The sequence below is a fragment of the Rhinichthys klamathensis genome, unplaced genomic scaffold, assembly GCF_029890125.1.
Source record: "Rhinichthys klamathensis goyatoka isolate OS25496 unplaced genomic scaffold, OSU_Roscu_1.1 h1tg000013l_1, whole genome shotgun sequence".
NCBI lineage: Eukaryota > Metazoa > Chordata > Actinopteri > Cypriniformes > Leuciscidae > Rhinichthys > Rhinichthys klamathensis.
Window position 1 is genome coordinate 129,684 of NW_026606565.1, and position 121,443 is coordinate 251,126.

The window sequence follows — 121,443 nt, forward strand, 5'->3', positions numbered from 1 at the left end:
GATGTTTTCCATCTTTGTCTTGCTTAGTTTCACTGAAAAGCCAGCGAAGAAGCTTTTCTTTTTGTGGGAAGTTGCAAGGTTGCTGAACGCATTCACAAATGCTGGAATTTTCTCCTGGGAGTTTTCAATATTACATATGGATACATACATACATGCATATCCTAAAATGCAATAAGCAATCAGGTTGCTTTTTGTTTTTGGAGATGTAGTCTTTTAAAAAGTGTAAAAAATGAAATGCACACAATATAGTTACACACTACAAAATAGTCTAAAGCTAAACAAGTGCAAAATGCATAGTTTTTAAACTGTGAATGAAAAACAAAACTCATATTCTGGTTGATCATGTAGGTTTTGACCAGATTCATAAAGGGAAGCATGAAAAGCTTTAATAGGTTGGGTTTCTTTTTTTAAAGCAATTGCTTTTATCTTGCTTTCACATTTGTATGATTTGAATACTATAACGGACAATCAGTAATTGTTTTACTCTCAAAACCACTCTGCCAATTGAAATAATGTAGATAGACCAAAATGTGTAATTAAAGTTTTATAAAACTGCCAACTGGCATTTTGTATTCTTTTAATGGAAGGTAAATGCATTTCTGTAATGCTATTTTTATTGATATATATTTTTTATTTCAAAATCAGGTAAATAAATGAATACTTTATTATCTTTATCTCCCTCCCATTTTATTTTGATAGTATCAGTGTGGGATAATTTCTCCTGATGTTTTTATTTATGTATGTATGTGTGGGTGGATGAATGGATGGATTTTTAGTTACACACAACTTTTGAGAATAATTCTAAATGACATGTTATGGAAATTTTCTCCATCTACAAATGCCACATTCATGACCACTAGCCCAGAATCGTGTGTCTTACAGCATCAACCAAGGATCAAAGTAAAAAAGATAACAATTGCTGGAAGTGGAGTACTTGCAAAACATTGCACATTTTTTAAACAAATTTGTTGAAACTGTAAACAAGCTATTTCTTCATACTTACACTGGAGGGCATCCTTTTATATTAAAACCATTTCCTCTTTCCATCAAGAATCGCTTAATTCATTAGATATCAGTTTTCATTTCAGCCTTGAGGGAAAATTCAGAACACTCATTGGCTGCATAAAACCCTAAATTGTATTTGAAACTTTTTTTAATTCAAGATTTGCATATAACGTGATTTTATCTAGTTAGGTTATTACATTTCCTTCAGTACTCTTTAAAATCGTTTTGTGCAAAACATATATAAGGAATTTTCTCATTTTTTTCATGAAGAAATAAGGACTAACAATACATTTTCCTGTTTATTATATTTATAATATGTGAAAAGGCTACTGTGGTTTTTGAAAATCAACCTTAATTAAAACCTGCAGTCTGCCTTCAGACCGAAACATCTTCTTGTTATGTCCATTAATTTGCCTGAGAAAACGATTCTAAACTTTTTTTTTTTACTCAACAGATACCCAAGGAAAAGTGGCTCTTTGGAAAATATGCTGGTTGTAAAATAAACAAACGAAGTTAACAGACAACCAATAGACTTGATTCAGAACAGAGTTTTTACGAATTAGTAATTTGTCACATACAATTACATCATTTCTGTCTCAAGAAGTTGAAAAATCGGTTCCACAAGAAAAGGGTGGAAAAATGACAGAAATCGATACAAGTCATGCATACCAAGATGTTCCATTCATCCATCTATGTATATGTACATTAAAAATTATACACATGCACACCGTTTATGCCTGAAACAAATCTGTCTGTTTCACGCACACACACACACACACACACACACACACACACACACACACACACACACACACACACACACACACACACAGTTAAACAGAAATAGTTCTGAAGATGTTGAATCCTGACAGCGCTGTGGAAATGAGAACTCCAGGAATCTGTGGGTGCCAGTGGACCTCCTTCACTTCTTTCTGGCCCTGGTGAAGGAACAGTAGCTGTGGTGGTAGCTGTTTTAAGCCCTCTGCCTGTCCTCCCACGTCACATGATTCCACAGACAGATCCCATTGGCTGATGACGTCATCAGCTCCAGAGGCGGCAAACACACTAGAGTCAACAGGGCTCCACTGGACCGACGTCACGGGTGCACTGTGCTGCTTAAAACTGGCCACTGGATGTCCAGACTGAAGCGAAGAAAAAAAATCCACGTGATCAGTAAAAAAACATCTACACTACCAGTAAAAACTCTGTGGTCAGTAAGATAACATTTTTCTTTAATTTACCAAGAACCAATTAAATAGATCAAAGGTGACAAATATTTTTCTAATGTTATAAAAGATTTCTATGTTAAATAAATACTGTTCTTTTGTACTTTTATATTCAACCAGGAAGAGAAATTTATCCTGGAAAACAATGTATCATGTTTCCCACTAAAACATTAAGCAACACACTGTTTGAATAATAATAAGATATTTTTCTTGTGCACCAAATCAGCATATTAGAATGATTTCTGAAGGATCATGAGACACTGAAGACTGGAGTAATGACTGCTAAAAATACAGCTATAATAAATCACAATATATAAAACTGAAATTTTGAATTGAAATAATATTTTACAATATTACTGTAAGTGCAGCCTTAGTGGTGGGCATAAGAGGGGTTTTTTTCTTCAGAAATCCTACAGACCATGAACAATTAATAGCTATATATTTGAAAATATCCGAACTTTACAGCACTTTTCACAGTACTGTAGTTTGTTCCAAACATCCTGGAACAATATACCAGGCAAACAGTTCTGCTATGGGTTTATATGGCCTCAATTGCGTTAGTCTCTTCACGTGATCCCAGACTGACCTGTTTCACTTTGCTATTTTCCTTTAGTTGGATAATAAAACCTTAATATTTGTTTCCTCTTGCTCATGCTCACCTGGAACTGCCTTAAATCCCAGACTTTCAGGAGGCCATCATCTCCTCCAGACAAAATAAATGGTTCAGTTCGGTTCCAGCTGATAACGTTGACATCTGAAGAATGAGCCTCATTGGCTGAAAGCATAGAATTAGGTGGTGCCCTTAAGTCCCAAATGCGAATGGACTGATCCACTGAGCACGATGCAAAAACCTGGGGGTGGGAGAGAAACACTCATTTAGACATTACATCCATTAATCAATATCCATTAATATCATCTCACTCTGTTGACTGACACACCGTGGCTTCAGTAGGTGACCACTGTAGGTCCTCAACAGACTTGCTGTGTGAGCTGAAAGGCCGCTGGTCAATCTTCCAAGTACCACCCTCCTGTGGCTCCCAGACATGAATGTTCTTCTTGCAGTCGCCGCTTACCAGGCGTCCTAAGGTAGGTAAACATTAAATGATTTGAATCTTAGTAGTTCCTTTAGTCGCTAGACATCTATTTATATAGAGATAAGACCCTGTCTGTCATACACTGTGTTCCAAAGTATTATGCAAGTGACATATCAGTGGGATTTCACCACAATAAATATTTCGTTATACAAAGAAAGTGTTCCTTTTATTTCTCACATCTTTTTAGATAACAGGTATCAATCTCAGTAGTTTGCCAGGTCTACTTAGGTAAATGGAAAACCTTCTTAAAGAGGTTGTGTCACATTATTGAGCAAGTTACCGTTCTCATGCACTATGGGGAAGAAGAAAGATCTTTCTGAAGATGAAAAGCATGAAAGATGTTGAAAAAGGTCTTGAAAAAGGAATGTTAACTCATATTTTGTGGAAACTGAACGGATATTGTCAAACTATTAATGTCGTTATTTTAAGCATAGAAGAGCTCGGTCAGAAAAAGGCTTAAGGAAAGTTTCTGTCAAACAAATGAATTGCATTAAAAGGGCAGACCATCAGTTGTAGTACTAGTATGGAATTCTTCAGTGAATAAAACTATTTAAAAATGACTCTTCATTAATTTCTAACTTTATGCACAACTGCCAGCCTGCAAATAGATGTTTGCTGCTCAACAGTGACTTTTTATAGCTGCCCTTTTAATACAATTAATTTGTTTGACAGAAACTTTCCTAAATAAGCATTTATCTGACCGAGTGCTTCTGTGCTCTAAATTTCTCAAAAATCTTTTGATAGTTTGATAATCTCCAGTTGTTTTCATGCCTTTGGCATGACATTGCACCATTTCATGCTTTTCATCTTCAGAAAGATCTTTCTTCCTCCCCATATTGCATGCACTGAGACTTGCTTAATAATGTGGAAAAACCTCTTTAAGTAGTTTCCATTTACCTAAGAAAACCTGGCAAACTACTTAAACCTGTCTGGGATTGATACCAGTTATCTAAAAAGATATGAGAAACAAAACAAACAAGCACTTTCTTTGAAATACTAAAATCTATTGTACTGAAATCCTACTGATATGTCCCTTGCATAATAATTTGGAACACAGTGTAAAGTCACAATCCATAGTTGTGTTCGACTTGAAGCGGCCCTGCGCAGACAGATCAGTGTATAACATCAGAGTACCATGAGAGGGATTAAAAAGCATATGCATACGTCATATGGCCGTCTGCTCTCTAATCGCTCACATGGTACTTTGATGTCATACACCAATTGGTCCGCGCTGCGCCACTTCAAGTCGAACACACCTCATATTACCCACCTGGTACCTTGGGTGACCAATCAATGGCAAATCCTTCTGACATGTGACCAGTAAAACTGAAAAGGGGTGTGGCTTCCTTCTGTTGCTTGATAAAGGCCGACATCACTGATGAACTATGTACTGCCTCAAGCTGAGGTCGGAGGTCAAAAATCTCCACCTGGCCTTTCTCTGACCAGACAGCAGCCAATGCCTGTTCCCCTCGCTGGGTGACCTATTCAAGTATTAAGATAAAAACTTTAGATGAGTGAGAGAATTAAACTGGTTAGGCTGGATTCAATTTCTAATATCTACTCTGCAAAAAAAAAAAAAAAAAAAAATTGTTTTCACAGCAAATTTTGTGTGTGTAAATACAGTATTTGTATGAACACAAAAAGATTGAACAACTGAGACAAACTGAACAAATTTCACAGACCATGGACAAACAGAAATGAACTGTAGGCCTGGTTTCACGGACAGGGTTTAGATTAAGATAGGATTAGTTCATTTGAGACATTTAAATAGCTTTTATACACATGCCTTAGAAAGAAAAAAAACATTACTGGTGGTGTGCATCTATTTTTTTTTTATACTTGCTTTCAGTTAAAACAGCTCAAACATGCATAGTAGTCTGGGACTAGGCTTAAGCCTTGTCTGTGAAAATGGGCAAATTAGTCCCTGAACAAAAGGAAGGGTCAATATCAAAAATAGAAGTCCTCATTGCAGTTTATTGCTCTGTTCACCTCTGCAGTCCTCATGCCTCCTGCAGCAGGACTATGGCAGGTGCTCAGGGACCCCGGGCATCTTTCTTCTGGTGTTTTACAGAGTCAGTACTAGACAGGTCTCTTTAATGTCTCAAGTAATTGTAACTGTGACTTTAATTGTCTACCACCTGTAAACTGTTAGTGTCTTGAGGACTGTCCCACAGGTGCATATGCAAGAATTGTTTATGGGTCATTGAACAAGCATGAAAAACATTGTCTAAACCCTGATCTAAAGATCTGTAAATCTTATTTGGATTTTACATAATTATCTTTAAAACAGAGCATACTGAAAAAAGGACGTTTTTTTTTTTTGCTGCGTTTATAAATAAGTAGACTATATAGGAAAGCAACTTGACTTACTCGGACTCTGTTGATCCCACCGTAATGTGGCATCATGGCCAGTTCCAACTGTGGTTTCTTATCCTCATCTTCCTCATCTTCATCACTTTCTCCATCACTGCTTTCATTTTCATCTTTTTCTTTGTCAGTTTCATGAAGATTGTGCATGCGCATGACAATAAGCCTGGATAGAGATTGAAAACATTTTATTATCTTTAGGTCTTTGTAAGAAGCCAAACATAATAAAAGGTATTAGATGTTTGCTGAAGATAATGAAAAGTAACAAGCTTTGCCAGTATTGTTGCCAGTTTACCTGTTGCTGAACGCGGTGTCCGCCTGTGTTCCAGCACAAAGCACCATAGAGAGAGGAAACTGCTCCCTCCCCTCTCCTTCACCATCACGCACCACATCAAAACTCAGACATGGGGCACCTGCAGGGGAAAGAGAAGTTCACCTATTATATACGCATTTAAGAAGAGAGCAAGTATGGTTTTAGAACAGATACATCTTGTTATTAACATAAAAGTTCTTCTATTTTAATTCACAGTAATAAGGCTTCAAAACATTATCACTCAAATAAGTATTTCACTCATTTTAAGAATAGAAAAAAAAAAATCTACCGTAAGAAAATAAAAATTATTTTGCTCAAAGAATAATCGGTTTGATGAAGAACATCTTAATTTTCAAGCACAATTCCCCCAAATCACATTCTCACTATCATGTGACAAAAAGCACCATTTATGACAATACAATTTCTTTGACTAAAATAATTGTTTAGCGTTAATGCTTTATTGTGCAAAATTAGTATTTTAAAACGTATTACGACATTGAGCATGACAAAATAAAAGTGCCAGAATGCATTAGTGTAATGAGAGTTTGTAAATTGTCCTAAAAATAATGCCTAAATTTTAAAATATAATAATAATAATAATAATAATAACAAAAACAATTATTATAATTTTGAAAAAACAAAGCCTAGATTGCCATTAGAATATTGTGACAATATTTTCAGGACATTACACTTAATTACCTGACATTCTAATTTTCAATGATGATACACACGTGAAATACACTTTAGGATCACATACCCAGACATCTCTTAGCACATATGCAAACAAAAAACTGTGGCAGTTTCAGGGTATCGTAGTATTACAAACAGACTGTAATACAAACACCATGATTATTCTCTTGACAGAACTTCAAACAGTACTGTACCACGACACTAACACATGTCCAAAAAACACATTATTGCCATAGTACTTTATTTTGTTGGTAGATGTATGCAATATGTTGCATAGAGCAAACTACTTCTGTGAATAAGTCGCTCATGCTTGTGCTTGTCTATGTTAAGTGATCGGACATGTTCAGCAAACTGACCAGTCTGGCACTCGTGATACATGCGGTAAGCGGAGCGGTCCATCTCGAGCTCTTCTCCCGGCTGGAGCGCCTCCAGACCGGGGACATAAACTTTTTCCTCTGCGTCCCCGTTCTGTCCACCTCCCTCCACATCATCCTCGTCGCTTCCACTCGCCTCCATGTCCTCAAACTCATCATCCTCCTGAGGCAACGTGTCTTCATCGGCCGCGGACATTTTGAGAGAACGGACTGTTTCCGCTTCACGTCACGTGGTTTAAAGCGCACCCCGAGCCCTGTACAGAGTTGGAAAGCACCCAAGACCCAAGCGGGAATTGTTGTCCCAGACAGTGTTTTCCAGAAATCCTTCTTATTCTTATATCTCTAACACTTAAGTAATCTTCTAAAAATCTGGGCATTGAAATATAATTATGCATCCTAACCCTTTCCATTCCAGTAGATGATATTGGTTACAATTGAACAATGAAAAATTCAAGTAAAGCATTTAATGTCAGTTTCAGCATTTACTAATACATTATCTAAATCAAAAGTCGTATCTCTTAATATTATTTAGGCTAATGGTGTAACATTAGCCTAGTAGCCTTAGCCTACCTATATTTTTTTACATAGGTACAAAATGTTTACAAAGAATAATAAATTCTGTAACAAATGTATTGTTAGGCTACTAGTTAATGTTAGTTTACCTACTGATAATGTTAACTAAAGGGACCTTATTTTAAAGTCTTGGTATACGTCTTCCAACCTGGCCATCTTAATCTTAAAATGGCCAGCATTCTCTTTCATAAAGTCCAACTGAAAAGTGCCCAAAAATCCATTTAAATCCATCCAAAATCCAAAAGTGGATCAAAAGACCAGCAAACCAGTTTACGCTGGTTCAAGCAGGTTTTTTTTTTTTTACCCTCCAGACAGGTTGGTGCTTTGGATAAATATTGTGCTAATCCAAACAAATGCTGAAAATGTAACAGGCAAAATCCTGCAACATTACGAACAACAAAATTGTTTAATTTCAACAATATCTAACTAAAATGTAATATATTGTGTGTCGACTGGTAAATTGTGTTTTATCTGTGTTTTCGAGATGTGCCAGTCCTAGGCTATATTGTGGTAGGACAGCAAAATTGTGCGAACAATAGGTCTCTGTGGCGTCTTGTTGTTTGTGCCATCATCTGCAAGTCCCTCCTTCCAGCTGATAGAGTCCTCATACAAACACTCTGACAAACAAAAGAGTATAGTCTCTAAAAATTGCAACAAATAGACAGTTCAGGCAAACACGAATTAATCTTAAGAAGATTTTATTCATGTATAGAAATCTACATGTAAAAACAGACAACACATGTACTGTACACCAAAAATGTTAAATGTAGTAACCTTCTCTATGCAAGACAATAATACTTGTAAACATGACTTGTGTAACCCTTTTGTAAATGCCTTTTCTTTTTCGAAAAGTAGCAGGTGCTGTGGTTCCTATGCTACAGTTGTATTTAATATGGCTTGAATTTACTGTATTACATGAGTGTAGTTGTTCGCTCTTGAACACTGAGCGATAAGCGGAGCTTTTTGGCTTCATCTATTCTTTACTTTTTCACTACATTCAATGTTAAAACATTCAGTCAACAGGTTTTACCTGAATTATCATGGATGACACACAATTCACTGTATAAGATGATAGAAACACTAGATAAGTGATAAAAACAATCAGTGCAAAGACATGATGCAGAAGAAAAAAACATCATTCACATACAAAGAGAACCTCATAATAGCCATGTGTCGGTTTTCAAAATATCCCTTTTCTCCAACAGAACTGACCCATAACTGCATCCAGCCACTTTATCCAGAGAGCATTTCTTCGAAATCCCATGCAAATGCCAAGCTTTATTTATCAGTGTAAAACAAAATTAGCTTCCAAACTGACTAAAATCTAGGCAACACAGTAGCGGTCCTTTCAAAGTGAAGCCTTCTTCTGGCCAAGTTTTGTGGCATATTTAAAACAGATTTCTTGACTTTCACCGGATCAGACTTGATATTATCCATAGAAAAGATAAGCTCCAGTGAGTGAAACCTGTGCAACGTGTCTTAGTAAAGCTGTTGGTCGGACCCCGGTCAAGCTGTATTTTACCCGTCTCTCCTTCTATCACAGGCTGTTGCTCATCCACCGGTTCACGATTCTCCACATTCTCTCCCTCCTTTGGATTTTCTTGATCCTCTTCACTTGGTGTGGGAAAGATGCAGTTATGCTCTCCGAAAGCACAATTCAAATCGAGCCATCGTGTGAAGACGGATGAGGTGAAGGAGAGAAGTCCTTCAGGCGATGTCTGGACAGATGGGAAATCAGAAAGATCTGGACGATCCGGGAATTTCTGTTTACAAAAAGATTCGGAAAAAACTGACTTCAGATGACAGATATACAGATGTTCAATCTGTCAAGCCTACAATAAAGAATGAAAAGCTTACTGATACAACATCTGATAAAACAGTGTAGTAGCAAGCAGTATGGTTTGATAAAAGTGTGTTAGAAAGAAATAACTGTATATGATGATATACCTCTTTTGCTATGCTGTCCAGCCAGTAAATCAGCTCACTGATGAACCTGTACTTGAGGTGAACTCTACTGAGGTGCTGGAAGAGCTGACTCCAGGAATTTGACAGGAACACAGCAGCACTGAACACACAGCACTAAACCCCCACACACACAGAGAGAGAGAGATGTAATTTTGAGCAAAATAGGTTCTCTATAACAAATAATAAGGACTATCATAGTAAACACTTATGGGTTAATGACAAATAAGGATGGCTGAGATGATAAATCAAGAGAAATTTTAGTTTTAAAAACATGTGACAAATTCTTAGAAATGTAATCTATCTATTCCTGTTGCTTTCATTTGGGAAAATATACCATATCCAAAAGAACATTTTGATTTAATGACTCAAAATGACTAAAAATGTAATGTTGTAAAATTCAAGTATAGAATACGTAAATAGTTTCCGTGCACCTCAATTTACAAGAGTGTACACAATTTAATCATTATAGTCAAACATGTTTCAAAGTAGGGCCTACTTTTTTAATGTTTGAGTCACGAATATAATATGGTTACTCAGTCTGACCTGAACAAAAAGTGTTTTTATAAAAAATAATTTTTAGATATTAAAATATTTTAAACAATATTACTTCACTGCTTTTTTAAAAGAAACTATAATAAAAGATAATGCCATACTACTAATGTCAATTTTTTTGTTTATTTGTATACATTATTTATTTAATTAACTATTATTATTGTGTTGTGTGTGTGTGTGTTTTACAATCTTCTTACAATCTCATTTCTTTTTATCAATTATTTATTTATTTAATTACTATTGTGGTTTATATATATGTGTGTGTTTTACAATCTCCCAACAATTACATCAGGAATTTCTTTTTATAGTAGGCCCCATTAAATGACAAACAACCCAACAACTTTTATTCCAGAAAACTAAAACATGTTCATCAGGTATATTTCAATTATTGTCTGTAACTGAACTGCATATAATGTATCAAAATTGAGCGTCACGTCACTGACCCGTACAGAACTGTCATTCTTACCGGCTCATTGCACAGCGCGCTGTCGTTGAAATAGTGAGACACGACGTAGTTCTTCGGAAACACTTGTGGCTGCAACACATTTAAAATGTCATTTTACATCCTTTGATCTTTACTTTAGGTTGCATGGGCTTCTCACACGTTACCAAAACCGCAGAGCAAGAATAAGGTCAGTGCAAAATGACACGGGAGAGATAAATGAGATTGTGAACTTTCTAGTAAACAATGAGCAGTTTTTTAAAGGATGAAACTCACGAATCCGTTCCTTCTTTCAATGTTTACAGAGTCCTGCAGATTTCTGATCGTCGTCTTCATAAAATCATTGCACCCACTTCCTTGAACAGTCAATATTGATAGAAGTAACAGCACTGAAAGGCAAAGGTAAATAAGGTTCAGAGCATTAAAAGCCGTAAGATTTTACAAAACAACTACGCATTTTAGTGTAGCGAACACCATACACACTGTCTGATAATTTTAATACGCGCATCAATTGATGGACCTTCGTCAGTGCTGCGCGCGTATCACGTTACCTGTTGGTGACATGCTTCTACCGGCCAATGCGGCCCATATTCCCCATGTTCTTCTTAACCGAGTCCTTTTGCGCGACAGATTGTTGCAGGAAAGTTATGGAAGAATCTCAGTCTCAGTGGGTTTCCCAGCTGCCTCTTTTAGTGACTACTAACCAACGTCTCCTCTTCCTCTTACTGCTGCACTTTCTCCTCGATCCCTCATTGACAGCTGCACCGCGTTCTGTCCCTCTCTGGCTCAATCCCAGTCAGTCACTTGGAAACTCCCAAAGTCTTCTGGGGAGAAAATTCTGATGGAGAGCAAGATATTCCACTATTTCCTGTGAGATTTTAGTTTCCTGTTTCTTTTACTCTGCTTACTTTCCTTCTTCCTTTATAAATCCCTTTGGTTTTGAGGCTTTTATTCACAAGGGCAAGCTAGGGAGCAGCACATTTGATCTGTTGTTGTAGGCTACTGGAGCAAACCGTGTGGAGGCAGCTCACTGAAAGTGAAAGTCCTGGTGGTTCAATCTCTCTCCCCGCTCTCTTTAAAGCTCCCACCCCTTTACCTCATTAAACAGCATGCACTCCCCCTCTTCTCCTCTCTTTATCAGTACTCAATGCACGGCCTTTCCCGGCTTAGACATAGGCTAGTCATGCACTCTGGCAGTCTGGTTTTAATTTCCCTCCTCCCCACTCAAGTGTCCATGTCTGTTGCTTTCTCAATCCCACAACTCATCAAGTGAAATGATGACTAAGCACATAAGCTTTCTCATCTGCAATAATATATTTGATCATGTTTATGTAATTCATACTGTTTTAGATTAGTCATTGTCAGGCATGTGATACCCATAAAATGAGAAGATTCAGTTATGTCGTCATTTATACAGACAAAGCAGTCAGTTTGTGGTGCATTTAGTTCAAATACAGTTACATGAAAGATTACATCAAAGAAAGAAATGTTCTTAGTGCATAATTAATGAGTGAAAAAACATTTTATAGTGTAGTAATGTTACAATGTAATGAGTAAACAAAAAATAAAAACGAGAAACTTGTATGCAAAATAAAGCTTGCCTTGTACCATCTGGAATAAATAAATTCATGTACAATGATCCAGCAATTCCTACTTTGCCATCCATCAACCTGTGCAGACAGGAAATCTTGCAGTCCTCTTCAGGGTGACATTCACACCACATTTAACTGAATTAATGTTTTATTTTACCTGCATTGATAGACTCTTTACACATTTTTTTTAATCTAAAATGATTTTGCACATTCAAGATACCTAAATGTATATATGTATAGTGTGTGTGTGTATAGTGATATATCACTTCTGCTCTGCACGGTAGGAGGAAATAACCTGATCCTTTCAGTTATGCTCATGCAATTGTGAAACACTATTATGTCCTTATGTAAGAGGTGCTTATGGTGGGGGTACATGTTAGAAGTGTTTATTACATGTCTTGTAGCACTTTGAAACAAGTTGTAAAAACTGTAATGAGTTTAGGGTTATTGCTAAAAATTTCAGAAACTTTCAGCAATTAAAGGCCAGTTCACCCAAAAATGAAAATTCTGTTACGATTTACTATCATGTCCTTCCAAAGAAGATATTTTGAATACATGTTTAATAATGTTATTATTTATTAACTGTTTTTTATAGTTAATAATAATGTCAATAACTATTTTGTCCATACAATGGAAGTCAGTGGAGTCCAAAACAACACTGGACCTCTTCTTTTTTCTTTTTTTTTGCATGGGGAAAAAAAACAGAGACCAAAATATCTTCTTTTGTGTTCCAAAAGAAATGTGAAAATTCTTCGCCACAAGATGATCACGATTGTGGTCAGTAGCTGAAATAATCACATTGCACTAATTAATTACATTACTTTACAAGATTTACAAGCAGCATACAGTCTTTATTTAGCATGTATGAGTTTAAAATCCATTTATTTAAAATAAGTTAACAAATAAGGATAAATAAAATTGCTGATAAAACAGACATTTTCTCTCAGATATGTCAGATGAACAGAGATATGTGATGATGACGTCAATTATAATGGACATAATTTAACTGACATTGACATTATGTCAACTGATACTCTGCCTAGTTTCCATGAAGTCAGTGGACCATGTGCTATATTAGACACAGTGAAAAAGACAGAAAATGGACATGTCTAGTCATGATGGTAAAAAAAACATTCCATTTAAATGCACATGCCTTAAGTATCTTTTACTTTCTCTCTGTACCATGCAGAAAAACACATTCTCGGGCTTGGCCCCTTTTTCCGTAATTGACACACACACACACACGCACCCACACATTCCTTTCATCTAACTCAATGTTGCTAACTCAAAGCAATGAGCCTATTGTCCCCTTTCTCTTTCTCACTGGCTCAAAGTTCTTTCTCCACCTCTGACTGCAGTCATCAGATGGCTCTTGTAGAGCTTGCTGAGTCCTGTCATCCAAAACTTAAGAAGACGCACATTGTCCTCTTCCCCTGGCCCCGTGGCCCCCAGCAGGGCTAAAACCTTTTGAGTGTCCTCTTTACCTCTGCCATCCACCTTGGAGAACTTAAACAACACTTTTACTTTGCTGTAACAGAGAGAAAAAGAAGAGCATGTGGTGAGAGGAAGCACAGAAGGTTAGCAAGGGAACAATAAACAGACAAGACGAAAACAGGACAAAGAGGAAATTGGAAAGAAGCGAGTAAGTGAATAAGAGAGAGAGGGGGGGGGGGGGGGGGGGGGGGGGATTACAGGAAAAAGGAGAACAGGCAAAATATTTCACTTTGTGAATGCTACATTACTTTTCTAAACTGCCTCAAATAAATATAATGGCACATTCCACAAATGCAGTATATTTTGGTAACCGTTCATTCATTGTAGTATAAGCTATTTTTAATTATTCATTAATTTTACCTACCAAAAAAGTATTATGTAACAGTGGTCCTAAATCTTTGGCGCAACCCCAAAGTCCAAAATTTCAGGCCCTATTTTGTACACAGTTGTGGAAAGTGCTGTATTTAAATATTGTAACAGTACTTCATATTTCAATCAACAAATTTAAACTGTACTTTTCATTTTATATGTGATTCAAGGGCTTGAAAGAAATTAATATGCTGTTTATTTCTATTCCTCTAAGAATCTTGATAAAATAGATCTCACTTTCCTCAAAAATATTAAGCAGCAAAACTGTTTTCAAACTTGATAATAATAAGAAATGTTTCTTGAGCAGCAAATAGGTATATTAGAAAGATTTCTGAAGGATCGTGTGACACTGAAGTAATGATGCAGAAAATTTACAGAAATAAATGACATTTTAAAATATATTAATATAGAAAACAGTTATTCTAAGAATATTTCACAATACGACTGTTTTACTGTATTTTTGATAAGATGATGGTGAGCATAAGAGGCTTCTTATAAAATCTTACTGATACAAACTTTTGAACGGTATATACATTATTGAACATTTAAAGTGAATCAAAACCTTTCATCAAAGTTTTGCATGAATTTAGAACAATACCCGTTCTTGTCTTAGGACTTTTTTAGGATTAACTTTTTTGATCCACTTCAAATGTTGACTACTGTATATACACTCACCTAAAGGATTATTAGGAACACCATACTAATACTGTGTTTGACCCCCTTTCACCTTCAGAACTGCCTTAATTCTACGTGGCATTGATTCAACAAGGTGCTGAAAGCATTCTTTAGAAATGTTGGCCCATATTGATGGGATAGCATCTTGCAGTTGATGGAGATTTGTGGGATGCACATCCAGGGCACAAAGCTCCCGTTCCACCACATCCCAAAGATGCTCTATTGGGTTGAGATCTGGTGACTGTGGGGGCCATTTTAGTACAGTGAACTCATTGTCATGTTCAAGAAACCAATTTGAAATGATTCGAGCTTTGTGACATGGTGCATTATCCTGCTGGAAGTAGCCATCAGAGGATGGGTACATGGTGGCCATAAAGGGATGGACATGGTCAGAAACAATGCTCAGGTAGGCCGTGGCATTTAAACGATGCCCAATTGGCACTAAGGGGCCTAAAGTGTGCCAAGAAAACATCCCCCACACCATTACACCACCACCACCAGCCTGCACAGTGGTAACAAGGCATGATGGATCCATGTTCTCATTCTGTTTACGCCAAATTCTGACTCTACCATCTGAATGTCTCAACAGAAATCGAGACTCATCAGACCAGGCAACATTTTTACAGTCTTCAACTGTCCAATTTTGGTGAGCTCTTGCAAATTGTAGCCTCTTTTTCCTATTTGTAGTGGAGATGAGTGGTACCCGGTGGGGTCTTCTGCTGTTGTAGCCCATCCGCCTCAAGGTTGTGCGTGTTGTGGCTTCACAAATGCTTTGCTGCATACCTCGGTTGTAACGAGTGGTTATTTCAGTCAAAGTTGCTCTTCTATCAGCTTGAATCAGTCGGCCCATTCTCCTCTGACCTCTAACATCAACAAGGCATTTTCGCCCACAGGACTGCCGCATACTGGATGTTTTTCCCTTTTCACACCATTCTTTGTAAACCCTAGAAATGGTTGTGCTTGAAAATCCCAGTAACTGAGCAGATTGTGAAATACTCAGACCGGCCCATCTGGCACCAACAACCATGCCACGCTCAAAATTGCTTAAATCACCTTTCTTTCCCATTCTGACATTCAGTTTGGAGTTCAGGAGATTGTCTTGACCAGGACCACACCCCTAAATGCATTGAAGTAACTACCATGTGATTGGTTGATTAGATAATTGCATTAATGAGAAATTGAACAGGTGTTCCTAATAATCCTTTAGGTGAGTGTATGTGTGTATATATATATATATATATATATATAAATGTGTGTGTGTATATGTATATTGTAAACATATATACAAACAAACGTAATAAATTAGACAAAATAATAGAAATCAAAATGAAAAGCAACTCTTGAGCAAATATTTTGGATATATTAGTGGACATTTTGGATATATTGTGTTTGGAGTAAAGACTGTCATCTGTTTCTAAAGTGATATATTTGAAAGAAATAGTGGTTGTATATATCTAATTAAAAAAAGCTAATTTACTTCATCCACTCCTCTTTCAGACAGAGGAGGCAGAGAGAGACCACCTCCACCGACAGATTCTCATTAGAAAGAGCCACTTCGATCTTATTCAACAGAGTTGGACCTAAGAGAAAGAAAAACCATGAGGAAGCCACATTATAAATTAATTTGCAGAGTACAAATGCAAAAAATGCTATAAATAGTGTGAATAGTGTTTGAATAGGGGTATACATCTTTAAAGACTGTGGCAATCCTACATGTGCCCATGCGTTTACCTTTATCCGCTGGTTGTGCGTTGGCACTGCTAATGTTGAACTGGTAGAGTGAGAGAATGTCATCATCCGAAACAGGACTTACACAACTGCGCTCAACGTTAAGTACATCCACCAGCACAGAAAACTCTGAGAGAGAGAGAGAAAGAGGGAAAGGGGTTACACCATTAGGATTCTTAATGAATGTTGAACTTTGAGATGAACCTGACACTGAGTTATGAAACAATTTCACTATGTTTAGTAAGAAAACAGTCACACAGAAGTTGAGAAATATGATGTAAATCACATTCCGACAAAGAAAACACCAAAACACTTATTTTGAGGCCGCTGTTACATCCATGTGTGTTTGTCTTGATTAAAATAAAATACAATCATGTTATAAAAACAATATGATCCCCTGAATTGATGGATAAAGATTACGAGAGCACTGCTGCCATTTCTCAGTGTCACTTATGCATTGTGTTACTGTTTGTGTATGTGTGACCCAAAGCAATCTTAGCTACGGCAGCACTGCAAAGATGGAATCCGAATACAATAGGTTAATGGGGCTCAAATCCCTCAGGGCTTGGATCTTAGGAGTCTTTTAATGTGGTGTAGACATACGATAGTTAAACGAACTAGCTGCGTCAAGCAAAAATATACAAAAGAGGGTTTGCAGTGAAACAGAAAAGAAACAGCAGATTATTTTACAGTACAGTACCTGAAGAGCTGACATGGGCTGGGATTGGTACATCTGGGCTAAGGCCAAGGAAGTTGCATCGATATGCTTCCTCATAGTGAGGACTGTACAGAACTGCTCGGACACAGCCAACTGGAAGCAAAGCCTGTGAAATGGTCAGAAAACTGAATTCAGGATACGCTTTTAAAGATCATAAGAAACAAAGTCTTCAGTCAAGGGTTTCCAAACTTTTGACTGGAAGTGTATAGATATAACACAGATGTGTGCTTTATGGTGTAGACCTGGAATCACTTGATTAGTGTGATGGAAATAGGTATTTAGCTGACCTTCAGCACATTAAAAGCTGACTGGATAAGACCAGGGTCTGCACCTCTCCATATGACTTGGTTTCCCATGAGAACGTGCCATGTCAGTTGTCTGAAATCTGTGGTACCCAGGATCTGCCAATTAATCCAAAATAGCATAGTCAAATTTGATATTTATATATATTTTTCAAATTGATGTTGGTAACAGAGTAAACATTTATTTGCCTGTCTTAAATGTCTCAATGATTTGAACTTCGGCCCAATAAGGTCCTCTTGTCTTCCATCATCAAATTGGAAGTCTTTAGCCTGTACACTCTCTGATTGGCTGGCCTGTGAGTTAGATCCACCCCCTTCAGCACCATCCCAGCCACTCATCTCTTCCTCTTGCTCTGTGAGAGAATTGTACACAATGTTGCGGTGAGCCTTTTTTAATGCTGAAGTCTACAGTATAACCTTAGGTTATGCAGAGTCATTGCTATCATTCTGACTATAAAAGATGAGTAAAAAGTTGAACAATCTCTTGAGAGCTGTTTGTTTGTCAGTCTCAGGAGCAGAATGTTGGAAAAGGAAAATCTGGGCCAGACACCCAGTTAACAGTTCAAAAATCAATTTGTTTTAAAAATCAATTTGTTAGCAGACACACTCATTAAAATATTCCTACGGAATCAATAGTATCTTATGATAAAAAAAAGTTTAGCCATGTAAAGAAACATAACATTTTATCACATTTTTAACACAACTAAATTTCAATCTTTATTCCTTTAATGTTATTTATAATTATTTTACTCTGTGTATTCATTTTACCAGTTTGTCTTTCAATGAGAACGAGTGTGTCTTCTGTTGGTGCTCCTTCTAAAAGCTTCTCAGTCAACCGACTGCCACAAGCTTTCAGCAACCTATAGTACAGATAATTAAAGTAAGAGGAATTATTATGATTTAAAAATACAAAATATATAGGCCTAAATTGTATGTAAAGCATCACTATTTCTATTGCTCATACACATTTAGGGTTAGGGATCTAACCAAACTCCTAACCCTAAATGTTTGTCCCAGGTACATGAATGATACCTCAAACAGTGCTGTGAAATAAAGTGTAAAATAAGAAATAATGTCACATTGTGAGATATAAAGTAGCAATTTGAGTTATAAAGTCACAATTATAAGAAATAAAGTCGCAATTAGGAGAAATAAAGTTATAATAGTGAGCTATAAAGTCACAATTTTGAGCTATAAAGTCACAATTATGAGAAATAGTCACAATTGTAAGTCTCAGTTATGTGAAATAATTGTGAAATATATTTACAATTGTGAGAAGTTGACACAATTGTGAGACAAATGTGCAATTATGAGTAATAAAGTTGTAATAAAGTTGTAATTGTGATATAAAGTCACAATTATGACACAATTGTGAATCACAATTATGAAAAATAAAGTTGTAATTGAGAGATATAATTACAATTGTGAGACAAAGTTTCAATTGTAAGATATCAAGTCAGAATTGTGAGATAAAATGCGACAATTGTGAGATTGTGAGTCCCAATTATGTGAAATTAAATCACTATTTTGAAATAGAAAGTTACAATTGTGAGACAAAGGTGACAATCATGAGAAAAAAGAGATCTAAAGTCACAATTGTGAGATCTGAAGTCAAAAATGTGAGACAAATTCACAATTATGAGAAATAAAGTAACATTGTGAGATATAAAGTTACAATATGAGTTATAAAGTCAAAAATATTCAGAACAGAGTTTTACGCACCAGCTGAATGAGGAGTGCAGACTAGCCCACAGGTTTTGGTGCTGGGTTAGAGATGTGAGTGAGCGGGCTGCGTTTCCGCTGCGCTGGTGGGGGAACACTGCCGGAGAGAAGGCACTGTTCATACGCACAGCCCTCTGAGGACACACACACTGCTCACTGTCAAACACCTGCAGGGTAAAAAACAGGACAAAATATTGTTTTTTCAACACTGCAAGCAACTCATCACTCCAAGAGGCACTCCGTCAATCACGGTACTAAAGTGGGTCTGCAGTCCAGTACCTTGAGTGCTGTGTTCTGTAGACTCTGAATGGTTAGCCGCAGGTGGCGCAACAGGAATGGCCAGGAGTTGATGAGGTAGATCCTGTCCATAGCTACCACGACAATGCTGTACCAGCGCTGGAAGCCCCGAGCCAGGCTGTCTTTGATGAAAAACGTATGAGAAAAAACAAATCCATGCTGTTCGTCTCCAAAGAAGATGGGCCCCTCTCGACCAGGACAAACCTGCAATAGCCGATGATATAAAAAGTCTCTCATAGATGCATTTTTTTGTTTATTCATTGATGCAAACAAGTGTATACATACCTCACAGCTGAGGCTGCGCACACATGCCTGTCGCACCACACTGAAGAGCTGTGGCTGGCGTGGATGTTGATGGCTCAGATAGCGGATTCCTGTCTCACTGTCCACACTCACAAAGCCTGGGTGAGATGCAGGTAGGGAGCGACAGCCCTGGGGAGAGAAAGACAGATATTATACAATATTAGAGAGAAGGACATTTTTAAATATATTTGGGCTGTGACAAGAATAATTTCTCACTTCACACATGTCTGCTCTTTGTGTGGCAGAGCTGTTGGCTCTCATGGTGAGACCTTCGCCCTCTCTGTCCCCCTCTCGGTCCCTGTCACCAGGAATGACTGAACCAGGAGATGGGGATGGAGGGTGGACGGCCTCTGTACAGAATAGCGTCCGAGGGCCATGGAGTTCACAGAAATGGCAAAGGGCAACTAAAGCATTCATCTGGAGGAAATTGAAAGGTTATATGAGAAAATGCAATATCATCAATATATATATATATATATTACATTTTGATTGTGATAGAATGAGGGTGAGTTTTAGATGTTTATAAACCACAACAGACATTTAATGCATAATGTTAAAGGGACCTAAAAGTGATGCCAATGACTATAGCATTAATCATAAATCATTAAACATAACATTCTCAACTGTACAGGCAAAACCATTGTACATTTTGAGATTTTGCTTCCATAACATATCTTCTTCCAGGCTAGTGGAAAACATCCTGTTACTACACTTTCTCCATTTGTGTCTGTAGATTTCAATAAAACATGTTTAAAGGCTGTTTTCTCAAAATTAGGGTTTTTTTTCTCATGCACTGAGCCAGAAATCTCTACTTCAGTGACACTTACAAGTTTCCTGTTTTATTCCTATATATATTCTGAAGAGGGGTTTGATCATATATACATTCGACTTATTTATATAATATTTTATTCCTAAAAGTAAGGTGATTTTTTTTCTTGAGTGATGAAAAGATATCTAAAATCCTCTCTGTAAAAAGTATGTCAACAAAATGAAACAAGATCCAATGTTCAGATTTCTGTTCTGCAAATGAGAGAATTTTAAATTAGATAATGCCTTATTTGCATTTTTAAACATAACATTTCAGGAAATTTAAAGTGTTAATGTGTTGTGATCAACTGGGGAAGTATGGTGACATATTAGTTAAAAATGTTACCTTATTCACATGTGGTACCATGTCCATGACTAAATCTAAATGCAAGCAAAAATGATATATAGAAAAAACAACAGCAACATTTTATCCTTACCTTTATCAGCTGGGTAAAGCTTTTGCGCCGACTGGTACTGCCAGTCGACTATCAAGAGCAAAACATTGCAATGGAGCAACTACTGGTTTTGCATGGCTATCAATGTTGCTTACAATGTAATTTGTTACAAGTCAACATACATGGCAAACTGTTCTCGCCGATGTACAGTTTACTAAAATGAAATGCGATCGTAATAATTAGTTTTATCGTGTTTACATTGTTAGGTCCATCCTTTTTCAGTCTTATGTGTCATGTGATGGGGAAGTCACGCGCTAAGATCACAACAACGTGTGCGTGACTCACACAGCTGCTCTTGTCTCTCAATGGTCATCGGTACAGGCCAAATAATCCACGAATACGGTTTTCTGTTGTAGTTACATGGTGGCGCCATGTATATGTTTGTTATTTCGAGTGATATAATTAATTATGGGCTCTTCCGTAATCCGCGGAATGCCTTTTGAGATCCCTGGCCAATGAAAGAATCTTCTGAGGAATCGGATCGTTTCGACGATTCAGTTAAACCGGTTTAAAAAAGCGGTCTGAATGAATCGCTCATGAATCATAGGGATAGTTCACCCAAAAATGAAAATTCTACTCTCCTCATGTTGTTTTGAACCTGTACGATTCTTCGTTTTGCTGAACATAAATATTTTGAAGAAGGTTAGTAATAACCAAACAGTTGTGGGGGGTTTTCCATACTATGGAAGTCAATGATGCACCCCACCACAACTTGTTACAAACATTCTTCAAAATAGCAGAAGAAAGATATCCATACAGGTTTTTAGAACAACTTAAAGGTGAGTAAATGATGACGGAATTTTCATTTTTGGGTGAACCATCCCTTTAACAACTCCAAAATATGCACACACAAAAAAAGTTATTTACGAGATATGTAAATTAGTATTGTTCATTGTAAATGCATTACATTTAATGTTTTTTTATGGTGGAATCATGGCTGCAATAGACTGACCTGGGACACATTAAATGACAATGCATTTATCATTAATAAAACATCTGAAACACGAATACACCGTATGTGCTGGCATATGTCTGTTATGCGTTTGAATCAGGTTTGTATGAACAAAAGTGTTCGAAAGAATCGATTCGCGGAAATGAGTCGGACAACCAGTAATAATCAATGCGTTTGGCGAAAACTACAATACCCAAGACCTGAAACCTGAAACCGGAAGTGGTGTTTGTGGACATTGCCCTAACAGCATAGTAAGTAGACTTGAAAATAATAAAGAACTACATTATAAAATGTATAATGTGAATGTTACAACCAACAATAAAAGCAGTATGTTCAGACAACAAACATTGTTTTGGCGTGTAATGTATTTGGTTAAGCCATTCGCGCAAGAATATGAGTCATTACCAGATGATTTCATCATGTAGCAGGTCAACATTAACACTAACCAGTCGACTTCGAACCTAGTTAGTCTTACTCTTTGTGACTTGAGGTAGGATGGTTCATGCTCTTCATTATGCCAAAATATATTATACATGTTATGTTTTTTTTTGTCTTACCGACTACAGTACAATATGGCAAAATTATTGGTGTTAGGTTGCTTTCTAAATGACTGTTAATGTAACATACCTTTTTTAACGAAGCTCTGTTGAAGCTGTCAAATATGGAGTTTGAGGAAGAGAGAACTCAGGAAAACATCACAGAGGATTCTGACAGACAAATCCTCATAGGTAAGACATAACATAAGTTAAATGTATTTACACTTCACTGAGCTACATGTCATCGGGAAATTAAGTTGTTAAAATATAAAAACCGTGTTGTAATTCTAAAGGTTATATTTAGCATTTTATGGTTTGGAGTGCTAGTAAACTATTTTAATTGTTGTCATTTTTACTAGTTTAAAAAATATATTACTTCAAAACGAGCTGAAAATGACAAATTGATCTACTTTGATAATAAAACCTTTAGGTCACCGCCTATAACAAATACTGGAGAGGTGGAGGCTACAATGCAAATGACCTGAAGATGGCAGTGAAAAGCCTTTTTAATTTATTCATAATTTCTCGTAAACTGGTTTGTTTTGAACAAAATTGTAGGCTTGCTTACTGTAAGTGGGGAGTAGAGAATATAATTTTCACAAAGAGAGGTCTGCTTCTATACCACAAGTCTTAAGAGCACTTACAGGGACACGCCATTATTGTGCTATTTTCAGTTAAAACCTCCTGGTCCAAAAGCTTTCAAAGGGGACAATTGTGCTGTGTTTCTGTTTAGGCACCCAAATTGTCATCTTTTGTTACATGGGGAGTTATTGTTCGTAGTCTGTACCAACCTTTCAGGTAAATGTTGTACAGAGAAAGTTCAAAAGTTTGGGGTTTTTTAAGATCATTGTCTTTTAAAGAAATATCTTACGTTCACAAAGGCTGCATTTATTTGAACAAAAATAAAGTAAAAACTGTAATTTTGTGAAATATTATTACAATTTAAAACAATTCATAATAATTCCTGTGACGGCAATTATTCCATGTTTTCAGCATCATTACTCCAGTCTTCAGTGTCACATGATCCTTCAGAAATCATTCTAATATGTTGGATTTGCTGCTCAAGAAACATTTCTTATTATTATCATCAGTGTTGAAACCAGTTGTGCTGCATGATATTTTTGTGGACACTGTGATAAAAAAAAAATTCCACGATATGTTTGATGACAAGAAAGTTCAAAAGGACCAGCATTTATTTGATTGTAAAAGTCTTTACTGTCACTTTTGATCATTTTAATTTGTCCTTGCTGGAAAAAAATATATTTCTTTCTTTCTATCTATCTTTCTTTCTTTCTTTCTTTCTTTCTTTCTTTCTTTCTTTCTTTCTTTCTTTCTTTCTTTCTTTCTTTCTTTCTTTCTTTCTTTCTTTCTTTCTTTCTTTCTTTCTTTCTTTCTTTCTTTCTTTAAAAAAAAAAAAAATCTTACTGACACCCAACTTTCGAACTGTAGTGTGTCTCTTCATTTTGCCACAACAGGTGTTTAAAAGTGTAGGTGGTGGGTGGAGTTGAAGACATGACTCACGAGTTCAAACATGCTGCACTGAAACCAACATTTGCCCTTAGACGTTTATTCTGTCCCTTGAAAACTTGCCTGTTTACCACCATTTACATCTTCACAAACCACTACAACCTTAACTGCTCTGGGAGAACTTAAATTCTACTGTCCAAATAGTTATAGATTAACCTTATCTTGTGTTATCAGTTGGTGCATGAATGTATTCATATCATACTTCTGTATATTCACTTTGCTGTGTGAATGATTTTACTGAACCCTTTCTTCCATTTCCCTTCATACCAGATGAGATGAAACAAGAAACTAGCCAAAACATTTGCCAGCACTTCCTCTTGGGCAGATGTCATTTCGGAGACAGATGTCGACTGTCTCACAGGTCTGTCAATCACTCTGGATGGTAGAGATGCAACTAGCGAACTAGCCTTATGGTAGACATGCTTTATTATCTGTATATTTTCATTTAAACAGCAGTTGGTGTACAGCAGTTGTCGTCTTGTAGCTGCCATAAAAGATGTAAAATTTGATAGATGTTGGGCATACTCATTTGAAGCTTAGTGGATAAATAATGCATTGCTCTTTCCTGACTTCACAGCATGCTTGATGTCTCTCAAAGCACACACTCAGAGGAAGATGATACAACCATCACAGAAAAGCAGAGCAAGAGCCGAAAAAATGGAAAAAAGATTAATGCTGAAAAGCAGCATATGAAAACTGAGAGGGAAGGTGTGATGATAGATTTAGTGATGAAGTGCAGACACACTCTACCTTCCAAAGTCAATCTTCATGATTACAAATAGATGCCTTTCTGTCTCAGGGTGTAAGAAGAAGCCACGCATGCGTACAGCCGATGATGTCATCTCCAGAATTATATGGGACGCCTCAGTGGACCCAGCTGATTTTGTAGTTGGTCACCTGGACCGCTTCCTTGGGGTGCTGGAACGCCCATTCTCTGACTTCTCATGGGACACTCAGGTGTGTTACATCAGTACTAATGTGGTTCACTATCATGTGTCATGTATGGTCACAACCAGCCTTAACACTCCTTTGTTCCTCGTTAGGTGTGTGACTGTGACTTCTCTGAGGAGTTGGCTCTCCCTCGTCATAGGATCCAGTACTTCACCTACAAAGGCCGCCGGTTGTGGGATAGAGACAGTCGCACTGACAGGGTGTTCGGCTCCACTGGGCAGACTATTTTGCCCCCTTTTGGCGGTGAGGATCAGCAGCAAGGTGAGCGACTGTAGGGACTTTAAAGGGGTCATATAATGCCATTTTTGTACAAGCTAATATGATTCTTTAGGGTCTAAATTAAAAGTTTGTAATATACTTTAATTAAAAATTCTCATTAGTATTGTAAGAAAACACTTATTTTACCTGGTAAAAAACAGCTCTGTTTTCAGCACGCCGTTTCAGTGTATATGAGTTTAAATGATCATGAGCTTTGCTGACTCCGCCCCTCTGTTCTATGCGTACACCAGAGCCGGCTCTGGCGTACACCGTTTGTAACACAATAACCATAACACGTTGTTCAGTATAAACGTGGGATTATGCATTATATTGAGAACGTCATACATAGAAAACATGCCGTAATGTACCCTGAGTGTAAACCTTAGACGCATTCATTGTGAAGCGTGCAGCTAGCGATTTACAAGGATTAATATAAATATTAATATAAAGTTTAATAAAACGTTACACTCACTTCAGTTGTTCTAGAGGTTCAGCAGGAACACGAATATATGGTACCGATCCTTTCAGGAGCAGCTTCTTAGCAAAACCAGCTTTATACCTCCTCGTTTATAAAGCAGTCTGGTGTGTGAAATGATTCGCGCAAACATGAAAGCATTGACGTTGCTCGTGGGGAATATTCCCTTCGAAAACAAACTCAGCCACTGCGTCTTCGGCGGTTCGGATTTAGGAACATTAAAATGACTGCTGTGTTCATTATTACACCCAAGAACAGAACACCAATCGCTTAGACGCCATTCTGCTCATAGACAGTGCTCCAGCATATCAACAATGACCGCGCCAGTCCGCGCGGACTATGATTGACAGCTAGCTCACGAGCGAGGGCGGGTCTGTGTTGAAACGCTCTGTCAATCAACAATCGTGGGAGGGGCGTGCGAGCTTGTGACGTCACAGGCTCGAACGGCTCGATTTGAGGCAGGGGAAAACATATAAGGAGATTAAAACAAAACCACTGGATGGATTTTTATCATTATATGATGCCTGTGTACAGACACTGCCAACACACATTTCAGTACAATCAACTTGTAAAAGTGCATGTACCATTATATGACCCCTTTAAGCAACAGCTGCTGAGGGAATGGCAGCGGCGAACGGGATCACTAAGCAACAATAAAGAGGATGGCGTAACGGATCATTTAATTATTTGACAAAGTACAAAAAAGTAATAAAAACATCAACAGAAGGATTGATTTTGGAATTAAATGATATACAGATACAATTCAAATGCCACATAACCATAAAATATAACATTTAATGATCTAATCTGTCACGTATTAATGACTACGGCAAATCAGCTATTCTCCTGTAGTAGATGGTTACAGTAAAATGTCACGAAGTGGCAGTTAAAGTTGCACATGCGCAATTGAACGACAGAAATCCATATCTACCAGTATTTTGTTCTGTATTGTCTAGCAGTTGGTTAATGGGGCAATGCCATATAAGAATGTCCACAACAAAAATAAAGTCGTCCAGTTTAAAAATCCAGTTTAAAACGTGTCAAGTTCTTAGAGATGTCTTTGTATTCATGTCAGTTTCTTATGGTTATGAATAACTTTAATACCTTTTTCAAGAAAGGTTTCAAAGTAATGACTGTTAGTTGGACCATGTGTTTCTTTTTATAACACCACATGACTTTTTATGAGCGGATTCATGGCTGCAATAGACTGGCCTGGGACACATTCAATTACAATACTTATAAAACATCACAGACAAACGTTTTTCAAATATTAATAAGCAGTGACACAATAAAAAATAATAACAGTAATAGTAATGATTAAACTACTCAATATGTTTTTTTCTTCATTATGATATTTGGACTTCATGCCTTCAAAAATATATCCAAATGAATTTTAATACAGAAATTAAAACCATGTGATTTTTAATAAGTATAGGACAAAAAAATGGCATTATTCCACTTAATTGTAATATTTTGGAATTATTCAATTCTCAGACACACCTGATACTGGACAACATGAAGAGACCATCAACACAGTGGATGTTTCAAATGACCTAGAGCAAGCAACTGACTTTTCTGAAGAACAGGATGAGGTTGTAACTACAATTACAACAACAAACAATAAACAACAGCTGGAAGGTGCCATAGATCACTCATTAACCGAAAATGCCAAGGAAGGAACCAGTGATGGCATCTTACCATTGCAACAAGTATCTGCACCAGAAAACAAAGAGATGGCGGCTACTGAAGATCTCAGTTTGAATCATTTGTCAGAGGAGCTATCCATCACTCAGAAAGAAGAACCGGCTGAAATGGTGGAAGAATGGAAGGAGAGCTGGGATGGAGTGAGTGGTCCAGAACCAGAGCCGGTATCATTCGTTCAGCCACAACCACAGCCGAGACGTCCACCACCACGCAGACCCACTCACTTCATCTGCTTCCGTGTGGACTCTCCTGCTGCTCTCCTGGCCTTCCAGCGCGTTCAGAGGAAGGTTCTCTCCCACCTTCCTCAGTCAGAGCCGCTATGGGTGACCCCGGAAACTTTACACATCACTCTCTCTCTGCTTGTTCTCAATAGCCCAGAGGAAGTCAGCGCTGCTGCTGAGCTCCTGCATACCACAGTCGGAAACTCCCACAAACCCCCTATATCTGTGTCTTTCCCCCTAAAACTACGGCACTTCAATGGGACTGTTCTCCATGTGACCCCACAACCCCTATCAGATGTCCAGAGCCTGAATTCCCCTCTCCAAGAAGCCTTCCATGAGAAGGGCTGGCTTCACCGCCATTCCCGATGCCCTTCGTACCATCTCACCCTGGCCAAAGTGAGGAGCCCCATGACAGACAAGATATTTGAAGGCATAGGGGCTGTAAAACTGGCCAAAGACGTGAATTTCGGCAAGCTTGAAGTAAATAAACTCTATCTTTGTGTGAATGGTCACACAAACACAGAGGACGGTTTCTATCAGGTTGTATGTGATGTGCAGCTGCCCATTGTGTAAATGTGTCAGAGATGATGGCTATTAAATAACTAATACTTGATGTATTTTAAACATGTATTTTAGACAAACAGGTTTCCTACAGCATGACTGATTATTTTAAATCTAATAGTTGCAAAGACAATGAATTTAAGCATTTTTAAAATATGTTTGCAATCATTTCTATATTATCTCTGTTGCAGTGAGAAAAGCAGACACTATTCTTTATATTCTTTCATTACAAACTCAATCAAATTTCGACAACACAAGCATTAACGACATTCTTTATATTTAGTCATCTTTTGATATCTTTTTTTATGTACAGTAGTCATATTTCAATGCAGAAGCTAAATTGATTTGAATGGCCTAAGAACTGAATAGCTTTGACACTTGAATTTGAAACTGTTTATTTTATTTTATTGTAGATTTCTGTACAAATATAACAAGGTCTTCTCTTACTTGAGGTTTGTGTGTGCATTTCTTAACCCTCGCTTAGGTAAAGACATACAGCATTCACCTAAGACTATTTCTTCACGTCCTGTTCAGTCATTCAATGCAAAATGTTGCTAAGTGACTTATTTTTGGAGGACTTATGGAATTGGACGTGAGGGTGAGTGTGTAATTTTTTTTTTGTTGTTGAAAGTGGACTGCATATAAATAAGTAATACACCATGTATTTCAGCTATTTTTTTATAGCATAAGCTCTCAATTATTCAAGATCAAACAAACAACTCAGAACAGCTGAACATTTAGCCCCTGGAATGTCTTGAGACCTAGTATGTCCAAACGGAGACAAAAAACCCCCGCTAAATGACACATTTTATTAATATTTTTTCTTGCATGTGTGCGTGTGTTACAGTAGCAGCCCTGTCTGAGATGTCAGTGAGGAAGTCTTGCATACATAACATCATTTTCTCTTTCCTCCTGGATACATGCCCACATATATGAATGCTTGTGCAGTCTCTCCATCCCTCCCTTTTGTGCTTCTCTATTTAGCACCCTTCCCCCATCCTCACTCGCTTTCTCTTTCAGTGACACAGAAAAACCAACGCCACCCTCCCTCTCTCATGCATTCACATACCCCCCCATCCTCCCTCCATCCTCCCTTGGCACACAAATACCCATCTCTCCATCCCTCTCTCGATCTGTTGTTTTTATTGTATTTTTTTAATCCTCGTATCTCGGTTAAACCTCTGGGGCCACGGAGTGTCTAGCATCCTTTCAACCCTTTCTTTCACCACCTATCACCTACTTAATTTCTGGTAAATAATCATAAGCATTTTCGGGAATTCCCTGAAAGTTTGTGCTAAACTGAACGGATTACATTTGCAAAACCATTATTGTCTTTTTTTCACTCTAATTTGACAAAAGATCCTCCTGTATATGGAGTACATGTGGTTTTCTCACAATCAATCACCTTTCTTTTACTCTCTGTCATTATGAGTTGTTGTGCACTCTAAATACAGTACATGTGTAAATCCCTCCATCCCCTTTTGTCTCTTGCACACAAACACCCACACACACACACACACACACACACAGAGAGAGAGAGAGAGAGAGAGAGAGAGAGAGAGAGAGAGAGAGAGAGAGAGAGAGAGAGACAGAGAGAGAGAGAGAGAGAGAGAGAGAGAGACAAGTTCAGTCCTGATCATTGGGACCCTCAGGACCACACCATTTTCTGTCATTCACTTACTTAAATTAGACTGTATTGAGTTTTAAAATGGGACAATTAAAATAAATACACCATTTACCACCCAAAATATTTAGCCTGTTTTTTAATAGCCGTAGTTAGCTAGTATTTTAAGCGAACACACTGAATGGATTTCATTTGCGCTGGATGTTATGGATTTGCTACTTCTGCAGACTGAACATTTATTTTCTGTGGAAACGACATCGACAACATAGTTGTGGATTGTTTGAACGCGAATTCTGACGGAGAACAATTTCTGAAGTTTTTTTTTTATGACTCTGGGCGTCTTTTCGCGCGACTGTGGTGGACGGTGATTCAAGTTCTCAGCGGATTTCAAATAAAGAGAGTGAAACCGACGGATAGGCGTCGGGATTTGAAGGATTCATCCCTCTCTCTTAAAACATCCCTCAGGGATTCTCGCCTCGATCTCTCTCGGAAGACCTGTTTCCCATCTATCAGCGAACACAAAGACTGGGCTCACACTGCAACTGAAAATACTGTAGTTTTCTCTTGAAGCCCAATACAACAGATCTCATCACTCAGGATGCAAACCGTTTTAACGGTCAGCTGTCTCAGTAATAGCATCTAATCGCAAACTAAATCACACGAGCGTGAGAGACGTGGAAGCATCACATTAGGCTGCTGCAAATTAAGGTGGGCAACCCTTTTTAAATGTGCGATATAACATTTTATAGCCCGCTGTGCGGTTCATTTGCAGTGTCAGTCTGTGCGAAAATGTATGACAGTTAATTTATTATGCGAGGGAATCATGAGTCCATTCAAACAAAAGATCCATGTAATGTGTCTTGGCGCCCAGACAAAGCGCTAGCGTAGTTGAATATGATTGCCATAAACAAGTAAAGTCAGTCAGAGAGATCGATTGGTCTCTCGCACCGGGTCAACTCACATAAGTGCAATCAATCAGTTCTAGCCTATTTTGTTTCTGGTCATTTTGAAGGTTTCATCAATAACTATTTGATTAGTATCAGTTCTGTTGTGTGTGGATTGTTGTATAAAAATACCTTCATAATACGCTCCTTTAGTTATTGACATTAAACACAAGTGGATACAAACACAAACAATGGCCTCCAGTGACCTTTATGAACTTCCTTTGGGCCATCTATCTGTTCTGAGCCACAGCAGCACTAACAAATGTCCACTAAAGCAGAAAAAAGAATATGTAATTATCAGATGTGTATTTCAAACACAAGATTAAGTAATTATTTCAACAGAGTAGGCCTAATATAATAGCATTTTTAAATGTTAATGGTGTCAAACTATATCATACCTCATTATTGGCCTTTAATTGGACAATTACTTCAGATTTATTGCTTCAAGAGACATTCCAGGCTTTGGATATTCATGGAGTTATAAGAAATTAAAATGCTTTTATTTATTTATTTATTTATTAATAACATTGTTCAGTCTTAGTGACCAATGATCAGTTCATTCGTTCTTTATTAAATCAGACTACTGAATTAATGACACTGGCAAAAAAATTCTGGGAAGTGCATATCTTCAGAATTTTTAAACCCTACTGTTATTAAAATTTAGTTGGAAAAATAGTTCAAGGACATGTTACCATATTTAGGATACACATATCATTGTCATACTCATGTCACTATGTTAAAATGTCATTTTTTATGTTTTATTTCTCATGAAATCTCAAAAATGAATGCTTCCTCATAGTATCATGAAATGGCCATTCCAACAAATCGAATGACTTTTCAGTGAGCTTAAAATAGCTTGCTTTGGATGACAAATCATCATTTTTGTTTTTAATTTATCATACTTCTGTTGTGGTTAATTACAGTGAAGCTAAAGAATGGACGATTGATGTTAAGCATTATTCAATCCAGAATAGAAAAGAATGAAAAAGAAGATGGAAGATGTTTTGTCCCTCTATTGTTCTGCACAAAATTGTTCTTCCTTCCTCAATTTCCAAACTCACATTATTTTCCTTGCGTTATGCAATCCGAACCATCCTTTTAACAAGCTGACAGAATACATCATGTTCAGATGTGCTAGCGTTCCAGTCTGAGTCACAGTCTGCATGTTTAACCGTTCCATAACACCGTTTCACTTTAATTTGTCTCTTATTCACATATGCATTTGAGAAGAGGACACTTGTGATAATGCTGTGCCAACCAACCATATACCACAATTCACCAGCTTATTGTCTTGACCCACTGCATGCTGGTAGTCTTCTCTAAGAGTAAATGAATAGTCTACAGTCAGCATTATGAACAAAAACACATCAGACACTATTGTTAGGGATATTTGTGATGGAGCCTGCAGTTCCTTGTTAATTTATTGATGCAGGACAGGGGGTGGTGCAAAAGGCACAGTAGTGAGTTTGGTAGACCTGGTAGACACTATGTCATAGTGATGTAGAAATGCATAAAACCTAGCCAGGTCATTTGAATTTTACAAATTCAAGTTATAAATTATTGGAATGTATTCCATAAATCAGTTAAGGAATATTTGCTCTATGATGAGTTATTACTGAAAATTGTATATACAGAATCTGATGAAGTCATCGTGTTTTATCATGAGATCATAATTTAAATACAATACAAAAATGACCCTGATGATATCATATCATAATGATTTTTCCCATCTTGAGAACAAGATTTCAAAATATATAGCCCCAGATGAGGTCGTAATTATTTTGTATGTCTGATGAATGGTATGATTTTGTGTGTAGCACCCACTCGCCCACCCCCAAAACCCCATAATGATGTTTCAAATGTATCAAGATCTAACAGTTGCTCAAGTATCCTCTTAGAAACCTCTTCTCTTAACATTGATGATCTAATCACTTAATCCATGTTGTTTCCCAGTGGACCTCTGTCCTGGTAATGAAAACATTTGTGTGTGTGTCTCTACTTAACCTACTTTCAACCTATTCCTTGTTTCCCCTGTTATTTCCGCATGTTATTCCCTTTTCCTCTTTGCTACATTCTCCTCCTTCTTGTTCTGGTTTGTTCAGAGACATCTAAATGATGTTTCCTCTTTTTTTCCCCACATCAAAAGATAAAAATCAAGTAAATAAATCAAATCACTTTATTGTCATTCAACCTTGTACACAAGTGTAATGATGAGTGAAAACTTGTGGTCCACACACTGCAGTTATTCACATACATGTGAACATAATATATATAATGTACAGAATTAGTCACCATGAAATCAAGATTGACCATTTTTATTGTTTATGGAATATTGCAGTTTATTAAAAATAACCCCCCGTAATCTTTAATCAAATGAACTTATCCCTCTTGCAGCGGCATCTCTTCTCTGATGATGTGTTTGCTGGTGTGAGGGCGGGAAAACCTGTCACTCACATGACATCACTGCAATAGCAAACCACAACCATCCAATTAATTCCTGACGGCCAAAATCAAGTCCTGCCCAATTTTTTTTTCTTGTTCGAGAAGCCGCTTCACTCAGATAAATGTCACGCAATTTCTATTTCATGCCGACTTTAATAGTAATATATATGCAATACACAAATTTACAAAATGTTCGTCTAAAAATAAATCAGAATATGATATAGTATAGGCTAATATAGACTTATTACTATATAACATTTCAATAAATATTAAAATAATTTATGTTTATCTCAGTCTTTATTTAGTTAGTTTATTTTTCTTTAAAAAAATTATACATTTATATTTTTATAATAGATTTAAAAAAAAAAATTATAGTGGATATATTTCATAATCTAGGTTTAGGACATCTTATGAGACTTTAAATGTAATCTATACATAAAAGTATCAAAATAAATGATGATGTGTAAATAGTTTTTGAGGGTGGTTTTAATGTGACTTTCATATATAAATATATAGGCTATATAAAGTAAAAAAGCTGAAATCTGTTTTTAATTAAAAAAAAAACTTTTAAAGGTGCTCTATGTAACTTTTAGCGGCTTCTAGTGGTGATGTTTCAGATTGCAACCAAATTTTACAAGAGCGCTCGTGCTCGAACTCATAGACAATACCGTCTATTACGCAAATATCTCGGCGAATACTTGACGGATTCGGCGAGCATCGAGCTCGTTGGGACCATCTAGTCGAGCTGAAAAGAACCATATAAGTTCCATAGTTTTTGGTGGTGTTTTCGCGGAGATATTAGCAGAAAACCATCGGGCGCGCTGCAAAATTGCGGACGCCGGTGACGTCACGATCTCAGAAGAAAATCGCTTGTATCTCTGGAACGCAAAGACCCAGAGAGCTCAAATTCGGGGGAGGAGGTCCCAGGGGAACCCTTGCCCGAATGCTAGAGTGGCGGGCCTCGGGGATGCCCCCTACCGGATCGCCGTTCGCTGGGACCCCCGATTTCGAACGGCTATAACTCGGGGAGCCGGGCGAGTTGGACCTCGGGGGTGGGCTCGTTCGAAAGGCCCCGTCCAGCACTACGAACGATTTGAGTCTTGGGAATATTGATCAAAGATTGACTGAGATATAAGCCGAAAAACGTGCGTCTTTAACCGGACGTAACTCCCTGACCGTCTACAATAGACTGTATATAAGGAGAGAGGCTCGGGAGCGCGCATGCACGGTCACATCCGTTGGATTTCGCGGTAAATCCGACCCGGAGACTTCACATAGAAATAGGAATACTGGCCTTCAGAGGTAATAGCAAAACTCGACAAGTGGATCATTTTAATGTGTGATTACAACCCCTTTACACACAGGCAATAAAAAAAGAATTAATTTTAGTAGAAAAGTTACTTAGAGCACCTTTAAGTGATGTAATATATAGCTGGCTCACAGTCCAATCTTGGTGTTTTTTCTTAAAGGTGCAGTAAGTGATTTCTGAGAAACACTGTTGATATTTGAAATCAACCTCAAACAAACACCCCCCTCCCATTTCTGCTCCGCCCCCAAAATGCACATACACGCAATGCAAAATAATGCTATTCGAAAAATTAAGCAAAGATGACAAACAAACGACAAGAAAGAACAAAATAACATTGTACACAAGAATATATACATTACAAGCAAGAGTTCATTGTTTAGATGCTAGCAGCACACCAGCTCCAGACAAACAATGATACTCAAAACTGTCCTGTTACTATAGCTAACATTACAATAACAGCAATGTTATGTGAAACATAGCAAAACCAATGTTACTCAATATTACTAAGCGGCCTTCCCGCATAGTTTACTCCAGCTCTGGAAAGTTGTTCTAATATTAACGAGGGTCCTAAAGCTCTTGCCTGATCATAACCCTTTTTTCCCCAGTTATTTCTCTGTTGTAATGTCTCTCCGCCATCTTGCTTTCTACAGTCTTTCTTCAAATCTCCCCCACGCTCACTCTCTCCTCCCCCATCATGAGTGTATACGCCCCCTACTGATTGGCTACAAGTGTGTTGTGGTGCTCGGTCCGATACACTTTTAACAGTGTTTCTCAGAAATCACGTACTGCACCTTTAATAATCATAATAATTGTTTCTCAACCATTACAGACATTTGAGAAAGACAGAGGTGATTTACTGCATTCATGGCGGCCATAGCAACTGTCCCCAACTACACCCCATCGGTATGGGTACGGTTATGCCATGCCATTCCTCGCCTGGACTTGACCCTGCAGACCCGAGACAGCGTGTTCACTCCAGACAGCTGGGAGTACCAGCAGGTAACCCTCTCACTCTCTCAAGCACACTCAATTCTCCTCTGCCCTTTCCTTATTTCTCACTCTCAGAAACAATTTTCACATCTGACAACTGGCGGTAGGCTTGGAGAGACACATTTATTTTTGTCTCGCTCTTTATTTTCTCTCCTTTGTTCGCACCCTGTCATTTTGTCTAAGTTATATCACATATTATGCAATATAATTGACGATGGGCCGTTGAATTATTAGAATAATAATGCACACCTGAGGTGGTAATGTGGCTACGCATTATTGCATTATTTTTCAATAATTCAACGGCCCGTAGTCAAATATTCCGCTTATAGTATAAGTTACCGCACCTCAAAACATTTTTCAGATGATGTATTTCAAGACATTTGTCAGGTTTTTGTCCTTAAAATGCTCTTGTGTGTGGGACTAATATCTTACGCTTTGCTAATTCCAAAACGTAATTTTAGAGCTAGTGACGGAGGCTTGATTGCAGGCTAATGCAGTTATTAATGCAGTTAATAACATATATATATATATATATATATATATATATATATATATATAGAGAGAGAGAGAGAGAGAGAGAGAGAGAGAGAGAGAGAGAGAGAGATTAAGCGTATGTGAATTACCTGAGTCTGGTGCGTCTCTCAACAGTGTTCGGCAGCAGCGTCTCTTCTAATAGGGAAACTGTACGTTCATCTACCTCGCTAGTGAGAAATTCATGTAGCTTTGAAGTTGTCAAACTATTTTACTGATAAAATCGTCAGAGCAGTGCTGACAACACGTTTCTGTGCAAGTGTGTGTCTATGTGTGTGCGTTTGAGTGGGAGAGAGAGAGAGCTGGAGAAAATGAGTATGTGCTTTCCGTACATAATAAAACATAATTTTGTGGCAAAAAACATGAACACAATTTGTCATTTTTATCCTATTGTTCACTATATTTATTTGCTTGGTCAGTGTCATTGTGGGTTTTGGTTCTTTTGCTGTTGTAGGCTGTAAGGACTTTTAAAATAACTGAAATCATTTGTCGAGGTGATATGGAACTGTAATGCGGTCAAGACCTGCCCGGAACTACTTTAGCCGTGCTTTTCCCTAAAAATAATTGTAATGTTGTCTTTTTTCTTGCTGTCAGAAATATTTACTCGTTGACTCGCATGACATACTCTCTCCCCGGCACTCTTACACTCTAACACACTCTCAGAGAGAATAAACTGGAGTGTTTTAGTCAAAACCATTCAAAGCACTTTTCTTTCTGCAGTTTAAAGATGAATTGACTCAAAATTGTATCTCAAATCATCTAATGTCAGTCGCTAAAGAACCATAGACTTGCAGTATCAGAGACTAAAAGCATGATGGACTGATTTAAAAATGAAAACTCCATTATGACAGAGATCCGTTTACTTAAGTGTATGTTTCCACATCACTTACATTTTGATAAAAGATATGACTATCTATGTCCAACATATTAGAAAAGTAGCCATGAAGCAGTGACTGTGGCTTAAATGAGGATGTGTACATTCCATTTTCGTTGAGAAAATATTAAATATGTAAAATATTAATAAATATGTCGGGGGTTTTTTGTACCATTAGTTTCGGTTCTCAAATTTGGATCCAAGTCCGTGATTCAGCCATTTCAGACAGACTCCTAGTCTATGGAAGTAATTTCTCAATAACATGCATACGTAATATGTAGGTTACCATTATCTTTACCGGTTGGTCGTGACAAGTAACTTAATGATTGGGTCACTGATTCATTTATTCAACAGATTCATTCAACCACACTGATTAATTCCAGAACAAAACATGTGACAGTCTATATGAATGAGTCATTGAATCATTAATTTATCCGATTTATTCAGCATTCAGGAATGAAACACAACTAGTGTGTGTTGTGCTGTGGCTTAGTTTGGAGCTTTTCTTTGTTGACAGAGCAAAAAGCGTAGAAAGTAAATGGCAATATTGTGCCTACAAGTTATTAAATATTAATATCTTGTTTATTAAACTCTTGTATAAAAGCCGCCTCGTTGCTTTAGTAACTTCTCAGAAACTATCGCTGTTAGTTCTAACGTGACGTGAACTTAAAGGAACACTATGTACGATTTTTGGATCAAAATAGAACAATGTTATATATTTTGTTGATTTGTGTACTTACATTATCCCAAATGTTTTTAAGAATGTTACAATCCAGAGAAATAAGCACCTTTAACACGGACCATGTCCGTGCGTCGCCTATCAATGACATCATACCTGCGTTACCCTCGATTTCAGGTTTTATTTTGTAGAAACCATGGAAATACCAAAGTCGCTTTAATAAATTATCTGTTTTATTAGACAGGTGAGCAACTGTTTGGATACATTCATCGACAGAAAACTATTGTTATACAGCTCAACACAGTTAGTCTTTTTGTTTAAATCTCATTTTCTTGATTAACCGCGAGTACCATATTTACAATGCCTAATATCGATAGCATTATAAAAACTTTCATCACACTCAAATGTTTCTAATATGATAAAACAGTGCTGCGTTACCCCACATACGCATGACCGGAAGAAGCGGAAGCGGTTTACGGCATAATAAAAGCTCCACTGCTCTCGAGCTGTGTGTCGTGCTTATCTCTCTTTAGCAATATATATATATTTCTGCATTAAGAGATTAAATAGAAACAAAAATGATGCATGCTGTTTGATGCTTTTGCTTCAGTGTGTAATCTTTTCTGTTAAAATTATACTTTCTCCTCTCCTAATCGAAATATTCAGATTTGCAAAGACAGTTATAAGTACGTCACACTGAAATTGTAGGTCGACTGCCCACAAAAAGTGCAAACACTGGTTGATTATAAGTAAAATATTAGTAATTTACAAATCGATTACATCATTTGCAGTGCTTTATGGTAGTGGGCGATTAATGCAGACGCCCATTTGTTTGTTGCAATTCTATGATTGGTGGATATTTCTCTGCAGCATCATGGGTAATGTATTTCTTCACCAGGAATTGCACCGTGAAACAATACGATAAAATAATATGAACCAACGACTCTAACAGAAGAATATATCATTGATAAACAGCCTCAGAGTTCATGGTTGATCTGTCTTTTCAGGCTAGTGGTGACATTATCGATGCAGAAATGAAACAGCTACAGTGAGATTGCTCTTAGGAAAAGAAATAGCTTCACCACAAATGGATAAAGGTGGAAGAGACAAAGTCAGATTATGCTGGATGCCTGAATGGATTTACAAGATAAGATGCAGATGATAAGAGACAGATGTGCTTGAAAATAACGGACAGTGAGAGAGGAAGAGAGATGGTTGAGGGTAGAAACGAAAGAGCGAAATACTTTTGGGTAATAGTGGGAATTGCAAAGAGAGGAGAAATCAACGAAGAGGAGAGAGAGCGGGAGATAAAAAAACAAGAGAGAGAATCAGAGGGAAAAGCAGTGAATGTATTTAAGTAGGTCACAGATTATTAATAGAGATCCAGTGGCGTGGATAAAAAGAAAGAAAGGGGGAGAACAGTGAGGGATGAGTGAGCGGAAGCATGGAGAGAAACCATGGGGATCATGGGGAGAAAGTGATAGTGAGAGAAACTGAGGAAGATGGATTGGGACTAGATTGCAGATGTATAGTTTATGTAGCCTGAATGTTCAATGTGTGTATGAATCTGACAGCAACCTTTAATTATACCTCCCCTTTCCCTCTCTTTGAGTGGAGCATCCATGCTGTATTAGCCAATAAGATTATGTCACACTGGTTTCAATATAGTACATGCATGTGCTTTAAAGGTATGCAGCTATGCAGTATGTAGGCCTGTAGTCTGTTTGTTTTTTTACACTGAAAACAATTTGATGTTTTCACCAAAGAAAGATTTACTTTTAAGTTAAACAATTCGTACTCAGAAATTGCTAGTAAATTTCACAAATAATTTCGAAGAAAAAAAGTCAAATAACACATTGAGTTAAACATGACATTTTGAAGTGGAAAGACTATTTTTCTTAAGTCTTAAATGAGTTTGATGATCAGATTCAAGACTTGATTCACAATCTACTGCTCTTTGTTTCTTAGACCAAAGACATCATCTAAAAAAACTGATGTCACGCGCTAAACCAGCTAGTACTTTGTAAATTAATACGTGAAAAGTATTTTGTTCCTACTCGTTTTCCATCTTCTCTTTTCACAGACTCTCCTGGTCCTCTCCAGCTTCTCCGCCATTGCTCTCGTCCTCTCGTTGCTTGTCGTTCTCTCCTTCCTCATCCACTACTGCTGCTGCCATCGTGGCGAGGGGGGCAGGGATGCAGAGGAAGAGGAGGAAGACGATGATGCCAGCGGTGGCCATGGATACAGTGGCAAAAAAGGGCGGGGCATTTGCTGTGTCACATGGGTATCAATTGCAGCAGTCACATTGTGTTGGTAATACCTGTTAATGACAGTCATTTTAATATGCCAGTGATTACTATCTTTTTAGTAGGATATTTTTTTAATTCAAAAGTCAAAATTCAGAATTTGAAGTTCTATTTTATATTTTGCCCTTGTGGCACCATAATCATGCAACACAAAAAATGATATCTATATTGTGTGTGTAAAAGTGCGGTTACACTAGACTTCACACACATGCAAATATGGAGAATGGAAACACAAGCACATACAAAGTTTCATTTTTCTCGCATACCAGAATACCAGAGAAAAGTTTGGTGAAAATCCGACCGATGGTACATCTAAATGCCTCTTTGCTCAAAAAAAAAAAAAAAAAAATGTATTACAAAATTTTAAAGCAATATTTGTTCCATCCCCCCAATTTTTATTTATTAAGTCTATAAAGTCCGCTTAAAAGACTGTTTATATATATAATAATGCTCCTCCATAATTTCTGTGTGTATTGTGTTATATTTTTGATGCGCAACAACAGGACTTTGATGACATCATCTGTGTCTTGTTTATGACTGCTATAGCGATCAAGCAATTTGCATCATTTAAAGATTAGATGACATTTAGCGCCTGCCATCATCTATTCAGTCCCTGTGGGAAAGTACTGATGAGTGAAAAAGAGAAATGTTCCCCACTGTATTTAACTCGCGCCATGTTGTGCTTTCACACATCAGAGTGCAGAAACAGTAAACTGTTCAGGGCTTCTATTATCAGCAACTGCCCTTATCTGTATAAGCGAAATAGTATTCCCTCCCCCATTTCTAGATTTGCATTAGATAAAGATATCATGATTTCTTCTAAGTTAACCTGTTTCATATGCACAATTGCAAAGGATGGTTTCCTTCAATTATACAGAAACATCCCATTTAACATATTTATGAATATGAAACCCAATGCTTTTTCAAGCCTCATTGATCTGAACCATCAGCATGATGTATTAATGCTGTTTATGTCACACATAAATTGCTTGTGTAAATTATCATTGTCTCTATAAGAGTTGGTTTAGTTTGCTTTGTGCGTGATTTCATGATGCAAACGTTCTGATGTGGCACGTGTTCCTCCCCCATGACATCACCCCCTTCCCATCCATGTTGACCTCTTTTTCTGAGGGATTCAAAAGCTACATGCTGATTTACAGCGAGGACTGCATATAGGCATATAAACACCTTTACTGCTCGCATTGCAATATTAATTATCGTTTAAAACACATTAACACACTCTTCTGCTTTCTTTGGCTTAATCTGGGTCAAACAGCGAGAGATTGGGCTGTGCTATTTTTGACAGGTCGGAAAGGATTGGACAAGCATCTGGTCCAATCATTAATCTGAATATTTGAATGTGAAATAGAGATGTAAATGAGTGGATTTTCAGTGTTGATGGTTTGGATTCCAGTGCTCTTTTTTCTTAGTCTGTTTGCATGAAAACCATTATATATGTACACTATCATTAAATTGTTTTTAGTCAGTAAGATTAATTTTTTTTAAAGAACTGGCAAGGATGTATTAATTTGATCTAAAGTGACATGTAAGAAAATATTTCATACTCAAATAACTTGTATTTACGTTGAAATGTATCAAAAATATATTTAAAAAAGCATATTAGAATGATTTCTGAAGGATCATGTGACACTGAAGACTGGAGTAAAAGCTGCTGAAAATTATTCAGCTTTGCCATCACAGGAATAAATTACATTTTAAAATATATTAAAATAGAAAACAGTTATTTAAATTTGAATAATATTTTACAAAATGTCCTGTATTATTGATCAAATAAATGCAGCCTTTTAGTGAGCATTAGACTTCTTTCAAAAACATTTAAAAATCGTACCAACCCTAAATTTTTGCAGGGTAGTGTATACGTGTAACTAGATTAAATATGTCTCATTTGGTTTTCTCTTTCTCACTTTCAATTCTCTATTTATGCTGTCTTCCTCCCTCTCACTTTCTCCTTCTTTGTCTCCTCTCCTTGTTTCCTTGTTCATATTTCTGCTTTAGTGTTGCCATAGGCATTGGTTTCTACGGCAACAGTGAGGCGAATGATGGGATGTATCAGTTGACCTCATCCTTGCTCACTGCCAATTACACGCTGGCTTCCATCGATCTTCTGGTGAGAACAGAAATGCACACACACACGCTCATACATACACAAAAGCTTATTCCATCAATCTCCTTTTGAAGCGCCAGGGGACCAAAAGAAATACAGGATGTTCAGCAAACACACTCCATGATTTTATTACACTGTGATTGCTATAACCGAACAGGGGAATTCAGATGAGTCTTATCTGTTTTGAATGTGTGTGTGTGTGTGTGTGTGAGAGAGAGAGGGACGGAGAGAGTCTTTGAATGCATTTGTGTGAGATAAAATCCTCTCCGGGTATTGATTTGGCTGGTTGCTCATATGGTCAATCGATGAATGTGTGTCAATGTGATTAATGACCTACTTTACTTCTACTGTACTTTTATAAGACCCTCTCCATTCATTCCCACTTTTTCCACTCCATTCCATTGTCCTTTATCCCACACATCTTTTCCGCTATTCTTTTCTTGGTAACACTTTACAATAAGGTTACACTTTACAATACCCTGTTCGTGTAAGCTTAGGCCCATATTATCACAACATTTGATTTTAATGATGTATAGGAAACGTTGAAATATAAGATTACTAAATACTTTACAAGTGTTTTTCTTTTGTAAAGTATTTAGTAATCTTATATTTCAACGTTTACTATACATCATTAAAATCAAATGTTGTGATAATATGGGCCTAAGCTTACACGAACTAACAATGAACAGTTAATAACATTAAAGGCCCAATGAAATCAAATTTGACTGTTCTTGGTTTTTTTAATGGAATATTGCAGTAATTATTATAAATTCATGTGCCGTCGTAATCTTTAATCAAAAAAACTTCCCCTCCCTCTTGCAGCGACATCTCTTCTCTTCTCTGATGACGTCACTCACATGACATCACAGCAACAGAAAGCCGCAACAGTCCAACGATCCAATCAAATCCCGACGAACAAAATCAAGTCCCGCCCTATATTTTTTCTTGCTCGAAAAGCCGGTTTACTTGTATATGCGTCACAATAGACTATCACAACTTTTGTTTCATGCCGACTTCAACATAGGTTAATAAATACTGTAACTGTATTGCTCATTGTTAAAGTGATAGTTCACCCAAAAATGAAAATTCGGTCATTAATTGCTCACCCTCTTGTTGTTCCAAACCCGTAAGACTTTTGTTCATCTTCAGAACACATTTATTAAAATCGGAGCGATTTCTGTCCCTCCATTGACAGCCTATGCTACTACCACTTTGACGCTTCAAAAAGTTCATAAAGAGATTGTAAAACTAATCCATAAGAATTGAGCGGTTTAGTCCAAATTTTCTGAAGAGACACAATCGCTTTATATGATGAACAGATTGAATTTAGGATTTTATTCACATTTAAATATTCATCAACTCACACATCAGTTGTGCGAGTATACAATGAGGTTCATTCTCATGTTACTCAGCACGTTTGAGCTTCGGCAGGAACCAATGAGGTTTGTTTTCGCGCTTCAAGCAGGTTCGGTTGAATGTTTATGTTTGCTGATCAAGGTTTATATGTGAAAAAAGCCTAAATTCAATCTGTTCATCATATAAGGCAATTGACTCTCTTCAGAAAATTTGGAATAAACCGCTAATCCAATTCATATGGATTCTTTTTTTTACGATAAACTATTTGAAGAGTCAAAATGGTAGTTGCGTAGCTGTCAATGGAGGGACAGTAAGCTCTCAGATTTCATCAGAAAGATTTTCATTTGTGTTCTGAAGATGAATGAAAGTTTTATGGGTTTGGGACAACAGTAAATGATGACAGAATTTTTGAGTGAACTAACCCTTTAATGTTAGTTAATGCATGAACTAATGTCAACTAATGGGACCTCATTGTAAAGTGTTACCCTTTAATTTTGTATTTAAGCCAGTATGTTCATAAATCAGATCTGGGTACAAATGCATTGGGTTCATGCCATTCAAAGTGAAATATTTCATTATAATCTTCTCCTCTTGCATGTCCAGGTTTCAGACACCGTGGCCGGGCTGCAGCAGTCTGTCTCAGGACCCTTGACCTCTTTGGAGGATGTGTTTGGAGGACATAAGCCGGCGCTCGTGCCCACACGCTCCTGCAGGCGTCTCTCAGAGCGGGTCGTGTCTATCCTCTCCAACCTGACTCTGGGAAGAGGTCTGATTCCCGTCGGTGATGGATTTTACAGGGCGAATGGAAGCGAAAGCATAGTAGGAGCACTTACCCCAGCCCCACCTTCTGTAGCCATCACTCTCAGTCCATCCGCCAACAGCATTCCTGCGCCCTTCTCCCCAGGCTGGGCAGCCAACACCCTCATGGTGAATGAAGACTATAGGTGAGGAGATGTCAAAAGCAGATTTGTGTGTTCAGTGTTGATAGATGTTGATATTTAGTTGATAAAAATATATCGTAAAACAATATGCTCAAAAGGGCCATATTCTATGCCTTGAATAATTGTATTCTTAGTCAAGATTTTTGAAGCTTAAACTGTCACGGTCCATAAAAGTTCTTTGTTGTAAAAGAGCAAAGAAAATATTGTTTGTCCATAATACAATCCTTTGAAACTGATTAAAATATTGAAATGTAAGACTGATACTCTGACCCGTGCTGGTCAAAAGTTTGGGCTCAGTAATGTTTTTGAAAGAAGTCTCTTATGCTCACCAAGGTTGCATTTATTTGATCAAAATACAGTAAATTATTAATTTAATTGCATAATTATATTAATTATGAATGTTTTCTATTTTCTTGTTAAATGTAATTTATTCCTGTGATGGCGAAGCTGAATTTTCAGCATCATTACTCAAAAAACAGTAATATTGTGAAATATTCTTACAATAACAGTTTTCTATATTTTATAATATATTTTAAAATGTCATTTATTTCTGTGAATTTTCAGCATCATTACTCCAGTTTTCAGTGTCACATGATCCTTCAGAAATCATTCTAATATGATGTTTTGCTGTTCAAGAAACATTTCTTATCATTATCAATGTTGAAAACAGCTAGATATTTTTGCGAAAACCGAAATACATTTTTTTCAGATTTCTTTGGTGAATAGAGTTCAAAGTTCAAATGAACAGCATTTATTTGAAACATAAATAATATGTTTTTTAACATCATAAATGTATTTCCTGTCACTTTTAGTCTTAATGCATCTATGCTAAATAAAGAAATAAAAAAAATAAAAACTTACTGACCCCAAACTTTGAAACGGTGTGTGTGTGTGTGTGTGTATATATATATATATATATATATATACTGTATATATATATATATATACACTCACCTAAAGGATTATTAGGAACACCTGTTCAATTTCTCATTAATGCAATTATCTAATCAACCAATCACATGGCAGTTGCTTCAATGCATTTAGGGGTGTGGTCCTGGTCAAGACAATCTCCTGAACTCCAAACTGAATGTCAGAATGGGAAAGAAAGATGATTTAAGCAATTTTGAGCGTGCCATGCTTGTTGGTGCCAAATGGAAATACGGTCTGAGTATTTCACAATCTGCTCAGTTACTGGGATTTTCACACACAACCATTTCTAGGATTTACAAAGAATGGTGTGAAAAGGGAAAAACATCCAGTATGCGGCAGTCCTGTGGGCGAAAATGCCTTGTTGATGCTAGAGGTCAGAGGAGAATGGGCCGACTGATTCAAGCTGATAGAAGAGCAACTTTGACTGAAATAACCACTCGTTACAACCGAGGTATCCAGCAAAGCATTTGTGAAGCCACAACACGCACAACCTTGAGGCGGATGGGCTACAACAGCAGAAGACCCCACCGGGTACCACTCATTTCCACTACAAATAGGAAAAAGAGGCTACAATTTGCAAGAGCTCACCAAAATTGGACAGTTGAAGACTGGAAAAATGTTGCCTGGTCTGATGAGTCTCGATTTCTGTTGAGACATTCAGATGGTAGAGTCAGAATTTGGCGTAAACAGAATGAGAACATGGATCCATCATGCCTTGTTTCCACTGTGCAGGCTGGTGGTGGTGGTGTAATGGTGTGGAGTATGTTTTCTTGGCACACTTTAGGCCCCTTAGTGCCAATTGGGCATCGTTTAAATGCCACGGCCTACCTGAGCATGGTTTCTGACCATTATGGCCACCATGTACCCATCCTCTGATGGCTACTTCCAGCAGGATAATGCACCATGTCACAAAGCTCGAATCATTTCACATTGGTTTCTTGAACATGACAATGAGTTCACTGTACTAAAATGGCCCCCAGTCACCAGATCTCAACCCAATAGAGCATCTTTGGGATGTGGTGGAACGGGAGCTTCGTGCCCTGGATGTGCATCCCACAAATCTCCATCAACTGCAAGATGCTGTCCCATCAATATGGGCCAACATTTCTAAAGCTTGCTTTCAGGACCTTGTTGAATCAATGCCACGTAGAATTAAGGCAGTTCTGAAGGCGAAAGGGGGTCAAACACAGTATTAGTATGGTGTTCCTAATCCTTTAGGTGAGTGTATATATATATATATATATATAATATATATATATTGTGTGTGTATTGTAAAAATATATATATATATATCTATACATCACATCAGTATATAGCAGAGCTGAATATGGCAATATATTTTTTTAAATTATACAATTGAAAATATGAGGAATTAATAAATGATAAGAAAAAAATAGTGCCAAATTAATTTGGTTTCTAGTATTATTATTATTATTTTTTTCTGTTTATTTGGAATTGGCAGGTGTTACAAAAATGTGTGTAGGATTTGAGATTTCACTGTCTGAAAAGCACTGTATTGAAGATGTTCTGAAAATGTCTGTTCTGTGTTTGTTGTTTAGGTGGCTGTCGTACGTGCTGCTGCTTTTACTGGATCTGGTGGTGTGTTTCTTTATTCTTCTGGGTTTAGCCAAACAGGCCCGCTGGCTACTTATTCTGTGAGTTACACTCATTTCTGAACTGCTTTAAGTGAGTGTCTGGTAGATTTGATATGCACACAGCATTCCTGCATAATGTAAATAGAACATAAACATTCATAGTAATGTTTTATCATGTATATTATGTTTCTGAATTTCCTAAGATAGAAAATGCGTACAGAAAAAGGGTAGTTTTATTTTTGCTTACTGACACCCACTCAGCCACAGAGAGGCAGATGGTGAAAATGTGTGTGTGTGTGTGCGTGCATTTGCAGGATGACAGTGCTGGCCTGGTTGGCTCTGTTTCTGAGTTGGGGTTCTCTCGGCCTGGAGACGGCCACAGTGGTGGTGAGTATTCAAGCAACATCTAGCCCGAAAGAAAAACAACAGCTCTCCGCAAGCGGACGTCCAGCACAGAATACCGCCATCTGTGTGTGAATGAGTGTGTCAGCTCGCTTTGCAGAGGCATTTGTGTCCAGCCAAAGTTCTGTGAATGTGACTTTAAGTTTTCAAAGGTCACACCAGCCAAGATGCAGTCACTTATTGTCTGCTTATGAAAGAGGAAGAGAGGAATAGAGTGTGTTTGTGCGTGTTTTATAATGAAAAATGTTTTCCACTCTGGGAACTCAGCAGTCATGGCACAATCCCAAAAAGGGAGGAAAATAGGGCAGAGATTAAAGCTTCAATGCTTGTGAATCTGAGTGTCTGTGTTTCTTTGTAAAAAAAGAAAAAGAAAAAAGAAGGGAAACATGGATGCTGTGTTGAAGATGAGCACAAGAGATCTTAAAAGCAATAAAAAAAGAAAAAGAAGAGAGTGAGTGTGCTGAGAGGAATACAGCAGTAAATGGTCAGCTGGACTTCAAAAATATATGAAAATATAAATGTAAAATTACAGATGTAAATACACTGTTCAAAACGGTAAGTAAGGGAAGTTTGGGGGAAGAAATTAATAAATTTATTCAGCAAAAAGGCAATACATTGGCAGTAAAGACATTTATAATGTTACAAAATATTTCTATTTCCACAAAAATATTAACTTTGATAATAAGAAATGTTTCTTGAGCCCCAAATCAGACAATTAGAATGATTTCTGATGGATCATGGGACACTGAAGACTGGAGTGATGATGCTGAAAAAATTCAGCTTTGATCACTGGAATAAATTACATTTGTAAATATAAATTAAATATAAGAGTTATTTTAAGTTGTAAACAATTGTCACAATATTATTATTATTATTATATAAATGCAGCCTTGGTTAGCATAAGATACTTCTTTTAAAAACTAAAACTAAAAAGTTCACCAAGCTCAGATATTTGAAGGGTAGTGTATATTTGAAGGATAAATATTATGGGTCACCAGTAATGAACTCAACCAAAATCTTTAATGGCCATACCGATGATGTGAAAGAAAGAAAGAAAGAAAGAAAGAAAGAAAGAAAGAAAGAAAGAAAGAAAGAAAGAAAGAAAGAAAGAAAGAAAGAAAGAAAGAAAGAAAGAAAGAAAGAAAGAAAGTGACAGGACGAGATGGCAGTTGCTGGCCTTCTAAACAAGAGTTTCATTGTCCAGTTCCAGCCAACAGGAACAATTGCCTAGTGCTTCCCTTTATAATACACACACACACACACACACACACACACTCAGTTTTCCTGTCCTCTCTCAGGCGCTCACTCTCTCTCTTTCTCCTGACCCTCTTTACCAAGAGATTCACAAGAGGACTAAATTAGTCCTCTTGTGAATCTCTTGGTAATATTGAGTGCTATTCACTTTGATTAATTAAAGTGTGTGTTAAAGAGACAGTGCAGAGTGGACAAGAGGAAAGATCGGAAAACTGGTTGAGGGATGAGAAAAAAGATGAGGATAAGGCAGTTTGCATATGTGTCATTGAATACTCTAGATCAATAGCAGTCAGAGCAATGGGACAAGTGAGACTGAGGGAAGTATGTCACTTGGTCACCGTGCCACACTGTTAACATCTCTCTTCTGTATTTGCTTTTGCTCAATTCCCTTTCTTGCTCTTTTTTTTATCCCTTTCTCTGTCTTTCTCAGGCCCTGAGTGATTTTTGCTTTGACCCAAACACATTTGTGCTTAACTCCACTCACTTCAACTCTAGGACAAGCACAGGTGCTGTAAAGCTCTTTCATACGCAAGTTCTCTTTTTCAAAACTTATTGAGTTGCCTACATTGGCAGCATTGTAGGGCATCAGTTATAGTCCCAACGTGAAGGCTGTTCAAAAAGGCACAATCTGTGTCATTAGCAAATTTTCAACTTTGGGGTAATTAAGGTTATTATGGGTAAAAAAGGTCCATTGTCTATTGTCAAAAGTGTAGCGATACACAAAGCCCCGCTCACACAGAAGTCACTTTCAAAACAAGTCAAATTCTGTAGGTTGACATGACGAATCCTTGTAACCAACTTGAACCCGTTGCAAAATCCGTGTGGAGAAATCGTTCACCCTCATGGGAAAATCTTGATCCTGTGGATTCCTAATGAAATGACTTGGATTTTGCTCGCGAAATATTCGTTAAACAACGGTAAATGTAAACATATTTTTAGCTGCCTACTAAAATATCTGTCAAGCCTGTCTGTCTAGTTAATGTTGACATAGAAAACAATCAAAACGCAAAAAAGTGGAATGCAAAATTGTAAAAATTCATCAAACAACGGTAAATGTAAAATCTGCATGCTAAAATATCTGTCAAGCATGTCCGTCTAGTTCATGTTGACCAAGCGGCAACCATCCGGTCTCTCTCTTGAATCCAACACGGAAGTGACTTAAATTGCAATTCATCGATTGGCCTCTAGAGACAGGCTCCAAACGAGAGTCAATCCCATATATCCCCCATGTGAAAATGCCCAACTTTACAGCAGAAAAAAATGTTTACAGCCTGGTACAAAAAGTGGTTTTGGTCTATATAGGTAATTTTGCCCTTCATGACAACTGTGAGGGGGGTGAATTTTTTTTATAACTCATCCGTTTAACTTATATTAAGCCTTAAAGTTCTGCATAATTAAGGGCGTGGCCACTTGAGTGACAGGTGGATTGCCGCTGCTGTCACTACTAGCCGTTTATCTGCTGTCTGTTAGCCGTCACATCACCTCAGCTAATCCCCCCCATTTTCGGTTATCCGGGAGTGACGTCCATTGACGCATTGTTGACGCAGCCAAGATGGCGACGGCTGGCTCCGCCCACTTTGGGCTTCAAAAAACGCTCTTCAGAAACCTACGGATAACGTCACGGATACTACGTCCATCATTTTTTTTACAGTCTATGATGTTGTCATAGAAAACAATGGAAAGCACAGTGGAATGCAAAAATGCTTCTGTGTGAACAGCCACTTGGAAGGCAGCTGCATATGTAGGCAGAGAGGCAACTCACTAAGTTTTGGAACAGAGCTACCTGTCCATCTGCCTTCATCTCTGACGCATACACAGTCTTACCCACGCCTTGAATCTTTTTATTTTCCTCGCTCTCTCTTTTCTCTAAATAGAAATCCTGGATTATTACCTAACCTGCAGCAGGAAAATGAGCAGCCCTTTTCAACAGGTGCGCAATCTTGTTACATGGCAGTGATGTCATAGAGATTACTAAAGCAGCAAAAAATAGAATGTTGATGATATCACGAGGCAGAATTCCCCAAGTATAAAGAATTATAATGATGTCACAAAGCACAGATTAAGATTAAAAAGCAATGCCATTTATGTCACGGTGGGGATGAACAGAATAAAGAGGATTATGACATTGTAATCAAGATTTTGTAATCAAGACCTAGACTGACAGTGTATTTTAGAGGGACCGATGAATGAAGAAAGGAATTTGATGCCATAAATGAAATTATAAGGACAGTGAAATAACAATATTGATGTGAAAATGAAAGGCCAGTTTCAAACTGACTGTGTAATAGAACTGCCGCTCTAGTGAAAAGAAAATGATTTCTGAGTCACTGTATTGAATATTCCTTTAATATAGTCCATAAATGATACAATTGTTTTTTTAGCCATTGGAAATTATTATATTGCTTCATAAATCCATTTGAGTATGTTCTCTCTCATAAAGAGGCTGAAATGCATGTGGTGTGAATCATGCCTTAAGACCAGAAATGCAGTTACAGGTTTTAGCCTGTGAAATTCTGTTAAATCGTTGAAATTCTGTTTGTTGAACGGGCATAAGATACTGACCCAGTCCCAGAGAGCGCTTTCCAGCATCCACTCTCACCTTTCCAGTCTGGAGAGAGACTCCCTCCCACGGTTCCCAAAGGCAGAGGTATGTTAACACTGCTTTCAAACTGACAGGAAAGATCAATAGCAGCCGTACAGTAAAGTGGATCACAACACACTGCTTAGCTTCGGTGTTATTTTCCCTTGTAGAAGTCACTCAGGGAGGTACAGCAGATCCTCAACACCACTGAGGGAAACTTCCACCAGCTGGTAGCACTCCTCAACTGTCGAGGGCTGAACAAGGTAAACATAGCAACCGGTTTTCCACCTCAGCCTGACTGCAAGTGAGGTTGATGAGCTATACTTTTTTATATTGTCTCAATCTCCTCCCTGTTTTCATGTCGCTCTCTCAGGATTATGTTGACTCTCTGAAAGGCCTGTGCTATGATGGGATGGAGGGGTTGCTCTATCTTTCCCTGTACTCGTTTCTCTCCGCTTTGGCGTTCACAGCTATTCTTTGCTCCCTCCCTGGAGCCTGGAGGAGTTTCCACAGGTTAGGTGAACTTCACCCCGTCTAACATCCCATCTGTTGTTTTTTTCAGAAATGGCATTTCCGATTATATTCATGCCGACAATGTGAAGACGGATGAGCTACATAAAACTAGTAGTGTTGCACTTGAAGTAAATATTCGTTTATAGCCTATATCATATGGCGATATATATATTTAAATTATTTAATTGGTATTAATTTTATTATAGACATTATTTCTAGAGAGTGTGTTATAAATCAAGAAACAGAAATGTGCCTTTAAAAAGTCTTAAACTGCTTCTAATTTGCATTTTTCTTAAATACATTTTTTTTTTTTTTTACAAATTCTATCATAGCATATTATAACTATAACCATTTAAGTGAAACGTTAACAAAAAAAAATATATATATATATAATTTTCCCAGTATCTTGTATATATGGAAGCTTGTTTCTGCCACTAAGTAAAAAAAAAAAAAAAAAAAAGGTAATTGCAACTTTTCTGAATTTGTTCCTTGGTATTGCGTGATATAAACTGCCAATTTTGAGTTATAAAGTCATAATTCAGGGATTCCCAAACTTTGTTTTTTTTTAAAGCCAAACCCATTTGACCTTAAATATTTCCTAGGGATGAGATTTAAGTTAATATTTCAATAATTTACACATTTGCATGTTCATGGTTCTCTGATGTCAGTTAATGGTCACATGACATCCATGTAAACAAATAAAATATTTAATCTTTTTTAGTGTGTGTTTTTAAAATTATTATTATTTATTTACAATTTTACATTTACATGATTTAATTAATTATTTGCTTCATCAACTCACAAACCCCAGTTTGGAAAATGCTATTCTTTTATACAGAAAAAAATGAACAAACAAAAAATCTTCCAAGACTGAGGAATGCATAGTCTATATCTATGTCGATGTATGTGAATATAGAGATTAATGCTCGCCAGGAACCTGAAAAACTCCAGATTTTTAATGCAAAACAAATTACATGATTCCATCATCCTCAACTACAAATGCAGCCGAACGTTAATGGAGGTCCAGTACGGTTTGACTTAAATGGGCCTGTGGTAACAGAATAAACACTGACAACTGCTCTTATCAGCAATGCACAGATGAGAGAAATATGATCTCAACTTAAGGGCATTAGTGCTTAAATGCACTTCACTCCTTTTATCTGGATATGGTATTAATGTCGCTATTACCATTAGTTCAGAAAGCTCAGTCACTTACTATTGATTCAGCCTGACTTGGTACACTCCCTCGAAGTGCCTGATGTTGGCAAATCAAATTGTTTAAAGTAACAGAGGTGACTGCAGTTGTTAATTGCAGTAAAATTGTGTTCAGAGCACAAACTCCATTTGCACAGACAGTAGATGACAGATGCATAGATTACTGAAATGGCAAAGAGGAGCGGGACAGATTAAAGGATTACCTTCTTGACTGGGATTATTTTATTTCATGACAATATCAACATGTATGTACTGTAGTTAAGAGAGATTTTTCAGTAAATGTCTTTAAAGCCTTTGTTTTTTTGCAAATGCACACATAACAGAAAGCACATAAAGCATATACTTATTTCATGAGGTGTTTTTTCCCCCACTTTTTTTCATGTTTCCATAATTCCTACTGGGTGGCATAGTGATTCAGAGGAATACGAGGACTCCGACAGCGAAAGCGAGGACCCCTTCACTTCTCATCAGGCACGTAGACCGACGGCCACGGGCTCCCAGCGAGGGGCCTTGCCCCCCTTCTATAGTTACCAGGGGGCCGGCTGGACTCCCCCCTTTTCTAGCGCGCCTCCGTTACCGTGAGTAACACATGCACAGACACACAGACAGACAGACAGAATGACCCTACCCATAAACCAACACAAGGTTGTGCACATCACTCACACATAGCTCAACAGCAGAACCTCGAATTTTCTCCTTAATTATTTACTTAAGTAAATACTAGTAGAGTACTAGGAGTGCCACTTAAAAATAAAATGAAGGAATCAAATGTCAATGAATTAATTCAAAATAAAAATGCTAATAAATAAGTTTTCAATTTATATATAAAATGTAGTTAAATTGAACAATAAAACAAAATGAATAAATAACTTTTCAAACTGACAATTAAACGGACATATTTAAAACTATGTAATTGATTTAAGTTTGAAATGTTAGAGTTGTGAAATGTGAAATGCTAAATGTAATGCAATAAAACAACACTTTAATAGCTTGCGATTAGAAAAAACATTGGCCATTTACATTTTCTTTATCCATTTTTCAATCAAGTTTAAAACATAATACATTTAATTTATCATTTGTCACTACACTACCATTGTATTCTATTCAGCAAGGATGCATTCATTTGATAAAAATTTTAAGGAAATACCTTTATATAAATGTTTTTAGATCTCTGTTTCAAATAAACGCTTTTCTTCTGTTCTGTTCCATTCATAAAAGAGTTGTGAAAAAAAATCCTGGCCTCCACAAATATTAAAAGTGTTAAGCAGCATAACTGCTTTCAACATTGATAATAATAAGAAATGTTTCTTGAGAACTAAATCAGCAAATTAGAATAATTTCGGAAGGACGATTAATCTCTATTAGGACGATTTTAAGTGCCCCTGTCAGACAGAGGGCTCTTTCTGCACTATTGGTGTGAAAGTACGCAAAAGTGACACAAAAGTAATGCAACACATTATTTTCCATAAAAAGTAACTGAGTAACAAAATTTGTCTTTGCCATCACAGGAATAAATTACATTTGAAAAAAATATTAAAATAGAAAACACTATATATAATAATATTTTACAATGTTACTGTTTTTTATTGTATTATTCATAAGATTTGGTAAGCATAACAGACTTTGCGATCCCAAACTTTTTAATGGTACATTTTTAAACCTGAATTAAATAAACACTTTTAAATCTGTACATCTTAATTTTTTAATTATTAAATTGAGTATTTTTAAGTGGCACTTCTAGTCTTCCATATGTCTAGGCATTAGAAACTCACATATTCTAGTTCCTTGCTTGAGCAGCATCTAGGTTGTGTTATGAATGACCTTTGCACTATAAAATATACAAATATATATAGGCATACATGTATACAAATATAGAAAGTGTTATGCAGGCAGACAAACACATAAAGCTCCAGTCACACACAGACAGGTAGACAGGTAGGTGTTAGATGGAGCGCACAGACAGACAGACAGACACACACAAACACATGCACACACAGACAGACACACAGACAGGTGTATATGTCACAGTCCAGCCAAAAAAAACAGACATGAGTCCAGAGGTCTGTCTGTCTGTGTGTCTGTCTATTGGTCTGTCCGTCATTGCAAGACAGACTTAGATCCACCAATCAGAGACGATCCACAATATAGGTAAAGTCCCGCCCCCTCTGATATTTCTGTCCGCTGTCAAAAATCATGCTGTCCAAAGTACATCGCTCTTTTCAAATCTATGGCAATCTGCCTGGCAGTTTCTCTCTCCCTGCTTTATTACATTCCCTGTTTCTCTCTCTTTCAATTATTCTGTTTGTAAAGATCATGTGCTATTTTCATAACATTAGATCTGACACGAACACTTTTTCTCACTTCATTCACATTTCCATGTGCTTTAAAAAGGAAATAAATCCAAATTCTATATACTAAATTTATATTTATATATATTTTTGCATTCTCGTCTTCTTTTAAATATCCTTCTCTGTCCTCTTAGATTCTAAAGGTTCTTAAAAGTGAAAATGTCACATCTCTCTAACTCTCTTCCACCTTTTCTCTTCCTGTTTCCACCCTGGATCCTGGCTCTCGTCCTTCCCTGCTCTCTGTCCCGTACTGTGGCATGTCATTCTTCCGTCTCTTTGCCGTCCGCTTCCTTTCCTCTCCATTGTCCCCTTTACCTTGTTCCTCTCTGCACCTCTCTCTTTCTCTATGCAGGACTCCAAACGTTTCCTCCAATGGCAACCCTGGTTATGAGAACCTGCCTTTGAGTGACAGGCAGTCCCCACCCCCCTCTGTGAGTTCCCTTGTCTTTGTGACATCACTGCAATCTGTGGCATTCTCATGATTCTCACGAACAGACAGATCAGACCGAATGACCATTCGCTAAGCCCCGCCTTAAAACGTTACTGACCAATCGCCATCTGTCCATATTATCAGACAAGCTTTTGCCCTTTTCTAATATAATCCTATAAAAGTCCTGCGTGTTTTGTGGAACGTGTACACTACCATTATAAAGTTTGGGGTTGGTAAGATATTTGAATGTTTTTGAAAGAAGTCTCTTATGCTCACCAAAGCTGCATTTATTTGATCAACAATACAGTAAAAACTGTAATAATGTGAAATATATTATAAAATATTTGTTATATAAAATATATATATATATATATTCATATAATAAAGTGTAATTTATTCCTGTGGTGGTAAAGTTGTATTTTCAGCATCATAACTCCAGTCTTCAGTGTCACATGATCCTTCAGAAATCATTCTAATAAACTGATTTACTGCTCGAGAAACATTTATTATTATTATCAGTGTTGAAAACTGTGGAAACCGATATCATTTTTTCCAAGAGTCTTTGAAGAGAAAGTTCAAAAGATCAGCATTTATTGGAAATAGGAATCTTTTGTAACATTATAAATGTTTTTAATGTCACTTTTAATAATTGAAATGCATATATTACTGAATAAAAGTATTAACTCTTCATTTTTGAGAAAAAATGTTGCCTGCCACCGGCAGAATTTTTGATAATTTTCACAAAAGTTTCATGGCTCCCAGAATATTGTGTTATATACCAAATATATCAATATATCAAAAGAAAGAACAGACCCTCTGCTTTTAAACAAACAATTCTAGCCGGAAATTTCCGTCAATGGCGGGGAAAGAGTTAATAATCTTACTGACCCCAAACTTTTGAACAGTAAAGTGTTACAGAAGAGTATTGTTTAAACGGAATTTAATAGTTTACAGAAAAACATTTGCATTGTCGTACAGAAATAGTTTCCGGTTCATTTAAATCGGTTTAAAAGCACATTTTTAGTAAACAAAAATGTGCTGTTTATAGAAGCTTGGCTGAGTTTGCAACATTGTGGAAAGAAATGTGAACAAATGTGAAAAAAAACAACTGTAGGATAAATAGGATATATACTGTATATGCACTTATTAATGTTTCATTTTAAAATTAATATTTACTTTTCTTTCCTTTCTTTGTGCTCCTCCTCTTGTGGATCTGGCTCCTCTTCCGAATACTTCCATGCGGTTCTCTGAAAGTACAGTACTCTCCCAGCATGCTGACTGGCTACGGCGCCAGTCAATCACACCCCAACCCCTCCCATTCAAGAAACCTGTACTCGCACTAATTATTTTTCTGTATAGTAGGAAAAGAAAGATATATAGCAAGGTTTAGTTTTCATATGGATGGACACTTTATGAGACGAGAGACTAATTTAAAACTCTAGATGTTAAATATCTGTGTGTAACGTCAGTACCATTGAGTCTTTTGGGTGTAACAAACTTACAAAGTGAGTGACAGATAAAGCCATCCGCTTCATTTAGTCGTACGATCCTGTCACTTCCTCTCCCTCTAGTGTCATGCTGTACATATAGCTGGTGGAAACAAGATGGTATTGACGTTACAGTAGTGGTCTATTTTTAAATGTATAACCACTTTATTTTGGAGTTTTTATATTGTTATATGTAGTCACAGATGCATAGTGGCGATGGCACAATTTCTTTGTATGATTATGCAGTTTTCTCTTCACCTTTCTTTTTTTTTTTTTTTACTATTTGACAGGACCCTATTTTATAAGTGGAAATTCTGTATTACCTTGTATACCCTCTGACACTATATAATTATTTATTTATATAATATAAATATATGAATATATATTCACTGTATAAACGTTTGATTGTTAATGCATTTTGATGATCAAAAAAAAAAAAAAAACCTGTAAAAAATTGTTGAGGGCTAGTGTGTGTTTCCTCTGCTGGCTCTGAGCAATACAACTGCGTTTTGCCAATTGCAATGCAATGGCCACAATGTAAGCAGCAATAATCATCAGGACATCTTGCAAACACCATCTGTGTCTGTGTGTGCCAGAGGTCTTCAAGACATCTATATATATATATATGAAATTGCATTGGTCCCTTCTCTTGGCTATCAACCTGTTGTTAATCCTTAAAAAATGAGTTTCTATGGTTTAATGCTCCTTTTGAATGGCATCCTTTTTCACTACAGAGTCTAATATAAATGAAATAAAAATAGAGTAACAAAAGTGGAATGTCTGAAAATGTTTTTTGTTGCAAAGCACTACAAGCATCTCGCTATATAAACCTATAGTGGGTTTGTACAGGTCTGAAATCAAAACTTTTTTATATTAAGGGCAATATTTTCAATCATAATATTAATTTATATAATATTACACAATATTTAATTCATGTGATATTTAATTTATTGGTAACACTTACAATAAGGTCTCATTTGTTATAAACTAACAATGAGCAATATATTCTTACAGCATTTATCAACCTTTGTTAATATTAGTTATTAAAAATGATACAACTTTTAAATGTTGAGCTTAACATGAACTAAGAATAATAAATTCTGTAGAAGTATTGATCATTGTTAGTTTAACTAATGTTAACAAATGCAACCTTATTGTAAAGTGTTACCTATTTATTATATTAAATAATATTTAAAAATTAAATTAAGTGTTAAGCAATTTCAGCATTAAACATTTATGTCCAGTACTGAATCAATTAAATGAAATAAATTACAGCTGTTTCCTATAAAATGAAGTCAATAAAAAAGCAACATAAATGATATTATATAAATACGGCGATATAATACATTCTAAAGATTAAAATAGTTTTTGTTCAATTATTTGTATCTAATTATAATCATTTTAACTATTTAAAAATAGAAAAATAAAAGCAAATTCAAAATGTATATATATAATACTAAAATATTGTATAAAGTAATATTTTTTAAAAAGTCTGTTTTGGAGTGTTTTCTTCACATTCTGTAAGTTTTTCCAATAATAAAAAAAACATATCCACACATTCAACAACACAAATATCTGACAGCTAGGGGGAAAAAGAATATGAAGTGTTATATTACAGACTTTAAAAATTCCATGTGTTTTGAATTTATATTTATTTTATACATTTTTGGTGCTTTTTGTGGCCTATTTGCCCTAAATTGTGTTTAAATTCACACCCTGCTCTGCACTTAATGTGATCATTTCTGTGAAATTCAACTGACTGAATCATTGACTTGGATTAAATATCATTTATATGACATCAAAATCCAGCTCGGACAACATTAATCAACAAACATTAGTAATCAGACAAAAGCAACAGCTCAGACATAACAAAAGTGTTTGTAGCCGTAATGACGATTTCAAACAGCTCTTCCATTTTGCTACACTACCACAAGCACTGCATGAGCAAAAACAGTCAAAGTAGAAATTCAATAAAATTCAAATAAATAACACAAATCAAATGTATTCAGTTTCCCTCCATTTGGTGGCTTTCACTGAGTCGATGTAAATGAGGCAGTTTGCATTAAAGCTTGAAAGAGTAAAAAGGACGTGAGCGTGAGAGAGCTACAATCTCTTATCTTCCTTGTTTATGCATAGTAAGACGTACACTGATGTCTAAAAGGCAATGAATGATATATTCTTGAACACTAGAGTACCCTTTCTGTGCATAGTTGTAACAAAGACACACGTTTTTGATCTACTTCAGCAGTGGAGTGCATAGATAAAGATAAAGTGAGAGATGGTAGTTCCTGAGAGGAGAGAGAAAGAGAGTGAGAAAGAGAAGAGTGACTGGCACAGCTATAGTAGCGTCTCCCCACAAGCACACAGCCAGTGTGACTTCAGATAAACGGCCCCTTCATATGAGAAAACATGTCCCTTTAAACACTAGATCATTCTCTCAGACTTCCCTTTGTGTGTGAGTGTCTGTGAATGAATCTTCCATCTTCCTGTAGTGTCGCTCTCTCCATAAAGCTTTTCGGCGCTCCAGTGTTTCTCTTTCACGATTACGCCACATTGAGAGAGAGAATGTTCGGTTGAATCACTTCCTGGTGTCATCTGGTTTCAGCCACGTCCCATCGTCGTCTACTTCCTTGTGAACGACAAGCAGCATCTCTGCAACATCCTGAGAAAGCTGTTCAATGAGAAATGACCTGGGAGGAAGAAGAATGAAGAATCAATAAAAACAAAGATCAAGATTTATTGGGATTCATTTGATAATAATTGCATACAAGTGTCTAATAATAATAATATTTTGGACAAACATTTTATGATCCTACGCCTTCCACGGACGATATATATACACATATAAATACATTTAGACCACTTGACTTAGTGACTTTTATCAGGATGTGAAGAGACTTTCAACCAGCATTACACAAAATGTTTCTGGAAAAAATCACCTACCCTGCCTTTAATTGCCCTTTCTATGTGATAGTGCCCCGCCTTTTGAGTCATTTCGCTGTTAAGTGATTTTTATTAGTTTTAGTTTTATTTAAATATTTCTAAATACTTAAAAAAAAAAAAAAAAATTACGGTTTAAGTTTTAGTCTTATGCCAGTTCTTCAACTTAAACGTATTTCACCTAGGATGGCTTCAGGCTAAGTAAATCATGGGCTAATTTTTATTTTTGGGTGATCTATCCCTTTAATATGGTTATGTTCACACACAGTTCAGTTTTTTACAGGAGTTTGATTCTATTAAAAAAAAATGTAACACCTGTCAATTTTCAGGACTTACAACCGCATTCTCGGAAAACCCATGCTGTGCTGTGTGAGCGGAACCGCACTGGGTAGATAGTTGTCTGTCACGTCATACAGTGCGAGAGAGCCGCTCTGCATTGCACTAACGTGTCTCTACCGTGTGTTGCGGGTTTTCGTGTGTGGTTCCACTTTCGGTAACTTACAGGGACGGAGATATGAGCTGTGTGTTAGGCTTGCTTCGATAGTCAGTGTTACATGGTGTTCAGCCGCAACACCAGTTACATCACTTGCCCACCGCGGCACCGTCCCCACCATTGTTTTGATGTATAGTAATAAAAATGATTTAGTTCAGTTAGAGAACAGACAGTACAATTAAAAACTGAAAGCGTCTGCTCAATGCAGCGTGTGCCGATTCTGCCGAATGAGAGTCACAGCACAGATCAGCAGCAGGAGTCAGATTTCACTCATCAAGTGACAAGAGTGAGGCGAGCTGACTGACAAGACGATGGCGGAAGATTTGATTTCAAAGCGAAATGTAAAAGTGCCTATTTGGCAATATTTTAGATTTAAACCCAATGCTAATTGGGAACCTGCAAAGGGTTAGTTGTGTTTTTCCATTGAGAATAATAATGAACCCACCATTCAAGCAATTGCTGGCCCCGAAAAGCTGCTAATTCAAAATGGATTGCCCCGCATGGACATTCATAACGGTGCGTGTCCACTTTTCAGAACACCGCTATGAATGCCCATGCGGCTGTGCGCTGTGCCATTTCGCTTTCGAATGGTGGGCACCATAAGTGATTTAACAATCTCAAAAACAGAAAGTGTGAACATAGCTTTAGATGATGCGACCTCCGCGATAAATGTAAGGGTAAATGGAGTCCGAGAGACCATATGATCCGGTTTGACTGTATGTCTGTTGTGTCCTGTGATGTTTCCAAGGACCAGCCATTATAGTCCTGCTCTTTTTCTTATTAAATTACCTGTTCTGTGTCATTATAATTGTGTCTGGGCAACGATGCACCTGGTAGCTGTGAAACATGCGCTAATGTTTTCATGCAGAAATATATCAATAAGTTCATACTTATTTATTGGGGGCAGTTGTGGCCTAATGGTCAGAGAGTCAAGACTGGTAACCCGAAGGATGCGGGTTTGATTCTCAATACTGGCAGGAAATTACTTATATGCCCTTGAGCAAGACACCTAACCCCCAATCACTCCCCGGGCGCTGCTCCGGGTGTGTGTGTCCACAGTTAACAGTGTGTGTGTGTGTGTGTGTGTGTATTCATTACTCACTACTCCAATTGTGTGTGCACTAACTTGGATGGGTTAAATGCAGAGGACAAATTCCGAGTATGGGTTGCCATACTTGGCCTTCACATGTCAGTTTGACTTTTTATTGATTAAGTAATTTCAAAGTTGTAGAAAAAGAACTAATTCTTAGTTAAAGTCTGACCTGAGTTCAGATTCTCCACCTATACAGGCAGGCCCCTTTAATTTAGAGTCTAGGTTATAGAACTGCCCGTTGACGTCCCGTACCGCCAGCCAGTGTCTGCGTCTCAGTGGGAGAGACACAAATCCCAGTGACACCCTTGATGGAACATTCAAAATGAAGCCTTCAATTTTGTCCAGGCACAAATTCTGTATTGACCTACAGTGTGTGACAGAAATGGAGAAAAGTGAATGCACCTTTTATGATCATCATAAAGCTCATGATGATCAAAGTCACACTCACTTGCGTTTGTCCCACCAAACTGCAGCGAGCCCCCGACTCTGCAAAGCTGCCATGATGACATTGACGTCATAGTTTCCTGTGCCCAACACAGAGCGGTGTGGGTTCATCACACATTGTGGGGCAAGTCTGCAAGAAACAAATCAGACAACGTCGACTTTGAGAAGATAGCACAAGACTGAGAAGAGACAACGGAAACAGAAACGGAAGTTGCAATAGACTTTTCTTCCCTATTGTGACGTGTACGTGTATACGTGTACTGACGTCTGATTGCATTATTATTGCAGTGATTATTTCAGTTTCTAAAATGTTAAATGTTTGGCAACCATTATTTTAACCCTAATTGTGTGTAGTGTGTAGCTTCTCATTTCTTAAAGGGGTCATATAATGGTACATGCACTATTTCAAGTTGATTGTACTGAAATGTGTGTTGGCAGTGCCTGTACACAACCATCATAAAATGATAAAAATCCATCCAGTCTTTTTGTTTTAATCTCCTTATATGTTTTCCCCTGCCTCAAATTGAGCCGTTCGATTTTGTGATGTCACACACTCGGAAGCCCCTCCCACAATTGTTGATTGACAGCATCGTTTCAACACAGACCCGCCCTCGCCCGTGAGCCAGCTGTCAATCATAGTCTGTGCGGACCGGCGCGGTCATTGTTGATATGCTGGAGCACTGTCTATGAGCAGAATGGCGTCTAAGCGATTGGTGTTCTGTTCTTGGGTGTAATAACGAACACAGCAGTCATTTTAATGGTCCTAAATCCGAACCGCCGAAGACGCAGTGGCTGAGTTTGTTTTCGAAGGGAATATTCCCCACGAGCAACGTCAATGCTCTCATGTTTGCCGAATCATTTCTCAGCAGACTGCTTTATAAATGAGGGTCAGTATGAGCTGGTTTTGCTAAGAAGCTGCTCATGAAAAAAAGGATCGGTACCAGCTATTCGTGTTCCTGCTGAACCTCCAGAAGAACTGAAGTGAGTGTAACGTTTTATTAAACTTTATATTAATATTTATATGAATCTTTGCAAATCGCTAGCTGCACGCTTCACAATGAATGCGTCTAAGGTTTACACTTAGGGTACATTACGGCATGTTTTCTATGTATGATGTTCTCAATATAATTCATAATCCCACGTTTATAATGAACAACGCGTTATGGTTATTGTGTTACAAACGGTGTACACAGAACAGAGAGGCGGGGTGAGCGAAGCTCATTATCATTTAAAGTCATATGCACTGAAATGGCGTGCTGAAAACAGAGCTGTTTTTGACCAAGTAAAATAAGTGTTTTCTTACAATACTAATGAGAATTTTTAATTAAAGTATATTACAAACTTTTAATTTAGACCCTAAAGAATAATACTAGCTTGTACAAAAATGGCATTATATGACCCCTTTAAACAACCATGTAGGAAGAAACATCATGGCCATATTCCAGCTATTTATATATATACAGTCGTGCCCAGAATTAATCATACCCCTGGTAAATATGATCAAAAATGGCTGTAAAAAATAAATCTGGAACGTTTATCCTTTTGATCTTTCATTAAAAAAATTGGCAAAAATCTAACCTTTCATTGAAGTAAAAAAATTGAAAATGGGGGGGGAAATCACATTATAAAATAAATGTTTTTCTCCAAAACAAGTTGGCCACAATTATTCATACCCCTATAATTTTTTATGAATAAAATATCTCTGAAGTATATTCCCATTAATATTTACCTTTTTTAGCACACCAGGGTGACTAGGAACATGAAATTGTCCAGCTATGACTTCTTGTTTCACAGGAGTTTAAAAATGAGGAAGCACAATGGCCAAATTCCCTTAATCATCCATCACAATGAATAACACCAAAGAACATAGTTCTGATGTGCATCAAAAGATTGTTGAGCTTCACAAAATAGAAAGTGGATGTAAGAAAATAGCTAAAGAATTGAAAATCCCCATTTTGGCCATCAGGGCAATAATTAAGAAGTTATAATCAACTAAAGATGTTACGATTCTGCCAGGAAGAGGACGTGTGTCTATATTTTCTTAATGGACAGTGAGGAGGATGGTTTGAGTGGCCAAAGACTCTCCAACGATCACAGATGGAGAATTGCAGAGACTAGTTGAGTCTTGGGGTTTAGAAAGCCTATTAAAAAAAAAAATCAAACAACCCCTACATCACCACATGTTGTTTGGGAGGTTTTCAAGAAAAATGCTCCTCGCTCATCCAAAAACAAACTCCAGCATATTCAGTTGTCAGACACGACTGGAACTTCAAACGGCACAGGCTTCTGTGGTGAGATGAAACTAAAAAAAGAGCTTTTTGGCAGCAAACACACTAGATGGGTTTGGTGCACACAAGGATAAAAAGTACCCCATGTGTACAATTTAATAAACCGTTGGATCTTTAATGTTGTGGGCATATTTTTCTGCTGGAGGTCCTGGACTTCTTATTCAGATACATAGCATTGTGGATTCTATCAAATATCAACAGATAAAAAATCAAAACCTGACGCCTTCTGCTAGAAATCTTATAATGGGCCGTGGTTGGATCTTCCATCAGGACAACGATCTAAAACAAACATCAAAATCAACACAAAAATGTGTTAGGGAGCACAAAATGAAGCTTCTGCCATGACCGTCCCAGTTCCCTGACCTGATGAGTGGGCTGAACTGAAGGGAAGAAGCACCAACATGGATCTGGGAATCTGCAGGATCTGGAGAGATTCTGTACGGAGGAATGGTCTCTGATCTCTTGTCAGGTGTTCTCCAAACTCATCAGGCATTATAGGCAATGGCGCCACCAGGGGGTGGCCAGGGCCTGGCCGACTCCTGGCCACCCCACTGGCCACCCCGATGGCCAGAATAAATTTTAGTTGCATCAGTTATGCATTTCATAAATAAGTCAAACATATTCTTTAGTAAAAGAAGACGGGGCATTATGTGTCGTGACGTGCTGCTTTTTAAGTGCCAATGGTTACAGTATACTGTTACAGCCAGAGGTGGGTAGTAACGAAGTACATTTACTTCGTTACATTTACTTGAGTATTTTTTGGGAAAATTTTTACTTTTAAGAGTAGATTTAATTGTGGGTACTTTTACTTTAACTCGAGTACATTTCTAATGAAAAAACGGTACTTTTACTTCGTTACGTTGGGCGACGTTCCTCTCGTTACTTTATTTTAATGCAATATGTTGTTAAAAGCGTAGTTTATTCCAAGCGCGCGCTCTCTCTTTTTTTCTGGGCATGAGCGATGCTCAATTCACAAATGAATCACTCTTTTGAGTCGATTCTGTTCAAAGACTTCATCAAACAAGTTGGGCAGATCTGTCTAAATCGGTTCGCGAATCAGTTTGAATGATCTGTTCAGTTTCCTGCACGCACTGAATCAGATCGGAGTCGTAACAGGAAGATTACATCAACATCAAGATTACATCAAGAGCGTTGTATGAAGTGGCGGTCCACAGTCTACAGTCCAGTCTAGAAAGTAAATCTGCAAATGCATCATATTTTTTGCCAGCGATGAAGATCTTTATTAGTTGAACATCTTCGTATGTTACTTCGTAAGCTGTCTGTGAATGAATTATTCCACACGACGATACATTCGATTTCATTTCATTCAGGTAATACATTTTACAACCAAACAGATTATTACGCCATATAGCACTACTACAAAGTATGACATTACCCTTTTTTTGGACATATACATTAATTTATACATAAAATAAGCCATCATCCAGTTTATGAATGTGTGTACACACACAATGTGTGTATTGCGCAGTGGCGTGCGAACTCGACTTGAAAACGAATGCCTTTGCCTGCCTTATTAGACACAGTTAACCAGTTTAAAGATGCTTTCACAAATATAGCCTACATTTAAATACATTTTGGAGAACAGACAGAAGAAGATCCGTGCATTTGATCGTTGGTTGTGTTTGGCATGACATGACTGCGGGCACATGTGCAGAGTTTTAACACTTTCTAATCTGTGTCAATGGTTCCCACCCCTTTACATGAATGCAAAACTCCATAGAGTCACTTTATTCCGACATTGTCTAATAATCCAAATGTAGTTGTATAAGTTATTATACTATTATACAAACCAAAGGACAGGCAATGGTTTTCGGCCTATAGATATAATATACAGATATACAGAAATAATGTTTGTCTCTTCTTGTTTTTGTTGCAAAGATAGCTTATCTAATTATGATAATTTTAGTCATTAAAATAAAAAAATATCTAAATAATGTCATGTTATATATATATATATATATATATATATATATATATATATATATATATATATATATATATATATATATATATATATATATATATATATAGGCCTATGTGATCCAAAGTAACTAGTAACTAACTACTTGAGTAGTTTTTTCATTGGATACTTTTTTACTCTTACTCAAGTAACTTTTAAGATTATTACTTTTACTTTGAGTAAATATTTCTATAAGTACTTGTACTTTTACTTGAGTACAGTTTTTGGATACTCTACCCACCTCTGGTTACAGCAGCTTTTTGATGTGTCTTTGCCACGTTTCGACAAGCAGGGATGGAAACAGCGCGCTTTTCGGCGCCTCTCGCTTTTTTCACGTCAGTTTGGGTGACAGTCATCTGAAGTCATTCAATAGCTTAATGTGAGGGACAGAAGTCTATTTACATCATTAAAGTATACGGAAACTCGTTTTCCCTCCTCTGCGGCTGTCAATCATTCTCCATTCATATTCAAACAGCGCGCGCGCCTCTTGGATGCACGGTAAAACTCTCTCCAATATGATATATTCACATTATAATGCATGATCTGTAGATAAAAGGCTGTATATTTGCATACAATTACTTTATTTTGTTGGAGTTTGTTGTTGTTTTTAAACGACTCACTACCGTGTGCTTGCTAGATCATCACACACACACATCACTAAGGACTATGAATCGGCATCAAACGCACAATAACTGGAATATAAGACTGAAACAAAGGAACAAATCGCACTAGGATTATTTTGTGCGCTCGACATTTCTTCGCTTTGTGACGTGAACTTTTAAATGCGCACTTATGCAGCGCAGCGCTGCACACAGAGTCACCATGTTGCTTTGAGCACATCATTCTGCACCCGCGATGCGCATACACGCTGTGTGCGCTCTGTTTTTCATGTTATCATGGGTTTGCGCATTGAAATATTATTAAAAGCCAATATATTTTGTTATACCTAGGCTGCTCAATACATTTAAAATAAGCATAATTTAATTGTATATTATTTCTTTGTAGTGTAGGCTATATATGCACTTCTGAATTATCGACATAATATAAAATTGTGAAATGTATGATTGCCTGATTGAATTTTATAAGAGAACTAATAGTAATTTGTTTTTATTAACATATTTAGATTTTATAAAATTACTGTGCAGATTTTTTCAAGAATTACTTTTTGCTGCTGATTTATGCACTCATTAAGTTTATTAAAAAATCATAGTACATTTATGTAATATTTAAAGGTGTTAACTGTAATCTTACACTGCAAAATAATAACTTAAAAAGGATTAAATTCATCACAATTATGTAAGTATCTGGAAATTTGCCGCGGGGCGAGGGCCCTTATATATATCATATATATCTATATATAATATATATATCATTATATATAATATAATATATATTAATAGGGCCCTACTAATATCATTAGTAAGCTAACATTAAGTATAACACAATAACCCAAAGTATATCAGTAGGAGTTTCCTTAAGTCTTTCTGATAGTTTTCTACAGGCCAGTTTACTACAACAGTAGAATAAAATTCTGAAATTATGGTTTATAGTTTTGGTGTGCCACCCCAAGATTTTAAGTGGCCCCATCTGGCCACCCCTATGAGAAATTTCTGGAGGCGCCACTGATTATAGGAGAAGACTCAGAGCAGTTATCTTGGCAAAAGGAGATTGCAAAAAGGTATTTAATAAAAGGGTATGAATAATTGTGGCCAACGTGTTTTGGAGAAAAACATTTATTTTATAATGTGATTTCCCCCCCACTTTCAATTCTTTTACTTAAACGAAAGGTTAGGATTTTGCCAATTTTTTTAATGAAAGATCAAAAGGATAAACGATGCAGATTTATTTTTTACCGCCATTTTTGATCATATTTACCAGGGGTATGATTAATTCTGGGCACGACTGTGTATATATATATATATATATATATATATTCGAGTGAAGTAGCTTCTCGAACAAGAAAAACTGTAAGGCAGCCTTGATTTTGTCCATCAGGAATTGATTGTTTTTGATGGATTGATTGATTGTTTGCTATTGCTGTGATTTCATGTGAGTGACAGGATGTCCCACCCTCGCGCCAGTAAACACGTCATCGGAGAAGTCATTGCAAGGGGAAGTTATTACCAGGAAATATGAGTTGTACACGGATAAATATTTATTTATATAAATTGTGTTATTTTTTTATATTAAATACTGAAATATACATTAAAATAAGAACGATACATTTTGATTTCCTGGTGACTTTAAATGATGTGAAGCGCGCCGCTCACCGCTTGCAGATGTCATCTGCTGTCTCCTTGGTGAAAACTCTCTCCTGAAGCACGTTGTTCAAGGCATGGATGGCGCACAGCTCCAGTCTCTGTTTCTCATGAAACACCTCCCCCTCGCTCATACTCGCCCTGCCATTACAAGTACATTCAGCCCGTCGATTAACATATAAATACGCCCAAGAAAGAGCATATTATGTAGTCGCGTTCACGCGAGCTGACAGCACATGACTGAATACAACATCATCACAATCATACCTTCTGGAAGACAGAATCCGCAGTGCAATGATTTATATACAGTAAAACTATTACCACCGAGACGAAACTAATCTTTATTGTTCCATTAAACCTCCCCTGTTGATAACTAAACCAACAATAATCTCTGACAGGAGGACGCTATCGGTTGTTGTCCGTGAGGATCGGCCGGAAGTTGTGTTGTTGGTTGTTGAGTTGAGGGCACGCCCAGTGAGGTCATGCAGGAGTCATGTGAGCTCCACAGTGGGGCGCTGTTATTATATATACTGCTATATAAAAAAAAAAATCCTCTTTTGCCTTAGCGAAATTATTTATTTTTTAAATACAAATGGGATAGAATAAGGAAATGCATATTTTGTATAGACATACTATTATTGAGGAAGATCTATATAGTAATATATATTATATAAAATAAAATGGCTGGCTACAAAGCAATTTTCCCCCCATACTGTAATAGTGCATTGTATACATTTTAAAAACCAGTTTGTTATTAAATATAATATTAATAGATAAATTATGCAGAACTTTTTAAATGATAGAGTCTAAAGCGGTGCCTTTATATTTTTACATTTTCTTATTTTATTTTGCTGTATAATTTAAACAATTATATATTTTGTAAAAGGTCGTGCCTTATATGATGTAAACAATCTACAAAGTTTGTGTACGACTAAAAAATAAAACACTCAAATTAGCGCAATAAACGTCAACAACGAAGCGATTGCTCTCTAGCGGCCGTTAAGTAGTACCACCACAAATATTTGTATTGTCTGATTGTTTTGTGGGTTCTCAACTTACTGTCTATGGTTTCACTTAGCAGGCTTGATTAAATCAGTAATAATGACGATCTAAATGACTGATTAATGGGGTAAAAAACTAGTTTTAACTCAATTTTTAGAGCCATTGGGCAAGATAAATGCATATATCTAACTGATAATGTACATGATCAATATTAAGCATGTAACTTAAAAACTGTAAATCGTTTATATAAATAGCTTTTACAATTAGTTTTACATTAACTTTTTTGGGTGGATTGTATCGAAGTACAATCGTGTTCGAATCTAATTATGTGATTCACAACACACTACAAGATATGGCTCATTATATCAGGTTAGATTTACAAATAATTTAGGTTAAACAACATTTTAGCAGAGTGACACTACAGGCTAAAGTCTTTCATTGGATCATCAATTGAAACAACATGTGTCCCTGCCTTTGGGAGGGCACGAGTTATTCAAACGCACCTATTACCAAAGAGCATTTTTCGCATTCTCAACTTTCTCTGGTCCGCGAGGTCTCCAAGGGCTCCTACGTCAGCGCAACAAAAGCTTCTGATTGGTTAGATTAATTTGATCGTTGAGCACATGCAGTCTTTGTGCAATCTGATTGGTTAAACCTCTTTCGAACTGCTTCTTAGACGAATTGTATTTTTGTTCCTGTGTCAAAGACTGCTAGCTGGTAACAGGCTACAGTAGCCGTCTGTGACAGTTAGCTATCGAACAAATCAACTTTATCAGAGACGAAACTGACAACACATTGGACTTTAAAACCTTTACATGACAGATTTCTTATGAGGACAACATCGGATAGCAGTTTCACAAGGGAAAGCTCTGAAGAATAGCCAGACATCTACATTACTTAGCAAGCCCACCGTTAGCTTAGCCTGGTTTGATAGCAACACTAGCAAGCCGACCGACATTATAGTGAAATTTAGATTTTGAGCATTTGTATACTCTTTAACCGTCTTAATATATTTCGCAATCTTGATTGGTTGCAACTTTTAGATTCGTTATAAGTGGTTTCCGTCTATCTAGTTATAGATCACCAGATCAGTCTAGTCGCTGGTTTGGTTAGCAGTTTCCTGAGCTTTCTCATTTGAGGCTATTAGAAAACCCCACACAGCTGGAAATGGTACGTTTTAACTGTGCGCCGATGAGCGATGTTTTCAACTGTTTGGTTAATATAAGAAAAAATATTTTCTGTTCATTTTCATGACTTTTTAGCAGTTTATCTTGTTCATTAGCAGACGTTAGAAGCTTTAACCTAATGTACAACTCAAACTTGATTTTTCATACATAGTTGATTTAATTTCTTGTCGATTTTTGACCCTTATTTATAACGTTACTATTATCCCTGTCTTGAGTTAACAGAACAGATTTCACAGTGCTGATGTCAAACTATCTGTTGCTAAGTTAGCTAAATTTCACTGATCGTGTGCCATTCGCTGAAGTAAGTTAAGTTACTAGTATTAGATAAGTTAACTGTTATTTTCAGTTTTCCGGTTTGAAATGTACTACAAATTAGTACTAATGTAAAGGAATAGTTCACCCAGAAATGCAAATTTTGTCATTTACTCACCTTCATGATGTTCCAAACCGATATGAGTTTCTTCCTCCTTTTGAACACAAAAGAAGATATTTTAAAGAACGTTGGGAACCAGACAGTTGACGGTAGCCATTGACTTCCATAGTATTTTTTTATTCTTACAATGGAAGTTAATGACTTGCTGTAAACTGTCTGGTAACCAACATTCTTCAAAATATCATCTTTTGTATTCAACAGAAAAAAGAAACTCTTGAATAAGTAATGACAATTTTCATGTTTGGGTGAACTATCCCTTTAAGCCGTATTTTTTGTCATGTCGTGAAGGTGTGCAGCTTTACCAGCAAATGTCCATTTGTAGCAACTAATGCTGTAATTGTTTGTGACATTCATTAGCTGTTCTATTGTTTTGTTTTTTCCTTGTAGAATTCAAACGTTGAGAACTTGCCGCCTCAAGTGTTGAGACTCGTGTATAAAGAGGTTTCCGCCTTGGCAGCAGACCCTCCGGAGGGGATCAAAATCTACCCCAGTGAAGAGGATATCACAGAACTGCACACTGCCATTGAGGGACCAGGTAAGAAATGCAGTTTATAATAGGTCGTTTCTCGTTTTTATAAGGTCCTTGGCTTACATTTTCAACTTAAACTTTGTTTTCCCCTTTTACACAACAGAAGGAACTCCCTATGCAGGAGGGGTGTTCAGGATGCGTTTGGTCCTTGGGAAGGATTTTCCTGCTGCACCCCCCAGAGGCTATTTCCTCACAAAGATTTTTCATCCTAATGTTGGGCACAAGGGTGAGATCTGTGTCAATGTACTGAAGAGAGACTGGAAGGCAGAGCTGGGCCTGAGACATGTATTGCTAGTAAGTGCCGTTTGACTCTTTTTGTAAAGGGACACTGTCCCTTTAAACCTAGACTAAACTGCAAAAAAAAAAAATGCCCTAAATATAACCAAGGATTTTATTTTTATTTTTTACCTCTCTAACATCTTGGCAATACCAATTAGATGATTACTTTCTGAAATGTATCGTCTCTGAAGCTCTGCCACATTATTTGATTTTGTGTCTCACTGTGTGTGTATAAAGTTTTCGGTCATTAAAGGGATAGTTTACCCAAAAATAAAAGTTTTGTCATTTACTCATCCTCAAGTGTTTCCAAACCTATATGATTTTCTTTCTTCAGTTGAACACAAGATAATATTTTGAAGAATGTTGGTAACCAGACAGTTGACGGTAGCCATTGACTTGCATAGTATTTATTTTCCTACTATGGAAGTCAGTGGCTGTCGTCAACTGTCTGGTTATCGACATTCTTTAAAATATCATCTTTTGTGTTCAACAGGAGGAAAATTATACAGTTTTATAACTTGAGGGTAAATAAAGGATCACAGAATTTTTCCTTTTTTGGGTGAACTATCCTTAAGTTTTTTAAATGTTATGCTCACCACAACTGCATTTATTTGATCAACAAAACAGTAATTTTACTCTGGTCTTCAGTGTCACATGATCCTTCAGAAATTATTTTAATGTGCTGATTTGGGGCTCAAGAAACGAGCAAAATAGCTATTATTTAAATAGTGATATTATAAACCTTTTTTTTTTGTTATAGCAGACATCCCATTGTATTTATAAAATACTTTATGTATTTGGACTGAATTTTCCTTACAGTTTGGTTTGTTTGACACGGTTGTAACAGACTTGAATGTCATGGTCAGTGTAAATATATTAAAAAGAATATTGATATTTCAAGAGTAGCTGTATTGTATAACTGACCACAATTTCAGCCAAGGCTAAATGTGGCCATGGAAACAGGAATTTTGTTATCATCAGAAATTGTGAACTTCTTAATGTAGGACCTGCATATATGTATTATGAATCACCCATACCCCTCTAATTATCCATTTCTGTCACAGACCATCAAGTGCCTTCTGATCCATCCTAACCCAGAGTCGGCTCTGAACGAAGAGGCTGGGAGGTTACTTTTGGAGGACTATAAGGAGTATGCATCCCGTGCTCACCTTCTAACAGAGATCCACGCTATGGGAGGGACTTCAGGGGCCCCTCAGGAGCCCGCTGATGGACCCCAACCTAAGAAACATGCAGGAGACCCAAACAAACGTGTAGCCGGGGCTGGTTTGGCAACAATGGCTGCTGGCGTCAACAACTCAAACAGCAGCTCCAGTGGCACAAGTAGCAGCAATACTAATATAGTTGCAAAGAAGAAAACAGATAAAAAACGAGCTCTGAGGCGGCTATAAAAGAGAATGAATCTGTGTTTTTTGTGTACATATAAATATTGAAGTGTGCAGACCCCCTTTTCACCTCCTTAAACTGTTATACCGTTTTAGGATAGCACATTCATTTCCTCATGCTCCTACCAGATCACTCCTCTCGGTTTTGTTCGGATGTCTCTTTCAACTTACTCTCAGGACTTGAACTGTCCTTGTGGCAATTCTGTTTCACTGACAAAAGGGGTTTTTCATCTGTCTGTCAAATGTTTTACAATTGTTCAGATTATGAAAAAAGTAGTAAAAGTTTTTGGACAAATTAATTTGTGGCCTCTAGCATTATGTAATGACCATCAGCTGGATTTTGTTGTAATGTAGGGACATGCTACTGTAATTCTGTCCTATTGCATTTGGACTGAACCCATTAAGTTACAGATGAGGTTTTTTCAGGGGTTTAATGAAGAATAGTACATTGCACAGGATATGATCGTTGTGTTTGTGATGAAAGATGCAAGATCAGGAATAACAGAGAGGGGGTTCAAATGTGGTCTGAATATTATTCATGAAAAATCTGTTTTTAATGTTTTTTTGTGAGTGCATATTTGTGTGGTATTATTTTTTTTATTTTTTTCCAGTTTTTACTCAATTTGTCTGTTCTTTTATATTTTGTAGTTCACTTTTAAAAAGGCCTTTTTCCGTTTTTAAGTGAAAGGCTGATTTTACCTGACACTGATGCTTGAGAGAGAATCCTTAAAGCCTTTAGGCCAGCTGAGGTAGAGCAATGGGGCAAATAGTTAATTATGAAATGAGCCAGAAGTGGTGTTCAATCGGTCTCATCCTTGAAATAGATTTGTTTAGTTATACTTGTTGTCAATAAGAGCATTTACCCGCTGTTATATGAATACAGCTGCATTTTCCTCTGGCTCTACTGGTCTCTCTATCAAAAGGCTGTTAAGGAATCTTCTCTGGTAGTCTGTTGTTGCCCATTGTTACACTTTATGGAGCCTTTGGTTCCAAAAGATCCTCTCTAACATATGAACTTTGGGCAGGCTGTTGCTGAAACAGTTTGCCAGTGTTTCGAAAGCTTGTGGATAAACAATGGGGCATTTTGTGGCCATTTAAGTTATTTAAATTAATAAGAAATAAAAGAATTTTAGGGAGCAATTTGGTTCATTCTTTCATTTGGTATAGGGAAAAAAACATATTTGTTCTCTCCTTATGTGTGCATGTTGAACAATTGAAACTGGTTGAGAAAGTTTGAATATTATCTTTGACGTTGTGTGTTGGAAAATGATTGCAGGATGTTTTCAGAAATCAATTTACGATTTAAGTGTTTTTGCAGAATTGCACTTTTATTCCGTATCACTCGCTGTAAAAAGTGATCAGTTGACAACTTAAAAAAGTGAGGAAACACGTTGCCTTCAAATAAAATAAATAATTGAAAAAAATAAGTTATGTGGAATTGTCAGGTTCACATAACTTAATTTTTTTAAATTACGAATGAAGTTTATTTACTTAATTTTAAGCCACAGCGGGTTTCCTCTCTTTTTTAAGTTGTCAACTGATTTACAGTGTTGGCATCTTTCCGTTCAGGCTGCATTCACCTAGCACAATATTTACTTTTGAAGCATTGTATAATGATGGAGACGTTCAAAAACAAGATATTTAGTGTATTTCGCCCCTCGAAACATTTTATGCCATACTCATATTCAGAGAGCGCATTGCGGGCTGTAATTTGCGCGGGTTATGAACGGATGGTCGGTTCTCGTCGCAGGTTGCCTGAGCGGCCCACCCACCTGTATAGGAATAGCTAAGTGCACACCGGCTAATTGCTGTCTGTAGGAAGGAAAGCCGCTGAGGGGGAAGATATGAGTTTGAATTACATATATACAACAATCGAAGAAATTCAAATCGTATATTTATTTATTTAAAAAAAAAAGAGGTTTCAAATCTCTGTTGCAGACTGTAAATATGGGCCTACTAGTCTGCAAAACAGCTCGCCCTTTTCACCTGTGAGAATCTGTGTCAAGAAAAACAAATGAACTGCACCGAGTAGTTAATATTTCATGTCCTCCGTGGATTGTGTGCTGTGCTGAGAGTTGATTGCATCGCTCTCCATGGTGCTGAAATGGTTATTGACGGCTGTCGTTTAGCCGGCGGCAGAGGTTCAGCATTCAGCACCGCCGCAGAGGATGTGTGATTATCAACTCCAACTCATTTATAGCCACTAGATTAGGTGCAGATTAATTAAAGAAATATTTATTGCCGATTTAATCATGCATGCATTTGACTCGATGAGTAATCTTAGTTAGCTAAGGACTAATTAAAACAAAGTTTGTATTTATTGAAAAGAAACCCACGATGAGTATAGCTTATGGATGCGGGAATCAGATTAGCAGTTTGAATTAATGCAAAATCTTTACAGCTACCAGGTGGTAGAAATCATTTGGCAACGTGCAGTATGTATTTAAATCATTGAGCATCTTTATTTTTTTCTAATAAATATTATGTGAAGGTTAAGCTTTTACCATAGGCTGTGGCGAAGAATAGGATATGGCTGTGTCATCATGCAGGGTTGGCTTTTTTTTTTTTTGGTTGCATTTTTTTATTTGCATTTTCTTTGCTATATCCGTCACTGCCACATTCGGCAAACGCTATTATGTCTTTATTTCGATGCCTTACTGTTTTTCTGCAACCCATTCTTGTTTAAGGGTGTAAGGCATCAAGATTATTAGAGTCACAAACCAAATGACATCGTTGCCATGGCAACCGATCAGTGTGTCTCCCCTCAACACACACACACACACCATATTGCTTAGCCAGCCATAATCGTGGCAAGGATGAGAAGTAGTTTGAGAAAGGAAACACTTGAAGCGGTCTGGAATCAACGTATCAAACCCTCATCAACACCGTCTCGCGAAACCAATAAACGCACTATTCCGCGCAGCGGACCTCTGTGAGAACACCCGCCTCATTCCACCGGTGTTTCGTGACAGAGTCGGAATGTTCTTGTGTGCACACTTTGCAGGCGGCGTCGATTAACGGCAACGTTAAGGAGCAACACAGAGGTGGGGAAACATTCATGGCGCACGTTATTCTGAGCGTTATAAAAAATATATGAGGGACTTAGGCAAAGGTTATTTCACCTGGAATACTTTCACAGTACATAACGTTAACGCGCAAATAAGTTGTGCACGATCAGGTAAAAATCGATGCTTTCTCTATAGTTGCTACGAACATGGAAACAACCGGGGTAGGTGAGAGAAAATCCTTGAAAGAAATTAGTGACTGTAACTGTTGTTTTGTTGCCAAAAGACGAGACTATAATCAATAGAGGAGTGCTGCAACAGTTTGTGGAAATAATTTCCCAGCCATCATCGTCGCTCAGGGTTGAGTAAGATGCGAGACTGTCGTGAGGATCAACAGAATTCAGCTCAGGTAAGTCTCTCAAGTTGAACTATATTGCTGCATGTCATCTAATTGACTGATCAGTCGTTCACGCGCTCTATGTTTATCGAAGTTTCGTGATTTGCGCTGGGGGGAAAAACAACAACAACAACATAAATGTTCGACATGTTCATGTCACATTTTATGTTTTCAATCGTTTGCAAGCGGCCGGAGGAAGATGTTCACACATATGTGAGTGTAATGTGGCTCCACATCACCCTTCGTGTAAACATGCATTCACGCCTACGCAGACGGCCATTCATTGCTCTCGCGCTGGTTGTCATGTCCACCTACTCACCCTCGTGCGAAATACAGCTCCAGAGACACTTCGATATACGACAGTTTCACATTCAGCAACCAGAAATATATTTAAAAAACTGTTATTATTGAGGAATATGACTGTAGCGACAGCAACAAAAGTTCGATTTGTTAGGTGGGTTGCGCAGAGGACTTTTCATACAGGTTATGTTACGTTGACAGAACCACAGCCTGATGGCATTTTTGGGGGGGAACCACACAATAGGTAGCAACTATTAAAGTATAATTGTTGGTGAAAAGCACAGATGTACTAAACTATAGGAAATTGCGACAAATCTGGGATTATTTTATCTTTGTGAATTATTTTATATACAACGCCTCCTAGTTTGTTTAGTTTAAAAGAACAGGGAAAAAGTAATAGAGAAGTAATAGAGTTCAGTAATGAGGTGAACCTTTGGTAAAGATAATGTGCAAGACCTGCAGATGCCATGTTTATCATTTAAATCACTGCGCTGTAAAAAAGTATACAAGTTACGACAACATTCGTCAAAATTATTTAAGCAATTTTCAACTTCATTTATAAGTTAAACCAGATTCAGCTAATTTTTGAGTCAGTTTAATGTAATTTAAGTTGGAATGACTTAAACATCCAAGTTGATTGTACTTAAAAATTTAAGGCAGCAACTTTTTTTAAGGCAGCAAATATTTATTATTATCAGTTTTAGTAATATAGTAATATAACTGGTTTCTTTATTTCAGCTCATCATATAAATAAAGTTGGTTTTCTTGTTTGCAAATTGGCGTAAGTGAAATTTGCTGTCCATAAGGCACCATGCAGAATTTGACAGAAGCTCATTCTGTGATAATTACTCATCTCATTCCTCTAGATCTACAGAACTAAACATGGTCCATGATGCAAACAAAGTGCCTTTTTTTTTTGTCTCTTTCGCTTCTCATTGCATTCATTTGACAGCCCTTTAACCAGATCAAGACCAATGTAATACATTTTTAAAATAATATACATTTTTAATATGAGAGAATGTTATAGATGCATAAAGGCTTTAGGAGGTGATGGACTGTCCATGAATAGCCCAGAGAGTCACAGGGGTATGCAGGAAAAGGGCAAACCATTTGTCTTTTGAGAGAGAAGAGCGGGTTTAGAGGGGTAAAGGGGGTCTATTCATCCAGTCTATCTATCATTCTCTTTCTCCTTCTCTCCTTCAATACAAGCCTGAACTACTGCAGTGCTATTCTGAGAGAGAGTGAGCTGCCTCAACCCACGCACTGAATATCACAGAGAGAGAGAGAGAGGGGGAAATGGAGGGAGATAAAGAGAAGTCGAGAGAACATTCAAAACAGACATGTTTTGCAACAGGAACACAATGAAATAGATGGAAAATAGCACGATTTCCTAAAATCAGATGAATCGCCCATGATTCCTGTGTGAAACAAGCGTTTCTGACTGTTCTAGAAACTGTTTGTGAATGCGCCACATCTTCAGTTTCACATCTCTTAGAAGTCGCCCACAGTGCCTTGCTGATTGGGTGCCGTGTTCAGGAAAAGCTAATCCAGTTTGTAGAGGCGCATACTGTTTCACATAGACAAGAAGGTGTCGAAATGGCCTACGCTTTATTATAGACATGCAAATGAGAGGTTACTGTTTTTAATGTCATATAGGCTGTTCTTAGGTTTGCTCCTGTGAAAACTGTAGATGGCCCACATGAATCACTCAGCGTCACACCTGTTAAAATCGCCGTTCCATGTCTAAAAAATGTCTTCTCTATGGACCGTTGACAGTTGTGTGCAAAATACAATGGTGAAAAACAGAAAAAAACATTCTTCCCACGTAGGTCGCTTGTTGCACTGTATGTGCAAAATTCGTAATTGCATATCTGCCAATGCAAAGTCCTTTCTAAATTAGTCCTTTCTCCATATTAATTATGCGCAAAATGGGGGCAAAACCACAAGCAGGTTATGTTCTGCTAATTAGGAATATTTTGTTATCAGCAGCAGCCATTAAGAGAATTTTTAAAAGCCTTTTTGCAACATTCATCAAGTTCCCAGCATTACATAAGACAATAGTCTGACCATTCAAATATTTTTTTTTTAATAGATCAAAATGTTGTATCATATTTCAGTCATCACAGTAACTAAACCTGTTTTTACATTAAAACATTTTGCCACATATTTAAATGTAATGAATAGTATAATATAATATTTGTATACAATATTTGCATTAACTTTAATCTTAGCAGTTCTTGTACCCAGATTTATGGTCTTAATATTTAGTTTATTACTTTCCAAAATAATTCAAAGAATAATTAGCTTATGTTGTTTTATTTAATAACTGAGTTTCTCTTTTTTTTTTTTTTTTTTCTGGATTTGAGCCTGTGTACCATTGTGTATTCCGGTGCCTATGTATTTCGAAATAATACCTGCATTTAGTTTTTTTTTCCCTTGTTTTTCGGTCAATAGTTTAATAATTTAGCAGAACCAGCTTGATGCCACACCGCCACTGTAGACGTAATGCATAACCACTATTGCTAAGATGAGAGCGCAGCCTGCAGCAGCCAGGCACATGTATAATTTCATGGCTAATGCTGTATTTCTTGCAGATTTTTATGTGGCTTCGATCTGTGCAGTTTTCCTCATTACATCAAAAACGTGTTGTTGGCATTGACTTGTTGATCTGCGACAACAGATTTAGTGTATTCACTCTTTTCAAGGGCTGTACATTTTATATACCTGTAAAATGCATAGTTGGAGAACGTGTATTGTATGCCATATGAGAGCGTGTTAATGTTCCTGTGTGAGCCAGGATACTGTCTATGTAGCACTGTATGTTCCCGGTGTTGTGTATTGTGTGTACTGTGTGCGTATGTGTGTTAGTAAGTGGTGTCACTGAATGCTCTCCATTCTCTTCCACCCACACACTGCCCTCCCACATACACACACACAAACACACAAAGCACCTCTCCTCTGTCATACCTCTGGCTCTGTGCACTTCTGTTATGCTGTACTCATATTTAAATCTCTACCCTGCACTTATCTCTCTTTTCTTTCGTACTTTTCCCAACCTTCTTTTATCCGCTCGATGGTTTTCAACGGGCCCTTACAATTGTGAAAAATAAAGCATATAGCTATTGATTACAGAATAACTTTAGCATAACACCGTCTCTTTTACTTCCTCTCAAACATTCTGACACATAGACATAGTGTCAGGAAAGCATCTCTCTCTCTCTCTCTCTCTCTCTCTCTCTCTCTCTCTCTCTCTCTCTCTCTCTCTCTCTCTCTCTTTCTCTCGCTCTACCCCCTCCCTCGTGTCATGCATCATGCATCATGCTATGCTCTCTGAAAAGGACTGATCACTATTTGTTCAGATTATTGCTACTATTCACTTCTCTCAATGCTTCTGATTCATAGTGACTTGTTGTAACACGTTAGACAAATGGTCATCACACCATCTCTTCTTTTCTTTCTCAGTGTCATGAGCTGAAATCTGCAGCTGTACTGCATTTAGTACAAATGTTAGATTTAAGTTTAAGATTTAAGGGGTGTGTATATTAAATGCAATCTATCTTAATCTTGCTTGAATTTAAATGTAGATATTACATCTGTTTCTAAATGTTAAGTCCCCATGAAATCAATATTTACAGTTCTTGTTTTTTTCTAAACGTCTTCTCTGATGACTTGTGTTTTTCGGCGCGAGGATGGGAAAACCTTTCACAATGATCCAATCAAATCCCGAAAAATAAAGTCCTTCGAGAAGCCGTTTCACTCGGATATACGTCACAATAGGGAAGAAAAGACTATTGCAACTTGTTTCATGCCGACTTTAAATGTATAGGCCTATATATTCAAAGTATATTACTTTTACTGTGAAGTATGTTTTTTTAAGAACTTTTACTTCAGTGCTTAATATCTTAGTTTTTACTCCATTAGCCTACACTGCAGAAAATCATAGCATTCCTCATTATTTTGACGTAAAGAAATCAAATGCGCTTATAAATGTGGTGATGAGTTGTTGTTTTTATGAGCCATTTAAAAAAAAAAAATTTTTGGACCTTTCAAACTGCTGAATTCATAACTGCATACTAACATACTACATTTACTATTTCTGCCATAGAAAGATATGGTAAAAAGCTAAGCATAGTATGCAGTTCCGAATTCAGCTTGGTTTTATTCGATTTAGGAACGATTTATGTATTCATGAATCTGGAATGATCCATTTGCCGCAGTTCTAAAATCTCACTGATTCAGATTTCCGGTGGAAACGACGTTTGGCCAAATTTGATTCAAAACGATCAAAGAACCAGAACTAATTTGATGCTCAGAGTGTATGTAGAGATGATTTTACCGATAAGGCTAAAACGCAAGTTAGCTTGCTACTGTAATGATGAGATTTTCTAGTGTGTATTGAAAATGCAAATCATATTTAGGCTATAAACAACTCTAAGATGTTTATGTGCTAAAATTATTTAAGTTGTTAAAAAGCTTGTTGTGTTTAATGTTCAAGACTCATTTCATCGACATATTTTGAGGTTGTTTTCACTTGTTTCACAGACTTCTTAGTAACTTCGATTTAACCCCTTAACTGTCAGCGTCCCGCTAGCTTTTTTATTGCCTTATTTTCCTATCACACCGTTTTGAAATCGGACAATGCGTTTCTAAAAAAAGTGCTTTTAAAACAGGAAACAGTACTTTTAGGGCTCCTCGTCCTGGTATCGGTGTCATGGCGGTGTCATGTTTATAATCAAAATATTTTCTAATCTTGACAAAACACATATTTGTTCCATATTTGGCGAGTGTTTTGTGATAGAAGTGATTTTGTGACAGAATTCATTAATTTGTTACAGGAGAAGGCATTTAAAAAAAAAAAAGTCAATGGAATGCGGGTGTGACCCGGTGGCTACTTTTGGTATAGCGCCTAAACAAAATCTCATAGGAACTTCAATTTTAAAACAAAACATGGTTAGACATCTGGCTTTGATTTTATAGCAATTTTAGAGTAACAATTATTTTGTAAATATATTTTTTGTATAAAATAAAAATGGTTTAGTACAGTTAATTTGTTTTACAGTCAACTTAAACTTGTATAACTTTTTACACTTTCATTTGAAGTGCTTGCACTTCAGCAATAATCTGCTGGCTGGGTGTCTTCTTTAAAAAGAGACCTATTTTTTAAAAATCTCTTGTACTCTTTATGTCCGTGATTAAAGCATTTTGAAAGGGCTTGTCTGGAGTCTGTCTGGTCACTGCTGCGCAGAAGGTTAGTGGAACACTAGAGACCTTATTCCCAAGTGATCGTGTTTTTAAGGGGCGAGACTTTGTCCGACTCAGCAAGACCTCAATTAGGTGATGCACTCGAGTATAAATTTGTAAGCGTCGATTAGGAGACACTACGCTTGGGTGTCGATTAGGAGACGCCCCAGGTTAACTTAAGTCAGGTGCGTAGGGGAATTTCTACCACAAAACATACAGTCCAACCCCATAAAAATCTCTTTTGTGTTGAATTCTGTGGATTCTATATTGATTGCATTAGTTGCCGCATACCTTTTTTCTGTCACTTGCCATATGTGTCACAATGAAAATAATAGGCTGCCATGCAGATGACAAGCTAACTATGATCTTTCAAAAACTTTCACTGATCTCTGTGTGTGTGTGTGTGTGTGCATGTAGGATGTAACATCAGTGTGTTGATTTCTTTTCAGAGGCACATCGCTTGATAACTGAACACTTCATAACTGCCAGTGGATTCCAAGATCAACCCTGCAAAAATCGTGAGGAAACAGCCATGTCCACACCATGGGATTTTAAACCATTTCACCAAGAGCAAACGATTCTCAGTGAAAACTGGGCTTATCTTAAAGGCATATCTGCAGCGTGAATCTTAAGAAACTGGAAAGAGACTGGAAGGTTTACATAGTCACCCTCCTTGGAAATATTGTAAAGACAATCAGCCCTGAAAACGTTTTACGTCTTTACTGCCATCCGTTTTTTTTTGTGTGTGTGTTTGTCTGTGTCATCGGTTTATTGAACATTCTCACCTAAAATACGTGAAGAAGGGCATACATTTGATGACTCAATTCATATCTGATTTCTTTCAACTATTTTAAATTTGCACACCGGATTATTCATTTGGTCTTTCTTTACATGCTGAATGAGGATATGCACATTCATTTTAGTTCAGTAATGTAGAGGTTTGCAGGCAGAGATGCTGAACAAACTCAAAATGATTCCTCATCACACTGCCCTCAAACCCTCAAAGGAGTTCACCATTCTGAGTAGTCCTGTTAACACGTAAACAAGAACAAGAAGATTAGTTTCTGAGGTTGTTTTTTTTTTCACCAAGTGTATGGAAATTGTTTATACTAGTTAATAATAGTAAACATTCAGGGAGCATAACCGGTCAGGGAAATCTGCTTAAAGACTAAGTGCCATTGCTGAATGTAAGGAGTGCCCAAATAAAATAAAATAAATTGTGAAGACAAGCAAAACTTTAGTTTACATTTTGCCCCTTTCTCTTAAATGAAACTTTCATCCTGATAAGTGCCAAAACAGAGAATTAAACCTAAATACTTCTAATGTACACAGTTATACTACAACTTAAATGCCTTTATGTGTCATGAAAATACTAGATATTGAAGTAATAGGAGGACAGTAACGAGAAGCCATTTTGTGTGTCTGTGGATATGTGAAAATGTATACTTTTGAAGAAAGCCACAAAAGGGAATATTTGCCTTGTTAATGCATTCAGAACAGGCAATTTGTTAAATATTCTTTTATTTCCTGTTTATACAAAAACTAGCCAATTGTACGTTGCCTGCTCAGAATATTGTCAGCATTTGGATTGTTTTGCATATTGTTCAGGTTTTCCAGCTATATGCTGGATGGAAACTCTGCATGATGAGAGAATACGTGTTGTATAACTCACCTTGAAGCTGAAAGCACATCAAAATAGTTTTGTTTTTTTCTCAGATTGTGACGCTTCACATCGTACACTTTTATCAGACTTTGAGAACAGATTTGTCTTTCAAGACTGTTTTGATATAGACTCAGATTTCATACGTCGGAGGGCTGCTACAAGAATATTTTACATACAGCACTAAGCAGGCTGTTATTACAAAATTCGGCATTGTGCGGTGGGTTGAGTCAGCGAGAGAAAATAGCAGCATTAGTCATGTAAAGATGATGCCCACCTTGGAAGCTCGAGTACGTGTCATTATTCTCTTCCTGCTAATCGCTGTCCCACTTAACGTTTCCTCGGCGAGTGTCCCGGGCCCCTCCAGAAACGTAACAAATGGGCCCATCACCATCACCCCGACGCCCAGCCCCAGATCTCAAGGTAGGGGCTTTCTTTACCCCCTTTCTAAAAGCGGTGGGAGTATGCGAGGGAAGTCCATGAATCGTCGGCCAAAGCAGCCAGCTGGAGTGGCAGAAATGCCCCTCCGGCCGCTGCCTCAGATAATGCTGCCAAAGAATGTAACGACTGATGCACTGAAGGCCCCTTTCGGAGCAGCGAAGGTAGCTCCGCCTCCTCGCAAACTGGTGGAAGTTGACGTGTGTCGAGGTTATTATGATGTCATGGGGCAGTATGACCTCACCTTTAACTGCTCCAAGGATGACTTCATCTACTGCTGTGGGACCTGCCATTATCGATTTTGTTGTCCAGACCGCACTCGAAGGCTGGACCAGAACGTCTGCCACAACTACCATTCCCCTGTGTGGGCCAATACAGCCCCCCCAGCGACCAGGCCCCCACTGCCTGCTTATCCGGACCTCAGCCGCATCGAACAGAGCAACAACACCGTCTACGTCATCGGTGGAGTCATCTCGTTTACTGTGGCAGTGGCAGTGGCCATTAAAGTGGCATTCCACAAGGCATCACGGCAGCCTAGGAACCGAGAACTCAACATGCCAAGGTAAGAGTTTATGTCTAAAAGGATGTCAAATCGACCTTAAATTGTATTTCTAGATCAGTGTGGTTTTCAATCCTGGTCCTGTGGACCCATCGCTCTGCACATTTTGTATGTCTCTTATCTGTCTCACTTCAGTTCATGGAGTTCTCACCTAATGAGCTGATGATCTCAATCAGGTGTGTTCAATAAGGGAGACATACTAAATGTGTAGAGCGGTGGGTCCCCAGGACCAGGGGCGAAAACCAATGCTCTATAGACTAATCATTTCTACATCCTTCCCTGTCAGGGCTCTTGTGGAAATGTTGCGTCACCAGTCGAGTCCAGTTCAAGAGGGAGAGAGAAACAACAGCGTAGCCTTGGGAACTGGAGGAGGAGAGGGGACACTTGGACGACCCCCGAAAAATCTATATCCCACACTACAGAGTAAAGATAACAGACGTGAGTGGAAAACTCCAAAAAAACTATTCATTCAGATTGATGATTTAGTTAGCCTAGTTACCCTATATATTATGATGAATAATGATGAGGTTTGAAATGCACATCTTATACATTATTAATAATCCAATAAGTCCATCACAGTTAGAATGTTAAGAATCATAATAATTATTTAATTCAATTATAAAACAACAGCAACAACATGCCACTGTGGGGGTTCTGCCCCATTTTTCAGGGGGACATTTTACCCCAAAGGGTTCACTTTAACTTTTCATTTGAAAATGAAAACAAACAAACAAACAAACAAAAAAAACAATATTTGTTACTGTACACACCATCATCCTGAATTTGTGTATCCAAATATTAACAAAAAAGCCATAAAGAACTTTAATATGAAAATTAAATTCACAGGTCACCATCATTTAGTGACAAAAAGTAGGCAAAACCCTTTAACTCCAATAACTGTTCAAATGTAAGAAAACTCACAAATAGTGATGTACATATGAAATATTGAACTGTAAAAAAATATATGATCAATAAGTTCACAAATGTTCACAAAAACATTGTTACATTGCTTTAACTGATCAAAATAAGTTTTCACCATTTTTACCTTTTTTTATATAAGTTATAATAGATTCAACTCATTTTTATGTCAGTTTAATGTCATTTAAATTGAAATAACTTAAACATCCAAGTTGATTGAACTTTGAACGGATTGCAGTCATTTCAACTCGTTTTGTCTAGTTGAATCTTGTATAACTTAAAAATGAAATTGAAATTGGTTACTTGATGAAGTTAAAGTAATGGGAAAAAAACCATACAATAATGTTGCCATTATTACAGTATTTGACTTTGTATGAAATCCTATTTCTACATGGATAAAAAGCCAATTAGTCGCATGTCACCAGCTATAATATGAAATAAAGTGTCTTGGGTCAAAAATTCATTAATATTCAATAATTGTATTAAATTTGCACTAATTTTACCCTCATGGACCTGGTTGCAGTTTGCAGGTATTGTTGCATTATATGTCATACAGAGTTCCTTTCATGTTTCCATCTCAGCTTGAGTCTTGTGAACAACCAACTGTATAAATTCAGGACAACAAAGGAACATAGGGAAAAAGCAAAAGCCAAATGATGAAAGGGCATTTGTGAATTATTTAGCACGAAGCTGTATATGATGGCATTAGAATGAACAGACGGCGAAAAATGTTCAACACATTGTGGAGCTAGAAAGAGCTCAATAGGGAAACATTTATAGTATTAGATGGATAAATGTGTTTTGTAAATTCATACTAAATGTAAATTATTCGCAAAGACATGCCTTTGCCTTTTTTCTTATTCACAGTGGGGAATATACAGCATAACTTCATCCATACCACAGGCTCCAGTCCCAAACATACAGCCACCATCGGTAGGTAAAACCAACAATTCTACAAAGTTGTATGTATATTCTGAACGGCTGAGTTTGAAATAACCTCAAGGTCCATCATTGCATATGTGTCTTTAAAGAGCGTGGATCACGTATGAACAACATGCAGATGGCCACCGGTGGCACATTGAAGCCCAGTAAGCATACTAACGCCATGAAGCCCCAGCCGTCCTTCCATCACTCCCTACATAACCTGGCACAGCTGCCACCCTCGTATGAAGCCGCCATGAAGCCTGAGATCAACAGATACTCATCTCTCAAGCGTCTGGGTGAGTGCTTTATTACCATTGGAGAGGAAGATTCTTATCTTGAGGAAATTATGTTTTGTAAGAATTACATAAAAGGTTGGCATGATTGCTTTCTTATTATAGCCAACATCATTTCAAAGGCATAAAGCCAATTCAGAAGCAATAAGGAGAAAAAGATGGACGAATATCAAAAACAGTGTGACATTTAGAACTGTTGTGTTTTGAAGGAGAAATTACCTGCTCGATGATGAGGATATAGTCTCATGTGGGGCTCAGAATGTTGCGGAAAATTATCTGTACGCTTGGGTTTTTATTTAAAGCAGTGTCAGTGTTTCATTGGATAGCTTGGGGGATATAAATGTTTGTGAGGGTCATTTTAATGAGGGCAAACCATAGCAAAGCGCCCGCAATCTTGTACAGACGCATAAAGCCTTAAGGCCTCTCTCTCAGCTAGACATCAAACCTCCTGGGAAGTGTGAGTTACAGTTGGATGACAAGAAAGTTCTGCACAGGCGAAGGTTATACAGGCTGATACAATGACTCAGACTTAATCAGCCGAAAGATGAAATGGCTCAAGATACAGGATAAAATAGGATTGTATTAATATTGTTAAATTAATTGAATCATGATTCACATTAAACACATAGTCCTGGGATGGATGTTGAAGAATTTATATTAAGAGTTAAGTAGGTTGTGATGAACCTTTTAATGACATTCTAGCTTGTAGCTCAAATCCTGTAAACATTTTAGTTGTGCACCCATTTTTATTCGGGATACACAGTATATTGATACCATATTGGTTATTGGCCAATATTAGAGAGTAATTAGTTATCAGTATTGGATCTAGATTATGCTTGCCGTCATCTAATGCTTTAATCTTTAAAAACACTGATAATTTACTTAGTGTAGTGCTAATAATAAACACTTTTAAATGTGTTCTTAAAGGGTTAGTTCACCCAAAAATGAAAATTCTGTCAGTAATTACTCGCCCTCATGTTGTTCCAACCCCGTAAGACTTTCGGTCATCTTCGGAACACAAATTAAGATATTTTTGATTAAATCTGAGAGCTGGATCACTCCTCCATAGGCTTCTTAAGGGATCGAAACTGACCGGCCCAAAAGTTATGAAAGACATCGTTAAAATAGTCCAAGTGACTACAGTGGCTCAACCCTAAGTTTATAAAGTGACGAGAATACTTTTTGTGCGCAAAAAAACAAACAAAAACAACGACTTTATTCAACTAATCATTCCTTCTCTGTACGGCTGTGATATTTCACGTTTACTGAAAATGACTGAAAATTAATTATTTTTATAAATGTATTACATTTTTCTAAAAATATACATTTTTATAATTATCAACCCTTCATATTAGAGATTATTAATATCGGTGCATCCCTAATGTTTATTCTTTTCTTGCCTAATTTTCGGATCTTTTTAAACATGTTTTCCTCCACCTACAGAGAAAGGAGGATTGGAGGAATATTCAGGTTACTGTACCACCAAACGGAGGCCCAACAACGCCCCTCCCTCCTTTCATTCCTCCCAGCATCACCTTCCCTGGGGTGGCGACTACACGCTGGGGGGAAGAGGCACGCTTCCCAACCGTGCCACTCGTCCTCGAATACCTCATCCGCAGTCTGCCCCAAGCCACACCCCGAATCCTTACCCTCTGGAACCCCCGGAATCAAAGCAAAATCAGAATTACGATACGCTTTCCAAACCGCCACGTCGCGTCAAGTCAACGGACCAGCTCCTTGCCCTCGCTGACGGCAGCACCTTATCAAGGCTCTCGAAGAACCAGCAGCATCAATACTACAAAGCCATGGCCACTGCATCAAAGAACTCCAATAACCAGAACACCCTGAAGAAGTCCAAGGAGAGGCTGCTGATGTCACCAGACCATCTACAGGAGGAGATAGGCGGGGATGAGTATGGCGGAAGCGGGATGGGTATGGGAATGGGCGACTACACGGGCGGAGGGGGAGGCGGAATGGTGCCCACCCTGCCCCGCGTCAGCCACCAGAAAGCTCAATCGCAGCAGAATGTCTGTGCCACGCCATCACTCGACCGTCACCACATGATCAAGATGAACTCGCACCCGACGTCGGGGCGAGAGCAGGAGCGGAATTCGGCTGCGATGTCAGGTCACCTGGGAGGAGGCGGGGTTGGAGGAGTGGCATGGGGCGACATGCCAGGAACAGGAGTTGTCATGGGAACAGGGACTCTTGGTGGACACAGTGCCAGGAGGCTTGCATTTGCAGCTAAAAGGCAAAATACCATTGAACAACTTCACTTCATCCCCGGTGGAGGGGGAAGTGGAGGAGGAGTGGCATCCAACCAAGGGGTTAGAACAGGAAGCAAGAATGAGGTTACTGTGTGAGCAAGAGGCTGGAGAGGCTAAGGAGGGAATGGAGAAGATGGGTGAGAGATAGACTGTGTGAAGAGTTGGAGGATGGTAAAGGGACTGTGGGAGAGAGAGAGTGGGCGGAAGAGGGAGAGAAATAACGAGAGAAAAGAGAAAAGGAGTAGGAGGATGGGAAAGGAATAAGAGAAACAGATTTTGAAGTAGGGGGCCACGAAGTGGGAGAAACTACGCAGAGAGCGAAGTGGCACCATATTTTTTACATATACATATTGTATATAGTGGCAAATTCACAACATAAGATTAGATAACAACAGTTATAAGTCAGGTTTGATAGAGCTTCAAAGTTTTTGTGCTTTTTACGTTCATGAAATTGCCGCTATAATTATGATCAAAGCTGCCATATACAACTATTTATTTGTGTAAATTTTGCCTATAAATCTACCGCATAGAATATCAATAGAGTGTAATATAAATTCCACATGATGTGGACATTTTTTCAAATCTTTATGTCATGTTTTTATCCTCAAATATCTTACATTATTACACATTACAGATATAGCTGCTATGGAGCCATATATTTCAGAGAATGGCTTTTATCTTATAACTATGATGGAACTACTGGAAGACTAATAATTAACATCTGCATAAGAGGAACCAGTTGAACGTGGAGCGCTCATCCAAACTGATGAATTGCAAAGCTACTTACAGTTGGACAAACGTAATGCTGGATCTTATCTCTTTTTAAACCCTAATCCATTTCTTCATAATGAGGAAGTGCGGCAGGGTTTTTACAAGGTATGTCAAAAGGAATTATGAAATTGAACAATTGGAGGAGCATATCCAAAAACTCTGAAGAATTTGATGAACTCATTTGATGAATTAATTTTGAATACCGTAAGATAAAGAAAGTAAGCCTTACCATACATTGTTACACCTGCATCTTATTCAGTGTGAATTTAAAATGGATGTACCAAGTGAGTTTCTTTTCAATTTGTTTAGGTGGAATCCTGAAAATAGTACACAAGAAGTTTCCTCAAGTTTGCCCTTCAGTACATCACTGGAGATTGCTTTGAACTATCGATGAAAGCCATTCTGGGACACAATTGGGCAGAAAAGCCCAGATGAAAACCAAGAGAAATGTCTGACAATCATCTTTTTTCTCCATCTTAAAAAGACTCATTAATGATCAATGGCACTTTGTTTGGATTCTGAGCCACCACTTTCTACAATGTCCAAGTGCTGGGATTTGCAAGGGAGATTCATCATAAGGGACGCTGGACTACCAAAAGCACAAGAATACATTCGATTTATGTAATGCTGGGTACATACACATTTATGCTCCTTTTAGGTATACTGTGTAGACAAACGGTTCACCTTAAGCTATTAAATATGGATCTGAGATGAAGACGACTACTCAAGAGTAGGGGTACTCATCAATGTATTTGTATGTTATGATATTCTGGCATAAAATTAGTGCATAACATGGCGGTACCATTATCTCGCTCAGGTGTTGGTTGGCATTTGCATAAAGACAAACCTCCTGGACTGCTTTTTGAATCTCCATGTTGAAGCCATGTGTATATGCTGTTAAAACTGAGACTCTGCGAACAGTCTGAGGATACAGGCATGCCAAAACAGCTAACCTGTATTTTTCGAATCTGCTGTTACCGAGAATGACCACGACACGTCATACCTAATATCTTCATAACCAATAACGCTTATCAATATTAAGGGCTATACAACACACATGCGTTAGTGGTACAGCTGTTACCCACAGCTTAATCATTATTCAATGATAATAATCTCATTATTTACCAAAAAAAGATATTAAAATAGTAAGTAAATATTACAATGAAAAATGTAAAGTGAGATTGTTCGCAGAAGAGCCAGATATAATTACTGTATGGTTCTGACCTCTGAAAAATAGAGCTCATTTAACCAATGAAAACTAATCAATTTACATTGTAAAACCACCAACTGGTCTTTTTTATTATTATTGTCATAGACTTTTAACCTCTTGGTTAATTTTCAGTGTAATGAAACTGAACAGTATAAGTTACGGACTATTTGAATATTTATGCCTCCCAGTAAAAGTGTTAAGGAGTAGTTTATATCACATCAGCATCAGGATTGGTGGTAACACATTCATTTAACTTTTCACTGGAAATAGTGTGTATCTTAATGAATTATGAATACAACTTAAAGACAATCTTCCTAACAGCTCTGTAATACATTGGTGTTTGTTATTGTCATTACTATGACAGTTAATATTATGGTTATTGGTGAAATTTCTTCTTGTTGTTATGGTTATCTTATGATTATGATGGTGATTTTTTTCCTCTGTGGTTTTAGTGTTTACTTGTTTTAGATATCTTTCTCATGAAATTCTTTTGAAATTATGAGTAGAAAATAGAAGCACAAACATCAAAGCCACTCATTGTTTGCCAATTCTTCATGCATTCCTGATGATGAGGAGTGCCTTCGAAAATTTCTGTGTGATGTCACATTGTAATTGTTCTAAGCCTGCAAATGTCATTACTTGTTGCAGAGACATCACAATGGGTTTATAAATGATGTCATAGGATGTATGTTGTATGTGTGTAACCGAATGTCTTTTTGTTAAGTGAAATTTCAACTTTTTAATGTTTCTTTCAGGGACAATTAGAACAGATGAATCAATTTAGTATTTTCTTTGCCATAAAAAGTCTGTAGCAATGTCTGTTTTGTATCCACAAGCCATAATTATGAAAATGTTTATGAAATTTATTCACAAGGCTGCAGAAAATAACAAACATTGGATGTGCAAATAAAGCCCTGAAGCATTTGATGGTAGCTTACAATGGAATGAGCATTGGTTGCACAAGCAAAGCGGGACAGTGAAGACTGAAACCCGGGAAAACAGCACTGAGTTCATGTCTTGAAATGTTTAAGCACAAACATAGAATGAATGTTTGGGTAAAACACTTCAAATCAAACATCATAAGTATTATTATGTAACTATTATAACAAATGCCCTGAAATAATAACATATAGACTACACTGCATTCTCAACTTGATTTCCATACAGGTTAAATTTCACCTTTTTAAAATAAAGTCAAATGATGAAACTGTTGCCTCGAATGTCTGATGACACAGGTCAAAAGAAAAACAGAACGTTTAAATTCTTCCTGATGTCAGCATTTACTATACAATGTTTACACACTTATTTTCCATGAAGCATCAGACTGGATAAGCAATTCCAAGGCAGCCATTTTGATAAGGACCAGCCTTTGAATTTGAGCTGCCAGGATGTAATAAAATGGCCACTGTAAGAGCTTTTAAGGTACAAACAAGCTGCTAAAGAAATCATAGAATATATGAATAATGAATTTAGAACATTATATCAGGTAATATATTCGCCGAGTTGTAATTCGAATTTACCTCATATTTTACGAGCTGGCTAACATGCCAAATTTGACTGCGCAACAACAACACCGAAAATGCTTACTTGAAAGCTAACCGCAAATATCATACAGCTAAAAGGCAAACAAATGATATCGTTATAAGTAGCTCCTATTATTAAGGACGCTGATATTATGAGTGCGCTAGTTTCAGACACAGTACTGCCTGCCTCCACCACAAATACAGAACATAGCGGACTGAAGACGGGGTAGGCGGAAGTGTTCCAAGGTCCGGAAACGACTAATGATAAAATCACACACGTCACTCGTTCCTCTCTAAAACACCAACATAGACCGTGCAAAATATTTTAGCCGACAAAAAAAAGCAAACGCAAAATAAAAAAGTAATCGGTCGTAATACCGTTTGATGCATTTTCACAGGATATAAGTACGATAAGTGCATCTGTTTTAAATTATAAGGGACACTCGGTCTCATGCTATCGCACCACGGTTGCAGTGGTAACAGAGTCTGCTAACTAGCTGTAGCTAGAAGGCTAACCACTGGAAAACAGCGCAGAGCTGCTGGGGTACATGAACGAGGGGGGCAGGGTGGGAGAGAGAATAGCAGGCCCCGTTCATCTTGACCAGGCTAAAAGATGGATGCGTAGGTAAAAGGCCTATTTTATTGTCTCGACTATTATTTAATTATGTCTAATTTACTTGCACAATAATACAGTTTTGCTCATGCATTATCTGGCTTGCTGTTAGGTCGCGCATATCATGACGGCAAGCTAAGCCGTGTCCCTTTGCTAAATGTGTAGTATTAGCCAGCTGTTTTGCATGCTAGTTGTTTCACATAGCCACAGCGCTAAAATATTTCGCGTCCATTAATACGCAGAAGATATTTTTAAAGCACTATTGACTTTTGAAGTGCATTTTCCCCATCGTAGACAATTTTCCATTAGGGAGTCTGTCGAAATGGACCTTTTCTTTAGTTATACGCGATGCAATCGGAAGATGTAAAAATTGCATGAAATTCACCTCTACCCCTGACGATTCACACTGCACTCAGCATCTTTTCCGCACAATGCTAACTGCTCAGAATGTAAGATGAAGTGATAGAAAACACTCGCAACGTTTCAATATAAGAAAGCCGTGTAAATATTTGAATATGTGTCTTAACTTACTGTTTTCATTGCGCATATCGTCTGAAATCGTATTTTACAGTAGCCTACTTTTGTTTAGTATCGTGTTGTGACTGTTAAATGACATTCGTCAAATGCATCGATACTAATCAGCGAGTATCATTTGAATTGTTGTTAATATCTGTCATTTAGATGATGCTGATATATAAGATGAATTCATGTTTTAGATCTTGAATACAATGTATTATTTCAGAATGAATTATGAATGGTTTGATGTGGTTCACTAGAAATAAATAAGGGCTTTTAGAAATAAATTTCGTTTTTTTATTGTTTCTGTTATTATGAGTTATTTTATTTTGCTATTGAAGAATGCAAATGGACAAAAATGAAAACATGGAAATGTCTTTAAGATGTTTAAGTGAAGGACCAAAGTTTTTCAAAGATTTACCAATACTTTCATAATTATTCACACACACATAAGATTTTATGTGTATTAAAAAAAATATATATATATATTAAAACGTCTGCTGTAATAAACTGTCTGCCTGTTGTTGTTGTTTTTAATCAAAAACATTTATGTGTTTTGAGGTTTGATGGTTCATGTTGTTTATTAAAATAATTGTATCAGAGTTTTTGTTTAAAATAAGTAATTTAACATGTTGCTCCTTTTTTTCCTCTCACAGTGAGAAGAGGAGTGGCAGAAAGAACATTTTCACAGCCCCCAAGAAATGGTAGTGGAGGATTTTGCTTCCAACTATGGAAAAAAAAAGAAACATATACTAATTGAAACTTGGAAAAAGAGATGTAAGCCACATATGGATTAAGAATTAATAGATATTCAATGTAATAAAACGAGCCCATGGGATTTGAATGGATCCATCCTACAGTGGGATGGTCATGAACTGAAAAATGTAACCAAGCAAGTGGAAATATTTCAATGAACTCAAACTATATTAAGCACTTGTCAAAATGTGAAAAAATAATTGCATCTTGTGCAATTGTGGCATTTTTCTACCAGTCCATATGTCTTTGCACTCTTATGGAACATTCAGACTGAAATATTGATATCTAAGATGAACTATCCAAAATAACTGTGATTATATGGAATCCAATGTGAAGCCAAAAGGGAGTTGAAGTTATTTCATGAATACAAAATGTCCTTCTCAACTACTTGCCCAAAGAGTGAAAAAGTGGGTGTCCGCTTTAAATGAAACAACACCAGTGGCATAAGGAACATGTGAGATAGCACTGTTTTTGAAATTGCTTCTGCTTCTGATTACAACTAGTAGGAAAGCATCAAAGAAATTGTGTTGCTGCTCACAGAGCAGAAGGTGTTGCAACTGCGCACCAATGTATCAGTAACTGGGAGATGTTCCAGTTTGGAAAATACAATGTGGACATCATAGAGATGCTGAGTGGACACCAGTCCCATCAGTTCAAAGGTCTTGGATTAGAGCGACAACTTCAACACCAACAGCAAGTGCAGCTTCACCAACACCAGTTACAGCACCAGCAACAACAGCAAGGTGAGACATCTGGGTCAATTTTGTCTGGACTTGGCTTAGGCCCACTACAAGGATCTAGAGGCAGTGCCTTTACAGATTCTGCATCAATTTTTGCAAAAATGAGTGCACCTCCTCCACCTCTACAACAGCAATCCCTGTCTTCATCGTCTCAAAGTTTGAGGAAATCCGGCAAAATGTCTGGTAGCAGTGGTGGAAGTCATTTGAGTGGATACCCTCAGTTTTTGCGCTCATTCCACCCAACTGAGGCGACCCTTGCACAAGAGCAGTTACATTCAGGAGTAGGACGATTTGATCATTTTGCCAGCAGTAGTGCAAGTGGAGGACTGGTTTCATCTGTTCCACCACCACCCCCGTTGCATCCTGGCCTGTCAGTACCTCAGGCCTCTCCTGGGCCACCGTCCTCTTCCCCATCTACTTCAAGTTCTGTTTCAACTTCCAATAACCCTCCCAGCAGTAGTACAGTGACTACTTTGGGTCATCAGTTGGCAGGATCTCAGTCTGACGCCCGAAGTCTACATCAACAGTTTAGCTGCATGTTAGCGGCAAATCAGTATTTTCTTTCTGGAGTACCGGCCAATTCCAGTCTAGAACAATTTTTAGTTCAGCAAGGTAGTCATAACCATCTTGGTCTTGGTCTGGGCCAAGCTGCAGGAGAAACAAGTTCAGCCCTTGCTCCACCCCCCGCTCTTCATTCTTCACACACTCATGGCCATTCAACCGCTCTATCACAGCCTCATCAGCCACCAACACAACAACAGCAACTACCACCTCACACTTTGTCTCACACTCACCCACATCCACACCATCCACTGCACTCCTCCTCGCAGCATTCTTCGCTCGGAGGTTTTGACTTTCAAGGAATCCCAGTACTCTCCTCTAACCAGCTAGCATCTCTGATGCAGCAGGAAGCTGGTTTGCCACTTCCTCTTCCGCTACATCTTTCTTTATCAAAAGACGAGGGAAAAGGGGATAGTGGTGTCGGAGGAGGTGGTAGAAGAAAAAAAGCCATGGCTGGCTACCTGCCACAAAGAAAGTCTGAAAGCAACAACAACAATGGCAGCAACAGTCACATCTCTACAAACCCTAACAGTGGCACTTCAGGGGGACTGAACCAGGATAGCACACCAGGCTTGGATGGAGGTGGGGGTGTCGGTTTGTCGGCTATTGGTGGAGACCCTTCTTCCCACCTAACCTCTTCATCTTCTACTTCTGTTGTCTCATCATCTTCTTCTGCATCCTCTTCTGCAACAGCATCAGTCTTGGTGACAAATGGCTCTAAAACAGCCAGCCATGGTTCCATGCCACCTCAATCTCAGCCTGAACAAGAGCCCCTTTATCATTGTGGCGAGTGTGGCAAAACATTCACACATCTCTCTAGTCTGCGCAGGCACCTACGTAGTCATGAACTAACCACAGCTGGCACAAGTGGCACAAGAAGTAATATTGTAAACCCAGTTTTGCATCCTTCCGATCCAGGTATTCCCCACTCTACTCAAGACAGCTCAGCCTCATCTTCGTGTGGCAGTCATGACAAGACTTTTCATTGTTCTGAGTGTGGCAAAGGTTTCAAGAAAAAAGGGCACCTCCTTCAACACGGGGTCATCCACTCTGGGTCTCGGCCCTATGCCTGCACTACTTGTAGTCGTGCTTTCAATCGCCGTGAGTCACTCACCCGCCATGAAAAAATCCATGAAGAGAAACCATTCCGCTGTCCAGCTTGTGGTCGCTGTTTTCGGGAAAGTACGTCTCTTTTGAACCATGCAGCCTCTGGCACCTGTGGCAAGTCAGGACGTACAGCGAGATCAAAGCATGAAAGTAATATAGTTGATGGCAAGAGCAATAAAGCTGGGGGCTCCCAAGATGGAATTGCGACTAATGCAGCGGGTGAGTAACGTCTAGAGTGGTGTTTATCTTTAGTAAACCCAGTCAAAGTCAAAAATTTGCATAGGCACTGTGAAATTTGTGTGCATAGCATTATTACTGTTTAGTCTGTTGTGCAGGTTCTTACCGGAGTGATGATTTCAGTGATGACTACAAGGACCAGCGCTCTCAAGGTATTCTGTATTCTGGAACAACCCCATGTGGTGGTGGCAACATGACAGGGCTTGCACTTAGGAAGGCACCATTAGCTCCTACTCTGCATCCACACCCACAAAACCAAAGCCAGCAGCATCATCAACAGCCACATCTCCCACTTTCGTCCCTGTTAGAGGATTCTGAAGATGATGTCACTAGCTCGGTCAACAATGCGATTTCTGCCATCACTGCTGCAGCTGCAAATTGTATGAGCGGTGATCTTGCCCATAGTGGAGGTAGAGGGGATGATCGCAGGGATATCATTGGTGGATTGCTTGGAGGTCTGGGTCTAGGGCCTCTTGCCTCGCCTAGTGGTCCGTTATCAACATCTGGCCTGGAAAAGTCCTATAGAGGTGATGCTAACCCAAGTGCAGTGGGGCTCAACCAGCAAACAAATCAGCAGACACCTGGTGGAAAGCCCAAGCGTCCTCGTAAGCCCCGCAAGAAAAAGGAGCCAGGTGTTGTTGGTGTTGAGCCCCCTAAAAGAAGGCAGTCCTCTCACAGACCAGGAGGGCCTGATGGGGATATTAGACCATATTTGTGCAGTGTCTGTGGTCGAGGATTTGCAAGAAGAGAGACTTTGCGAAGGCATGACAGAATACACACTGGAGAAAAGCCTCACCATTGTACTGTGTGTGGCAAATACTTCAGAGAGGCATTTCATCTTAGCAAGCACCACACAGTGCATTCTGGAGAAAAGAACTACAAATGTATTTTGTGTGGAAAGGACTTTGGATATGCTCAGAGCCTTAAAAGACATGGCAAGCTACACCAGAAAGGTGAACTGGAAGAAGTGCCAACAACGCCAGGTGGGGAAAACCTTAACAGCTATCCTCCATCCTCTGGTGGCAGCTTGATTCAAGGGGGCCATAGTAGCTCTTCTTCTTTCTATTCATACTCTCAAGATGTCAAACCACAGACATCAAACACTCAGCCCCCTCCTAGACTGTACACATGTGCTATATGCTGGAAATCATTCCGCCATCACTTTCACTTGACAGCACATCACCAAACAGTTCACGAGGGTGGTGGAGAAAAGCTGTTTTCTTGTGAAGTCTGTGGGAAGGCTTTTGCATACTCAAACAGCCTTACACGGCACAGGCTTTCTCAGCATGGCCTAACACGGACTGGCCAACCAGTTGCTCAAAGAAGCACAGGCGAAGGTAACAGTGTCGGTGGTTCGATATCAGAAAGTGAAGCTGCTACAAATGCTTTGCTTCAGCTTGCGCCACCAAGTGGCACACATGGCGAACAACATGGACTTCTTCATAGCCAGCAGGCTCCTCCCCAAACACAAACTGGCTACTCCTCTCTGTTCTATATACCCGATGCCAACATTACACACCCTGCTTCATCTAATGCCTCATCTTATTCCCATTCTCTGCCATCAACTTCCTCAGGGCCTCTTCTTTGTAATCATCAGCATCAACAACACACTGGGAAAAAGGGTGAACCCATTTATCATACTGGTCACAGGCATACTCTTACTGCAAACATACCTGTGCATTCCCTTGCTTTGCCTCCATCAGAGCCACATCAGCAACACCACAATCCCCAGCAGCATTCAGCTGAAATTCAATCTACACACCACCACACTTTTCAAAGCCAAGAAGAGTTGAGGAGACGAAAAAAAAAAAAAAAAAGACGGCCAGAGAGAGAGGAGATAGGCTACAAATGGACCCCGGCTGCAAAAGTAGAGAGAGAACAGGTGGAAGTTTCCCTTGGGGAAAGGCAGAGAAATCTTCTTAGAAGAAAGATTTTTAAGAGAAAAAGGAAAGCAATTCACAGAACACAACGTAAAATTAAGAAGCGCATGGCTGTGCTCGTAAGAATCAGGCGTGGAAGTGGAGGAAGTGCTGTGTATGAACTGGGCCTTCCAGGTGGACTGAGGCTTCACAGGCTTCGTTCTCTCAAAGTTCCTCTGAAACGAAAGTCCTGTCCCCTTTGCCTTGGTGCTACCTTTTCACAACAGGTAGCACTTAAAGTTCATTTAGCAGCTAGACATTGTCCCAAAGTGAGAGGCCTTCAGCATCGTTTGAAATGTCCAGTTTGCGGAAAACAGTCTCGCAAGTTCCTCTCAGCTCTCATTCACAGAAGCTCCCATTTAACAAACAGAGCATTTTCTTGTAAACATTGTCCCTGTCGTTTCTGGAATGCAATGCTCCTCACACGGCACAAGAAGGTGTGTCGAGGGACGTTGGCTAGGTTTCGACAAGAGAGGTCTCTTTGTGTTAAATTAGTCATGGGAGCAACATACAAGAGGTTTGAATGCAAAGGAAACTCTTCATCCATGCATATGGAATACAGTCACTGAGTTATGTCATTAAATTCATTTTCATATGAACTTTAAGAAGAGAAGTGTTGGGATTTTCATGACAAAAACTGAGATACCTGACTGAATACACCCTTTGCTCATGTAGACTTTGACTTGTGTGTCATGAGAGCGTTTTCTTTTCTCTCTCAATCATTATATTTCTTCTTGTAACTTTAACCCCTAAAAATGAACACCTTCAACAAACTCACAAATGTATCAAAGGCATTTGTATTGAAAAAATGCTTAGCTTCTCTATCTGTCCAATTCCACACCAGTCTTCTAAGATGAAAATTCTTGTTCAGATTGAAATGATCCTTGGATGGCAATAGATGAAGATTCAGTGATTTGGCTAATATTGTACTGTGCCATAACAATAGGCTATTGCTCACTATTCCTAAACAGATGCTCTGTATAATTATTCTGTCTTTGATATATATTGTGTTGTTGGTGTTCACTTAGAGCAAGTGTGGAGGTGTGATTTTTGTTGATGTAAAAAGTGCATTCAGTATCCGAAGGAGAAAAGGGGGTCCTTTTAGGAAGTTGAGTGTTTTATTTTAAAGAGTATTTAAATTACTGCATGTTGGACATTGCTGTCCATGTATTGAACGGTCAGCGTGAGCGATGAGACTGTGGGCTTACATGGGTACATGACAAATCCAATTGAAAATGTACCTTAAATCTAAATAGAGGAATCAAAAGAAATTAATGTATAATAACAAATGTTGATTAACACTTTGTAATATCAAATGTGAGCCCTGTTTTGATTTATTTACTCTTTTGAAAGAAAACTAGCATTAGGATGGTAACGCCAGCACTTAAACAGGAAGAATATGATTTTCCACATAACCAGTCAAAGGACTAAAAAAAATGTAAGATGTACATTCACAGATTCTTGCCCTAAAGGCAAAAGCCTTACCAAATTGTGACAATTAATACACCACATATTATGGGTAGTACAATGTAGCGTTTATGTATAGAGTTTAAGGGAGGAACTGAAAAATATAAGTGTACTGTAATGTAAATTGTGTCAATATTTTATTATGTTTTTTAAGCAAAGGTCAATTATCTTTTTATCATAGCTACACTTCAGGTAGTTGGAAGAGTGATTGTAAGAGTTATCACTTTAGATCAGGTCTTGATTAAGTGTATTAATGTGTGACATTCTGTCCATTTGCCAACTACGTATCCCATGTACTTTTCTCACCTTATAGAGATGCCATACTACTTATAGCCTCTCTTTTTTTTCTTTAAAAGAAGAAAAGTAATACGTATGTTTCTATCACTTTATTTACACATGATAAGCTGGTTGTTGATGATACCCAAGCATTTAATAAAATTTCAAAATGTTATATCCTTGTTAATTCCATCTACACATTTATAATTTTGTATGTATTTGCTTGTATTAAAATACGCAGACATATTAATTTTACATACAACTGTATTTCATGGTTCCCGATGTTGTTATATTTAACGTTTATTATTATATTTATTGCTTCTGTTAATTTTTGTTACAACGCTTAAATATTTATTATATTCTGTTGCTGTAAGGTCATTTTTACCCTGTAGTATTGTGATTCTTACACATGGAATATTTGTGTCTGACTCTGAGTATACATCCACACAAATACCCTAAATTTGTGTAATTTTTGATGTAGCCCACGACAATGATCCGTGCTGGGTGGTAATTGATTACATGTAATCTGGATTACGTAATCAGATTCCAAAAATTAAGATTATATTACTTTTTAAAATACTCGTAATCAGACTAGAATTACTTTTATATTGATTACATGTTATGCCCAAAATGGCAGTAAATTAATCATAATTCATTGATTCATGAATTCACATAATTTTGTATTTACATGAAATGCAGGGATTCCACCTCTTTTTTCTTTTTCTTTTTTGGTCTCTGACCTAATACATTTACTTGAAGTACCCCCTGAGATTTTAAGTTAACAAGTTAGGTTAATAATAAAAATAGGTTAATAAAAATACAATTATGTTCACAGTTCTCTGATGTCAGTTAATGGTCACATGACATGCAGGAAAAATTAAAAACTAATTTTGTTTTAGTAAATCGTTTTTATTTTAATTTTTTTATTTTAAATGATGATTTAATTAATAGCTTTTCATTAAACTCAGGAACCCCCAGCAGTTCCATCACGAACCCCAGTCTGGGAAACCCTGGTGTAATTAAACATTTAATTCACTTCGTGTTGTTGATTACAAAGAATGGAATATATTTTCTTTCTCTTTGTATTTTTATTTCAATATGGTACAAGATTATCCCATTCAAATCAACATGGTAAATGAGTTAGGTGAAAAGTAATCTAAAACTAGTCAGATTATATTAACGTAAATGTGTAATGGATAACTTACAATTTTTGTCATGTAATTTGGAGTCAGTAAACGACTACAATTTGTATCTCTACCCAGCACTGACAATGAACTACAAAGGATGTGTTGATAGCAGACAGAAAATTGCTTTTTTAAATGACAAATATCATTTAGCCTAATGTTAGAATGCATTGTTGCTCTTAAAATCTCCCCCAAAAATCCATGTTGTCTAATTTTTATTTTATCCACTGAATTGTAACTGTATTGAGTGCCCTTTTTTTCATCATTCTGCACTTGGACATTCACTGGTCAGTGTCTGTCTGAATATGTTGTACAGTTAACCCCAGATTGTTTATAGAATTATAGCCTTCTAGTTGTTGGGAATTCATTTATAGTTTGTAGATTTTATCAACTGCACTGAAGCCTACACAATACACTGTACGGCTGAATGATAGCTAGGTGTTGATGTTGTGAAATTAACTAAACAAAAAGAATGAACCGTTTAGAGTGCTGTATTCATTCTAGCACTTAACGTTGCTCTTTCACATGTTGATCAGTTGGTGGCAGCAAGGATCCTACAACCTACAGCATGAAGCTGGGAGCCCAGCAGAACAACTGTCACATGGAATTAAACGGTGGGTGGAACAAGTACTCCGAGTCCTCGAGTGTGTGTGTACGAGGGAGGCATGGAATTGAAATGAGTCCAAGAGAGACAGGGCTGATTTATTCGCCTATTGTTTTTGTGTAGAGTCTATGGGGAAAACAAATAAAAATGTCCTTTTTAGATGCCTTCTAATCTGTATTTTACATGTTCACATTCTTTGCATTCTACTGTCCTCAATAATTCGTGTGTTGTAGGCCTATCCTTAAAGGCAGACATAGCCTAGTAATATTTTGAGTTGTTATCTGCATTAAGTATTATAATATTTTGATATGCTCGTGAGGTTGGGTTCATCAGGTTCGACCCTAACAAATCTATTTCCTTTATTTCTGAATCTGTTGTGTGTGTGCTGTGCGCGCCACTCTTCGCCTGGGTTCACGCGGTTTCTGTATTCTCACGCGGCTGTAGCATGGGTGTGATGAATGGGCGGAGCGCTGTTCTCCACGGCGGCCAATGGTTGGGCGAGCAGGGAGGAGCCTCTTTTCTCTCAGCCAATGGCAGCAAAAAAGCTCAGCCGTGTCTCCGCGTGCGGACACCATGTGCACTGGAGAGCGCGTCTGTGTTTCTGAGACACAACGTGTAGTTGCCATCTCCTCTCGCACGATGTGATCACGTTTCCCCCGGATTACTAGTGAAGTGAAAAAGTGTGCCATTCGCTTGACAGGTTTTTCCCCAAAAGGTTGCTCTCTGATAGGACTGTGTAGAAACTTGACAGGTTGTTAAATAGACAACTCATTCCATATTTTCACTGATAATTATGATGCTCTTTAAAACGGTCCACTTTCCAACTTAGTAATTATGTGGCCGCATGTTCATGCTGTTCCTGGGTGTCGAACATAAGCATCATCGGGACAGCTTGGAGTCAAATTATTGAATAATTTGTTTTTAATCAGTGCTTCCCTCCCTGAGGAGCGTGCCTGTCACGAGGGGCGTGCCTTATTAATATTAAACAGTGATGCGCCTCTTCATGCAGTGTTCGCGCTTCTACTCTGGGAGGTGTGACGTCACGTGAGCGGCCCGTGTTCGTTCCAGCTGAGCGAAAAGATCGGACGGTTCAAGCTCAAAGCGTGCGGCAACTCACATGCAGAGAGAACTGAACAGAAGGGGGTGACCACAGGGGGAAAAAGCGATTGAGCGACTGCATGGAAAAAAACGTCAACATCCCACCAATCGCACTACGCAGCAGAAATTGACTCAGCAACACTTTCTTCGTTTTGTTTTCACTTGTTATTTTGAGACGACGCATTCAAGAGTTCAGCGCACTCAAGTTATCGTTTGCATCATTGGATTTTTTTTTAATTCTCCCAGATTTTTCCATTCTCCACTGTTCTCTACTGGAACCGTTATATCCGGTCAATTACTTCTTTTTTCCCACACGTTGGACTTGGACATAACGCTATTCTGGACATTCGTCTATATATTTTTTTAAAAGTTCCAACATAAGATAAGCAAATTTTCTGGAAGTACTGGGAATGTGTATTTTTATCCACTCGACCAATCTACAATCAAATGCAAGCACAATGGCACTCTTTGTTTAAACATTTTATTTTCAAATAAAGGTAATTTAAATTGTATTCTTCTTTAATGTCAGATGCTCTGGTGCACGTGAGCCGAGCAGGTCTTTCCTCTGTCTCTAAAGTAAACACGGTCTCGTGTTGCATGACTTCACAACTTTATGTGTACTTATACAGTAGCCTAGTCTAGTGATACGAACTCAGTGCAAATGCATAAAATATTATTATATGTTCTGTTTGACTACGAACTAATGCTAATCCTTTATTTTTGTTTGTTCGTTTCCTCTATGAATCGTCATGTGATTGATTTGACGGCTGCACAATAGTACTGAACCACTCAAGCATCTAGCGGTCAAGGGAGCTCAATCCTGCAGACGTTGGATGATGGCCAGGCCGCTTTCACAGCTCCTTCCCCCGGACCTTCCCTCTGCCGGAGCCAGTCCGCAGTTTGGCAACAGTAGCCAGGCAGGAGGCTCACTTAACGGAGGACACTTAAACTCAACAGCAAACTTAAAGTCGCTCCTGCAGCTTCCCGTGAAGGGCGACCAGCGCGTCAAAGACTGTAGTGAAATGAAGGGTGAGGAAACGCACCTGCTTCTCTGACACTCAGTGTGTGTATTATAATATATCTCTCTATCAACCTTTTGTGTATGCTCCTTTAGACAGTCAAAATAATGTGTTAATAGTCACCATTCCAGTTAGTTTCCTGATTATTACGATTAGTGTGTTTTTTAATGCGTGGTTTCACATGTCAAATGGCAGAGCCATGTGCAATTGTGCGTATCTCTCAGTGAGCCGCGGACAGGACATCACATGTGACTTAGTAGAAGAGATAAACAAAGCTAGGCCATTCAGCCACTTAGCTCTCTACCCAGGTACTTCGAGGTCAGCTATTGGCTAAGCCATTTTAGCCATTACAGACCTGCATAACCACACAGACAGAAGTTTTCCATTGCCTGCAAATACAACGTGATTATTGGAAAACCTTCTTTATTGATTGCTGTCAGTGTTTTGCACTGATTATTTAGTTAGCATTAATGCAAACTGACCCTGAATAGTCAAGTAGAAAATCTCTAATCCAGTGTCAATCCAGTTTCTATGTGAATGCGGCTTGGGAATCACATTATCTAACATTAAAAGCACTGCCATTACTTTTGAACACGTTTAGTTCTCAAACGCCATTTCAAATGATTCAAGAACAGCTTTTGCTCTTTTTGTGTTTGTTTTTAAGCATTGATATTTTAGGTGACATTCTGCAGTTTTTTTTTTTCATTGAGAAAAGAACACAAACTTAAACAAAACACGTTGCAGTTAAATTTTTATGGTTTGTTTTTATACAGTATAACTAAACCAGAAATGTCTCATTTCAAACTGCCTTTACTTGTCCTGGTTTCCACACCAATGCACCGTAAAATGCCTGATTTAGCCTAACTAGTGTTGTTAAGATTTTAGACCCCACCTAAATAGTTTTAGATGGAAACCTTCAGACTTAAGACCTTCAGCCGCCATGTCCGATTTCACAATGTTTTAGTTTCGCATTGTGCCTGTCCATTAGAATTGTTTTTATACCAACTACACTTAACCAGTACCACACTACTCTATTTCTCAGCCTATACCACAGCAGAGCAATGTAGTATTGCAACGTTACACTAGCGTAATGTTGTGTTATACAATACGCGTCTGACTGTTGTGTTACGCCTGTTGCCTTTTGCATCATTTCTTTGGTTTAGCCATAATACGGTAGTTTTGTAACGTTTAGCCATTGTTCAACGGTATTGTTGCTGTACCACAGAGTTAAGCAGTGTCACTGCGGTGTAACATTGTAATCGCTTTACCATGGTCTTTCAGGAATGTCAAAACACATTAATCTTTAGCAAGTTAAGGCTCTTCGTTTTGCATTGATGCACCGAGAGTCAGAGCTATTCACATGTGTTGACATTGCAGAGGTAGTTCTCCCAGAGGGATGTGAAAGTAGCTGGGAAGTGCAATTCTTCCCCTAACTACATAATCTTAGCGCCATCAGAAATATTGATCTCTTGAAATCAAGTCAAGTCAATATGTGTTCATAAGAATAGTTAGTTTAGTCTTTTTAGATTGCTCGAGATTTGACAGTAATATTATCTGCAGATTAAATTGGATTTCACTTTCCTTATAGGTAAGGACAGGTTGGATATGGATGAGGACTCTCTTGGCCGTTGTCCTATGCGCAACGGCTGCAGCAATGGACTAGCCACTGACAGCAATGGAGCAGGCACTGGCAGCTTCTCAAACAGCAACAACAGTTCCTTCCTGGGCCCGTTGCTATGGGAACGAACATTGCCATGTGATGGCGGGCTATTCCAGTTGCAGTACATGGATCTCGAGGAGTTTCTGACAGAGAACGGGATGAGCAGCATGCACAGTACCTCCAACTCCACCTCAGCTCAGATACCCTCGCAAAGCTCTCAGTCGGCCATTCCCAACCAGGGCTCCCAGTGCCTGCCCACCTCGCCCCCACACTGCTCCTCTTCGTCCTCACCGGCATCCTCCACCTCCTCTTCCTCGCCCTCTCTGCTTGGGCTGGACATGCATACGCCGCAAAGCATGATGGGAACGGCAGACTGCTTGCACGGTGAGTTTTCTTTCGCAACTTGCTGCTGCGGAACATAAGCTAGAGAGGATGTTAAAAACCCACGAGATGAACGGTCTGAGGGCAGGCCGTCGAGATGAAGAAAGGAAATGCTGTGGGCCGAAAATGAGGTCTAACGCGGTTCAAACACTTCCCCCATTCTGCTTACAAGAATTCCCCGGGATTTTGGTCCGTTTGCGAGTTGTAAAAAGCACCAGGCTTGTCCCTTGGGTGTGTGTTACTGTATAGATTCAGAGTATTAATGGTTTGGGTGTGTGTGTTTTTATGAGTGTGGATAGATGCTATTTCACTATTTGGATTGTCAAGAGGTTTGGGCGTTTTTTTGTAGTGAGTGTTAGAGGGTGTGCAGCTGTTGTGTTCTATGTGTGTTGTTTTATAGGTATGTGTTAACATTGGTTTTGTCAAATCAATTAATCGCATCTAACATAAACGTTTGTAATTATGTGTGTGTGTATGTTAGTTTGTATGTATATATATATATATACACACAAACACACATATATTGTATTAACAAACTTTTATGTTAGATGCGATTAATCGCAATTAATCGATTTGACAGCACTTTAACATTGCAAATATTTAATCAAAAGTGAAAAGTTTGTGTGCTTGTTTTTGGATGCTACAGTATATGAAAAGAATGTGCTGGTTAGAACTGTATAAAAAGACTTGCAGCAATGAAAATGGGGATATAAAAACATACATAGGGATGACAGAATGTGAAAAGAGAGGAAAAGATTGTGATATAGAGCTGAGAACATGATGGCGATTGAAAGGCTGGTAAGTAAACAGTGAGAGACACACAGGTGAGCCAGAAGCAAAGAATGAAAGGCAGAGACGGCGTGTTTGTGATTGTGCTCGCATGTTTTTAAATCTCCTCCTCTTCTCACACGCTTGGTCCATGTGCTCTCGCTCGCTCACGTGCCGAGACAGGCAGAGCGAGGACGGGGGAGGGGCAGATGAGAGGAGGTATGTGTGTGTGTGTGTGTGGGAGTGTGTGTGACTAACAGACAGGGAGAAACTGAAAGATTGAGATGGAATGACTCAGTGCGAGTTGATTCTGTACTTCCGATTAGATGTTTGTTTACGTTTCTGTAGTGGCTGAGAAGAGATAGAGAGAGAGATTAAAAGTGCTGCTGGTAAATATTTAGAATGTTCAGGGCGATTAAAGAGCACATGCAGAAGCCATCACATCACATATCTCCACAGATTTGATCAAGCTCTCACAAAAAAAGAGGGCCTATGTCAGTGCATGTGCAGCAGTGGACAGTAAAAAGAGGATCATTGCCAAATGGGGTTAAAGTTACTCTTAAGGGTACTTTACAGATTTTAGATTAGGTTTATGGCTCAAACAGATTTTCAAAACATAGCAACAGTAATTTTGTCGTGCTGTCGTGACAGGGTTCACTTTAACCACACACACACACACACACATATATATATAGCTTTTATATAATATTATTTAATATTATTTTCATGCAGGTGTGTATGGGGTTGTAACTTAGTTAAGTTTTTTTTTTATTAGGAAAAATATGTGTGTGATATTATTATTATTATTTTATTTTTTTAAAATATTTTTTTAAATCAATTTAATATAAATGTATATATTTTGTTTACCAGGGTATGGTTATGAGTATGTTTGTGTGTGCATGTTTTATTTTTTAAAATTAATTCTTATTTATCTTTAGCTCATATTATTCCCTTGCAGATGTGTATGTGTATGTTGTTCTAAGTTAAGTATATATTAAATATATTTGAGGAAAAAACAATAATATATGTATGTGTTTGTATATGTATATATGTATATGTATATGTGTGTGTGTGTGTGATTCACTATCAATTTATTTGTGGAATGAAAGTAATCATTTATAAAATGAAACCACCATTTCAATGTTCTGAAATCCAGAGATCAGGGAAGAAATATTGGAAAATGGAAAAACAAGAGACGGATTGGTGGATTGAGTTGTTGTTTGCTGCCTGTTACTGCCCCCTTGTGGGTCGTCTGGGTACAGTTTTGAGAGTCCCATTATTCTGAATGCACACATTTAGCAACGTGACTTAATCAAGGCATCTACTTTGTGTCTACCTTCAGGCACTCCACCAGGCAGCTTGGAGCCAACACCCTCACCATCTTCCACTACATGTCCACCACTCCCTACTCCACCCAATACTAACTGCAATGAGGTGGTGCCGTCCTTTGACCCTGATCCCGCAGACGTCGCACTGTCGAGTGTGCCTGGACAGGAGGCGTTTGACCCACGCAGGCATCGTTTCAGTGATGAAGAGCTCAAACCTCAGCCCATGATTAAAAAGGCTCGCAAGATGCTTGTCCCTGAAGACCTGAAGGTGAGAATCTTGGACATAATTCATATCATTTATCAGATATCCCAAGATATTTATGTTCATAATCTTGCCAGCTGTGATGGTACATGTTTTCCTTATCTCTTGGTCATATGAACATGTGGATTTTGTGAAACGTACTTTTTGTTATAACAGCTTACAGTCAATATTATTGTGTAGCTGTCTTATCTAAGCACCACTTGTCATCTATCACAGTGTAGTTTTTAAAGGTTTTTAGTTTTTAAACGGATTATTTGGTAAAAATGTAGAAATAGTTTCTGCGCCACTTATTCATAGATATTGGATGGAAAATTCCACTCTCATTTTGTCCAACAGGCCTGGCGTTCTTCATGCCTCTATACAAATCCAGTAATGCAAATGTCAGGCAGATGTCAGATGGTGACACTGTGATATTGTCACTCACTGATAACAACTAGATTTCAAAATTAAAATAAGACATTCAAAATCATCATTAGTTCCTTAAACCCATTACTAGAATAGTTTTAGTATTATGAAGTAACAGACAGTTATTTATAAAGTATGTTACATTGACTTGATCATGTCTCAATTCTGAGGCAGATGTCTTGGAAACCGAGGTTCTCAAATATGTCTTTTTTTTTTTGTTATAAAGGGCACGGCAGTCAAAAGGGGGAATTCCTTTGTAATCACAGTGACCTCTCCTCTGGGAACAAATAGATGTTTTGAATACTTGGAAAGGAAGTGACATTCTTTAATGAGTTTTTTGTTTTGTTTTTAATACAGGAGTTATAGTTCACGCCAAAATGAAAACTGTCATCTTTTACTTGACATCATGTCTTTCCAAACCTATGGAACTGGTTTTGTGGAACACAAAAGAAGTTTTTTTTAAGAATGTTTCAAATTATTCACATTTATAAAAGGAAACCAGGAGTTTTAGTGTTCTGAAATACAGAGCTTATGGTAGAAACATAATGCACTTTAAAAATATATATATTTAGCTTTTATTTTTGTTTGTGTTGGTAATTTTATTTTTATTTTAGTATTTCAGCTTTTTTTTCAGTTAGTTGCCAAGGACACATTTCTGATTTTGAAGTTTTTTTGAAGTTTAAGGTTTTTATCTTATATTTATATTTTATTTTATTTTCATTAACAAAATTTTAGCTTTAAGTTTAGCTTTAGTTTTGGTTTAACTAGAAGTATAATGACCAGTAGAATAAATAAGGGTTTCCCAAACTGGTTTTCGTGAGGGAACTGCAGGGGTTCGCAAGTTGATGAAAAGCTGATAATTAATTAAATCATAAAAATGCAAAACTGAAATAAAATGCATACTAAAACATACATTTTGTTTACCTGCATGTCATATGGCGGCTAACTGACAGCTTTAAACGAATACATAAGTAAAATAACTATTTGGATTTCGAAAAACTGAAAAAGTAAATAGCATAATGGGAATTGACACTTTTATGAGAATGTATTTATTAAAACAAGATTTGTTACTGTTTTTTTCATGACATCAAATGTACTGACAGAGTGGTGTGAACCACAAGCCTGCGTCTGGCACTTTGAGAACAGTCACAGAACCTCAGTCAAATCTCAGACTGTTTGCTGGTTCAAAGCCATTTCTCGCTGGAATGTCACCTCAGAGTTGCTATAGAAAACCTCAAACACTTACATACGAACACACACAAATCCCAGTCACACATCTGGCAAAGCTCCACACCTACAGTTGTAGACATGTTCTAATGTATATATATTTTTTTTTTTGAAGGATGAGAAGTATTGGAGTCGGCGTTGTAAGAACAACGAGGCCGCAAAGCGTTCTCGCGATGCTCGTCGACTGAAGGAGAACCAGATCTCTGTGCGCGCCGCCTTCCTCGAGCGTGAGAACGCTTCACTCAGACAGGAAGTAGCCGACATGCGCAAAGAGCTCGGCCGGTGTCGTAACATCCTGAACAAATACGAGAGCCATCACTTGGATCAATAAGAAGGAGAGGAAGAAAACGCAAAACCAGATGATGGATGGAGAACGCAATGAATGTTCCTATGATAGTCACGCTGAAAGACAGATGGAAAGTGCATCAAATATGGAAGGATGTCTGAAGACGGCACAAGAGCTCAAGTTTCAAACTGGAGTGAGAGAGCATGTCACCTCTCTTAACTTTTTTTTTTCCTAGTAAGGTACAATGGCAAGATTTTAATTATGGAGAGAAATGTATATTTTTATAAGATAGAACAATGCTTAATGGTGAAAGGAAAATTTTGAAATTAATTTTTGTATATTTTCTATATCTTTGGGAGGGCTGTAAAGTATAGACGGAGGGAACTGGTTGAGGTATCACTGTAATTTAAAATTAATTGATGAGGTATTTTTAAAGCGATCAACTCAAATTGAAGCCTAGACTTTCACAGAACTTTAAAGATTTAGAAAATAACTTTCTAGAGAAATTCAACTGTAAAATACAGAGAAAAAACATATACCTTTAAATTTGTATAAAAATGTTAATATAGATTTATTCAAGCACTTAAGTTGTAATAAACCTGTGTGTAATATTTTGGCAACGGTGACCGAGGACAACCAAGGATGAGTGGAAATGACAGGTGCATCTCAACTCTTTGGGGAAAAACATTGTTTATCAGTTCACTGCTGATATTTATTTGTCATTCTCAAAGGAAAACTAAACATGTAATGATGATAAGGAGATGGTACAGAAAGACATGCATTAATTGTCACATATTTTATTGCCATTTTTGTGTTTATTTCCTTGGTGAACTCTGTAGGATTCTTCTCCTGTCTACAATTTACTCATCTTTTTATAGGAATCTGACTCACAGTTGCAAACAAAAAACAGCTTTTTAGCAACAGCACACATCCACAACGTGCAGATCGTAAGTGAACTTGCAGAGGCTGTTCTTGCTGTGCAAAAACACAATTTGGACCTCTATGGATTGAATATATATATATATATATATATATGGGACGTGACTTTCATCTGATTGTACAGAATGATTTCTTATATTGGAAGCACGGGAAATTGCATTTCAAAACAGGTTGACATGTAGACATTTGGCTATGTCTGCGCTTGTGCTGGTTTTGCACCTGTATATGCAAACACATTGAAGCCAATGAGCGCTCTTACTTTTATTGAAACAATATTGAATTTTTACAACCTGTTTACTGGTGTCAGTACAAATGTTTCAAAATCTATTAGTTTTGTGGTTCTCCAGTCATGTCTGTTTCTTTCCTTAACGACCATTAAAGTAACTTCACTTATTATGAATTATTATTGATCTGATCATTATTATTACTATTGTTGTTAATACTACGAATGAATTATTATTTTTGTTGTTTTATTTCCTTGATATTGTCTCTTTTATGTTCCTTTAAAGAACCCCCCCCCCCCACACACACACACAAGTCTCCTCTCAGCTGTGGAGATTTTGTCAGTTCCTCTTTGTTACAGCATTCATCGTCAACACCAGTTATAGAAGAAGTGTTGCCCTGACAGCCAGTTTAATTTGTGTATCAAAGGAACACTGGGAGAAAAAAAAATAACTGGTGCCCTAGGTGATCACAAACTGCTTCCCCGAAATAAATGGATTTTGTTCTCTTTATTTCTGAGCACTAGCATTATAAAGACCCATCATACCATTTGCTCTGTCTTTCTCTTTTTTGTGCATGTAGGTGTTTTAGCAAACCGCCTTTTTTACCCAGTAATTTGCTGCCTGTTTCTCATCAGTGACAATATACTTTTTGCAGATGGATGTTGGGGTAATGTAGTCCTTACTTTTCTGCACTTCCACATGTGGATGACTATGAACATTTTGTGTTGTGACTCTTGTTTTTTTGATGTACAAATGCCCTAATGCATCAGTGTTACCCACACTGCACCTAGCCAAAGTAATGCAGGGGAATGTAGTCTTTTTCTCCAAGACCACAAATAAACTCTTGTTCTTACTCACTAAACACTAAGGTTGATTATTTTGTATGTCGTTTGTGCCTATTCTGTGCTACCAAGTGTAGTATCTTCCACTTCCTTACTAAAAAAATTGGTCATTAATAAAGCTCAGATCCGGATGATGTGTGTTCTTGAATTTTAATCGGCATGAAGGAAGCACCGCAAACAGCAGTCTGTCAAACAGATGTAGCTTGCAGAAAACCTTTCTACCATCAAACTAATACACACAATGCTGTCATGAACTGCAGCTCAAAAAAGGCTGTGCCCTTACACACAAATATTTCTAAATATTTAACTATATAAGATGTTTACACGTCTAGTACAATTATGTGGTTTTGTTTCATTAATACAGTGTATACTTTTTTCTTGATTTCCCCCCGAAAGAGTGGAAGTGACATGTGACAACATGCCCCATAGGTGGGGTACATTGTAATGACTGCTTAAAATGTTGTCTGGTCTAATCGAAAAATATACAAGACAAACTAAAATATTTTCTTAATAAAATGCAATTATGAACTTTTTTCATATAAAATAATGGCATTTTTTAATCATTAAAAATAAACTGATTTTTGAGTTTGACAATGAACACACTGGCAAACACAGCTATACAACATACGTAGTATAAATCTAATAATAATAATTAATCCTTTCTGAACATTGATTCTCAGTCTTTATTCACCTTTTTCTCATTGTTTCTCAACAGAATTCATATAGAATAGCATAGTTCTAATAGGGGCACATGTACCGCAGTGTTACAACTTGCCCCACCTGTGTAACTGGGATTTAAACCAGTGTCTTCTGCTGGTTAGATCAGCATTAAAGAATTATCTCAACTGTTAAATAACAGATTGGAGATTAAAATAATATCAAATGTGTCTAATTTTAAATAAACACAAAAAACAGAGATGAAAAATTAACATAAGTAAGAAATTTACTTTTGCTATGGTTAAATAAATGGTCAGTGATATCTTCCAAAGATTTCTGAATTTTGGCGTAATTTTTTCTCTATATAGTGTTGATATGGCAACTAGTAAATGCACTAAGTTTCGTCATGCTAGCATGTGTGGAAGTATTTAAAACAAGTGTGTTACAACGTGCCCCGCTCTCCCCTACAGTAAATGAAGAGGTACTCAAATATATAAAATCATACAAAATAGGGTAGAAAGATATTTGTGAAGAAAATTAATGGGAAAAAGAATTATATATATATGCATATATATATATATGCGTATATGCTAATATAATATTTCTTGTTTCAGTTTGTTCCCCTAACAACTTATATTTATTTTTTTTCTTAGTTTTTTAAAGCAGGGATCTTATGGTCTTGGGAAGCCTGGATATAATGAGGGAGTTTTAAAAGTGTGACCTACAAAGTCATGTAAATTAATCAAATTTATATTTATATCATAAATATAATTTTTTTAGTTATGTCAAGCTAAAATGTTTAATTGGATCAAAAAAAATCTTTAATCACAAATGATTATTGGTAATAAAAAATCATAAATAATTATGGAATTTAATTATTTGTATTATTTATAATTATTTTGTTTAATTATTTCAATTAATTTATAACATTAAACATTTAATATTATAATTGATAATATTTCTATAAATATTTAAACAATTAATTTAACTCCCACTCTTTGGAACGGTAATGTTCAGTATTATGGATCTCTTATTTGATATTCTGTTCCTTTCCTTTGGTTCCTGTTTCCCTGATCTGTTATGTCCCAATTCGGCTACTATTGATTTCCACTAGAGGGCAGTCCTCTTGTCTCCTTGGGTTTCCCATCATGAAATAGAGGGAATGCATTAACGTCACTTCCCCGCCGGAACACGCCCCCCTCAGCGGAATTGTTACGAACCTCCAGTGGAACGTCCAGGGAGGGAGGAGGTTGGCAACAATAATAAAACCATTTCGGGTTGAAGGAACAAAGGATACCGATTTATCAACAAGTATGGCGTTTATTTACAACATTAAATAACCAAAAGGTACAACAGATACAAAAAGGTAAGTATCAAAAAGGTACAACAAAAAACAACTACAAACACTAGTATTTACCACCCTCTCTCCACCGAGAGAGTAAACCCCAGCACGAGGGTCAGACTTGTTACACACTACTGCACGGACTCCACTAACGCCACTGCAGTATCACCCAGCTCCGGTACGCTGTCTGTATAGAGACGTCTGTTCTCCACACACTCCTGTATCAGTCTGCCTGTTCTCTTCCCTTTGTAACAGCTCCCGCTCTCCTGCTGATTGCCAACAGGTGTGCACACTAGCTGATTGCCAATTGGAGACAGGTGTGCCCACAGGACCTGCAGAAGACAGACAAACAGCAGTACACCTGGGCAGACACACACACACACACACACACACGTAACACTCCCCCCCATAAAATCAAACTAGGGGTTTGACTAAGGATAAGGTCACAATTCACTACCACGAGAAACAGAACAAAACAAAAAACACTCCCACCTAATCTCAGACATCTCCCATCCCCCCCAGCGGATGAATAAGGAAACTTCTCACCCGCGAGACAATGCGTCGGCTATCACGTTGTCAGCTCCTTTCTTATGACGGATCTCCAAGTTGTAACCCTGCACCAACAGAGCCCACCTCATCAGGCGTTGGTTGTGGTTATACATTTGGGACAAGAAAACCAAAGGGTTATGATCTGTAAATACAACAACTGGAGAGGGGTTATAACCAACATAGACTTCAAAATGCTGCAAAGCAAGCAGCATTGCGAGGGTTTCTTTCTCTATAGTGGAGTAATTGAGCTGGTGTTTCTTGAACTTGACAGAGAAGTAGCTAACCGGATGACAGACATCTCCTTCTCCATCCTGCAACAGCACAGCACCAGCGCCGGTGGCACTCGCGTCCACCTCGAGCTTAAAGGGAAGAGAAAGGTTTGGCGCAGCCAGGACAGGGGCACAACAGAGAACAGATTTCACTGCTTCAAAAGCATGTTGACATTCGTCCGTCCACAGAAACGGAACAGTGGGACTACACAAACTAGTCAGAGGGGCGACAACTACTGAGAAGTTTTTGCAAAAACACCTGTAATACCCAGTCATACCAAGGAAACGACGGAGCTCACGTCTAGTTGTAGGGGCTGGGTAGGTTAGTACAGCAGTAACCTTGGCGTCAACAGGGCAGACCTGGCCATAGCCCACCTGCTTACCCAAGTACGTCACGGTGGCCTTTCCAAACTCGCACTTCGCTAAGTTCAGTGTCAGTGACGCTGCCGCTAACCTCTGGAACACCTCGGCCAAAATTGACATGTGACTAGTCCAATCGTCTGTGTACACTACCACGTCATCTAGGTAGACATTACAATTTGGGACAGTCCCTAATACTATATGCATCATGCGCTGAAATGTTGCAGGCGCATTTCTCAGTCCAAAAGCCATAACCGTATACTGCATGAAGTGGTCAGGGGTAACAAATGCAGAGATATCAGATGCCCGAGGGGTTAATGGCACCTGCCAGTACCCCTTCAGCAGGTCTAACTTAGTGATGTATTCCGCGGGACCAATACTATCAATGCAGTCCTCCATCCTGGGCAAAGGGAACGAATCTGGGACTGTTACTGCGTTTACCTTACGAAAGTCTGTACAGAAACGTAGCGTACCGTCAGACTTAGGGGTAAGTAAACATGGGGAACTCCATGGGCTACAGCTGGGCCTGGCTAACCCATTGCGTATTAAGTAATCAACTTCATCTTTCATAATATCTCTCTTAGCCAGCGGACAACGATAGGCATGCTGCTTTATTGGGGCAGCTGTCCCAATGTTGATATCATGATGCAGTACAGTGGTCTGGGACGGCACATCGCTAAACAGAGAGAGATGAGAAGTTATTAACAACATAACATCATCACGTTGAGCTGGGGAGAGGTAGAATAAATGTGCCTCTAGGTCGGACAAGAGCTCCGAATTGGGCAACCTACCACCCTGGTGACCTTCACCGAGTCCTGCTAAACCATCGTCAGGTTCCGCCCCGTCACAAACCAAGGAAGCAATGGTGTTGCCTGGAGCAGCAGTCTCCGGAGTTACTTCCTGCTTCACCTGAGCCGCTTCTCTGGAATGATAGGGCTTCAACATATTAACGTGACACAGGCGTTTCTTTCTTTTACGGTCAGGTGTATGAATGATGTAATCAGTTTCCGACACTTTGTTTTCCACCACATAGGGTCCTGAAAAACGAGCAGTAAGGGCAGCGCCGAGCACAGGGAGTAAAACCAATACTTGTTCACCTGGTTTAAATTGCCGTTCAACTGTTTTTCTGTCGAACCGCTGCTTCATGCCTTCTTGTGACCGAGCTAGAGCCCTCTTTGCCAGGGAGGTGGCACGGTGCAACCGCTCCCTGTTTTGGGATACAAAATCCAATACATTAACCTTCGGCAAGGAGCTAGACACCAACTGTTCCTTAAACACCTTAAGTGGTCCTCGTACGCTATGTCCAAACACAAGTTCAGTTGGACTGAACCCCAAAGACTCTTGCTTAGCATTGCGAACAGCAAAAAGCACGTACGGCACACCTTCATCCCAGTCTCTTTCTGTCTCATAGCAAAATTTCTTTAACGTGGACTTAAGCGTCTGGTGCCAACGCTCAAGTGCACCTTGTGATTCAGGATGATAAGCGCTAGACACGGAATGTGAAATTCCCAGCGCTTGCAACGTCTGACGGAAGGTCTTGGACAGGAAATTGGTACCTTGATCGGTTTGTACTACTTTTGGCAACCCAAAAGTAGTAAAGAATTTCGTTAGAGCTTTCGTGATCGTGGGAGCGGTGATGTTCCTTAATGGCACAGCCTCAGGAAAACGAGTGGACACGCACATCACAGTCAACAAAAACTGATTCCCTGACTTAGTCCTAGGCAAGGGACCAACGCAATCCACAATAACATGCTCGAATGGTTCACCAAGAGCGGGAATTGGATGCAGCGGGGCAGGAGGCACGACCTGATTTGGTTTACCAACTATTTGGCATGTACTGCAAGTTTTGCAATAGCGCGTTACATCTGCCTTAATGCCTGGCCAGAAGAAATGCTCGAGCACACGGTTGTAAGTTTTAGTGACGCCAAGATGACCCGACCACAAATGTTCATGCGCTAACCCTAGCACATGCTGGCGCCATCCCATCGGAACTACAACCTGATAAACAGTGTCACAGCCCCCATTCAGATCATCTGCCGTCCCATCCCGAGGGACCCATTTACGCATCAACACCCCATCCTCAATAAAAAAACACTGCTGACTTGAGCACCCACTAGCATCACACTCAGCTGCAGCAAAACATCTAGCCAGGGTGAGATCACTCTTTTGAGCATCGATAAGGGCTTCACGGGTTAACGGCAAGGTTTTTTTAGGAACATTGACAGAGGAGGCAACACTTACAGGACCCTTCCCGAGACCGTTCTCTGCCTCACCACTAGAGGACAACTGGTCCCCCCTAAATATAGAGGAGAATAGCGAGTCCGAGAGATCCACCCCTTGGGCCTGCTTACGAGCCTGCGCCCTAGTCAATACACTGACCGAAAAAACTTCAGGGTGCTTCTGAACCAACTCGTCAGGTTCAGTTTCAGAGATAGGAGTATCCACCACCTCGGGGTCCGGATACACTTTTCCGCCAGCAATGTCATTTCCCATGATAAAATCTACACCATCAACAGGGAAATGAGACCGAACAGCCACGGGAAAAAAACCAGATGCTAGTTTGGACTGCACATGAATGGAATGTAAAGGAGCAGGCACAAAGCTCATCCCGATACCTCGAACTACCGTGCTCACATCACAGGCAGATTGAGGGGTCAATGGTAGTACGCTAGCCAGGATGAATGAGCGTGAGCCACCTGTGTCTCTCAGCACTGTGACCGGACGCTGATCCTCAGGTTTACCTGTGAGGGATACCAGTCCCTTGGAAATAAATGGCCTGAAGCATTCATCAGGTTCCTTCAAATCCAGCTGACTACCACAGGGAGATACAGTCTTAATCAACCCGACTCCTTTTGGTGGTTTAGCCACTGGAGGCTGAGGCTTTCGTTTATACAGAGCACAATCTGCGATAAGATGGTCAGGTTTGTGACAGTAAAAACAACGCTTTTCCCCTTGTGCCCCTGAGCTAACACGATTGTTCTGAGGGTTACTAGACTTCTTTACAGGATCATCATAAAAGGATGAGTAATGTCTGACAGACGTGTTCTTGTGTGTCAAAGCGAACTCATCAGCTAGCGTGGCAGCCTGCTGCAGCGTGGTTACCTTCTGTTCGTTGAGATAAACAACAATCTTTTCAGACACACAGTTCTTAAATGCTTCCAACAGCATTAACTCGCGTACTGAGGAGAAATCATCGGCTTTACATGCAGCACACCACCTATCAAACAAAACCCCTTGTTCTCTGGCAAAATTAATGTAAGTCTGACCTAACCCTTTTCTGAGAGCCCTAAAACGTTGCCTGTATGCCTCTGGCACTAATTCATACACCTGCAGAATGGCACTCTTAACTTTTTCATAAGAGAGGCTGTCTTGCACAGACAACGATGAGCAAGCCTCCTGAGCTTTCCCTGATAGTTTACACTGTAACAGAATGACCCACACGTCCTTTGGCCAACTCAGGGCAACAGCAATGCGCTCAAATGCAGTGAAATAGCTCTCAATATCGGTTTCACGGAAAACAGGGACCAGAGAAATATGTTTACTTACATCAAAGTTACTAGAAGCGTTAGATCCTGATGACACTGTGCCGGCAACAGCGGCTGGGAACTGCGCTGACTGCAACTCCAACTCACGCATTCTTATGGCTGTTTCTGCCTCCAACTTCTTTAGCTCCAACAACCTGGTCGATTCAACTTCTAACTTTCTAAGCTCTAACTCCCTCCTGAACTGGTGCTCGCGTTCTCGCTCCTCCTTCTCCAACTGGAGTCGAGCTAAACGAACCTTCAGCCGCGCGTCTCCTCCAGAAATAGGAGAGGATTCCACGGACAACGGATCATACCTCGGCATCGTACACTGCTTATCCACGCCCTGCTTCACACCGGCGGGTGTAACTGCTGCCGCGGCGGGCAAATCTAATGAACTCAAAACACCGCTCTGCACTAACCCATCAGTCACAGCTGCCCGTAACTCTTCTTTAACAAGGGAACTAGACACAGGAAAAACATAATGTTTAGCGATAGCAAACAGGTCAGTTTTCTTACATCCATCAAGCTGCTCTAGCGTAGGGTTTGCTACAAACTCCTCTAAACTAAACACAGCCATCCTCACCACATTAGCTACCTGGCCAACACAAACTAACAATACAACGAACAACTGTACGCAGGCACGCAACAACAAAAACGCGTAGGTTACACAATAGAACAATCACATACCAGCTCCCTCCAAAGAATAACCACTTCCCCAGGACCTGCCTACCCAAAACTTAGCCTAAGCTGTCTTCTGGGGCTTGCCGGGCTCGAGGCGACTTTAAAGGCGAACTTCGGCGGCCGAGGCCCCGAAAGCCTACCCCCGACAGGGATCTCGTCCCCACCCAGGATTCGCCCCGAAAATAATAAAGGAAAAATAACAACCAAGTGCCCGATGGAAAGACTGCAGAACAGCCTAGCTAGACACTTCTAACTAGCTGGGGAAAGATTTTCTCTGGAAAGACTAGACAGCGAAAACCCACACGAAACAATTTTAACACCAATAGAAATGATAATTGCTTACCACTTTCTCCCATACAACCCGAAATGTTTGGGAAAACAGATCCCGGATGAGCCCCCAAATTGTTACGAACCTCCAGTGGAACGTCCAGGGAGGGAGGAGGTTGGCAACAATAATAAAACCATTTCGGGTTGAAGGAACAAAGGATACCGATTTATCAACAAGTATGGCGTTTATTTACAACATTAAATAACCAAAAGGTACAACAGATACAAAAAGGTAAGTATCAAAAAGGTACAACAAAAAACAACTACAAACACTAGTATTTACCACCCTCTCTCCACCGAGAGAGTAAACCCCAGCACGAGGGTCAGACTTGTTACACACTACTGCACGGACTCC

General features: G+C 38.1%; 10 protein-coding genes and 1 long non-coding RNA gene across 19 annotated transcripts; 7 read left to right on the forward strand and 4 right to left on the reverse strand.

Annotated features, from left to right (window-relative positions):
• Positions 1-1,538: 1,538 nt before the first annotated feature.
• Positions 1,539-7,303, reverse strand: grwd1 (glutamate-rich WD repeat containing 1). The gene is made up of 7 exons (XM_056270398.1): positions 7,052-7,303; positions 5,988-6,105; positions 5,696-5,858; positions 4,596-4,806; positions 3,170-3,312; positions 2,891-3,082; positions 1,539-2,147 (listed from the first exon to the last, which is right to left on the reverse strand). Exons 1-7 carry the CDS (start codon positions 7,263-7,265, stop codon positions 1,839-1,841), a joined length of 1,350 nt encoding a protein of 449 aa, XP_056126373.1. The 5' UTR covers positions 7,266-7,303; the 3' UTR covers positions 1,539-1,838.
• A 1,492-nt stretch (positions 7,304-8,795) lies between these two features.
• On the reverse strand, positions 8,796-11,525 carry zgc:174888 (uncharacterized protein LOC558116 homolog). Its single transcript, XM_056270411.1, has 5 exons — positions 11,153-11,525; positions 10,878-10,990; positions 10,626-10,694; positions 9,590-9,721; positions 8,796-9,405 (listed from the first exon to the last, which is right to left on the reverse strand). The coding sequence occupies exons 1-5, from the start codon at positions 11,163-11,165 to the stop codon at positions 9,052-9,054; spliced, it is 681 nt and encodes a 226-aa protein (XP_056126386.1). The 5' UTR covers positions 11,166-11,525; the 3' UTR covers positions 8,796-9,051.
• A 1,690-nt stretch (positions 11,526-13,215) lies between these two features.
• Positions 13,216-21,193, reverse strand: flcn (folliculin). 2 transcript variants are annotated; one of them, XM_056270428.1, is made up of 12 exons: positions 21,046-21,190; positions 20,018-20,218; positions 19,784-19,930; positions 19,481-19,702; positions 19,202-19,368; positions 18,248-18,339; positions 17,669-17,832; positions 17,465-17,578; positions 17,160-17,283; positions 16,463-16,588; positions 16,209-16,311; positions 13,216-13,721 (listed from the first exon to the last, which is right to left on the reverse strand). In XM_056270428.1, the coding sequence occupies exons 2-12, from the start codon at positions 20,216-20,218 to the stop codon at positions 13,514-13,516; spliced, it is 1,668 nt and encodes a 555-aa protein (XP_056126403.1). In that variant the 5' UTR covers positions 21,046-21,190; the 3' UTR covers positions 13,216-13,513. The 2 variants fall into 2 exon arrangements, with proteins under 2 accessions (XP_056126403.1, XP_056126396.1); XM_056270421.1 differs by having other exon boundaries at positions 19,481-19,930; positions 21,046-21,193.
• Positions 21,194-22,324: 1,131 nt separating this feature from the next.
• leng9 (leukocyte receptor cluster (LRC) member 9) lies at positions 22,325-28,275 on the forward strand. The gene is made up of 7 exons (XM_056270439.1): positions 22,325-22,505; positions 22,657-22,743; positions 24,349-24,439; positions 24,656-24,786; positions 24,878-25,035; positions 25,122-25,290; positions 27,257-28,275. The coding sequence occupies exons 2-7, from the start codon at positions 22,677-22,679 to the stop codon at positions 28,258-28,260; spliced, it is 1,620 nt and encodes a 539-aa protein (XP_056126414.1). The 5' UTR covers positions 22,325-22,505; positions 22,657-22,676; the 3' UTR covers positions 28,261-28,275.
• Positions 28,276-30,218: 1,943 nt separating this feature from the next.
• On the forward strand, positions 30,219-57,503 carry ttyh1 (tweety family member 1). 6 transcript variants are annotated; one of them, XM_056270556.1, is made up of 15 exons: positions 30,219-30,425; positions 35,397-35,566; positions 39,725-39,954; positions 41,964-42,075; positions 44,032-44,372; positions 46,859-46,954; positions 47,209-47,281; positions 48,981-49,056; positions 50,425-50,480; positions 51,105-51,197; positions 51,302-51,394; positions 51,505-51,644; positions 53,270-53,437; positions 55,560-55,638; positions 56,897-57,503. In XM_056270556.1, the coding sequence occupies exons 2-15, from the start codon at positions 35,432-35,434 to the stop codon at positions 56,978-56,980; spliced, it is 1,776 nt and encodes a 591-aa protein (XP_056126531.1). In that variant the 5' UTR covers positions 30,219-30,425; positions 35,397-35,431; the 3' UTR covers positions 56,981-57,503. The 6 variants fall into 6 exon arrangements, with proteins under 6 accessions (XP_056126531.1, XP_056126539.1, XP_056126522.1 ...); XM_056270564.1 differs by lacking the exon at positions 30,219-30,425 and adding an exon at positions 30,440-30,580 and having other exon boundaries at positions 56,892-57,503; XM_056270547.1 differs by lacking the exon at positions 30,219-30,425 and adding an exon at positions 30,441-30,580.
• A 1,657-nt stretch (positions 57,504-59,160) lies between these two features.
• On the reverse strand, positions 59,161-69,065 carry josd2 (Josephin domain containing 2). The gene is made up of 5 exons (XM_056270651.1): positions 68,889-69,065; positions 68,634-68,762; positions 62,099-62,224; positions 61,820-62,014; positions 59,161-59,814 (listed from the first exon to the last, which is right to left on the reverse strand). The coding sequence occupies exons 2-5, from the start codon at positions 68,753-68,755 to the stop codon at positions 59,703-59,705; spliced, it is 555 nt and encodes a 184-aa protein (XP_056126626.1). The 5' UTR covers positions 68,756-68,762; positions 68,889-69,065; the 3' UTR covers positions 59,161-59,702.
• Positions 69,066-70,313: 1,248 nt separating this feature from the next.
• Positions 70,314-73,753, forward strand: ube2s (ubiquitin-conjugating enzyme E2S). The gene is made up of 4 exons (XM_056270638.1): positions 70,314-70,793; positions 71,631-71,778; positions 71,876-72,066; positions 73,116-73,753. Exons 1-4 carry the CDS (start codon positions 70,791-70,793, stop codon positions 73,458-73,460), a joined length of 687 nt encoding a protein of 228 aa, XP_056126613.1. The 5' UTR covers positions 70,314-70,790; the 3' UTR covers positions 73,461-73,753.
• Positions 73,754-76,227: 2,474 nt separating this feature from the next.
• LOC130104196 (uncharacterized) lies at positions 76,228-83,638 on the forward strand. The gene is made up of 2 exons (XR_008809449.1): positions 76,228-76,868; positions 82,847-83,638. It is a non-coding gene; the product is annotated as an uncharacterized LOC130104196 (long non-coding RNA).
• A 14-nt stretch (positions 83,639-83,652) lies between these two features.
• On the forward strand, positions 83,653-92,369 carry LOC130104112 (protein shisa-7). 2 transcript variants are annotated; one of them, XR_008809436.1, is made up of 6 exons: positions 83,653-85,057; positions 85,341-85,492; positions 86,840-86,905; positions 87,004-87,192; positions 88,633-90,431; positions 90,537-92,369. XR_008809436.1 is itself a non-coding variant. In XM_056270532.1 (5 exons), the coding sequence occupies exons 1-5, from the start codon at positions 84,324-84,326 to the stop codon at positions 89,550-89,552; spliced, it is 2,061 nt and encodes a 686-aa protein (XP_056126507.1). In that variant the 5' UTR covers positions 83,653-84,323; the 3' UTR covers positions 89,553-92,369. The 2 variants fall into 2 exon arrangements, 1 of the variants encoding a protein (XP_056126507.1); XM_056270532.1 differs by having other exon boundaries at positions 88,633-92,369.
• Positions 92,370-95,211: 2,842 nt separating this feature from the next.
• On the forward strand, positions 95,212-101,327 carry si:dkeyp-69b9.6 (uncharacterized). The gene is made up of 2 exons (XM_056270474.1): positions 95,212-97,472; positions 97,589-101,327. Exons 1-2 carry the CDS (start codon positions 95,432-95,434, stop codon positions 99,976-99,978), a joined length of 4,431 nt encoding a protein of 1,476 aa, XP_056126449.1. The 5' UTR covers positions 95,212-95,431; the 3' UTR covers positions 99,979-101,327.
• Positions 101,328-103,933: 2,606 nt separating this feature from the next.
• Positions 103,934-112,826, forward strand: dbpb (D site albumin promoter binding protein b). 2 transcript variants are annotated; one of them, XM_056270603.1, is made up of 5 exons: positions 103,934-104,535; positions 104,817-105,067; positions 106,646-107,101; positions 109,209-109,462; positions 111,204-112,826. In XM_056270603.1, the coding sequence occupies exons 2-5, from the start codon at positions 104,872-104,874 to the stop codon at positions 111,417-111,419; spliced, it is 1,122 nt and encodes a 373-aa protein (XP_056126578.1). In that variant the 5' UTR covers positions 103,934-104,535; positions 104,817-104,871; the 3' UTR covers positions 111,420-112,826. The 2 variants fall into 2 exon arrangements, with proteins under 2 accessions (XP_056126578.1, XP_056126586.1); XM_056270611.1 differs by lacking the exon at positions 103,934-104,535 and having other exon boundaries at positions 104,548-105,067.
• Positions 112,827-121,443: the final 8,617 nt, after the last annotated feature.

Coding starts and splice junctions, on each gene's coding strand:
- grwd1 (XM_056270398.1), bottom strand. CDS start 7,265: ATGTCCGCGGCCGATGAAGACACGTTGCCTCAGGAGGATGATGAGTTT. Junction 4,807..5,695: donor GTGGGATCAACAGAGTCCGA/GTAAGTCAAGTT, acceptor ATACTTGAATAG/GTCACCCAGCGAGGGGAACA. Junction 2,148..2,890: donor GGGATTTAAGGCAGTTCCAG/GTGAGCATGAGC, acceptor TCTTCGCTTCAG/TCTGGACATCCAGTGGCCAG.
- zgc:174888 (XM_056270411.1), bottom strand. Junction 10,695..10,877: donor TTGAAAGAAGGAACGGATTC/GTGAGTTTCATC, acceptor AATGTGTTGCAG/CCACAAGTGTTTCCGAAGAA. Junction 9,722..10,625: donor GCGCGCTGTGCAATGAGCCG/GTAAGAATGACA, acceptor GTGGGGGTTTAG/TGCTGTGTGTTCAGTGCTGC.
- flcn (XM_056270421.1), bottom strand. CDS start 20,218: ATGAATGCTTTAGTTGCCCTTTGCCATTTCTGTGAACTCCATGGCCCT. Junction 18,340..19,201: donor CTGCACTCCTCATTCAGCTG/GTGCGTAAAACT, acceptor TCTGTACTATAG/GTTGCTGAAAGCTTGTGGCA. Junction 17,579..17,668: donor CATTGAGACATTTAAGACAG/GCAAATAAATGT, acceptor ATTAATTGGCAG/ATCCTGGGTACCACAGATTT.
- leng9 (XM_056270439.1), top strand. CDS start 22,677: ATGGAGTTTGAGGAAGAGAGAACTCAGGAAAACATCACAGAGGATTCT. Junction 24,440..24,655: donor AGATGTCGACTGTCTCACAG/GTCTGTCAATCA, acceptor CTGACTTCACAG/CATGCTTGATGTCTCTCAAA. Junction 24,787..24,877: donor TATGAAAACTGAGAGGGAAG/GTGTGATGATAG, acceptor TTTCTGTCTCAG/GGTGTAAGAAGAAGCCACGC.
- ttyh1 (XM_056270556.1), top strand. CDS start 35,432: ATGGCGGCCATAGCAACTGTCCCCAACTACACCCCATCGGTATGGGTA. Junction 53,438..55,559: donor TCTAGCGCGCCTCCGTTACC/GTGAGTAACACA, acceptor TTCTCTATGCAG/GACTCCAAACGTTTCCTCCA. Junction 55,639..56,896: donor GGCAGTCCCCACCCCCCTCT/GTGAGTTCCCTT, acceptor CTGAAAGTACAG/TACTCTCCCAGCATGCTGAC.
- josd2 (XM_056270651.1), bottom strand. CDS start 68,755: ATGAGCGAGGGGGAGGTGTTTCATGAGAAACAGAGACTGGAGCTGTGC. Junction 62,225..68,633: donor GCAGATGACATCTGCAAGCG/GTGAGCGGCGCG, acceptor TGTTTCTTGCAG/ACTTGCCCCACAATGTGTGA. Junction 62,015..62,098: donor GTTTGGTGGGACAAACGCAA/GTGAGTGTGACT, acceptor CACACACTGTAG/GTCAATACAGAATTTGTGCC.
- ube2s (XM_056270638.1), top strand. Junction 71,779..71,875: donor CACTGCCATTGAGGGACCAG/GTAAGAAATGCA, acceptor TTTACACAACAG/AAGGAACTCCCTATGCAGGA. Junction 72,067..73,115: donor GCCTGAGACATGTATTGCTA/GTAAGTGCCGTT, acceptor TTTCTGTCACAG/ACCATCAAGTGCCTTCTGAT.
- LOC130104112 (XM_056270532.1), top strand. CDS start 84,324: ATGATGCCCACCTTGGAAGCTCGAGTACGTGTCATTATTCTCTTCCTG. Junction 85,058..85,340: donor CGAGAACTCAACATGCCAAG/GTAAGAGTTTAT, acceptor CTTCCCTGTCAG/GGCTCTTGTGGAAATGTTGC. Junction 85,493..86,839: donor ACAGAGTAAAGATAACAGAC/GTGAGTGGAAAA, acceptor TCTTATTCACAG/TGGGGAATATACAGCATAAC.
- si:dkeyp-69b9.6 (XM_056270474.1), top strand. CDS start 95,432: ATGTTCCAGTTTGGAAAATACAATGTGGACATCATAGAGATGCTGAGT. Junction 97,473..97,588: donor AATTGCGACTAATGCAGCGG/GTGAGTAACGTC, acceptor TCTGTTGTGCAG/GTTCTTACCGGAGTGATGAT.
- dbpb (XM_056270603.1), top strand. CDS start 104,872: ATGATGGCCAGGCCGCTTTCACAGCTCCTTCCCCCGGACCTTCCCTCT. Junction 105,068..106,645: donor AGACTGTAGTGAAATGAAGG/GTGAGGAAACGC, acceptor CTTTCCTTATAG/GTAAGGACAGGTTGGATATG. Junction 107,102..109,208: donor AACGGCAGACTGCTTGCACG/GTGAGTTTTCTT, acceptor GTCTACCTTCAG/GCACTCCACCAGGCAGCTTG.